The 143,593-nt window shown below is 36.1% G+C and overlaps 5 protein-coding genes across 16 annotated transcripts in view; 4 read left to right on the top strand and 1 right to left on the bottom strand.

Moving 5' to 3' along the window:
* Nucleotides 1-24,104: 24,104 nt before the first annotated feature.
* Nucleotides 24,105-100,259, bottom strand: pard3ab (par-3 family cell polarity regulator alpha, b). 6 transcript variants are annotated; one of them, XM_042718803.1, is made up of 26 exons: nucleotides 99,889-100,259; nucleotides 83,752-83,853; nucleotides 74,772-74,937; nucleotides 74,470-74,651; nucleotides 72,567-72,710; nucleotides 69,146-69,225; nucleotides 69,043-69,054; nucleotides 68,479-68,562; nucleotides 67,697-67,822; nucleotides 66,174-66,559; nucleotides 63,334-63,473; nucleotides 62,615-62,743; nucleotides 62,057-62,092; nucleotides 58,794-58,982; nucleotides 57,810-57,980; nucleotides 56,962-57,112; nucleotides 54,495-54,678; nucleotides 54,120-54,262; nucleotides 52,685-52,729; nucleotides 51,167-51,397; nucleotides 50,802-51,021; nucleotides 47,517-47,624; nucleotides 46,039-46,269; nucleotides 29,053-29,170; nucleotides 26,174-26,295; nucleotides 24,105-25,010 (listed from the first exon to the last, which is right to left on the bottom strand). In XM_042718803.1, the coding sequence occupies exons 1-26, from the start codon at nucleotides 100,006-100,008 to the stop codon at nucleotides 24,584-24,586; spliced, it is 4,047 nt and encodes a 1,348-aa protein (XP_042574737.1). In that variant the 5' UTR covers nucleotides 100,009-100,259; the 3' UTR covers nucleotides 24,105-24,583. The 6 variants fall into 6 exon arrangements, with proteins under 6 accessions (XP_042574737.1, XP_042574740.1, XP_042574739.1 ...); XM_042718806.1 differs by lacking the exon at nucleotides 52,685-52,729; XM_042718805.1 differs by lacking the exon at nucleotides 62,057-62,092.
* Nucleotides 100,260-102,783: 2,524 nt separating this feature from the next.
* On the top strand, nucleotides 102,784-115,374 carry LOC109099160 (cAMP-responsive element modulator-like). 6 transcript variants are annotated; one of them, XM_019112699.2, is made up of 8 exons: nucleotides 102,784-102,927; nucleotides 104,200-104,263; nucleotides 105,312-105,428; nucleotides 106,162-106,247; nucleotides 106,716-106,864; nucleotides 107,092-107,280; nucleotides 112,908-113,064; nucleotides 113,146-115,374. In XM_019112699.2, exons 2-8 carry the CDS (start codon nucleotides 104,210-104,212, stop codon nucleotides 113,288-113,290), a joined length of 897 nt encoding a protein of 298 aa, XP_018968244.2. In that variant the 5' UTR covers nucleotides 102,784-102,927; nucleotides 104,200-104,209; the 3' UTR covers nucleotides 113,291-115,374. The 6 variants fall into 6 exon arrangements, with proteins under 6 accessions (XP_018968244.2, XP_042574766.1, XP_042574765.1 ...); XM_042718831.1 differs by having other exon boundaries at nucleotides 102,910-102,927; nucleotides 104,200-104,297; XM_042718832.1 differs by lacking the exon at nucleotides 105,312-105,428.
* Nucleotides 115,375-115,882: 508 nt separating this feature from the next.
* Nucleotides 115,883-122,513, top strand: LOC109099149 (tripartite motif-containing protein 16-like). Its single transcript, XM_042719173.1, has 4 exons — nucleotides 115,883-115,971; nucleotides 117,957-118,179; nucleotides 119,719-119,878; nucleotides 120,878-122,513. Exons 1-4 carry the CDS (start codon nucleotides 115,883-115,885, stop codon nucleotides 121,144-121,146), a joined length of 741 nt encoding a protein of 246 aa, XP_042575107.1. The 3' UTR covers nucleotides 121,147-122,513.
* dnaaf11 (dynein axonemal assembly factor 11) lies at nucleotides 122,493-132,250 on the top strand. The gene is made up of 12 exons (XM_019115524.2): nucleotides 122,493-122,636; nucleotides 122,821-122,988; nucleotides 123,082-123,159; nucleotides 124,125-124,297; nucleotides 124,376-124,551; nucleotides 124,932-125,111; nucleotides 125,297-125,371; nucleotides 126,260-126,322; nucleotides 126,496-126,565; nucleotides 126,915-127,010; nucleotides 127,690-127,772; nucleotides 131,043-132,250. Exons 1-12 carry the CDS (start codon nucleotides 122,627-122,629, stop codon nucleotides 131,233-131,235), a joined length of 1,365 nt encoding a protein of 454 aa, XP_018971069.1. The 5' UTR covers nucleotides 122,493-122,626; the 3' UTR covers nucleotides 131,236-132,250.
* A 4,778-nt stretch (nucleotides 132,251-137,028) lies between these two features.
* The window catches only part of kcnq3 (potassium voltage-gated channel, KQT-like subfamily, member 3), a 34,400-nt gene continuing 27,835 nt past the window's right edge, over nucleotides 137,029-143,593 (top strand). Inside the window, exons 1-2 of one of the 2 annotated variants that reach the window (XM_042718800.1) lie at nucleotides 137,029-137,277; nucleotides 138,262-138,710. In XM_042718800.1, the coding sequence (XP_042574734.1) occupies nucleotides 138,406-138,710 (305 nt within the window). In that variant the 5' untranslated portion in view covers nucleotides 137,029-137,277; nucleotides 138,262-138,405. Of the gene's footprint in view, nucleotides 137,278-137,969; nucleotides 138,711-143,593 lie in introns of those variants that run through there. The other variant, XM_042718801.1, reaches the window with a different exon arrangement.

Genomic DNA, 143,593 nt, shown 5'->3' with positions numbered 1-143,593 from the left:
CATCTCATCTATATTAATGTGATTAACATCCTTGAAGAATTTATAACAATTGGCTACACCCACATTAGTTACTCGTCAGTGTCCAAATGGTTAAAATAAGCTCTTTATCTTAATATCAGAAACACACGAAACAAAAGCTAATATGAAGGATGATTTAATTTCCTTTGTTGAAGTATTGTTTATGGTATACTGGGAAAATTCAAAGTGAACACTAAGCAAAGTTCAAGTCAACATGCATTGCGTGCGTATGAGAAAATCAGTGTGAATGAGGGAGCGAGCTTCTCTCAGCATGTCATGGTTTCAGCGAACAAAAGGCTCATTAGCATGGTCATGTTCTCTGGAGAGAGGCAGAGAGAGAGAGAGAGAGACAGAGAGGGAGGGAGGAACCTGTGGGAATACTGTCTTTTCTCAGAGGACGCTGCCTTGATGCAACGTCCTGACATACCCACCACCCCAAAACCCCATCCCACCCCCACCAGCTACAGAACAGCGGACTTCAAACCCGCACAGCAACTGTTCTAAAAATAAACCTTTACACTACCAGACTTCTAATCATCATTAATTCATCTAGTTCACGGTGTTCATTAAATGCTCAAAGATCTGGTAATAATTCGCCATTTGTGGTACTTTTTTGTCTTTTATTCTTTTAGTGCTTTACACTTGATTGTAATTGTAATTAAACTACAGTGGACTCGGTATTCATTAAATCCTTTGAGCTGCTAATATGAGTCTGACTCAAACAGCATGTAGATCTTTGAAACCGTTCTTCACCCTAGAAGCCTGTAGTGTCTATGCTGTCCACTAACAAATCTTCATACAGTAATGCAGTACACTAGAACCTTGATCTTTACATTCAAATGTAGCACAACAGTGGTTCTTTATAGTTATGTAGTGCACTAGCTGTTTGTTTTTAGTTATGTAGGGCACTAGCAGATCTTTATAGTTGTGTAATCTACTAGCTGTACTTTTAGTGATCTACAAATCTTTATATTTAAATGTAGCACACGAGGAGATCTTTATGTTCATGTAGTCTACTAGCAGTTCTTGTATAGCGATATGAAGCGTATATAGTGCGTATATAGACATTCTTTATGTTATGTGGCGCAATATAAACTCTTTACAGTATAGCAATCTAACAGTTTTTTTATATTTAAATATAGTCCGCTAGTAGTTTGTTTTTAGTTGAAGTGCACTTTATAGTTATGTAGCACACTAGCAGTTTTTCATAGTTAGGTAGCATACTAGCATTTCTTTATAGTTATGTAGCGCTTCTGCAGTCTTTTATGGCATAGTGATCGAGCATATATTTAAATGTAGCACACAAGCAGATCTTTATAGTTTTGTTGCACACTAGAAGTTCTTCATAGTAAAGTGATTTAGTAGATATTTGTTTTGAAATGTAGCACACTTTAAACCATGGTAATGACAAATTATCCATGGTTTTGCTACTCTAACAGTAGTTTAAAGGCAGGGTACATTTATTATTATGCTGGTTGAAAGTCTCTTCACAATAATTTACTATTAAAAAACAATGGGTAATTTTTGTAAGAGACATAGCGCACTAGCAGTTTGTTATAGTGGTGTAGTGAACTAGCAGGTCTTTACCGTTATACACCACACTAGCTGTTATGTGTTATAGTTATATAGCGCAGTAGCAATTTGTTATAGTTATGTAGCATACAGCAGGTGTTTATAATTACTTAGCGCACCGAATTTTACAGGTATATTCTACTAATGTTTTCACAGGAAGGGTGTACAATAACCTAAAAACTGTTGATGTACACAAACAGATTCAATTAATTTTTGTATAGTGCTTTTCAAAATACATATTGCTTCAAAGCAGAATTACAAAGAAACTCCCTAGATCATAAGAACACTGGGAGGAAGTCTTGCTGCGGAATCCCACCTCTATTCCGGCTGGCACATGTCTAAACAATTTTATGCAAAGCATACAAACATATGTAAATGTTAAACATAGACAAAATGAACAAACAGAACCTCCCATCATCAAATTTACAGTGAGATTAGCACACAAAGAGTGTGAAGTATGAGTGTGTCTATAAAAAATGACCGTGAATTTAACGGTAAAAGACTGTAAAAATGCTACAGTACAAACCTGTTTTATGGTTAACGGAAAATTCCCCTACTATATAAGGTGAAAAACTGTACTGGACATTACATGTAATTTTAAAGTAGTATACCATTTTTGGAAGTGAAAAAGAACATATAATTTACAGTGAATAACCATAAATTGAAATTCCCAGAATTCCCTGCCTTACATTTCAAATTTGATGTTTTTTATTGTTGTTGTTGTTGTTGTTGTTGAAATAACTATGTTTCTTCTTAGTTTTTTCTTATCAGTTTTGTACATTAGGGTTGTATGTTACACCTAATGTTGTTAAATGAATGTTTATTGCATTATTTAAGTTTCATATGTGTTACCATGATGGTATTTAGTGTTTGTGTGAATGACACTGTGCACCTTCTATATATGTTAGTGTTTAAAAGCTGCTTGTGATGGGCTTTGGTTCATCATGTGACTTTCTCATCACCACCTGCATTTGGTGGTTATCAGTGTATTACAAAAATACACAACAGATTTCAGTACTTCAATAGGTTGATATATTAATGTTATATTAATTAATGAAATTACAGTATTTAACTGTAAATGTAAGTTAAAACCGTAAAACATAAAATGTTGCTATTTTTGACAGTAAAATTCCGGCAAACACAGCTGCCGTTTTGTGCCGTAAATTTTATGGATTTTTTTGTGTAGAGCACGTTTGATGAATGAGCAGTTAGCATTTAGCTTGCCTTTCAGGTGCAAAAAAAAGAAGTGAAAAATGAAAATGTCAGTCTGCAGAATATAAGCAAACTGTTGAAACTAAACATTTAATTTCAAAATGAAGTAAATAAATGGAACTAAAACGAAGTGGCTGTGAATAAAAAGTAAACTAAATAAAGCGATATACTGTATATAACAATAGAGAGAGAGAGAGAGAGAGAGAGAGAGAGAGAGAGAGAGAGAGAGTAAAAAAGCTGATATCTCCTCTAGCTGTCTGTGATCTTTGCAGCTTACTTTGGTAATTACTGTGAATTTCAGGTATAAAGTTTCACACATACATACTTTCTTATTAATGTACAGAGGTCAAATCTGTGTGCATGAGAGTGATGGAGAGAGTGATATTATATGTGTGTGTGCCGTGTTTTATGCTAATTGTGCAAGAGATGGATGTGCAGCACAGGTAACAACCTCCCTTGGGTCCTACCCTTAAAATTGTGTGTGTGTGTTTGAGAAAGAGAGAGACTCTGGTAGAGTATGTTTTCTCTGCACATATTCAAGAAAGACTGTGGGAAAATAGTGTAAGTGTGTTGTCATAAAAATGATAAATGCTGACTTTGTGCTTCTGTTCCACCTAGAGCCTCGCCAAACACGAAACTCTGCAAAACAAACACAGCTATACATTAAATAACAGAATATTGTGAACACAAATTCACTAATAAAATGCCGACGGTTTTACCAGTAGAGTTCATTTGTAAATGTTTTATGGTATTCATATGAAGTACCCATATAAAACACTAAAAGTTAAGTATTTATATGGTACTTACCATGGTACATGTCCAGAAAAATACGTTTAAATATCCTTGCCAGTACCATCATTTTATCATACACTTTCATACAAAGTAAATCTAAATCAATGTAAATATGATACCACAGTGTTTTTTGTAAGGAAGAAAACCTACGCAGTGAACCTTCAGCTGTGTAAAACAAGAGTGAACTTTAGAGCCACAGAATCATTAGTATTCACATAATGTAACACCTTCATTAATGTATAATATTATTTTGTTTCCAGTCATGCAGAGAAATCTGGTTTTAGCATTAATTGTTAATCCACTCAGCTCGTTAAAACGCAGTTTAATTAACGATATAATCAGTGGTGCAGGGCACCAAAGTCTGATATTATTAAGCTTCTTAATTCTGTCGTCTCATTAAGATAACGTGTTGTTTTTAATCTAATTACAAAAGAGACTGAAGCCATCATTAAAAACAGACACACACCAGAGTGCGAGAGAATCTGTGCGTTCTTGTGTCTGTTATTTGGCCGACTTCAGTTGTTGTTGCAGGCAAAGCTCTCAACAAATGTTTTTGTGTTCAGGCTGATAAGCTAATTGAGACATCAGAGTGTTTTGTAGCTTAAAAAAGAAGATGGTCACTTTGATTTTAGTGCTGAACACAGAATGATCTCAGCAGCACAGATTTGCTTACCACCTCATCAACAAGCGAGTGATGAGATGCAACAAAGACCTCATTATAATTCATAAAGCTGTCTACACAGCATTTCTCATTCCATTTAGTTCTATTTTTACAACATTTAGCATTTACTGCATTCATTATGTTTAACTGTTCATTCTTGTTACCAAAGTCACTGTGGAAAATAATCAAAAATCCACTTTTACTGCTGGGAAATATACATTTATCATTAACTACACATAAACATGTGGTGTCAAACTCTCAATGAGTGACATGCTAATTTAGGCTAAGCTCTGTTACCCATTGTGGAGTGTTTTCTTTTTAATTAGACCATTTTCTGTTGGTTTTCCTTGTAATATTTAGTAAACTGTTTATTGCTAAAAAATAATGACACACCAGTGTTGTTGTTGTTTACCAAAACTAAAACTATAATGATTAAAAACGTTTTTGTTAAATGAAATAACCTGAAATAAATTAGCCTAAAATACCAAATAAATGAATATAAAAATATTAGATATATAATAAAACTTAAACTTATAAATAAATAAATAAATAAATAAATAAATAAATAAATAAATAAATAAATAAATATTAGGCTTTGGTTTAAGATGAATAATTAAATTATAAAAATAAACTGAAATAAAAATTAGATAGATAGATAGATAGATAGATAGATAGATAGATAGATAGATAGATAGATAATATTTATATTCTGTAAATAAATAATACTATGAGATACTTTGAGTACAAGATATGACTAATACTTGCCAAATTATTTGGTTTATTTCACAGTAAGGGAAAGACTGGAAATTGTATATGCATATATTTGTTAAAAAAATTATTTTGTCTGCTTTTACAGCAGGAGTATGCTAGCATATATACCTCAAAGCTAACATGGACTATTAACTTGAAGTAAAGCCACAAAACTTTGACGCCACAAAAAAGTTTTGATTTCATGGATTTTTTAAAGAGTTACAAATCCTATTTGGGCTCCGTTTGTGGAAAGCACCAACCGCAGATACACAAGAGAGGAAGACAGGAGAGAAAGACAGGGAAGAAAGAAACTGCTCATTCATCCCATCATTAATTTCAGCACGATGACTGGATGACGCATGGAGCTGATGTTTCTCTCAGGTAACTAAGACCAGCTGCTTCTTCCCCATTTAGCCCCAAGCATTCTGTGACAAAGAGACACAATACATGCCAAACGAGCTTTTAATTCAGTTCTGTTTGGAGGCAGTAGAAATGTCAGGAAAAGGGAGAGAGAGAAAGAAAGATTCCTCTCTGTATGAGGGGGAATAATTTCATTTGCCACATCCAGACACCCTGCAGAGACTGGAAGCCGCCGGGCTGTTTCGTGCTATTTGTGTGTAATGTGTGTGTGGTGAGTATGTAGGTGGCGAGTTCTATATTGGACTGTTGTGAGCCTCAAATCGAGAAGTTTTCACACGCTGTGCTAAATCTGTCTGTAAAATAACATTGAACACACAATCAGCCCAAGAACCAGAACAGCAGGATCATCCCCAAAAGTGAAGAAGACACATGACTGGCCCAGGATCTGCTCCTCTAACACTGGAAAAAACCCAGCCAGTATAGCAGAGAGCAGAAGACTGTTCTGGAATCAATAATCTAGCACAAAACATAATTACTGAGTGGTCTGATGGAGATTTGCAGATGTTTTGATTTATTGGAAGGGTGGAATATGGTGCCATGATGTTACAGTTATGTTGCGGCAAGGTTATAAAGGAGAGTTGAGGAAACCAAATGGAAACATTTTTTGTTAACTGAAATAAAAAATAAAAACTGAGGAAAACTGAAAATAGACTAATACATTTTTTATGACTTCCATACCAACTACTACCTTAACCACAAATTAATTTTATTTTGATAAATGGTATATTATGTAGCTATATTATTGACTTGAAACATTTACCTGCCTGCATTAAACATGAAAATGATAGTAGTTAATGCACAAATTACTAAATCTAAAATAAATACTACATAAAATTAAAATAGAAAACAAGGGAAAAAGAGAAAAATTAAAACCTAAACTAATCGACTAAGATTAACTAAATTGAAAACAAAGTATAAATAAAATCATGAAAATCATATTAGTGCATTAACTAAAATTCTAAATAATAAAAAAAAATGTAAACTGGTTCTTGGAACTAAAATTAAACTACGATGAACAATTAAACTAACTAAACTGAAAATACAAATAAATGTATTTTTTTAATGATATTAGTTAATGCTCTACTTTTGGTAGCCCTAAAATAATATAATTAATTAAAAAAAAATGTTTTAATAAAACTACACTTTAACTAACAATTATAGAGTGAAGACTATAAATGAAAATGAAAATATAAATTAATTGGAAATATGGTTACACTTTATTTTAAGGTCTATTAAAAAAGGTCTAAAAACTATTAACTATGCCTTTGCCTCAATAAACTCGTAATGACTGCTTAGTAAGGTAGCTGTTAAGTTTAGATATTGGATAAGATTAGGGATGTAGAATATGGTCATGCAGAATATGTGCTTTTTAAGTACTAATAAACAGCCAATATGTTATTAATATGGATGCTAATAAGCAACTAGTTAATTGTAAGAATTGGTCCTGATACTAAAGTGTTACCAAAAATATAAATAATAAATAAAAAAAAAACAACTTAAAACACTTTTGTGAAATATGATATAATATGATAATAGAATTATAGTTTGGGAGATATAATTCATATAATACTTATACTAATACTAATGTCAAAAAAAAGAGAGAGTTTGAAACCAACATATATTACCATTACTAAAAAAAAGTACTTCTTATTCAAAACCATGACAACCTCCTTCAGGTGGAAAATAGCTGTTTAGATCCTAACCAGTGTCTTAACAAAGCTCCTAGTCTACAGGAAGTGATTGGACCCCATTTCCTGTCCTGGTACTGAGATAACATTGTATCCAGCTGCCAAAGCACTTCCTGTCTCTCTCCCTCTATGTGTGTCCCTGAAGCTCCGTCTTAAGAACAAACTAAAAATAATCCCCAGATGCTTTGTTCATCAGCTGTCCTTCTTGAAGAGGTGATGTCAGACCAGCAATTAGTTCAGCACAATGGGATAAATATAGCTGGGGGTCGAAGGTAAAACTCTCATGAACAGCAGCGGTCCCACTGTGGAGGGCTTCCCCTTCTGCCTGAGCATGAAAATCTATAAGACAAATGAAGGAACGGGTGAAGGACATTAGAAGGACTTCAGAGAGAGGTAAACATTCTTCCTCTCTTGCACATGACACCCTTACCGTGCTGGAATCATCTTTAAGTGGACGTGAAGGCCTCTTAATGAGCCGTGCCGACTGTTCACCATCGTTAACCCAGTTAAAGCACACCACACAAATGAGACAATTTCAGGAAATCAGAGGACTAAATGGAAACGCCTATTTAATTCAACTTTGGGCTGATTGGTTGAGCGTATCAAAAACAATGGGGTCAAATTGACTTCTTTTTAAATCGTAAAATATATTCTGAAAAGTGAATTTATAAACTGACAATTTCAGGATGTTTTATTATTGGATACATCCCACTTTTCAATTCATAACAGCAGTACATAAACTCACACATAAAATCGTACCTTATGATTTTGAATCATTTCAAACTCAAACACATTAAAGTGACATGACATACAGCCAAGTATGGTGACCCATACTCAGAATTCATGCTCTGCATTTAACCCATTCAAAGTGCACACACACAGCAGTGAAAACACACACACCGTGAACACACACCCGGAGCAGTGGGCAACCATTTATGTTGCGGCGCCCGGGGAGCAGTTGGGGGTTCGATGCCTTGCTCAAGGGCACCTCAGTCGTGGTATTGCTGGCCCGAGACTCCAACCCACAACCTTAGGTTTAGGAGTCAAACTCTCTAACCACTAGGCCACGACTTCCCCTATTCAAAACGCATAAATTCACATTATTTCTGTTTTACATGTAATGCAGGGATTTATTTTGTTTTGTCAGCCAAATCTTTTTAACTAAATAAATTAATTGTACTTGAATTAACCCCTGACATTTTGTGGTAATAAGTTAATAAATAAGTAACACATTTGCATATTCACAGTTCAAAAGTAATCTAAAAGAAATAAAAAGAAATCTGATTACATTACATAAAAATGTGTAATGTAATGGATTACATTACTATCAACAGTTTTTGTCATGCAATTTGGAATCGTAACGGCTTACAATTTCAAAATAAGGAATGATTTGTATATTTCAATGTTTAAATAGAAATATAGTCATCATTTCAATATGGCCTCAGACTTTGGACCACTTTGCACCTCTCAGAGCTAACTGATCATCTCGAGACAACATTTAGATGTGTGAGTATGTGAAGGGTTTGTATTTGGCTCATGCATCTTGTCTGACTATATTAAGCATCGTTTTCTTCCACCCGAGCATCATTTATCCTTTGCCACAGACATACAACCGCATATATGTGGAAAATCTAGTCTGTCATTTTTCATGGTACGTGGCACAACAATCACTCACACTAATGTTTCTGTATGTACACACAGTCACGCACAAAATAGGCTGTGCTGCGCCGAATCGATCGTAGTCAGAAATGTGGTTTTACTATTCACGCGTGTCTTTAAATAGCTTGATGGGAAATAAGTAACAAGACAAATGAAGAAATTGCATATTGCTGTTTTTAAATAAAATTAGAAGAACACATGCCTTTGGTTTGTGACCGCACATCATGTGATTATTTGACTGTATGTTTCACATGTTCTGACATTAATTACTGACTGGATGGAAAAAAGGGTGACTATGAAGGTCAAAAGGAAAGTTTAAAATGGATTCATATTCTTATTCCAGACACACAGAAAATTCTCTGAGGATATGACATTGAAAAGAAAGAGGGACACAAGAAGGGAGGGAGAGAGACAGAAAAGGAGACAGAGAGAGGCAGAAAAAGAAAGAGCTGCTGATTGACGGACTCACTGGGTGGTGTGGTATTGCTTTGACTTTCTGTATTGAGTTCTGTCTGCATTTAAATACAGCCTAAAGCTAAAGAAACACATGGGAGTGTGTGTCTGCGTGTGTCTTTATCTAATTTTCTTTTGTTTTCTTCACATTGTGATGTGGCAAAAGACACAAGCTATTGTTTATCCTATGAAACAATGCAACAGATGGTTTATTGAAGCTTTTGATGTGTCAGTCTGCTTTACTGCTTTAATTTCCCATCTGATTCCAGTGTTGGAGGTCAGGGATAATGTGCGTCGAGCTGAACCTGGAGATTTGTGCAGTCTGTGTTTATCATTAACATGGTGTGAGTCACTGCAATTAATCCAGCCTGCACTGCCTCTAAATAAGCAGCTAATTTTAAACGACAACAAAAGTGAAAATCCTTCGCTTAGATCGTTATTGCAAAGCAAATGTCATTTCAGCCAGAATCGATGTGTTTCCTGCCAGTTGCCATAGAAACATCCTTCTGCCAGACTGGAGCTTGGTCACTCGGAAAAGTCAGAGTGAAATAACTGAAGGTGAATAATTAAAGTGGATGAGTGTGTTGACAGTGCAAATGAGCAAAAGGGGTCTATGAAAAAAATGGAGCTAAAAAAAAATAAAGGGATGAATATTTTAACATTTACAAAAATTATATGGAAATGCTCTCTGGTCCCTTTGTCTCCTCTCTTTCTTCCTCCTTAAAGTGGATTACAAAAAAAATAAAATAATAAAAAACTATCTATCTATCTATCTATCTATCTATCTATCTATCTATCTATCTATCTATCTATCTATCTATCTATCCATCTATCTATCTATCTATCCATCCATCCATCCATCCATCCATCCATCCATCCATCCATCCATCTTTCGCATTTTCAAACTTTGTCAAGCCTTTAATTGTTAAGCTGTGATAAAATGAAAGTGGCAACAGATCTTTTCTTCTGCTTTGATGCATATCCAAGTGAAATGTTACAGTTTTTTTTTTTTTTAGATTAAAACATATGCATTTTTTGCAACATGATCAATAACATGCATTTACAAAAAATTTGAAAGGTGAATTTTCATTTCATGCTGACAAAGTACTTTAGTTTTTTTAGTAGTCATATAAATTTCTTAGGAATTTTAATTACTCTTCCTTTAAGTGTCATTAAATTGAATGCAAGAATAATGAAAGTGAAAGTGAAAGTGACGTGACATTCAGCCAAGTATGGTGACCCATACTCAGAATTCGTGCTCTGCATTTAACCCATCCAAAGTGCACACACACAGAGCAGTGAACACACACACACTGTGAACACACACCCGGAGCAGTGGGCAGCCATTTTATGCTGCGGCGCCCGGGGAAAAAGTTGGGGGTTCGATGCCTTGCTCAAGGGCACCTAAGTCGTGGTATTGAAGGTGGAGAGAGCACTGTACATGCACTCCCCCCCACCCACAATTCCTGCCGGCCCGAGACTCGAACTCACAACCCTTCGATTGGGAGTCCGACTCTCTAACCATTAGGCCACGACTTCCCACTAATTAAATTAAATGTTTATTTGCTCTTATTAATGTTTATATTATATGTATAAAAACTTATATTTCTTAGGTTAGTCATTTTTGCTATTGTATTGAAACTGGAATTAAGAATTGTGAAATTTATCTTTAATCATTTTGGTTTCATAATAAGCTTATTTATTTAGAATACAAGCCTACAAGAGTAAAAAAAAAAAAACATTTTTTTTTTTTACATTTTTTTATTTTTGATGGGTCCTATGAAAATTTTGGCATTGCAGGTAAAAAAAATAAATAAAAAATAATAATAATAATAAAAAATAAAAAACATAAGAAATCCTTATCGTTGACATCAGCGAATTTTGCATTCTATTTGCTACCTCAATTCAAATTAAAGGGTTGGTTCACCCCAAAATGAAAATGATGTCATTAATTATTATTTACCCTAATGTTGTTCCAAACCCGTAAGACCCTCATTCTTCTTCGGAACACCAATTAAGATATTTTTGATGAAATCGGAGAGCTATCTGACCCAACGCAAAAGAAATGTTTCCAGGTCCAAAAACACAGTAAATACATTGCTAAAACAGTCCATGTGACATCAGTGGCTCAACTTCAGTTTTGCAATGCTACAAGAATACCCCACCCCCCCCCCCATACATTCTTTGGTACTCTCCAAAATGCCATAGAAATTAATGACATCATTTTAATTTGGGGGTGAACTAACCCTTTAAGTAATTGAAATTTAATTAAAATGGCATTTTCATTTAAATTATGAATGGTGCATAACCACGCACCAAAAATACTGATAGTACATAAACTTTAATAGTTAAATAGTGTAAATAAAAATACATTTTTACCCAGTATTTGTGAGTTTGTTTTTGTGTTTTCAGAGTATGGGAACATTGGCATAGCAACATGTAAACCACCTATAGTGTTTTAAATCGGTTAGTTATGAGGTTCTGCAACACTTAGGATGTTTCCTTAATAAGCAGCAGGCAGCTTACTAGAATTTGGAACAGAGATATTTTTGTGTTTTTGAAACTCCTAACTCACTCAAAACAGCAAATTAGACAAAGTCACAAAAATGCTGCAGTTAAAATTGCCCTTGTAAATATTTATGAGCCTTAAACTAGAAAAAATGGCCATAAATCCAAAAATTCTAACCCATAAGCACAATGCTTTTAAAACAAATAGACCTCTGACTCCCATAATCTATGAACCTCCAAACATGTCTATGTTCCTGTCATTTCCAAACAGAAGACATAAGAGCTCTCCTTTAGTGCTGAACAAGGTTCAGCTGTTAAATTATCCACTTGTGAGCCGGTGGCATGTTTGTAGAACTACGAACTCTCTCGCACTCTTTCTATCATACAATGACCTCTGAGCTCGCAGCGGTGGGAAATAAAATGTTTACAGCATTTGGAGAGCTTCATCTAACAGCTGATAAACAGCACTACGCACATACACAACACTTTTCAGACAGTTCATCAGCTCTAGGCAGCGATAAACACGGTTGAGAGTCTCTCAGTAGAGTGTTTAAATAATGATGAGGATGAGGGAAAGAAAAGCCAGGACTTGGGTGTTGCAATATCCTGGCATGTCCGTTAGCATTAACATTAACTTTTTACTTCTTTTCTGTGGGTCACAAGTTTACAGACAATAGACAGGCATTTAAATCACTAGATCACGTGATATACACTCAATCACGTCCAAACCACCAGAGAATCGCTTTTAAAGACAGATCTGATTGCAGCAGCCAGGTCAGAGTATGAGAAAAACAGTAAGTAGTAACTAACCTACTAAAAATGGATTTCCCATTGGCTCTTGCTAGAATATGCTGGTTTGGCATTGGTCTAGCTGACCTACACATCTTAGCTTGAAAAGCTACTTGGTCAGTCTGGTGTTTCAGTTGAAACTGATCAGTTTTTTTTTTTGCTGGGTAAGGCTATTGTTGTATGGTGTTCCACAAGGATCGATTATTGGGCCAAGTATATTTTCATTATATACACTCCCTTTGGGCAGTGTAATTCAGAAATATGGCATGAATTATCATCTTTATGCTGATGATATACAATTATATATTTCAGTTGAGCCCAGAGATCCTGTTGTAATAGAGAAATTGTCCAACTGTCTGTCCAGAATTGTAAAGTGCATAAATTAAACTGAATGAAGATAAAACTGAAAAAACATGAGCAGGAGAGGATAGAAGCTGTATTGCATTCCTTAGCATTACAATCTAAGAAATAGGTGAAGGACCTTTACTAGTATTTTCAGGAAAAAGAAAGTCCTTTCTGAGTCAAAACGATTGGAATACAACACAAAGGTTAAACTAAATTTTGAAAGAAAAACAGCATTCAAAACAGAACAACTGCCAAGCACACATTCCTTTACAAGCATGTTCCTCCAGAGCAACATGAGGTTAAGTTTCTTGATCTAGAGAGAAATTATTAATATGTTAATCTCCAATTCATGAATCACTCCTTGACTCATTTCTAATCATTATTAACTCAGACCTGTAACCACTAAGCTAAAACCAGACCAGTATTTTTTTCAGCTGTTTTGTTTTTCATCTCAACAATGATCCAAAAAACCTGTCCAATCCAATGTATGGCCAAAGCACAGTCCAAAATTACCTTTCACCAATTGCCAAAAGTGAGTGAAAACTGGCTTTTGTGTGTAAAAAATATGCCAATTGGCCAGTTACTTTATTAGAAAACTGTAACATAATACATAGTTTATGCTGAACTGTAAGAATGACAGTCAGACCCTTGCTGATGAAAGTAACATGAGCATACATTACTACAGAAAACACCTGTTGCAAATTGTCTTATAACAACTTTAACCTCAAAGTTTTATCAGAAATCTATCAAGATTCATGTTTCCCCCAGTGATAGCGACAATTCTCCATGACTAACACTATTTATCCCATTCTTTACATAAATATTTCACCCTCAAATTGCAGAACTTTTGTTTACTCTCCCTCATGTCTTTCTAAACCATATATGTCTTTCTTTCTTCCAGAAAATACAAAAAGAGAAACTTTAAAGACTCTTTTCCATGTACTAAAATGAATGGTGACTGAAGCTTTCAAGCACCCAAAAGTATAATAAAAAGGCATGCAACAGTTTTGTTTGAGAAACAGAATGAAATTTATGCCCAACTTGTGTATGAATCGTTTCTTTGAGCATGATCTTTCAAATGAATTATTAATCTGGTTCACAAAACTTGTCTGAATGATTCTCTCACAAGCTAGACTCATCTAGTGTTTGGGTTCAATCCATTGAAAACAGTCTCAATGTAAATATTTAACCAGTAACAGAAGAATCTAATGTCAAGCACAGAAACCCTTTTTAGAGTATGTAAACCCCAAAATAAACATCACAAAATGATTTTACATCACTATTCAGGACTGTAACCCTGACTATTCAGAGGTTAGAGTCCTGCTGCTGACTTCTTTTGTTAGTGCTGAAGCTAGCATGAATGCTAATCAACCTGACAGGTTTCATCACTAGCCTGCGTGCTTATCAGTCAAAAACACATCCATCCTTTGAGTATGCCAGACACAGAGCGAGAGACGCGGACATCTAGTGAGACAGTGTGTCAAAGTTAGTTTGAATATTAGGATTCAGCGTGCGACAATATGTTTGTATCTGTGTGCCACAGGAGAAGTTCAGTCTAACAGCCTTTTTCCCTTAGGCAGGACTCTTGCAACATGGATAATAATAGAATTATTCACAAAGATGTCATTTAAAATGCTTTATCGCCTCACAGCCAAACAGACCCATTTCCCCGCAAGTTTAAAGAGGCATTTCAGTTTTAAGCATTCCAGCGTTGTACTACCAAATGTGTCATATCAGGTCCTGAATATTGATAGACAGAAATAAGAAACAGCCCTCGAGATATGCCAGATTAAATCTGAGACATTCTTCATGCTGTGCACATTTGCATGAGTTTTCAAAACTCAAGTGCCTCTCTTGGGCAAAATCAGCTATTTGTGAGAATATGCTATGTTCTCTGAAACTGCTTGAGAGACGTAAACCTGTCATTCCTGGCCCTCAGTGTCTCTCGTGTCCTGCTTATTTCATCAAGAGAAGACAAATAATGGAGCAGTCCAGTGGCTAATGTGGGCAACACTTTGGTCTCTTTTTTCATAGTTTTTTTTTTTCTCTGCAGTTTAACATTTTGGGTTCAGTATAAGGTTTTAATGTTTCTGAAGGAATATTCTTATGCTCACCAAGGCTGCGTTTATTTGATTAAAAAAAAAACTGTAATATTGTAAAATGTAAATATATTTAAATTAAAAATTACCATTTTCTACATTATTATGTTTTAAGATATAATTTATTCATCCGATGGCAAAGTCTTTAGCATCACACGATCCTTCAGAAATCATTCTAATATGCTGATGCTCAAGAAACATTCTTATTATTATCAGTTGAAAGCAGTAATATTTTTAATAAAATCTTTGCGGAAACCATTTAACAATTTTTTTTAGGATTGTTTGATGATTTATTTGAACTATGAAAACAATAACAATAGACAGTAACAAGTCATAATATACAATATCTTATATAGTGTTGCTTCTCAAGTAAATATTTCTTCTATGTAAAAATCTGTGTTAAGAAAATGAGTTTTTGTAGTCTAAAAGAATGATATGATTTTTGATAAATGGGACACCCTACAATCTCATGGCTTTTTTGGCCATGTCTGAGCAGAGATTACAAGACCGATAGTCCACATCACTGTGAGATTAAGGACAGGGCCATCATTTTGAACATGACACATAACAATCAGACTGTCCTGTCATAAAACACACTGCATGTAGTCTTTAAATGTAAAAAACACAGATTTACTGAAAAAAGAATGATTTGCTAAACAGACCCGCGTGACAGCAGCTGGTAGTGAGGAGTGTGTGAGTTATGACTCTTGTCTTATGTCCCTGTCCGAGGTCACGATCAAAGCCGCTTTCATTTCCCCTTTCAGGCAAAGAGCAGCAGTCCCATTGCTAACATGATGTAATTCCAGCTAAGACTGATATATATGAATGTGACCTTTGAGTTTAAGCACAGGCACTGACCTTTAGATCCATATGCAAAGAACTGTGAGGCCTCTGACATATTTGTGAGTTTAAAGAGGTAATACATCATGTTAGAGAATCCCTTTACGACAGCCGCACACGTGAACACATACAAAAACACAGTCTCTGTCTAAGCAGAACCTGTTCCAATACAATAGCGAAAGAGTTAGAAAGAGAAAAAAAGTGAGAAGAAAAGAGAAAGGAAGCTTAAAGCATATATCTCCGGAGATTGTAACAGGTGCTTTAACAGGTGCTAACATAACCGCGGAAAAGTGTAGATGATTTCTGACTGATGTGTCCATATGTAGACAGGATGGTCACTTAAGCTCAGGGATTCCCATCCTTCTGAGGCAGATGTTCATGTTTTTTTAGTTTTCATGGTCTGAATGTACCTGGGCGGTTGATGCATAATACTGTGTTCTAAGTTTCCAGCAACAAGAAATTTGGTTGTCCAACATGAAGGTGATATATTACAGCCAGTTTGAATGTTTATGTTGCGTGTGATGCAGCATAAAACAGAAACAAACCAAATGGACAAAATGTTCTGTTGCTCTTTGTGGTCAGAACCTTGGCATGTTATTACAACATTGCTGAATAAAAGCATTCATTTCTTTTCTTTCTTTTTTCTATTAAAAATAAAATCTTACCAACCTTTGAATGGTAGTGTATATAATAGGACATGACATTTTTCACCTTTTTGCCTTCAATAGTTGATTTTAAATGTAAAAATAGTCATTTTTAAAAGTCTTTAAAAGACTTCCAATTGCTATGGCCCTAAAAAATGAGAAAATGCTGCTTAAAATGGTTTTGAATGAAATAAAGCATGTCACACCGCAGGGCACGTCAACTTCCCACCTGCAATAAAGCTATAATTGCAGGTTACCATGTAAACGTTTAGACAAATTTCACTGACTGAAACAGTGAAGCAGATTTCTGAGATCTTCATGTGAACACACATAACAAAAGATCCAAAGTTTGTGTTTTATGAGTCTATGAAGAATATCTGTGTCACGATCTGGCCAGCTGGCAGGTTTCTCCTCCAGACTGTGAGTGACACACGAAGCTGTCATGTGTAACTGGTGACACAGTTCTCCATGCATGAGTGATGACGGGTCGTCTGTGTAAAACATAGCAGTCGGCACTCAGCACAAACAGACCTATTATCAGCAGCCTGTGCTTTTAGCATAGCAAAAGAAAAAAAATCTATTGCCATTTACTGATACTTTTACCCTGGGGTGGAATATTTTCTATGCTCCGATCCTGGACTCGTTTTCCATCTCTCCATGGACAGCAAAACTGATCCCAGATCAGATGAAAACAGTACTTTAACCCAACAGAAACTGTGTCATGATCCTAAAACACTTCATGCATCATATGACTGTAACTTTTGCCAGAAGACATCTGCAATGAGGACAAATCCCTGCTAGTGGGGAGAAAGAGATGGTGTCCCTAAAAAGGGTTGTACATCTGGTCTGAAAAACATAATGCTGAATACAAATACTAAAAAGTAACTAACCACATGATTGCATTATGTGCATTAATAGAATTGTGCGTTATTAGGATCATAAAATAAATAGGCTTATCAACTTTTAAAAGAGTGGAAAACGTTTACCACACAAGGAAAAAAAATACAATACAGACTGCATTAAATATTCTAAGAAAATGTAAGTAATTTTAAGTAATTCACATGAGCCCAGTTCATCAATTTATGTCTTGTGAAGCAAAAAAGCTGTGTGTTTGTAAGAAACAAATCCATCATTTAGCCGCTAATTTTAAAATACTTGCTTCTGGCCATAATAAAGATTACTCCAGTGAAAAAATCCATCCCATGTTGCACTCTCACATCAAAATCCTATTTAAAACATATTTCTTTTAAACTTTTTTGTTTATAAAATGTGCTTGATCTGTGTACATTTCTCTCCTGTTTCAGACAAGAAAACATTTCCACTGGAGACAGCAATACTATGAGCAGAAGGCTCATATTAGCTGGAAGCAATGGTTTGAAGTTAAAAATGTTTTAATCATGAATTAGTTTTTTACAAAAACACAGCTTTTCACTTCACAAAATGTTAACTGATGGACTGAAGTCATTTAAATTTTTTAATTACTGTGATGTTTTTATCAGCTGTGGACTCTCATTGTGACGGCACCCATTCACTGCAGAGGAGACACTGGTGAGCGAGTAATGCTAAATTTCTCCAAATGTGCTCGGATGAAAAAATGATGGCTTGAGTGAGTACATTTTCAGTGCATTTTAATTTTTAGGTGGACTATTCCTTTAAAAACGTTTTACATGTGCTGATTGTTAGTTTTGTAAATAAGCATTTATTTTCAGTCAGCTGTAGCTACATTATCTATTAAATATTAACTCAAATCAAATCAATATTTAATGTAATTATTTTATTCTGCCAGGAGAAAGAGACCGTTAAGTCATAAGAGACATAAAACTAGCATTGGACAGCAGTCATTTATACACTTCAGCGGCCAGTCATCATATAAAAATATCTGAATGCCACAGTTGTCCAATCAGAATCAAGTACTCTTGCAAGCGGCGTATTAAAATGATACATTATTATGCTGGATATCAGAGATTTGTGCTTTTTATATGCACTTCCACGTTTCCGCCCCCTTCCTCCACCTCATAAATGGTTTTCTGAGCAAAGCTGAAATTGGAAATCTAATAAGAGCACTTTTCATTGACAACTGCTGGCTGAGGACTGAAGCGATTGGCTGCGTTACAGCTGTGAGAGTCAATCTCTTCAAGTGGAGTGAATGGCCACTGAGAGTCTTAGACAATACCACGCTGACAGAGAGACTATTTCAGTGTGGAGCGAGAGAGCGAGGCGTGCCGTGGTGGGCTGATTGTCTACGACTACGTGTTCATTAACCTCTGAAATCTCTCTCTGCTTCCCACAATAGCAGGACCATTCAATCACCGGCTGCGGCGTGATAAATGAAGGGCAGAGATAAACAGAAAGCGCGTGCTTTCTGTGAACGTGAAGCTGCAACGTGTCCATTCGGGAGATGAAAAAAAGATGCATCTTCATTAAATCTGTAGTATGACAAAACACTGGGACAAAATGGGAATAAATGTCAATGAATGTGGTGATTTGAGAATGTAGGTCACTTGCTCTCTCTGTCACTCTCCATCTCTCACTGCATTGTCCTCTGAACTATACAATTCTTTGCTTCTTTCTCTCGTTTGACCCTCACATGACAGAACACACAGCCCTCAGATCTCCGGAGGAAATGACAGAGGTTGAATACTGAATTAATCTTCAAAGTCAAGTTATTAATGAATAGGTAGATAGATGTTAAAATGTAAAGGGTATAAAAGGACTCTATGTGCTACAAATAAAAGTCTGACCTTGTTGATGTTATCATGTTTACATGGCTGGCGTAAATAGTCACATGATCACATTTAGATAAATCCAGTTTGCCCCTGTGCAAAATGATGCCTATGTCAAAGCTAAAAAAGAAGCATGTGACCAGTGAGAAAACAAAGAGCTACATTTTTTAATATAAAACGGATTATTCCATTATAAAATTGCAGATTTCAAAGAATTGATATTACAAGGGAAGATAAAAAATAAATAAATAAATAACAGGAATTTGTTACTGGTTTATGGGGTTTTTGTCCCTCTAAAAAATTGCCTGCTGGTAAAAAAAATATTACAATCATGTTTGCAATTTTATTTTGGGTCTTATTGAGCAACTGAGCAAATTTTTATTGCTACTCTCTGTAATTTCCCACTGGTTAAAATTGTGACCAAGAATAAACCACATACTTTCACCAACATCTTTTAAACTCTGTAGGCATAAAGTTTATTGCATCAGTTAAACCAAGGAGTAAAATACATGTGCTCACATAGCAGGTTAACTGAAACGGTTAAAAACGTTTTTCAGTAAAGGAAAATAGCTGAAATAAAATATCTAAAAATATATAATAAATAAATGTAGACATTAGATGAAGTATTTTTATGCAAATGAAAATTAGAAATGTTGCTTTGGCAAGTACTGAAAATACAGTAGGCCCTAAGTGTAAACTGAATTTCTCAAATTACTAAAACTAAAAGCTATAGAGATTTAAAAGCTAATAAAACAACATAAAATGTCAACAAAATATAAAAATAGCATACAATATGTAAACAATACTAAAACACACCGTTTGGGATCAAGTGGGTTAATGAGGGATTGTTTAATTATTATTGCCGATTGCGAGAACACACTGCCCTTGCTATAAAACCCAATAGCAACTTCTGGTCATTTTTTTCTAGATATTAATTTCAGGCTGCTGACAGTCTTTACCTGCATTAATCAATGTTCCGGTTCTGTCTGTGAACTAACCCAGTTCATCAAGCCACTGATCCAGGGACAGCTTAATGTGAACTCACTAGCAGAACAGTTGAATTTGCTCTCCAAACCGCGTTTGCTCTCCTGCACACTGCTTTGTCTCTGAGATGAGCCTGTCAGCCTCTTCTGCAGTGTGTGCGCGTGATCTGCCCCTGGGTCAGAGTGAGCCCTTTTTCATTTACAAATTCTAAACCTCAGACTCAAGCAAAAACCTCTTCTCTGCTGAAAAACACATACACTCTCTGCTCCTCTCAAAAACTCATAAATACTTAAAATAACTGAAAAAAATTTAAGTCAGGAACGTCTGGATATTGCTTTCGGGTGTTAGCGAGAAATATTCACTGGGTTTTATCTTATTGTTTGTGTGTGAGAGAGAAAGCACAAGAAGAAGAAAATAAATGTGAGAAAAAAAGAAAAGTGTGTGTGTGTGTCCGTGTGTGTAATTAGCACATCTGTCGCTATGTTCCAGGTGAGAGTGGCACCTTCAAACATCTGGAGGAAGGACTGCTCCATCTGCTCCAGTCCAGCAATCTTTGCCTCTTTCTTTCTCTCCCCATCTTTGTCTTTCATTCTTACCCTCCTAGCCCCTTAAAATCTAAAATATTACTTTACACATAACTAAATTAATACACATACATACATGTATATATATGTCAGTTGCTGTAGGAATTGTATGGGATTGAATGATTACACTTTTGGGTCAGTATGATTTTTTTTTTTTTTTTAAAGAAACCTGAAGAAAAGCAATAATTAAAAAAAATAAATCAATCAATAAATAAGAAGCACAACTTACCGACCTGAATCTTTTGAATATATTGATTATATTATCTTGTGGCATCAAAAAAATATTAAAACATAATCTCAGCACAGAAAACGCCATCAGATTTTTTTTAGTATGTTGTTCAGTCTACATCAAAATTGTTAATGTAACCCAATGTTTTTTTTTTTTTTTTCTGAATAAAAGCTAGTGTCCCACTTATTTTAATTTGACCATTTTTAGGCATAAACAGGAGATTATTTTTAGATCTGGATGTAAGCCGAGTGAAAGCTCGACAGACTTTCTACTTTGGCTGACCTCTGACCCCGATGACCTTTTCTCCTTCATCAATGACAGAATGACTAATTATGCAAAACAAGTGAAAACTGTAGGGAAAAATGACAGAAGGTGGAAACAAGATCAGCAACATTTCATGATCAAGAAAGCAGGCATCAAAATAACTCCAGCACACACAAAGACTCAACTTCTGAGAAGGAAAAAAAAAGTCTAAAGATGTCAGACCCCAGAGGAAAGTGGATGATTCATGGACGACTTAGATCTCACAAACACAAACAGAAGAGCATCCCCTTCCTTTATTTTACAAGAGTTTTGTACAATCCAAACAGCTGCTGTGTTTCTAAACTGATTTCTGAACAGCGTATAAACAACACAAAATAACAGACACAAAGGCAGAAACAAAAAGCCAAAAACCCTGTACAGAGTCCTGTAAACAAACCAACACAAAAAAATGGAAACTCCATATCTCTGCCCGCTAATGACCTCTGACCTTTTAGAACAGCATATGGAGACTGTTGCTATGATACAAACATAAATAAAAGAATCTGTGTCAAAGGCAGCACATATTTAATGCTTCTTCATTAAAATAGTCACAATCTGGAAAAATCTGACATTTAAAAAGGTGCAAAAGAGGTTTTGTTCATTTGAAAAGGTTAAAAAGGAGGCAAATGTACAAAACAGGATGAGCAGGGCAAGATCACAAGCTAATTTCCATACTAGATACGGAAGAACAAAGACGACAGTAAAAACTGAAATGTCTTGATTGTTTAGTCGTGTCGTACTGAAGCTCTTTTCATGTTATCATCTTGATAACACACACACACACCAAACGCACCCAACCATCTGTGCCTGGACAGTAGAGTGTGTTGCACACCATGTGTCCCACTGTTATGTGTCAAACGAGCATCGGCTGGCTCATATGGCACTGCCCCCGCGCACGTACACACACGCACACACACACAGAGCACTGACCTAGCCTCTTACACTCAAGTCTCAGAGTGTGTCAGCTCAACGGGAGCTCTTGATTCAAAGCCCAGAACTTCCAGAGACTCAAAGTTCCAGTTTGAGATCTCAAAGATTCAGTGATGCTTCCAGTACTGGCTTTAAGAACGTGAGTAGTTAAAGGCTTTCTACTTAAATAATCAATAAAGTCCATCAGTCTGTCCATCTATTTAAAGAACGGTGTGTGGCTGTTTTTTGAAATGTAATTTTAACACACTGCATACTATTAAAAAAAATACTAATAATAACTTTTACTCCAGTTCAGTTTAAGAAACTCAAATTACTGAAAGTTGAGAGTTTTAACAAAACTGGACTATTATTATTTGGAGTTTAATATGAATAAAAAAAAATGAAAGTATATAAATATATAGTTGCTGTAATAATACTAATTAATAACACTCCAACTTGAGAGTTTCTTAAACAATAATATATACACACATATATATATATATATATATATATATATATATATATATATATATATATATATATATATATTATATATATATATATATATATATATATATATATATAAATATATATAGGTTATATATTATATATGTGACCTTGGACCACAAAACCAGCATGTGGGTCAATTTTTCGAAATTGAGATTTATACATCTGAAAGCTGAATAAATAAGCTTTCCACTGATGTATGGTTTGTTAGGATTGGAGAAACTATTTGAAAATCTGGAATCTGAGGGTGCAAAAAAAAAAAAAAAAAAAATCAAAATATTGAGAAAATCGCTTTAAAGTTGTCCAAATTAAGTTATTTGCAATGCATATTACTAAACAAAATTAAGTTTATATATATTTAGTGTAGGAACATTACAAAATATCTTCATGGAACATGATCTTTACTTAATATCCTAATGATTTTTGGAATAAAATAAAAATCGATAATTTTTACCCATACAATGTATTTTTGGCTATTGCTACAAATATACCTGTGCTACTTATGACTGGTTTTGTGCTCTAGGGTCACATATATTAAACATTCTATATGTATGTATATATGTATATATATATGTGTGTGTGTGTGTGTGTGTATATTATATATATATATATATATATATATATATATATATATATATATATATATATATATATATATATATATATATATATATATATAACCACCAATATATATATATATATATATATATATATATATATATATATATATACACACACACAATATATATATATTATATATATATATATATATATATATATATATATATATATATATATATATATATATATATATATATATATATATATAATATATATATATATATAGAGTATATATATAGAATTAATATATAACTATTTTAAGCTCACTCTCTCTTAATTCTTTTTAAACTCACACTCTCCCTACATGTGTATAATCACACATGGGAAAAAAAGATACACAATTATTTCCAAGCTATACAAATTTAATAATTTTACATATTTAGTAGATGTAGATATCTAGAGATAGATAGATGTAGTAGTGCTAGTGTGGTATTCCAAACACAGCCTCTGTGTGTGTGCATCTATGCATGTTTAAGGGAGACAGAAGACAATCGTTTTGTCTGAACTTTCACACTGTACTGTGGCCTGTCAATACAGGGGCAGCTGGTGTGTGTGATGAAAAATTCAGTGTGGGTCATCTGGAAGACAGGAACCCACACACACACACACACACACCTTGCAGGCAGCAGTGGGTCGTGGGTTCTGTGTCTGTGTGTGAAAGAGCTCTGAAAATTTAATGAGGAGCATCAATTAATGACCTGCTATATGTGACCCCATTTCCTTTCCTTCTTCCTTTTCCATTGCATTTTTGATATTCACACTTCTCTCTATATCCACAGGTCCTCCACCACTACTACTTTTTTTTTTGTACCTATATTTGTCGAGTTCTTTAAACATGTGACTACATCCAGTGGTGTCGCTAGGTTTGCTGGGCCACCTGTACTGTAACGACATCAAATACACGTTTAACTGACAATTTTACCTCATGTGTAAGAATTCATCTGATAAATCTTATTAAAAAAAAGCTCTACTTCACAAAACTTCATCAAAACCTGTGCAAAGCAGGAAACTGCTCATTTTGATCGAGTTCTACGTGGTTTTAGAGGAACAGGTAAGTGTTCGGCTGATTGTCAGAGCTTGAAGGTCTTCACAGCGAATCAAGAGACTTCTTGCTTCTGGACGCACCAATGAGCTGTCAGATTGGGCAGGACCACTGTGACCTCAAAGAAAAGGCACTCTGGGAGTCTGTGTACAACTGGCACACAAATAAACATTTGTATCTGTGAGCCTTTTGCCTCTTTGAAAAACAGGAGAAAAGGGTCTTCCTTTTATCTCATGACATAAACGGGCGTGTTTTCTCAGGTGTGTGTATGCGGCTGAGCCGGACAACCTGGGAAGGGGAAGGTGGGACATCCTGTCTGTGGGGTCCTTTGGAATCCTGTGATTGGTATTCTAATCGAATTGACGGGCCTCTTCCTTTCATTTCCTGTTCCCTGCGTCTCTGGTCCTGTCGCAGGAGCTCCTGGGCCTCCAGGAGGACACGTGCATTGTAGCCGCCACCCACGGAGGAAGCGCTGGATGCTGGGGGAATGGAGAGGCCATTCCTACAGCCAGGACGAGGAACGGTGCGTGGGACAGAACGAGGTCCCTGGTAGCTGGAGTAACGGCCGCTGTCTTTAGCTGCCTGGAAACCGTCTCCGGCCGGACACGTCCTCTCCCACTCGCTCTCTGGGGCCGGGGTGGGCGTCTTACGAGGGTGGCTACACACAGGGAGAAATGGGCAAGGTGAGAGGTTGTGTGTGCACATGTTCTTAAAGACATTAATAGTTTATTCATACTGAAACAGGAAGTAGGGCCAGGACATATAATAGATTTTATTTTATTTTTTGCCAGTATCTTCTAGTTTCCATCACAGTCCATCAAAACCACACTTGTCAGCATTCAAAATGGATAAATTCCTTTATTTGTTAAGAATAAGGAAGAGGAATTTTATTGGATGAAATTTTATTTACTCATTTATTTTTTCCCCATTTTGCTTAAAGAGAAAAGTTGTTCAAACTGAATTATTTTATACTAATATTCAAAAATACACTATACTATTCAAAAGTTATTTTCAAAAGAAGTCTCTTATGCTCACTATGACTGCATTCATTTTATCAAAATACAGTAAAAAATTATTTATACAAATATTGTGAAACATTAGTACAAAATCAAAATAATAGTTTTTCTATTTTAATATATTTTAAAATGCAAGTTATTCCTGTAATGGAATTTAATTGTTTCTTCTTTATTTGCATTTAATTGTTCATTTTAATTTTAGTTCATTTTAGAAATGTTTTTTGTCATTTTGATTAGCTTTTGATTTTTTTAGAATAAATCTATGTAGTTCTATTAATGTATTTTTTTCAGTTTTAGTTATTTTAGTACTTCAAGTTAAACATTTTCTTTTATTTTAGTTAATGTTCATTTTGTTTCAAGTTACATTTTTTTTTAAAGGTTTTAGTTTTAAAACTAAGTGCTTTATTGACACGATTGCTCAGAAATCATTCTAATATGCTGATTTGATTCTCAAGAAACATTTATTATTAGTGTTAAAAACAGTTAGTGTTAAAAAAGTTATGCTGCTTGATATTTTTATTGAAACCGTGACACTATTATTTTAGTATTCTTTCATGAAAACATCAGAATTTATTTGAAATAGGAATTTTGTAGCAAATTTCTTTAATGGCATATAATGCATTTCTTAATAAAAAATCTTACTAACCTCAAAACTTTTGAACAGAAGTGATGTTAGTAAATCATAGAAAATAGTAAATAGAAAAACTACAAGCCATAAAAACTTTTTTTAATTTTATGAGATTGTTTAAGTGTTTTACTCAATAAATAACAGCACCGTTGCGTTATATTTCACAAACACACGTACCGTGGCAGAGAGCTGTACTGTCTCTGAGCATGTGTGAAAGCATCTCTGGCTTCCTGCCTCTGTAACTGCACCTCCACAGACACCGAATGACGGCCAGATGACGTCTGAGAGCTGCAGTTGGACTGTAACACAAACAGGAGTTATTAACATGTCAAACTAAAGCAAACAAGTAAAAGTTGAGTAAAGACAAATTTGGAAGAGAGAGAATTTGAGTTCTGGAAAGATCATTATGAACATACAGAGAGACAAAGACTCAAGCTAAACACTTACCAGGATTCAGAGGTGTTTTTGTGTAGAGGCCTGTGACATTTGTGCAGAAATGTGTTTGAATGTGACATTATTACCAGTCCTATGACCTTTGGCGCATTACTGCTGTTAATGAAACCATTAGAGTAGATTATAACCCATAAAAAATTCATGGAGTTAGTTATTACTCTTCATAACAGAATCACAGCTACATTATGGTCCTCAATAATTATTATAAAAATTATTACGCGTTATTCAAATGACCACATCATTAAAAAGACAAGCAATTATTTCAAGAACTATTTATCTCTGTATACTGCTTGACAATAATTCTCAATGCACAATATGCAAATGAAAACAAAAACTTGAGTACAGGTAAAAATCGTATTTTTCTGGTTTAATATTTGAATATACTTAATTAAATATGATTAAAATTTAAGTAAATTTATTAATATCTAAAATTATGCTTAAAATATTCACACATTTTTCATCTCCTGTGGTTCTAGTTTTATTCCTTTAAGATGCAGTGATTTAGAGCGCATTCAAGATTTATGTTCATCACTTTATATGATCCATGAAAATCAAACCCATAACCTTGGCGTTGCTAGCGACATACTCTACCAGCTGAGCTATAGAAGCTCATCTAACATACATTATGGACACAAAGGTGAGGCTGGAATGTGGACACACAGCAGACGTTAGATGAATGTTAGTTTAATGTTAGCTGGATTTTAGGTGAATGCTATGAACATTAAGTGAATATCAGTTCATTTTATGGTGAGGGGGATTTGCAGTGATACCATAATGAAGCACTTCTCTAATGTAATTCATTAAGAAATCGCACACACACATTCACACTTGGTCGGTACAGAACATAAGGGTGTAATTATAAACAATAAAGACTCATTTAACACCGCCTCTCTCTCTCTCACACACACACTGACGGCTTTGTTCCGTACTCAGAACAGTGTAACTGCGGTAAATTGCTCATGACCCATAAGAATCCATTTCTTTTATGGCAACATTTACACTGAGTTCCCTGCTCTCGTCACGCTCAGTCAAACAGATGAATGCCGTCCCAGGCATGCTCAATCAAGAGCCGATCCACACGGAGAATTCCATTAACTCTAATGAAGGAGAACAGCATGCTGGGATTGATTGACACAGCTTGCCAGCCATGTTGCTGTGGAGACAGAGGTGTTGAAGGATGAAGGATGTGTGGAGCCGGGTCATTTAGCCCAGTTCATTAACACGCACACACACTTCACTGCCTAAAACAACATCAGTGTCACAGGAACGTACCATTTGTTTGCTAAACAGATTATGGCATTAAAGTTCTGATACGAGTTCAGTAACGATATGAGATTAATAACAGCCGATGATGTTAACACTGACACACAAACACTCACGAAAAATGGTTAGTGATCAGAAAAAAAGTGGATTTTTTTTCGCCCATTTATTCTCACCTCATCTTTCTGAGAAAAAAGAAATGACAGATGTGTTTGAAACACAGCTACAGAAACAAAACTGAATCACTAAAGCAAACCACCCATCTTTATTCTGTAGCCTTTTGTTTTACAAAAAAGGTTTTTAGGCAGAGTAAAAAAAAGGACTTAAGTTTATCATGGAGGTTTTGGACATTTGAAGACTAGGGAAAATTTGGGGACGAAAAAGACATTTTATACAGTTACATAATCACTGCCATTACGAAACGAAACAACAAAAATAATTCCATACATTAAAGCTGAGTGGATGAAAAATTTAAAAAGAGAAATTTACATTAAGGAAAATACACATAACACCGTGTGTAACAGTTCACTGAAACTCTCTCCCTGGAAAGATGATTACAAATGAATATGTTAAAAGCAATCCACACAGAAGAGCTTCTGAAATGATTTTTAAGTGCAACTCATTCCTGAGGGATAGTTTACCAAAAAATTAATATTCCGTCATCGTTTACTTTTTTCTGTGGAACAAAAAATAAGGCATTTTAGGAATGCTTGCACTATGATAGGGAAGCTTAAATAGGGTCCAAAACAAATGATTTTCTTTGTTAAAAAAGTAAATCATGACTGAATTTGAATTTTTGGGTGAACTATCCTTTTATTAGGACTTTCTGCTTCATATTATAGGCAACAGAGGTTTAAATTTACCTAAATCCAGATCATCATATTGAGTTCACACTCAATCCAGATTCGAATGATCTGAATTTGAATTCGATATCTTAAATACTAAACAATTTCAGTCTAAAAACATTGATTTTTAAACTCAGTCACACACAACTTCATCTTGCACACATACATTCAGCCAATTGCAGTTCTTGCCTTAATTCATGATCTGCTGAAGTCATGGCTGCGGTGATATGGTTGAACAGATGAATGGATGGGTGTACAGTCCAGATGGATGAAAACATGGTGATGTTAGCATTGTTAGCGGATAATGTCAGTGTCAGAGGTGACATGCTCCTGCATGCAGTGGTCTCATGTTAGCGGTTAGCATTAGCCCAGGCCTGGAGGTCGTAAACATAACTGCCCCAGTCCTTGGACTTAGTCTTATCCTTCCTGGGAGCTCCCAGAGACCATGGGGTGTACGTCCAGGGATCATGGGTGCACATACACAGCTCACACACTCACCCAGGACTGCTCCAAGCTGTAGGGGCGGTGGTGATCATCTGGCTCCGCCTCTTCCTGCCGGACCTGCTGGAACTCCTGGCGTAAGCGCTGGATTCGGTCGAGGTTGCTGGGCGTCAGCCTGTTAGGAGCAGGAGGAAGAGGGCACATGATGACACATTAGAACATTACATCATAATCCCTTTGATCATATACACTCCGGAATGACAGGTGTTGGAAGTGCGACCCTGTGTAAAAGGTCACCTAGTTACGCTCCGCTACCTTTATGAGAACAAAGGTCAAGGTGTCACACACGGTGAACAGATGGTCCAGATACCTAAATGGGCAACAAACACAGCCTCTCCTATGCTCCGCAAGATCAGATGAGGAAAGCCCGCAGCAGAATTCACCAGACACGGACAAGTGGCAGTTTATATTACAGTATAGACGTGCATGTGCTTGTGTGAGAAAGAACCAGACAGATTTCCTCTTATTAAAATTCCATAATCACATGTTGAGTGTTTACGATGTAGAAGACAGCAACTGGGGCTTTTTACACATGAGCAGATGTCCAGTTTAAAACACACAGATGCAGTATATACTGTGTCATAGGAGATGAATCGAGATAATTTAAGAACGCAGACTAATCAGAAAACATGCATGTGTTTCTATTTAATAGATTTCCATTAATAAAGAATAAGTTAGATAGATAGATAAAAAAAAATAAATAATATAAATAAAAAAAAAAAAAAAAAAAAGATATCTATCTAACTACACACACAAACAGATACAGATATCTATCTATCCGTCCGTCCGTCCGTCCGTCCGTCCGTCCGTCCGTCCGTCCGTCCGTCCGTCCGTCCGTCACTTTGCCATATTTGGGGTAAGTGAATTTTAGTGAAGGATTCATTTCATTAATTAAAATTAGCTGTAACGCGAGACTCTTTCTGTGCAATTTCTTAAAGGAATTGGCTTGTAAGAGTCATTTGTTTGTGGGTCAGAATATACTAGTCACAATATACGGTTGTTTTTGAGTCCAGCAATGCTTAACATTATTTCACAGCACCCAGGTCTTTGCATCCCGTCACATTTCAGATTGCAAACTCACAACAGAAATATAATTTCTCACATTTGCCGTGGCGGTGCAGATTCAGCATCGGCTCAGCGGCGCCACTGACACACACATAAAAATACATATACTGTAGGTCAAACATTCGTTCCAAAACCACAACTGAACTCTTTCTCTTACCATTGAAACACTTAGACTTGATCTAAAACATACAACAATCAATACAAACTCATCAAAAACACAAATACATCAACACCATGGAGCCATTTAATCCAATAAGAGAATCAATGAAGAACTGCTGTAATGTTTCCGGAAAGGCTAAAAGAATAACCTTGCAACATCTAAAAGCATTACAATGCCCAGATGAACAAAGAAAGCCAGCGTGAGTGTGTGTATACATGCTGACATGGCAGTAACAGTACCTGTGCGAAATTACATTTTCATTGCCAGCTGCATTGATTTAAACACATTTGTTCTGTTCTGACATATTTCTTTTTTTTTTACCAGGGCGCACATACATACAGCATAAGCCGGACAGGATGTCCCTCTGACCCCATCATGAGATTACTTATTTCACTGCCAACAGCTGGAGCCATTTAAAACAAAAAGTGGCATAACTCCTAGATCAGACCGAGAGACTCACCGGAATTACACACACATTCACTCGTGACACATAGAGGAGCTTATTTAGCAGTCATGTTTGAGTAGAAAGGCTTGTGTGTCATTCAATACTTTAAATCTGACTGACGACCATAAAATAATTATAAAAGCATGGCACAAAGCCAGAAAATCCAATATAGTTATGAAAATGCAACATTCCTCAAGTGTCTGCCCATATACTGTAACTAGTTTCTCTTTACCATAATAAATGTGATCTATTTCTGAACTCGAGGGCAAATAGCTTTCAAAGTAGACCTACTGTGTGTGTTATGAATGACTGCAGTGTATATTTGTGTGTACGTATGACGAAATGCTTAAAACTAATTCAAAATGTATATAAATTGACAAAATTACAGCCACAAGTCAGGTAAATCTTACAAAAAATAAAAAATAAAATCTAACTTTGGCGACATCTTCCAAAGGTAAAAATTATTCATACATTATTATAAAAATGCATGAAGTTCTCTTTTAGGAGTTTTAATGATTTGAGTTAGAGTTAGTCTCCGTTTATCATGATTAGCTTCTATTAAAGGCATTTAAGATATTGAGGTAAGTGTATGAGATTCTAAAGTAGAACTAACAAAACAGACCCTCTTAAAGGGATATTCCACCCAAAACTTGTGTCGTTCCAAACCTTTGTCTTCTGTGGGACACAAAAGAATATATTTTGAAGAACACTGGGAACCAAACGACACTGGATCGACTGTATAGACAAAAACACTGAGACATTTCTCAAAATCTCTTCTTTTTTTTTATAAGTTATAGAGGTTTGGAAGGACACGAGGGTGAGCAAATGATAGGATTTTCATTTTGGATGGAGTATCCCTTTAAAGAGCATCACTTTCAATAGTGTTCCACATTCTCCTGGCATTTTTATCTAACAGCTGTGAACTCAAAGCACCAGAATCAGGTCAAAATAATCAATACACACCAAGCATGGATGAAAATGACAACGTAGTAATAACTTGTCTCTTTTATTACTTTAAATGAACAGAAAAGAGAGTTGGGAGTGAGAAGGGATGAAACCAGATCTGTTTAAAAGGACTTTTCACAGGTAAACATACATGCTTATGAAAAACACACACAGTTTACATGGGCACTTATTGTTAATTTAGCCCATTATTTTTCTCCAGCACTCTATAAAGGCTGCCATTTTGTGGTCAAGAAAGTGCAGCACAATCAAAAGTGTACTTTACTGTAAATTCATCATTGATATGATGAACCCACCCAGTGTAACACAACATCTGACATTCATCCTCTCACAGACTCATCTAGAATTATTCCTCTAACAGCCTCATCAGACAGTCTTCCTCTCACAGCCTCATCTAGAACTCATCCTTTCACAGCCTCATGTAGAATTCATCCTCTCACAGCCTCATCTAGAATTATTCCTTCAACAACCTCATTAGACATTCTTCCTCTCACAGCCTCGTCTAGAATTATTCTTCCAATAACCTCATCAGACATTCTTCTTCTCAAAACCTCATCTGATATTCACCCTCTCACAGCCTAATCTAGAATTCTTCTTCTCAGTCTCATTTGACATTCACCCTCTCACAGATTCATCCGACATTTATCCTCTCACAGTCTCATTTAGAATTGATCGTCTCATGGTCTCATCTAGAATTCTTCCTCTCACAGCCTCATGTAGCATTCATGCTCTCATAGGCGAATGGAGCATTCATGCTCTCACAGCCTCATCTGACATTCATTCACTCACAGTCTCTTCTGGAATTCACCCTCTCACAGCCTCATCTACCATTTACCCTCCCACAGCCTCTTCTAGCTTTCACTCTCTCATAGTCACATTTAGAAATCACCCTCTCACAGCCTCATACTGCATTCATCCTTTCACAGCCTCATCAAGCATTCACCCGGTGCATAGAGGGAGAAGTCTGATTATAATGACTGTTATGATCTGCAGGACTCATTACCAAAATGGCTCATCTAGAGGATGCAAAGTCTCTGCATACAGTCATGCAGCAAAGCTTTTAAAACCACTGATACACAAAACGATAGATATGAGCAGATAAAACCTTTCTCTCTGACAGATCTCTTCATAAAAGGAATGAATGTTCCGCCCGAGCATATAATGCAGCATCTAATATCAATATGTAAACAGCTTCTAGCTTGTGAAAGGAGATTTGGAGACATATGGTCTCATCACAGCTCATAATTTGTTCTGAGAGCAGTGTGCATGTGATGTAAGGAATTGTGATAACGTCGGTTTTAATGTACTTTAAAAGACCTCCTGTTGCCATTAGAGCATATAAGAATCACTATCGCCGTGGTAACCATGCATTCCTGCTGAAATGGATAGACCACATTATTTTAGGCAGTTCAGTGGTTGCTATAATGGAAAGAGTGTCACAAATGCTGCTGTGCACTCAACACCTTGTGAGGAAGATGAACATAAAAGCATAAAATCAAAGAACTGACTATATAGACAGACAATATATCAATAATCAGATCAGTAATTATCAAAATCATAATTGTTTTCTGTTTAAATTGCTGGCATCAGTCCGATTATGCTGATATTTGAAGCTATTAGAAGTCTTGTTTTTTCCCCTCATTTGAAACAGTACACTTTTTCTATACCAGGTTACAGGTTATTGGCTATATCATAAATGTTACATATAAATATATTTGTTATCTTCACATATTGATGTCAAAATTGGTCATTTATCAGTTTGCCAATATTCACAGTCACTTTAAAAGGTGGACACAGGCAACAACAGAAAGAATATCACAAAAATCATATAAAAACTATATCGTGACATATATACACAGACCATTACCCTGATATAAAAGTTTTTTATTCTTACCCAAACATATATTAGTAATACTGTCCACCTCTAAACTCCTGTTAAGCTTTTCTGCAATTCACAGCTAATGGGTTTCTCTGAGTAAAACAAACAATATGTGTGCAGACATTACTGTATGGGAATATAGCCACTGATACACACTGAAACACAAACAGATACATATCTCACTGAAAGCTGCGCATGTGTGTATTTGCGCTCAGTGGAAACTGAGAACAGGCAAGTCCTGCCAGCTAACTGTTCTGTTGAGTGAGGTGACAAGAAGAAAAAAATAAAAATAAAACAGGCGCCAAGACTGTGGCAAACTATTTTACAATGCAGACCAGCATTCACACACACACACACACACACACACAATACCTGGATACTTCCACATCAAACACGGACGCTGTTTGAATATTTATATTGTTCAAGCAGCTTTTACATTATTGATGTATTTTCTAATCCAATAAATGAATGAAGTTAATTTTCCTACTTTTCCTCCCTTACGTTTACACATGCAAGCACATGACGTTGTATTTCAGTACTGACTGCTTCAATTAACCATTGTTAAGTCCTTAACTCTTGGTAATGTTAGAGCTGTCAAGGCTTTAATTGTGGTTCTACACTGTACAGCACTTTGAATCACACCACTTCTTTTTAACAAGGCATTTAATCAGCATTTGACTTTCAGAGAGTCGGGTTACTCCGCCTAAAGGGCACTGATGTTCATTGACACAGTAGGAAAACATCTTTAAAGCGTTTTGAAGGTTATAGTGAGAATCTGTTTAAATGATGGTGTTGTGTTTATGTCAGATGTGCTGCTAATTTGAAACATACGGGAGCATAAACTCTTTAGGCAGTATGTGAGGAATGGCTCTAGTGGCCCATTGAGCCTTGAGTTTAAGTCACATCAAAGAATGACCTTCACATAAATACACACTCACACACACACACAGATGGTCGAGGTCCAGAGGTGCAGATTAGGCTTTTGTGGGATCTTTCTTGTAAATGGCTCAAGAGGCCTTTGCGCACTCGCACACAGAGACACAGAGACCTGTGTGTGTATAGATAAACAGTTATGATTGATTTCAGCACCGTCGGAGGCAGTGGGGTTCAGCTCCCATGAGACACTGCGTAGCAAAGTGGCAGACAGACTTCACCTTTGAAGACAGAAGAATGTTTACGTGTGTGTTTCTGATCTGTGAAAACTTGCAGGAATCACTCACTTTATGTCCAATTAGTTAATAAATCAAAATAGGTTCAGGATGAGTTTGCATCTTCCTGTGCTTTTTAAAACCAGACAGCAAAAAAAAAAAAAAAAAAAAAAAAAAAAAAATGTGAATATGCAGACTCTAGACAGTTGGAAACAATCAAAGAAACACAAGAAACACCAATACAGTCACCACAACAAATATCGTATGAAGAAAAACTATTTGTATAAACCCACAGGGGCCATTTTTGTCAACCACACATAGACTCAAAATCAATAACAGTCAATAGTTTGGAATAATTAAGATTTTTTTGTCTTTATATGTTTTTGAAAGAAGTCACTTATACTCACTAAGGCTTCATTTTATAATAATACAAAAATGACAGTAAAAATGTGAAAAATACAATTACAATAAAAAACGTTCTATTTTAATAGATTTTAAATGTTAATTTATTTGAATTTTCAGCAGCCACATGATCTTTCAGAAATCATTCAAATATGATTTGCATTCTAAAGTGACTAAGAAAGTAGCGCCCCCTTCATCAAAAAAAGCTGCACAATTTGACGTAGCACAATATTCAATGACACCTTAAAATGTAATACTATGAGCAATAGTGATGCAAGTGGTAGTAAAATGGGAAGGAGGTGGACTGCTTCTAAAAAAAAAAAAAAACCTGACTAGAAACTTTTAATGATTTTAACCGAAAATTCCCTCCAGTGTGAATTACTCTCATATTAGTAGTACAGATACTTATATGTCCTCTGGGGGACAATATGAGCTTTAGGAGCAAGAGAGGTGACATTTCCGCAAATATGTCCATCAACGCTTCTTCCTAATGTGTCTGAGAGACTGAGAGAGAGCAGTGGAAATAGCTGCCCTTCTCTCACCCTGACTGGACTAAAATCAGCAGGAAACTCCCAAGACCATAGAAACTACCAAGTATACAATGCTCAGTGGACACACCTGAATACACAAACAGATGGGAATTCTAAATTGCCTGAAATATCCGGGTTTTGTCTTTGTTTTCCTATTGCCCTCTAAAGGCCTTATACTGTACGTTCTGTGTATTTGCATTGCTTTGACTGCTGTTTGTAGGCCCCTCCTTCTCGCACGACACAATTGGTTGATTATGTATAATGCATGCACACTATTGGTCAATTACTATTTAATGATTCATTTCAGCAAGTGTACCGCCACATTCACATATCACATACACTCGTATTAACAGATTATAGGTGTCAGGTGTCAAAAACACATCACTCAGTGCAGTTTTAGGTACATTTGCAAACAGCAGATTGAAATGTGAATGTAAAATTCAAGGGAAATGTAAAATTAATTTTTTTTTCTATGCGTTAATCCCAATCAGAATCACAATAACTTAAAAGTGGGTTTGTGAGCTAGTAGTTTAAAAGAGCATTCACACTAACAGCGATTTGAAAGCTAAATTAACTAAATTAAGCACTTTAAATTAAGGGTTGCCTATAGCTTACTTATTTTATACATTCATAAACAGAATTTCATGATAGTTTTTTTTTTTTTTTTTTTTTTACATATTATACATTTTTTTTTAAATATAACAAATTACATATAAAGTATTTTGGCAGCACCTGGTGAAAAAAAATGCCATTAAAAAGTAATAACTCAAAAACATCAATATGCTTTTACAATGGTATTTACAAGTTACATGAAATGTACATGATTTACATGAGATTCCAACGTGCTTCTAGGAACACCATATAATACCATATCATGTAAATATGCAAATATCCTGGTACACACTGGCATCATACAGTGGTTTACATGTGGTTGCCATGGTTACAGGAATAATGTGAGTGAAGGGTGTGTGGTTTCCATGGTTACAGTCAGGCATAGGTGGGCAGATTTGTGTGGTGTGGTTACCAGGGTGCACTGCGGGTGAAGAGCTTTCATTAATGTGACCAAAAGATAAGGCTAATGGACTGGCGGTTTACGGGCAAGGAGTGCGTGTTTGTGTATGTGTGTGTGTACTGCTGCATACTGACTCCTAATAGTATTAATCCTGTGCATTTAAGGGAGTCAGTACTTATTGAATTTTCATTACTTCTGCTAACACAATCACGTGTGAGAGATGTGTGTGTCAGATCGATAGCAGCAGAGTGATTCCCCATTCTGATCATTAGATCTGCTTTGCCGATCAGTGTCTTAACATTGGAAGGAAACATTTATGTCTACGACACAGTTGTGTAAACTAAGCATGTCAACATGAGGCCAATTTAACAAGGCTCAACACTAAAGAAAGTGAGACAAAATAGGCAAAGTGAAAGCAGGGATAAAAAAAGTAGCCTATTAGGTGAAAAAGAAAGCCTTGTTCTCAACATCTAGGCACGGGTTGACTTCTATAGAGTTTGGAGCTAGAATATTTCTAAGCTAATGGCACAGTAGTCTAAAAGAGCGTTCACACACTGACAGCAATTTGGATTTCAACATGGAATTTATTGAAATTCAATTAAAAGTAAATTCAACAAACTTGAAATGAAATGGAAGTGGCAACAGAAAATATCTTCTGTATTGACAAACTTGAGTGTAACAGATTCTCGAAAAACATTCTATGTAGTATTTGTTGATCAAATTTTGCTATGTTGATGTTACTCTCAAAAACAGAGGCAGATAAAAGTGAGTTTGCAGGGATACTTTAAATGGACTAAAAGATTGGAGAAGTACAGAGACTCAGTGAGAGTTTCACTGGAAAATCAAGTTGGTTTCAAAATTTTGAGGTAAAAAAAAAATTACACAGATGAATCATTTGCAATAAAACCACTAACATGGATTTGTAAAAGAAACAGGGTGAGATTTTATTTCATGCTGACTTTAATGGCACTCTAGGAAATCAAATTCTTCCCATAATGATCTATAAATCTGCAAGGCCCATAAAACTTTAAAAAAAAAAGTAATAATTGGTAATACTTAATGGGATTACAGAAGTTAAATTCAAATAAAGTGTAATTCCTGTATACTAAATTAATTCCAATTGAGGATTTGGATTGAAATGTAAAAAGCATTCTCAATTCACTTCCAAATGGGACATTAAGTTCCGGACACATTAAGCCATGGTACAAATGTGGTGGATGCAGGTTTGAGTCCAACCTGCAACATGTACTGATCCTATTCTATCGTTCTCCAATGACCATTCTCTAGTTTCTAATAAAGAGATAAAAGTGAACAAACCCACTTCTATTTGATTCTGGGAATGCCTTTACCTGCATGCAACACTGTCTTAAATTTTATCCAAAATCAGGCATCTTAGAAAGCTGCATAATGTCTGAGTAGGCAGCTTGCTTGGGTTTGGAACAGGGCTAATGTCTTCACAGGAGAGATTGAGTAGGTGTGAGTGTGTGTGAGAGAGATCTGTTGCTATGAATGTTCTAATTGGCTCTCTGTACTTCCTGTAACTCCAGCAGTCGGCCTGTTAGCGACACCTCACACACTTCACTGTACCTTTCCAGGTCAGTCAGGTCATGTGCTGTGAACAGACCTACAGAAAACACTGTTAACTGTCACACACAGGCTGAGGAAACTCCTACCAAGTGCTTTTGACAAAATCAGCTCATATTTATATTCAAGTCATGATTATGAGTTACAGCGTTCGAATATAAACTCCTAATGACTCATTCATCTGAGTGACACGTTCTACAGCAGCCATTAACAACACAGACAGTGAGATAATATTTCTAAGCTAATGTCTTATAAACGCACAAGCACACGCAGAGCTCACAGCGTGACTGAGCGCGAGCATCGACAACAGAACCAATTAAATCTGAACATGTAGTCGTGCGCGCAGGGGGACAGTTTTAATGTCACACTAAAGTCACTTCTTCTCTCTGAAATATGAAGTCACCTATCACCATTAAAACTGTCTGCAGGCAGCTGAACGTGTTTTAACAAAAACCTCTGACTGTTACACAAAAAAGGTTACAGAACTGCATTTTATATGCTTGTCTTTACCTACACACCGTGTTAACTGAACCAGTCCATGTGATTTCTGTGATCGTCAAGATGCACATGATAGCTAGAGTGAGCTGTCTGTATTGCGACAAAGTCAGTGAAAAAAATCCAAGGTGGCAGAAAAAAAATGCCAATTTTAAATATACTAATTTCATTTAACACGAAAACCAGTGACAAAAAGCGAACTATTTTATAGATTATTTCTGTGTCATACATTTATATGCTTATTAGGTTAATGCTTTTAGCTTAGCAACATGCGAACGTGAAACTCAATTGTGAGCCACGTGAAGAGCACTATTTCTATATTGATTTCTAATGTAACTTTCCGATTCGGAAACTTATGAAGTGCCATTTCTCTTAACTACAACTAAAACTATAAAAAAAGTTTTTCTTAACTGTAATAAATCATACTTTTTTTATATTCAAAATGTTGCTTTGGTAACTAACTGAAATTAGTTTTTGACGTACTAAAATTACTAAAATTTAATCTAAATAGAAACATTCATCACAATATTAATACTATAATAGCATATAAATAACGATGCTTAGAAGGCAGCTGCCTTGGTAAAGAACTGACATCAAGCAGCTCACTAGACTTTAGTTGCTACAAATTCGTCAACACGTTTAAACCTGGTGTGTTTTGCAAAAGATGCAAGATCTACTCTGCAAACAGTCACACTTGACACCCTAGAAGAATAAGAAAGAGGACAACAACAAACCACACACAAATTTGATTCTTAATAGTAGAATGCTAAATACACAGAGAAAGCAGCCTACATATAGGGAAACAGAAAAAACATAAGAAAAATGACAGGGAGAGGAGAGGTGCGTTCCCGACAGAAGAACAATGTTCTGTCAGAAAAGTAGGTCATCTTGTTGAGGGGTCAGAGAAAGGGCATCCAACTCAATTCAGCGGAACTCTTTGATTCACTTACACACAGACAAACAGACAAACCATCATTTCACATGCAGCAAATATACAGGTGAATTCACTCACCAAACAGTGTCTAGCTTTGTATCGAGAGTATTGCATACTTTAAAGGAAAAACTGCTACATCTACTGATCCTATCCTACCTTTCTCCAATAATCATTCTCTAGTTTCTAATAAAAAGATTAAAGTCATTCCAAAAACACTGCAAAGCATCTCCTTTTAGGCCATGTTTACACCTGGTATTAACGTCCTGGTAGAAAACGCTCATCAGATTATGTCAGAGTAAAATTATATTTGTGAGATATAATTTAGAGATAATAACTGGAAAGCAAAAAAATAGCATGTTGCTACCAGGTGTAAACAGGGCCACCTTTTTTAGCAATTGCTTTCTAATAAAAGCTACAGAGATAGTCCCAGAAGCAATTAGGGCCATAGTGGTGATCGAGGAGGTCTGGGATCTCGGTAACGTTGGTTTTTGGGTCACCCTGACTCGGTTCTGAACTTTCGACCTCTATTTGACGTCACGCCTCAAACCAGTAAAAGTTAAGCATATGAAGTCGAGAAGATCTGAAACCATATGCCACAATACACAATCTGATGTCTCAGTGGAATATACAGATGGTTATTATCCGCTAATGTCTGTTTAGCACTATACTCGGTTTGTCATCTGCATGTGTGGCCTCATAATTAATAATCAGAAGTTATGACAGATTAAATCCATTAGAGAATATTGCAAATACTGGATTTAGTTACATTATGGGAGGCCTGTTTGAGTTCTCAGAGCGAAAGAGAAAGATTTCTTCTGTTTGTGTCAATTGTCAATGTTTATCTACACAGAATTTTCATTAATAACAGACACACAAGCACACACACAGAGTTTTGGATGAGAGATGATTCATTCTTTTGTGTTCCACAGATGAATACGGTTAATAAATGATGACAGAATATAAATTTCTGGCTAAAGCATTCCTTTAACTCTTTCCCCACCAGCATTTTTGAAAAAAGTTGCCAGCCACCGCCAGCGATTTTGATGATTTTCACTAAAATCTGATGGCCTACGGTACTGTATATTTTGCTGTATGAATATTTGAATATGCAATACACCAAAATAAAGATCAAAGCCTCTACTTTTAAACAAAATAATCTGTTTTATTCTAGCTTAAAGCATTCTTTTTTTTATCAACACTTGAATATAGTAAGGTTTCATAAAAATTTACGATTTTAAGCAAAAAGGTGAGAAAATCACATTTTTATCAAAAACTACATCTGGATAATATTCAGAACGATTATCAAAGCATAAATCCAGTAAATCGCTTCCATCAACACCTCCAAAGCTTGCACAGACATATACCACTTCCTGGATCATCATTTTACTCCATAACATTATGCCATTTTCATTTATACTGTATGCTGTCTATTGCCGATGATCGGATTATTTATTATCTGCATCTGTTTACGTAAGAGATCGCTAGTTTTTCCATCCTGTTCTCGTGTGTTTTTGTTCGGAAGGTTTTGTACTCATTCAGAAGATGTGTAATACCACCCCCGAGTGTACAGTGAAAACACGGAAAGCCATAAAAACTCGTCAATGACAGGGAAGCGTTGTCTTCTAAATGATGAGATAACTCGTCAATGGCGGGGAAAGAGTTTAATGAGCTTTCTTTGATTAGCCAGAACATGAAAGAAACGAGGGAGAGTGAATTACTGAGAAAACATATCCTATTAATTGTCTCAGAGATAAATCAACATGAAAAGGGTAATGTAGCTTTAGATTGTGTTGAATGTCTTTTGATCCATTCATCATTAGAACATCTAACTTGGCCCAAATGAGAGATGGTTAAACCACCAGCGCTGTGGGGCTTCATTAACGTCACCCCACTGCTGTTCATTTATAAACATTAGACCACGATCAGACACAAACTCTCAGTGGCTGAAACCACAGACCACCAGATACTACAAACACTCAGACCCCTCAGCGGATCTTTCCAAAACAAACCATGTGTGCAGTGTATGGATGAGCCACAGGGTCTGGAATATCCGCTGTGTTATGATAATGGTTAAAATAACTTCCAAAATAAACCCAAAAGACATACAGAGCATCAAAAAACTGATTTAGTTTTTTTTGCTCTTTTGACACAAGATTTTAATGTACTGTAACATTCACAACACAAGCTCCACCTAGAGCCAAGTATTCAAACTTAGGCATGTTTCATGGTAGAGTTTCAGTCTATTTTTGCCTCAAACAAATTGAAAATGATAAAATCTAGCTAATGCATCTTTTACTAAAGCACTATACAGTTATAGGCAAACAAACACTTTCTGTACTCTACTCAATACAGTTATTCAGAACCTTATAATCTTCATGTTGTGTTCATGTCTTTTTCCTGAAGATGTTAGTTAATATTACTGAACTGGACTAAAACTTCATACAGGTTATACAATTTTTTGATAATTTCAGTACTTTTTTGCAATTTGCTTTTACAACAGTGGTGTTCATGGACAAAAACGGCCAGCCTAAAGAAACTTGTAGGTTTATAATTTTGTTATTATGCTATATTATTACCAAATAATGGATTCAATCTTTCCCTTAACTTGTTTTCTTTCAATCGACCCTTTACAGTTTGACTGACAGGCGATCTGACCAATCATAATGCTTAATTTGCCATTTTTGTCTGGCAAACCAACCAGACCAGTAGATTAACGCTGGTGGACTTGAACTTGAAAAATGGTGTGTACTGACATCTTCCCGCATTTGAAACAAGATACCTTCTAATGTTCATTCATGTTTATTTCACGCTACAATAAGAAAAGAAGAAGAGACGATCAGATCACATGATGCTTGAACTGAAGAGCTACAGCAATCTGTCACGACACATTTAAGAGCTACAAAACAGTATTTATTGTTTGAACTTAAAAAAGACTAAATCTGAAAGCTGAGACTTTGTTTCATACTTTAAGTAACCTGCTCTGTCTTGTCTGTCGGCACGTTGTTAGTTTTCTCTTTGCGCAATGTAATTTTCACTGCGTGAGAACATAATGTATGGCATGGTTTGTCGGACATAGCTGCAGTAACAAAGGGGGGCGGGTCTTTGCGAAGGGTCAGTTAGCACAGGTTTTGTATTTCTTTTTGGAACTGATCTGAGCTTGAGCAAAACATCGCCAAAATGATCCACAAATAATGCTTTTTTCAAATAGAAAACTGTAAACAACATGAGCATATTACACCAAATTTTACATATCACATATTAATATTCAGCAACTTGGCTTATCGGAATATATATATATATATATATATATATATATATATATATATATATATATATATATATATATATATATATATATAGGAATATTTGTACTCAAAAATGATATTCTGTCATAATTTATTCCCTTAGTCTGTGTTCACTGGACTCCAGTGTTGTTTGGTTTACAACATTCTTCAAAATGCCATCTTTTATGTTCCACAGAGGAAGAAACTCATATAAATTTGGAATGACATGAGAATAAATGATGACAAAATGTTCATTTTTGGGTGGACTACACTTAACTAGGCTCACATGGAGGACAGCCAATCAAAAGTCAAACAACAGCAAAAAGTCTTCAACACAAGCAGCTAAAGTTCAGAGGGGAAATGATGATCCATAACATTATCTCTCAACATGAGATAAAACTAAATGCGTATCAAAAGTGTACAATATGCTGATTGTAACTGAAATCAATCTATTTTCCAAACCACAGAGGTGGCCTTTTTCCTTACAGTGGCACATCTAAATTCTGCTACCACTCATTGCTCTCCTCTTTACTCATTTATTTCTTTTAATTAGCAGTGGTGTCACACTCTCTTTATCCATCTGTAAGCTGCGAGTTTGTTTCTGACGCTTTGGTTTTTCTTAATCCGTGCTTTTTTTCCACGCAGCGTGCCAGGGAATGCTGATAATGAGCTTAAACTTGTGTGTGTATGCATGTGTGTGTGAGTTCTCAGCATGAATGCTGTGGGATTAGTCAGATGTTTACCCTCTGTGTGCGTTTGGCTGCTTTAATTGGCCTCTGCAATGCTCATTCTTTAAAATTCCCTACAGGGCTCATAGTCAACTCAGCAAGAGTGCGCGCGCACGCACACACGCACACACACACACACAAACACACCGACAACTAAAGTTCATCAGGAGGAATGTTGATTACACAGGGGCTCCTTCGCTGCGGTGGGAGACCAGAGACACGGGCAGTGGCCCCATGGTCATCAGCTTGCAAGTGAAAAGGAAGGGCTCAGATATCTTTGCTCAAAACGACAGAGAAAAAACATGCAGAAATGGGTTGTGTGTGTGTGTGTGTGTGTGCGCACGTTGTCACTCTCTCACTCAAATCTAAAAAGTCAATTAAATAAAACTTGAGTGAATCAAATCCCAGCTCAGAGAGGAGGGGTTATGAGTGGAAATGAATAAGAGAGATTGAGTTTAATTCATTTAAACTGCCCGTCTCGCTCTCACTCACACACACACACACACACACACATCTCTCTTTTTTCTCTGATCTATTACATTTCTCTGATCCTTCCATTAACAATGAAATCCTCTGAGCAATTCAAGAAAAAAACATATCAACAGATCACAAGAACACAGATTAAACAGATTACAGACTTAAAGATCACAAACACACATGTTCTAACAAAGCCACATCAAACCTGGTGGGTGGACAGAGACCCTGCAGAGAGAGACATTTATAATTGAAGTGACAACCTCAGATATCAGCCACATACACTGCTTCATTAACTGTTGTTAGATTTATTTAATTCCACTGTCTTTCATTTAATTAATTTTTTTCTTCTTTTTGTCACCATTGTGTGTGTGTATATTATATATATATATATATATATACACACACACACACACACTTATTATGCATGTAATAAAAATAGGTAAAGGAAACCTTCACTATGCACAAACATCGCTCGCAAGACTCCTTACTTCACATCTTAGTATCATCATTACACCTCAGCTGGACTTGAAGTGTGCGTGTATAAGCCTTTTATCAGGTTTCAAAAAGTAGTTCTGCTGACTGAACAGATATATTTCTCATTTACTTAACCGTTCTGCACTGAGGGACTTAAACCATACTGCATCTGACAGCCAGAATGCTACAACACTCTGATTTCTAGGTCAGATACTGTGTGTGTATGTGTGTGTTTGTGTGAGTGTATAAGTGCGTGCCTGGCTAAAGCAGTGATATTGTAAAAATGATTCTATTATTGTTAGATTTCCACTATAACCTCTTTCACAACTGATATCGGGAATTTTCGAAATGTTTAGAGACTAACCAATGGCTCAAGATTTCTCATGTTCTGGAACCAACTGTGCATTTCAAGTGTTTACACAATACAAGTTTATGCAAGAAAAAGGACTTGGTCGGTCCACTTTAGTTTAGGGCCAAATGAAAATGTGCATAATGCTGATACAAAAAACTGAAGAAACAAGAAACATTCTGCTCTGTTCATGAGAAACAAGAAACATTATGCTCTGTTCATCAACTCAACTTTAAATGCCATTCTTAACTGTGAGAATATTCTCTCTAATTAAGGTGATTGACTAAAGATTTATTAAAAGATTAATATTAAAGGAAATGACAAAGACACTGTACACATTTGTCACAGCTGAAAGGGATTTGCTCCTTAAAAGTAAAGATACTGTTATTTTCCTGCCGTTTTAAAGACACTAAAGAATGACTTCCTGTTGATAACAGCTTCAATCAGTCTCAATATCTTAAAACATCGGAAAGGGACTTTTCCGACGTCCACAGCTGTTTTAGCTACATAGTCTCAACTAATATGATCTGACAGCTTGCAATAAAGCTGATTGGCTGAAACTCAGAAAACAGGAAGCTATAAGATCACTTTAAATGCTATACTGTTTGTATAATGCATCACACACACAATCCTACACAATGTTTCCTTCTGAAGCCCATAAAAACACACCCACCCACACACTGTGCCCCCTTTAAGATCCACTTCCCATGCAGATTTGTGAGGATAATTCCCACAGTTCCATTCTCTGCGTCTCGCTGGAATGACACCCATTTCCTGTTCCCTGAGGGTTCTTACAGGAAGTGGCCTTCCTGTTTCTCTCTGCCTGTATTTGTTTTAGTCTCAAGAAAACATGCAACTCTGACACAACCCAAACAAAACATTCTCACACATCGGGTTTTATGCAAGCCCTCGAGAATGCGTTCAACACTTCACACAACTCAAGGAGATCGTTTAGAGCAGCATCTTGACTTCAGAATCACAGGTTAACTCACTGATAGCTCAGGAAGTAGAAATACTGTGATATTTAAAAATAACAATGTTGTACAGTAAATACCTGTCTGATGTAGAGGGCTGTCCGTTGCGGGTGTTCTGTTTGTGTGTGTATGGTGAGTCTGGAGGCGTGTGGATCCGATGGTACCCGCCGTGTTCCAGTGAGCCGATTCCGGCGTATGGGGGCTCTTCGGGAGGAAGTGAGGTCAGGGTGGACCGGCTGAAGTCTTGGATCTCCGCATAGTCTCGCTCTCTGGCCTGACGCTGACGAATCTCTCGTGTTTTAGCCTGGATCCTACATAGACATACATTGAAAAAGGAATGACAAAATACACACACATTAAAAAGAATAAAAAACTGAAAAATAAATATAAAAACAACCGGAAAACAAATAATAATGGACAGATCAGGATGAACAAGGAAAACGTGATTTATTCCAGTATAAATGAATGATGTTCAATTGAGTTTCATTTGGTACTAACCTAAATACCTGGTTGTTATAATGTTAATGCTATTAAAATTAAATTAATAATTTTATTAGTATTTCTGACATTTCTTTTTTATTATTACTGATGCTTAGGCAACACTGTATACAATAATATACACAAAATAAATATACTTAAACATTAATATATAAATAAAGTTAATATTACATTGTTTTATTAGCCTTTCTAGCATCTTATTTATTTTGCACTTTTTGTTGTATATATTGATATTTTGGCAACATTGCATGCAAAAATATATACAATGTAAATATTCCAAAACATTAATATATAAACATGCATATATGTATATTACATAAATGATGTAGAAAATAAGTATATATATATGCACGTACATATTTGGATAAAAGAGCACAAAGACCCAATGCCTAATGTTGTTTAGACCCCATTAACATTCATTTGATAGACAAAAAATATTTTTTTGTCATGAAGATTAGTAAACAAAGCCAAAATTTCATTTTAAAAAAAAAAATGTTTTGGTGAACTATCCCTTTAAACCTGAAATCAGTAGTTTCTTCATAGGTCCTAAAAACATACTGAAACACCTTTCTAACCCCCATCAGAAGCAAGATGATAAATGGGTGTGTACGAGAGAGAGAGATTATTAAAAAGATTGAAAGAGTGGGGATTTCTCAGCATGGTCTCACAGGACAGAAGGGAAAACGGGAGGGGGTTCACATGGCATTATTAATAAAACAACATGAACATACACACACCTGCAGGTGAACATTCACACGATGAACTTGAAACAACTAAAACATATTAGGCTTAGCTAAAGCATTAGTATGCAAACACACACAAAATATAAAAGCATCATAATGCTTTAACAAAACACAATGATGAAACAAACAACAGGACTGAAACAATCACTGAGGAAGAAGGTTAGAGGAAGTGGGTACGGCTGGCAGGTAAAGTGACAGGAAATCCCTCTGATTAGAGGCTGATGATAGTTAAGATTAGCTCTGACTCTGTGTGTGTGTGTGTGTGTGTGTGTTCTTATGCTACTACTGTGTGTGTGTGTGTGTGTGTGTGTGTGTACCTCTCTTGTTCTTGTCTCATTCTGTGCATCTCTTCCTCCGATGGCTGAGCTTCCTCTGCCTTCCACTTCGGACCATCCAGACGCTCGTCCTTACGGTATTTCCCGAATCTTTAACACACACAAACACATGTCACATTCTTCTCAAATCAACTGTTCAAAAGCCCAATAACAGTTTATTTTAATTATAAAAAATATAAATACATTTTTTGGAAGTTGCATTTAAAAGCTTATTGATTCAAAATACTAGTCATGTTTCAATTGTAATGGACATTATACTTCTGAAAAAAGCTCTTAAACCTGTCTGCTCTAATTAAACCGCCGTTAAAGCTCTTAATCCATCTATTCTAATTCATTTAACAAACTAATCACTGTTTTGCAACTCTGCAAAGCAGCGAGCGCGAGAAGTCTTCTCTTCTTTGCAAATCTTTGTTTTATCAAGCATATCGATTCATTAATATTCTGCTGACATGTGCGAGGACTGAAGTGTGTGCGAGAAAGCCGAAAGGAGTTTCAATACCTTTGTATGCCTATGAGTTCTGATATTCGGCGGATCTCATTAATATGTAGAGCGCTCATTAATATGTAGCAGGTATCTTTGGCTCAGTGAGGCAGATGACAGCCATTAAAACATTCCACTGCCCCAGAAGCAGTCTAAAATATTCAACGTTTTCAAAAATGATTTATCCTATTGCTGACAGATTCAAAAAGCTTCAAATGAGCTGTGTTCTTGCTTTCTCTCCCCTCCAGTCTTCTCCTACCTCTACACTAAACTTCATGGAAACTCAAACTTTTCCTTTGTGTCTTGGATGTGATTGTCCATTCTGCCTAGAGTTCAGGAACATACTGTCACTCCACAGAGCACACAAATGCACAGTCTATCAATATTAATTATTAGATTTCAATCCCATTATTTTTTTGTATTATTACAGGAATACTAGTGAGATGCGCTGCTGTCTACTGTCTATATACAGTACCCGTACACAGCACAATTTCAAAAGTTTGAAATCAGTAAAATTTATTAAATATTTTATTCAATAAAATGCATTTAGTTGATCAAAAGTGATATTTTAAATATATATATATATATATATATATATATATATATATATATATATATATATATATATTATTTCTGAAGAATCATGTGACACTGAAGACTGGAGAAATGATTCTGCTTTGCCATCAAAGGAATAAATTTCATTTTAAAATAGATTAAAAAAGGAAAATTACTATTTACAATATTTCACAATATTGCAGTTTTTACTGTATTTTTGATCAAATTAAAGCAGCCTTGGTGAGCATGAGACACTTTAAAAAAAAGTTGGAAAATATTACTGGTGCCAAATTTTTAAATGGTAAAAAGCTTAATTAACAACGTTTTTATCAAATTTTAATTATATTGTGTCTAGCTATTATATGATTAAAGCACAGAAAATTCACATTTTCAGTTAGAACTTTTCTATCAACACTTCAGTAATTAAAGGGGTGGTTGACTCTTTTTTTCTAGGCTTGTGTTTATGGGGTGCAGTCTAAAATGTGTTAATGCTTAGTTTTTAAAAAAGCGCATTATTTTTCACATAATTTACCTTTATTCTACACCGCTCTGTCCCTTCTCATATAAACGCGCTGATGATTTACTGCTTTTATTAAACCCCTCTCTCTGATTGGTTAGCTGGTTTTAAACGTCCGTTCCTCACCTCAAATTATGCCCACCAAGAAATCCGAAAAAATAAAAAAAATCGCCTGCACCAGGCACGCCGCCAAAATAAAACACATCGGCCAAGCAAAAAAACTTATCGGCCGATGCAGATATTTGAAAAATGCCAAATATTGGCTGATGTATTGGCCTTGGCGATATATCAGTCCACCACTAACTGTAAACAATGGAATTGTGGGGCTGTTCATATTGCTTTTCAATTTGAGCCCGAATGAGGCACAGAGAATATTAGTGAAGAGGATCGCGCAGAACCTGTGAAAGCATGGCTCTTAATGGTATGTTTTTTTGTTGTTGTTGTCTCATATTTTTAGATACACTGTTATTTGTAAATGCTACTGCTTGTGTTAGTTTTTTAATATATGGTTTTATCCTGATTAAAGCTTTAATACAGCATGGCAACCGCACCCATGTTTAACGTTTCTCATAGCTATGTGAAAATATCTGTCTGTCTATACACATAAAATGTATAATTGGAACACAGTTCACTGATGATCTGAATGTGAGAGAGAGAGAGAGAGAGAGAGAGAGAGAGAGACACAAAGAAAAAGATAAAGAGAGAGAGAGAGAGAAAAAGAAAAATGAAAAGAACCAATTGTGGGGACGCGAGGAAGAGGATTAAGAACCGCTGCTATAGAACACTGATTTTGAAACTTGTGAATCCATTAGAATTGTTAGAAGACAGAATACCAATACATATACAAACACCCCTAGCATTCACCCACAGTCAACAACCACTCCCAACCACTAAACCACATCCCAAAATCATATGCATTGAACTTTCATGCATGTTCCTGGGGGCGGGGTTTATCATGGTTTGTGACATCACAAACCTGGAAGTAATTTGTTGTAGTCCCGTTTTTGAAGGCATTAGACTGCTGTAATTTTAAAGACAATATCTCTGTTTGCATTGAACTTTCAGCGTCCTAACTTTGCAGATATTGTTTATGGTCAAACAACAACATTACACACTAACTAACGTTAAAAAAAGTGAAATCGCAATCAACCACCCCTTTAATTTTTATAATAAAAATTTTTTTTTTTATTATTTTATTTAATGTATTCCGGGACTATAACCCTCAAGAACATCTAATGTTAAGGCTAAAACAAAGCCTTCTTAATTCATGAGGCAGCATGAAGCTTGCGAAGGCAATTTTGGGTCATATCTAGAAAAGAGAATAATGAAGAAACTCTGTGATTTGTTATTTTGAACACCCTAGCAACCTCCTAACAACACATAAGAAACCACCCAGAACACCTTTGCAATAGCACTGCAACCTGCCACCTTAGTAATGTGCTGGTAAGATCAGCCTGTCCAAACACCACTCATTTTCTTCACTCACATCTTTCACCAATTTTGTTGCTCTGCCTATTGTTGGCAGAGTCTTTGAGACGGGAACACGCCTATGATGCGTCGGTGGGCAGCTCACTAGGCTTTTTATTCTATTGTTAGGTTTTGAGGTAATTAAGGACATGAAAAAAGTGCTCTGGGCTCATCTGCGCTCTTATCATCATTATTCTTAGTCTCTTTTATCTGACACAAAAAGCTGTTCAGATCTGCTTTTAATTACCTGAACATCTCTCCAAGACCTTTGAGCATTCCTTTCTTTGTTTTACCCTTCTCTTTCTCTGGCTTCTTTTTTTCCTTCCCCCCTTTTTCTTTCTTCTTGTCGTTTTGAGGCTGGTTGCCATTGATCAGCTGTTGCTCAGTGACGGGAAGCGGAGTGAGATCAGCTACCGTGGAAACCGAATCCCGCCCCGATCGAGAGCTTCCTTCAGTATCCTCCTCCACTACAAAAAAGAAAGAAAGGGAAAGCTGTTATTATCATTCATAATCAACAAAAGTTAAACCAGCTAATCAAATTAACAGCCGTTATCTCGACATTTGCCAAATTTTAGTGCATTCGCTGATTAAGCCAATCAGGAGCAGCCGTACATGTGTCCATGCACTCCTCTTCATCCTCATTGGCTGTTGGCCTGTCGTACGATTTGTCAATCGCGGCTCGGAAGCTCTCGTTGCAGCCCCGCCCCCGTATGATGCGTGGCCGTGGCCGGTGAAAAGGCATGTCGCCGTTGAGAGTCACCTCAGCGACGGCAGTCTGTAAACTTTCCAGAGAGCTGGACTTCTTTAAGCCGAGAGACGGGCCAACATCATGTGAGGAAGAGCCTGAGGAAGAGTTCGCTAGTTAAACCACAAAGCACATTCAACTAGTCATGCATGCAGTCTGTCAGCCAAAAATATCAACCGTAACCCTGATAAAAGCAGCTATATTTATCTGAACGTTATGTGGAGTGTGTGTGTGTGTGTGTGTGTGTGTGTGCGCGCATGAGCTGCTATCGTTTGTAGTCAGCCATGAAGACGTGAAGATGCATTTCTCTATTAAGTGATGAAGATAAATGAATGCAAGAGGAGGCCAGAAAAGATTGTGTGAATTTATCTTCATCACGCAGCGCTGCCTTATTGAAGTGTGTCAGACCGCCCCTGCTATTTATAAATATAATACAGTTATGTGTTTGTAATACTGCAATATTACAATAAAAGTGATAAGATTTAATAAGATTTTCAGAACAAAATGCTTTACAACACCACTACAACCTGTTGTACCACCATGGCAATAATATATAAAAATACAATAATATATGTAAATAAAAAAGCATATGTAAAAATGAAAAAAAAAAAGGGGTCAGTGAATTTTTTTGTGACATTAACATTTACATTTAGTCATTTAGCGGACACTTTTATCCAACTTACAAATGAGGACAATAAAAGCAGTCAAAACTAACAAAAAATGCAACAATATGTAAGTGCAAATGACATTTATAATGTTACAAAAGTTTCTATTTCAAATAAAATGCTGTTCTTTTGAACTTTCTAATCAAATAATTCTGAAAGCAAACATATTAAGCAGCACAAATGTTTTCAATATTGATGATAATGAGAAATTAATTACTTGATAATAATAAGAAAATTCTTAAGCACCATTAGAATGATTTCTGAAGGATCATGTGACACTAAAGACTGGAGTAATGGTTGCTGAAAATTCAGCTTTGCCATCACAGAAATAAATTCAATTTTAAAATATATTTAAAATATATTCAAATAAGAAAAAGTTATTTTAAATTGCAATAACATTCCACTGTATTCCCATTTTCCTGTTTTTTAATCAAATACATGCTTGACTTCTTTCAAAAATATTAAATTTATTAACATAAATATCAATTGTGTATTTTAGTGCTTTCTGGATCATTTCATTGCTAAATTGCAGAGCATGAATGCTGTAACCTCTTTTTAAGATGTTCTGTTCTGAGTGGTGACAAACGGGACTAGCAAATTAATCAGTGATGAAACAGCAGGAAAAAAATAATCTCAGCACTGAAGAAAAACAGGCAAGGATTTAGTAATCCTTCAGTGTGGAAGAGAAGTGAGTGTGTGTGCAGGAGTGGTCATGCTTACCTGGGTGGATTTCTGTGTGGTGTGTGAGGTTAATCTCATCAGCCACTGTGTGAGGGGCACACACACATACATCGACAGGACGGTTAGTTTGACCATTCAACATGCAGCAAGCAACCAGGCAAGTATCACCATCAACAAATCAGACGACTGAAACAATCAGTCAGTGCTCATTAACAAAACGGTGTGTTTCCACAGTGATTCTACTGATTCAGATTCATCACTTTTCCACTGAGACCGTGCCAGTGCCCAAACTGACCTCATTCCACGTTTCCCTCCAAAGGAAAGGTGGGAATAATGTGATCTATACTTCATTCCTTTTAACTTGCTGATCTCAAAATCAGGAAATCACTAACGTCAGAAATTATGCAAAATAAATGTAAATGTGAAAAACTCCAAATAAAACAAACACGTTGTCGTTTGGCTCTGGAGTCAGTGGAAACATCGAGCAGATGTGCAGAAGGTTCTGCAGGATGCCTTGTCTGCACACTGGCACCAGCTCCATTTCAGTGGTAAAGCGGTAAGTGAGAAACATCCAGCAGAATTGGATGAGTGGAAACAGTGTTCAGATTAGAAAGCACATGCACAAGGGAGACCAGTGCAGACTTAGTGACGGTGGAGTGGTGAATGGTGATGCTCAGAATGAGAGGCATTCTGAGAAGTGCTCTTATAAAGAGAGGAAAGTAACTTGAGGAATGGATTAGATTTCGGGGTGGGAATTTATTTACTGGGACCGACCTTTAGAGTATCTAGGCCCAAGCACAGTGTTTGGGACTGATCTTTATAGAGTATTTAGGTCCAATAACTGTGTTTGAGATGGAGCTTTAGAGTATTTATGTCCAAGTACATTTACATTTAGTCATTTTGCAAGTAAAGTTTTTTGGGAGAGACCTTCAGAGTATCTAGGTCTAAATAATGTGCTTCGAGTTGATCTATAGAGTAATTAGGCCTAATTACCTGTTTTTAAGATTGACCTTTACAGTACTGAAGTCCAAGAACTGTGTTTGGGACAGACCTTTGGTGTATCTGAGACCAAGTAATGTGCTCTGAGTTGATCTTTAGAGTAATTAGGTCCAATTACTGTTTTTGATATTGACCTTTAGAGTATTTAGGTACAATCACTGTGTTTGGGGCTGATCTTTTGGTCCAAGCCCAGTGTTTGGGACTGATTTTTACAGTATCTTAGTGTATTATAATCCAGTCATAGCGATTGGGTCTGACATTTAAAGCATCTAGGTCCAATCACTGTCTTTAAGACTGACCTTTAGAGTATCTAGGTCTAACTATTGTGTTTACTGTGCTCTTTCAGTGTGAATAAAGGTGATTTAATGTGTTTTGGGTAGAGGTTTAAAGTATTTAAGACCAAGCACTGTGTTTCAGGTTGATCTTTAGAGTATCTAGGACCAATTACTGCATTTAGGATTAATCTTTAGAGTACCTAGGTCCATGCTCTTCGACTTGCGGGTCTTGATGATGTCAAGTTGGCTTGCGTCTCCATACTGCTTGGTGCGTTTCTCAGACATGCTTTGCCTGCCAAAGCCTTCCCTCTGAAACACCTCCTCACCATTAGCAATGGAAGTGCTGAGGGAAGGAGAGAGAAAGAGAGAGATTAAATCACAGCACAGTGTCCAGTCCTTGGCCCTGTTCTAATAACCGAGGCTCCTTTGACAAACAAAGGAAAGGCCATGGACTCAATTACAGCAGGAAGATCGTCAAAAGAGTCAGAGAGTTGATCCTCGAAATAGAAACAAAGACAATAGATACTTCAATAAATAAACTGCAAAACTTTCTAAACTGTCCACTTTTTTTTTACCTGTCAGGAAGCTCTTGGTCCCAGGGTGGCGGCCGAGGTGTCTCCACAGCAAAGCCCATGTCATCATGAGAACTGGTTGACGATTGGTCAGACAGTTGGGTGGGGAGAACATGTGGCCTGTCGTCTTCAATTATGACCATGTCATCCTGAGGCATGTTCACCGTCGGCGAGAGTTGATAATGATCTACAGCGAGATAAGAGCAGGAAGGGGTGTAGGGACAATCAAATTATGTTATTATTACACAGTAATCAAGTAATACAGCTAATCCTGATCATGGTGGGGGTTTCATGATGTGCAGATGGTAAAAATAAAGATGTTATTTATAATTCATGCAAAAATAAATCACCTCATTTTGAGCAAAGCAGGTCAAAGTCACAGAGAATCACGAGCAACAGTGAATCATTTGTGTCGTACTCTGCATGTCGAGAGATTTACAAATTAAAGAAATAGTGTAGAGTCCACTTCACTTGGATATGCTTGCTTGCTCTTACATTCAGCCTGGAAGCAATTTGCATGGCTGATTTTCTATATCATCTCGTGCAAAAAAGGGGGGCCTTTTTCCAGTAAATACTGAGAGAAAGTATGCATTTTATAGAGATAGCGCTGTTAGCTTGTTTGTGTTTTTAATCTGCTCAGAAATTTCCCACCCTAGTCTAAAATAAAGCCCATGAGAAACACTTTCTTTTTTCCAGTACATACTTCAATAAGTGAAACGTGTGGGATGTACAGTAAACGATCACAAAATGCACTAATGTTGGGAACAAAGTGCTTTTTTAAAAGAAGCACTGGAGCCAAATGAATCTCTTCATGCTCTATAGTTTGTTAATGGTTCTTGAGTATCTTTTTCCGTTAAACACTGTACCTTTATTTTTCAAATCAAGATTTTAAAAAAGGTTTCATTAAAGCACAATAAGCCATGAATGAAAACATAACATTATAAACTTGGATTTGAAGGAAAAAAGACAAATACAAGAGTGTGTACTTTCTGGCTTTAGCAAGGAAAAGAACTATAAACCCATAAAGCATTAAAAATTTAATTTTTGAATTAAAGACAGTGAAAAAATATTAAAATATAGGTGCATTGGTGGAAATTTCTTTACAGAATAATAGGTGTAATGTAGTTTTTCCATTAGGAATTCCATTGTTAAACGTTTGTTTAAAATATTGAGTTGAAATAACCTCAACCTCATAGTTCGCAGTATAAGTTTACAAGTTATCAAAAAAAAAAAAAAAACAATTTAGCAATGGCAAAAACTAATGGAATTTTTACTTCCAGAAGGCAACTAAAGCATTCCAGTTCTCTCCAGCACATAAGTACCTAATACGCTAATTAATTAAAATAACTATTCAAATCTTCATAGCATTTGAAGATGAGACATTAACCTGCTGTATGCTCATAGAGAACCTCAGTCAAGCAGATCCAAATCCAATCAGCACACAAACAACAACATTACCCCATTACTAACACATTTGCTGAGGAAGGTTTGAAAACAGGTCTTTAAATGGATGGACACAATCACATTCTGATCAGAGCGAGTCTGCATCTTTCCGCAGGAGTGCTTGTGGAGAGCGAGCAAGTGAAAGCCTGTCTGTGTGAGTGTAAATGGATGGTAAGGTATGGGCATGACTCTGCACATATATTGAACAAATGCAAAAGCATATGCACATCTGTGTGTGGCACCCTGCTTTTGTCATTTCCCATGGGTGGATTCAGTTGTTGACAGGCAGGATAACAGCTCCGGCTGGGCGCTCTCTCTCACACAGAGAGCTCTCAGTGAACCTCCACAGCTCTGCATCTGTTTGTCCAGGGTAACACTCATATGTTTTGTGTTAGACCACATGTTTCTTTCACACTGCAGCCCAGAGATGCCAATTCTACTTCTGAAACCTGATGCTGCATTCAAATGTGATTGCAGAGAGCATCTGGTGATGGTTAACTTGCAAAATAATGCAAATAAATTACTTTCTTGAATAAAATAAATAAAATAAAAAATCCCAAACCCAATGTTTTTGCTAATCTGAAGGAGATATATAGATGTCTACATATGTATTATTTTAAGTAGGGGTGCATTCTACATTCACCTTCTATCAAATAAGAGACTAAAAACAAAAATAATAATTTTCTATCATCTGTCAGTCTATCTATCAACATTATAAAAAACATTATTTTATTTAATTTATTACTTTATTATATATAGTGAAATGAAAATATATAAAAGATGCTAAAAGCACTAATATTAAATTAATTATTAAGCATGTGATTAAAAATCAGATATATAAATATATAAGCTTTTCTCTAAATTTAGTTACATATTGGATTGATCTTTTAAAAAGAAAAACATTTAAAAAATATAAAAATACATTTTACATGGCTTTTGAAAAGACCAGCTTAAACTAACTAAAAAAAAGCAAACCAGGTTAGGCTAGCACAGAAATGACTTTAAGTGTGTTAGTGTTGTAACTCACTCATTTTACGATTATTTGTGTTGGCTTGTGGCCTCAGGTTGTCATCAAGCCCCTCGATTCCATATAGCGAGTGTGAGATCCGCCGCTCGTGGTCGTCAGGAGACGGGCTCAGGGTCCGCTCTAACCCTCGAGGACTGCATCGGCTCTCCCCCTGACAGAAACCAGAACAACAAGAAGAACATTGTGATTCAAAATCCCACAACCTCTGAATTTCACTTCTGAGAGATTTAACTGGCTACCATTTAAATTATGGTTTATGTTGTGTTGACCAAGTGGTCAGAATCAGCTCTGGTGGGCTCTGTCTCAATCAGATGCAGACGCTGAACACTCAGCATGATGGGAAAATCTTGTGGAGTTATGATTCTACTCTGGTTAAGACAATTACCATCATTATCGGCCAAACTATAATAGCCTTGCAACACAAAAATGCATGAGTCCATCATAGTTTTCCCTTCAGAATGACAGAAAATACTTCTTGAAAGCCCTTGTGGATAAATCTGCGAAATGCAGTGACCTGATTGCCTGGTCTTTAAACGGATCAGATGTTCTCTAGAGAGAGAAAGAAAGAAAACAGCACTTGGTCGACCTTAATGTGTGCTGAAGTAGGTATGCTTTTTTGTCTGTTTATAAATTCAAACCAATACTAGAGGAAATAAAATGTATCATGACAAAATATGACCAATAATGAGAGAGAGTTGAGATGTAGCAAGTTTATTCCTAATAAAATTTTCTTAAGATGTTTTTAATGGAACGGACATTTCATTTCATCTACATGACTAACACATGAAGCACTATTTACATCTTCACATGAACAGTGACTCTCAGCTGCTTGACTCTACTCTCTTTACCTCAAGAAGTTTGTTGATTCGTCTTGCCACAATCAGCTGAATCATTCCTCGCTTGTTGCCCTCCGTTGACATGGACTTGCGCAGCATTTCCATGGCGTCCTGGTTTGTCTTCCCTACCAACGACTCCCCATTGACTGCGATTAGCTGATCGTTGACTCGCAGCCTTCCGTCCTACGCCAGAGAATGAGATAATGAAGACCATTCATACAGCATTCAAGACATTCAATATGTACAATGTGCAACTCATAACGAAACTATAAGACAATGACCGCTTACTGGTCAATCATTTATATAATAAATAATGTTATAAACATTAATCAGTTACAAAAAATACCATTTAACATTTTGGGGTAAGATATTTTAAAGAAATTAATACTTTTATTCAGCAAGTGTGCTTTAAATTGAACAAAAGTGACAGTAAAGATATTTATAAGGTTTCTTTTTTAAATAATTGCTGTTCCTTTGAAATGTCTTAATCAAAATTAATTATGAAATTAAATTATTGATGTTGAAAACGGTTGTGAATATTAGGCAGCACAACTGTTTTCAACATCAATAAAATTAAGAAATGTTTGTTGAGCCCTAAATCTGCATATTAGAATGATTTCTGAAAAATTACGTGACACTTAAGACTGGAGTAATGGCTGATGAAAATTCAGCTTTGCATCACAGGAATAAATTATATTTAAAAAAAAATATAAAAAATAGTTTAATTCTAATATTCTATATTTCACAATATCAAATAAACACATCCTTGGTGCGGCATAAAAGATTTTAAAAAACAACCTCAAACTTATGAATGGTTGCAAATTTATATTAATATTTTCATGATGGAAAAAAATATATAAATATAAAAAATGTTTATGTGTATACATATCGAACCTAACAATATACTCCAAAAAAATTTGTGCCATAATTATGAAAAAAGTCTGCAGATTTCAGCTGTATCTCCTTAAAAAATGTTTATGTGTATACATATCGAACCTTGCATGCTGCTCCTCCGTTAATAATAGACTTGACAAAGATGCCCAGGTCAGCGTGGCTCTCCTTTGACCTGTTACCCTTGACACTGACTCCTAATCCTGCCGAGCCAGAATCACTCAGAGGCACTTCAAGCGTCAGGAACTCACGCGTCCCGTCTGGGGTTAAGACCAACTCCTCGTCTTCTACTTTCTACAGAAACAGACCAAGACATTATTGTAATTATCGACTGTATAGAAAGAAATAAAACTTGGTTGTCTTGACTGTCAAATGGCTGCTTCATTTACTTAAAATAATGATTAAGATGGAAAACGGGGGAACAAGGACAGCCTGGAGAAACAGGTTCATTAGGAAAAAAAATATCTTCATGTTAAGACACTATCATGGTGTGTTACCTCTTAGACCGAATGCACACTACAAATCAGTTGTTCAGAGACTAAACAAAGACATTTCCTCACCCTCACATTTTCTCTGTGGAACACAAAAAGAGCAATTCTCAGGCAGCCTCAATTGAAAAGAGTCACTATTGCAATTCTTTAAAATGTTCTTTTTGTGTTCCACAAAAGAAATAAAGTCACACAGGTTTGGAATGACATGAGGGTGAATAAATGATGACAGCATTGTCATTTTTGGGTGAATTTTCCCTTGAAAACAAACCAGGATAGCTAATGTCTATCTCACAGTGTGCAATAGACTTGAAACACTACGAACCGCTGCACTAGCAGTTTTACATTCAAGTCACTCTCCTGTCCATTACTATGTCCATGACACACACAGCTGCCATTTTCACCTGCTTCTGAAGAAAATCCAGCACGTGTAAATGAGGCGGGGAGGGCAGCTTTCATGAGAAATGATGCCCGCCAAACCTCTGCTCTCTGATTTAGACACACAGATAATAAACCCATAATGTCTGATGCTCTTCTGACCTCTCCAGTGACTCCCTCATGTTAGCGGATGTCAGTGCGTGAGTGTTTGTGTGGGAGATAGATGAGACAGCTTTAACAACCATCTACTGAGTGACTGCTCTATAAAGTCTATCTTTATTGAGCTTTAATCACCTTCACTTTAATGTAACAACCTCCGACGCACACACACACACTTGTGCTCAGAAGGAAATGGATGGCTTTCATTTAGTTCTCTCCTGCTCTTTGGACCGCCACTGTTAAAGCAGATCTTATCAGCCTTGAGAGGTTAATGCACAAACAACGGCGGGAGAGTCAGAAAGAGGAAAACAGACAAAGAGAAGAGAGAAACAGGATGAGCTTTCACACTGACAGTGTTTCTGAAGCGTAACAGCTGCAGCTCTATACAGACCAAATGTTCGAATTCAAGGTGTGCAAGTCACATTTAAATCAAATAACTTTGATTAGATTTAATAATCACAACCAGATGACTATGTAAATATAATGACTAATTTGCTGAGAAAATCACAGCAACATAGTATATTAATACAGCAGAAAGATACAGATTGAGATACAGAGAGAGTAAGTCATCTTATAATCATCCATAAATGACTGAAAATGAAGAGATTTACTCACTCACATCATCTCAAACCTGTATGACTGTATTCTTCCTTCTCCAGAACACAACATAAGATTTTTAAAGAACATTTTTAAAAATGTTTGTGGTCAACAACAACAACAAAAGTGAAAGTGACGTGACATACAGCCAAGTATGGTGACCCATACTCAGAATTGGTGCACTGCATTTAACCCATTCAAAGTGCACACACACAGCAGTATACACACACACACCGTGAACACACACCTGGAGCAGTGGGCAGCCATTTATGCTGCGGCGCCCGGGGAGCAGTTGGGGGTTCGGTGCCTTGCACACACCTGGAGCAGTGGGCAGCCAGGGTACCTCAGTTGTAGTATTGCCGGCCCGAGACTCGAACCCACAACCCTAGGGTCAGGAGTCAAACTCTCTAACCACTAGGCCACGACTTCCCAAAAAAAGTCAGTGGGAACAAAAACATAACTGGGTCCAATTGATTTTCATTGTATTCATGGCCGTAGCCAGCTATGAGGTCAACGAGGTCCGGGCCTCAGCAAATTCTTCATGATCAAAAATAACATCTGTTTTCTGAATGACTAATTTAACATTCCTTATATGAGTGTCTGCATGTATTTGCAATTTAGACAGTATGTTAGAATTTGTAGAGTTCATGGTGTGAAAATGATGGAGAACTATATATGTCGCTGCGAGACACTGGTGGAGTAGTTGTGAGAGAGGTCGCGGGCGCAGCCTTCACCATGTTGCCAGATCCGGCTATTATAAGTGTTTCTTGCCTTGTCTTTTCCTCTTAATTTGACACTTTAAAAAGTTAATAAAGTGGGAAGGTACAGTTTAGACTTAGATCTTTACCATATCTTATTTTCAAAAGTTTTGAACAAATATTGGTTTATTTTATTTATTTATATTTCGGTTTTTATTTGTCTTCATAGCAATATCTGGCAACACTGCATCATCTGCACAAAACTCTGACAGTAATTAAAAAAGTCCACAAACAGGTTATTGCTGACATGATTCCACATTCGGTAAGGCACTAACACTAGTATACAGATCTGTAGAACAAGTAGGTTAAATAATGAAATGAAATATGCAAACACTGGGCATTAAGAAGAAGTCCATGCTATTTAATCCGGTATAGAAGTTTAACTTTCACGAAGTCATGCTAAAACATTCATAAGGGCCCTAGACAAAGTTATCATCTATATAGCAATGGTTATCAATGAATACTATAACAGTAATGAGTATTGTTGCATGAAAAATAAACAGATGATAAAATTATCCACCTTTAACCTATAGTAAAATATTAACAAATTAAGATGCAATAAATAAGGTCTAATTTAACAATGCCCATTCCCCCAAAACAGAGAAAACATCTTACACAAACATCTAAAAGTCTGTGTCTTTTAAAGTTTTTAGTGTGTGAGTTGTATTTGTAGGTGATATAATAGCACAATTCCACACTTCACTAATTTTCACACCCTGGTTACAGTTATGATTGTTTTTCCCAAAAATAAATTATTTTGTGTTCTGCAGAAGAAAGAAGTCATACACTTTTGGAACAGCATGAAGCTGAGTACATGAATTTTCATTTTTGGGTGAACTATCCCTTTAAGGAACTGTTAGTGCTGGATCAGGATCATTACAGAACATCAGAGACACATGCACATTACTGACAACAATTGCACTGAACCTCTCTGTGTGCAGATGTAGAGAAGTATGAGCGGGTGTGAAGATGTGTGTGCAGTTCTTACCCATTCTCTTGTGTTCTGCATTGCTGGTTCTGTATTCTATAGAGAGTGAGGAAGGAGAGAACTATGGTAATACTGCAACTGAAAACCCTTAATTCTAAAACCAAACATGCACACAGTGCAACCAAAGATGAATCTTAAAATCACTCCACCTGGGGTTATCATAGAGGGTGAATTCAGTTCAATTGGATTTTTGCCTGTGATATGAATTTGAAAAGTGACCCAATTTAACCTGAATTGACCCTTTTCGAACCGAGGTAAAACAATGATGTTTTAAATGATGTTTAAAAAGCTAACCGAAAAAAAATAATCCAACAGAAATGGTCCTCTTTATAGAGCTCTCACTGAAATGCAAATGGGAACATTGTGTGAGGAAAATCTGAAATTGCAAAACTTAACCTTGACTCGCACACCACTAGTCAAACAAGTGTGGTGAGACTCTAAATGTCAGAGATGTTGTGCAATATAGTGATGGACAGTTTTATGAAGACATTAGCAGGAGGATTTCACACCTCAACACTCTCATAACTGTCACTCAAACACACACAGACAGTTCCTCACCATCTCTCTGGGTAGAAAGGCCTCCTCCTGTCTCAGTACCAGAAGAGTCACAGTTCCACCCATGGGCGTCGCCCTCAGCAGAGAAACCACCTCCTCCTGACCACGCCCATTAAGATCCACCCCATTGACCTGTAGCAACCACAAAATCACTCGTTTGGGACTATATTTAGATTTTATTCATTTATAATCATTTCATTGTTAAAAATAAAATAAAATGTATTTATTTTAATTTTCACCTCTAGCAATCTATCCCCTGCTTTCAGTCTCCCGTCCTGTATGGCAGCTCCTCTTGGCAGAATGTTTTTCACGTAAATAGGGGCGGAGCCTCCAAGAGGGACATCTCTTGACGTGATGCTGAACCCGAGGCCTTCAGGCCCTGACAGACACAGAGAACACACAGTTACAAGACAGACCTAAGGATATATACATCTATCCATTTCAACTTGAGAAACCGGTGTTGTATGATGAAAACCCTGTTAAATGGCGATTCATAGATCTGATGCTGCATAACACGTCTGCTGTCATGATGACACTTACTGGTTTAAACCAAAATGGGGGGGGCCCTCAGCAGAGAAAACCACCTCCTCCTGACCACGCCCATAAGATAATTGACCTGTAGCAACCACAAAATCACTCGTTTGGGACTATATTTAGATTTTATTCATTTATAATCATTTCATTGTTAAAAATAAAATAAAATGTATTTATTTTATTTTCACCTCTAGCAATCTATCCCCTGCTTTCAGTCTCCCGTCCTGTATGGCAGCTCCTCTTGGCAGAATGTTTTTCACGTAAATAGGGGCGGAGCCTCCAAGAGGGACATCTCTTGACGTGATGCTGAACCCGAGGCCTTCAGGCCCTGACAGACACAGAGATGTTACAAGACAGACCTAAGGATATATACATCTATCCATTTCAACTTGAGAAACCGGTGTTGTATGATGAAAACCCTGTTAAATGGCGATTCATAGATCTGATGCTGCATAACACGTCTGCTGGTATGATGACACTTACTGGTTAAACCAAATGATGGGGGGGGGGCATAATATAAAATTAAAGATATAACTAAATTCATTACAAATGAATTAATTAATTAAAAAATTTAAATTTAATTACAAAAAAAAACAAAACCATCTCCAATCACGAAATGCTCATTTCATATGGAGCAGCGTTTACTACACAGACCCGTTGTTCACTGACAAGCTGCGCAAAACATGCACAAAATATGATTGTGGTTTTGTGCAGCTCGTCAGAGAACAACGGCTCGATGTGCGAAATGCTGCTCCATGTGAAAGCACGCACATGTAGAGATTTACCACTGATTACAGAACCAGCTTCACTGACGAGATGTGCATTAATATCATGCCGATATTAATCATGCATCCCTTAACAATTAAAGTCCTTAATTTGTAGAGTGGTTGACAAAGAGTGAGAAAGTTAACTACTTTAATTAACATGAATTAAAAATGAACATATTCTACAGCATTTATTAATCTTAGTTAATATTAATTTCAACGTTTCTTAATGCATTATTAAAATCAAAAGTTGTGTTTGTTAACATCTGTTAATGCACTGTGAACTAAGATTAAAGATCAATGAACTACTGTATTTTTATTACCTAATGTCAACAAAGATTAATAAATGCTGTAATACATGTATTGTTCATTGTTTGATCATGTTAGTTAATATATTAATTAATGTTTACAAATGACACCTTATTGTAAAGTGTTACCAAAAATGCTAAATAAACTTTTAAAAACATTATATTATTTTATTTATTATAGGTTATTATTATTATTTTTTATTTCCCACATCAGTCTGTAATTTGTACTGTTCTACTACATTATATTTCAGTGTCAGTTCCATACTTAAAATTAGAGTACATTTGAAAGGACTTTAGTTTAAATGCATTCATTTAGCTCTCTAGTTTTTATCCCACACATTTTTGAGTCTGCTTTCTGTGTCGAATTTCTCTGTCTGCACGTGAGTAACATCAGAAGCTTGCGGCTTAGAGAAACATCAGGCTACAGCTTGTTGATGGAGACTACAGGACTGGAACAGAAGCCACCTGGACTACATGGGGTCTGAAAGGCAACACAAGATCATGACCTATCAACCCAACAGACTGGGCTTAAACCTTCCGAGGTGCAGAAATTGGAGACTGTGTGAGAAGGCTGAGATAACTGCATCTGAGCGTGAGAGACAGAGACCGAGAGTGAGAAAGAGAAAGCTTCCCCACAGGTTGAGTTCAGTCACACTTTTCAAAAAGGACACTGCGAGTTTTCCTATATGTGTGCTGTGTGCGGCTCGGGTCCAATAAAACACTGAGAGAATCAGACAGCCGTATGGAAACACATCACACTGACACGCGGCGCTGCCTAGCAACACTCCCTGCACCGCTGTTCCGTAACCTCACCGCCACCCTGTGCACCCGCTGGGCCACCTGTCCACACACAGGTGCCAAGACTTGTGCCAACCGTTGTCAATCATTTCACATCCCACACCTTTACAGCAGGGACACACACAAACAGGAAGGAGCTGTTGGCAGTTAACAGAGCAACATTCTCCCAGCTGAATCAGTGCAGCAGACTCTGCAGGATGGGAAATATGCTCAGCAATAGACATCTGGATTCATTAGCAGAGCCTTAATCATAAACAGGGCATAAACCATATTTTAACACAGCCACATTGCACATTCATTTTAAAATAACAGTTTAATAAAAACAACAACAAACAAACATACGTTATTAAGAAAAGGAAAACTAACCTGCAATAAAATATTACAATAAAATAATATATATTTTTTATTCATTCATTCGTTTTATTTTATTTGTTAAAAAAGCTTTTACAAGTTAATTTAGTACAATTAGTTATATTAAAAATGTGTTACCCACTAAAATATAATTCTAGAATGTAGTGGGTTATGTTGTTTCATTTACTGTTTGTGTAATTTAGTTTCATTCAGAACTGAAATGTTAATGGAGTCTAACACTTCATATTCTTAGTCACAAAATATGTGTGCTTGTGTCTTTAAGAATGGCATTATTGGAAGTAAGGTTGATTGGAGTGCACAGGTGAAAAAACTTGCTTTTGCCCTACGGTTAGGTTGATCTTTATTTTCATTGGTTTGTATGTACTAAGACCCTCCCTACCGGGAAAATAGAAAATGTGAGTGTGGTTAATAGGGGAGTAGGGGAGTGACAAGAGACGTGCAGCTGAGGAGAGAGCTGATTGGAGCGACTGAGCTGACAGATTGCTGTACATTAATTGATAGATCCTACTGACGCAGTTCTGCATAGGACCCCCAGAAGTCTAGGATCGGAACTGCTAGAGGGGCCTTAAAACAACATCTCTAAGGTATTGGTTTATTGAACCTGGTGCTGCTCCTTACTAACCTGTTATAAAAAAAAATGGTAGGGGGCGCTACAAATGTGTTAAAATTGTAATGCCTAAATATTAATATATGCAGCAATCAAACAGCATAACGTGCAGTTTTTTTATCAAGTGACAGCTGTTTATTATAAATTTTCAGAAAGCAACAGGACACATTTAGTGATACCTTTTCTAAGCTGGATTCCAAGTCTCCGCCCAACTTTCTTGGTGAAGCCGGATATGGGGGCGGGGCTTAATCCTCTTTGGGGAGAGGAGGTGTGACCTGATGGAGGTTTCCCTGATTGGCCAACAGGATGATGGATGGGAGAGCTGGCGTCCAAATGGTTATTTGGTGGGTGTGGTCTGTGTTGCGCCAATCGGTGAGCGGCATGATCCAGGCCGATGGGGTCATTGGTGAGGGAGTCAGGGCTGAAACGTCCAGAAAGGTCAATGTTTGCTCTGGGATTGTGTTCATTATGGGATATCTGCTCGTACTGGGATCTCATGGTGGAAGGTACCACATGGAATAGGATGACGGGAGAACGCATTGCCTGACGAAACATGTTCTGAGCTCTGAGAACAAACAAAAAAACACAAACATTTAGGTTTATGAAATAATACCTTACAATTAATTTTCAGTATTAAAAATGGATTATAAAAAAAAATTAATAAAAAGTGTGTATTTTTTACATTTATGTGAGAGTGGATGGGTTTTAATCAGACACACAGCACAACAGAAAATATAGGAGGCTCACTTAATGTCAGAGAAAAGAAGAAAGATAGACAGGATAGATGAACAGATGGAAGGATGAACGACTGAACAAATGTAAAGTTGGAAGGATAAACGGATGAACAAATGGAAGGATGAATAAAATGAATGAATGAACAGATGAGGATGGAAGGATGAACGAATGGATGGACATCTGGATGAATGGGACTGATAGATGAGCATCAATGGATGGATCGATGAAAAATATGGATTGATGAATGGAGGGATGAATGGATAGATGGATGAACAAAAGGATGAAAGATGGATGGATATTTGCACAAATAGATGGACAAATGGATGGATGTGTGGATGAACAGGACTGATAGATAAATGTCGACGGATGAATGGATGGATGAACCTAAATGGATGGATGGATGAAAAGATGAACGTAAATGGATGAATAGATGTGTGAAAAAAACAGGACTGATTGTCAATGGATGGATAAATGAATGTAATTGGATGGATGGATGGATGGATGGATGTAAATTAATGGATGGATGTAAGTATCCATCCATTAATTTGTAAGTAACGTAATCTTAAAGATTCCTAAATGCATCTACTTTCGGAAGGCCAAATAAAGTGCTTTTGCTTTCGCCTACATACACACAGCATCTCCCTGACATGGCTGCTTCAACACTAACTGCGGTTACTGAAACCACGCCTTCTTTCTTTGCGTGAACATTTTGGCGGCATTAAGCAAATATTTCCACATAGTGACGTAGAGATGTGGGGGCGTGGTTGAATGAGCCGTTTCAGGGGGCGTGGCAGAGTCTTAACTTTGATGAAGAATATCTCTTTGGATTTGACACTTCTTCATGCACCAAGAGCTTGTAACACTCCAAAGAGAAAGGAAAAACCAAAATCGCATCATATGACCCCTTTAAAGGGACAACAAGCACTCTGTACACGTCAGATGTCAAAGGTCAAAGGTCAGGTCTTACTGCTCAAATCTGACATTCCGCAGGTCTCCATTGTTGATCCGAACGATGCAGTCATTCTCCTGAAACAAACCCTGGACATCAGCCTTCCCTCCACGCTCCAAACGCTTCACCAGCAGACCCAACGTCCTGCAGCACACACACACACAAACATTAGATCTAGAGATTTCTGAGATTTATTATTTATTTAGTCATATGCGTCATCCATTTGAAATGAAACATTAATTTGATTGATATCGAATTGAAAGAACTTGAAACTAATGCAGCATCATAAAGCACTTCTGAACGAAAGCTAATTCTTCAAGATAAATAACATTCTCCATCTTTATAACTCTGCGTCCTGTTGCTGCTGCAGCTCGCTGCCCGGAGGGAGATACAGCTCACAGATATAAAGCTGCTTTTAGCTAGATTAGTTTGCCTGGTGACCGCTCACATACAGATGCTGTTTAGATACTCTATCTCTTCTGGACAGACTCTTATGGACTCTCTGCAGAGGAAAGACTTTCAAGTAAACTAAAGCAGAGCTCTTGCTGGGTTCAGAATACGGCAGCAACCAAAAAAATAGAATAAAATTAATTTTAAATGTATTAATATACTATTCAAGAACATTTGTGCTAAACATTCACAAAAAATGTTGTATAAATGTGCGGGGTTTATTTTTTAAGCACTCGTGCTCATGAGTATGGTCTATGTTCAGTGGTTGAGTTTCCCAAGCTAAAAACAATTGATTTTATTTTATTTTTGGTCCTTTTATTTATATAACAATGGAGTTTGGTGGTTGTTACCTGCGGTCTCGTCCACTGAAAGGCACCACATGGATACCAAGAGGACCTCCGTCATTGGACACTTCCACCAATTTCACGATATCACTGGAGGACCGAGGGGAAAAAAGAAAACAAACCATCAGAGAGAGTATATAATCATGCTGTTCCATGTAAAGATGAATGGAGGTGGAGTAAAACAAAGTAGGGCGGAGCCAGAATGCATAAGGCGGAGTGATGACATGCAAAGAGTCAGAATGCTGTGATTCAGCTGTCACACAAACTGCACTTTTGCATCTAGATATACATTGTATTTGTTGGTCATGCATCTATAAAGACTAAAAAGTTTGTCTTAAATGTGTGCTAGCATTTTAGCCATTATGTTTATCAAAGATTCACACCAAAACACTCATTTTGGCATCAATGCCATCACATCTAGAAAGTGACAGACAGAACTGTGAGAGACTCGAGCGAGAGTTTAGATGACAGTTTATGAGAGATTAATCCAAAACATTTCAATCTAATCTCAGCGTTTAGAAAATAAGTCATATTTTACAATAAAACTCGAGAGCCGAAACATTTTATTACCTGCAAATCAAACTGACAGCATGAAGGAGAGATTCGCATAAAATAAGAGATAAGATCACCGCTGCTATCAGTCAGAGTGTGTGTGTGTGTGTGTGGTACTTACTCCAGCGATCTCACTCCCATGTGATCTAAACACGTATCCGCACGTCCCACTGGCTCAATTCTACCATTCTCCTCCTCATCCTGCAACAAGAAGAAAACCGCTTAACCCACAATGCATTGCACTCAACAAAAACCTTCCAAGAAATACATTTGACATTAAAAGAACAATGTAGCATGCATCAATAAATAACAAAAGAATCACAATGTAAACATGACATGAAAGGACCTGGGGGAAGATTTCTGCAGGGAGATCTGAAGTTCTTCTTTTTCTATACAGTTTGAAGGAATTCATTCTCCGTTTGTACCGGGGATGTTTCTCCTGATACACCATGGATCAGGTGAGAGGTACACAAGAGCTCATGCTCACTACTGTGTCACCTGATTATTTGAGTAGCACCACACTACCACTGACACACACACACACATTAAAGTTTCAGTAGACAATGGGTCCTTATTCTGCAGCCATGACCACGCTATGTTTTTGAATACATGCTCTGCAAGACGTTGAAAGTATTTTTCATCTAATTTAACACTTTTGTACCTAATACTGTCATACAATCTGTAATTTAAAAAGAAAAATGATACACACATAACTCTAGATGTAACACAACACTGGGCCTGAGACAGTTTACATGCATTATTCATCTTAAGGGAGCGGTGACTGTGAACAAAAAAAGGGGGGAAAATTTAAGAAATAGAATAAGAAAAAAACTAAAAAGAAAAACTAAAGAAAAAAAGAAAAAAAAACAAGAAAAAAGACAAATATCCAAACTACAACAAAAAAGGATAAAAAAAGAAAGGAATACTATGAAAGAAAAAAGAAAAGAAAAAAAACAACAGGGATAGAAATGAAATCACTGAAAACAGAACTAGAAAAAAGAGAAAGAAAAAAAAGAAAACGAAATGAAAAAGAAAAAGAAAGAAAGAAAAAGTTCAATATAAAACTAAAAAATAAAATGAAAATGAAAGTATAAGTAAGGTAAAAAAGAAGAATAAAAGAAAAGAAAAAGAAAAGGAAAAAAACTATGAAAAAACAAAAAGCACAGAAAATAAACAAAACACAAAAAAGAATTGGAAACAATAAAAGTCACAGAAAAAGCTGAAGAAAAAACTGTTTCTCTATTACCCCTGTGGTTTCTAAGTCTCTCCATCTCTCTCTATATAGGGCAGTTGGTCAATCACTCTTTTCCTCTGTGACCAAGAGTTTTCAAAAGTGTAACAGTGGAAAAAACAATGGAAGCAAGTAGAGAAAATAGCTGTGACACACAATACACCCTCTACGGCAGACACAAGCATTGCGTCTTATTTAACAGCTGCTAATATGACAAAAGAGTGTGTGTGTGTTTGACAGCATAACTGTATCAGAACGACACCACTGGCCTTCTGACAAAATCCAACATGCTTGGAATGATCAGAGACAGCTGCCAAGCCATTGTCCTGCTCGGATCTGATCCAAACCTTTCTCTCGGCGAACACATATTGCAACCAGCGATTGTTTTCCATGGTGACTGAGTAACCAAGCATTTTTCTGGGATTCTCCTAAACTGAAATGACTAACAGCGCAAGAAAGTCTAAAGTATAAACAGTCTGTTTATATTGAACACACATCGTTTCCCTCACTGAAGCTGCACATTAATATATGCTTTCATCAGCAAAGCCGATGGGACAAATACACATTCACAGGATAAAGACCTCGTCCTAATTCAGTCAATTATTAGTTTAGGTTCGAGCATTATTCCTGCTCTTATTTAGGTGAGCCTCACTTCAGTTTGCTGAGGTGTTGCTAGGCATGACAAGAAATGGGGAAAGAAGCAACAAAGGAAAGTTTAGTCTGTCATCCTTGTCCATTATTAACTGGTGAAAGAAAAACAGACCTATCTATCTATGTCTACGAGTCTATATCAAACTATCTATCCATCCATCCTTCCACCTGTCTTGTCTATCCGTCCGTCCATCCATCTAAACATGGTACATGTTTTTTCATGTACCATCTATCTATCCATCTACTCGCCTATATACCCACCTACTTGTCTGTCTGTCTGTCTACCTATCTGTCCATCAGTCTATCCATATGTCAATCTATGAAGTGAATATGTATATCAACAAAGTGAATATGTATATCAGAATAAGGAAATACTGAAGAGAAAAACCGATAACAGATACAACTGACCTACAGCAGCACCTACTGGAGAGAAACTGAGAGAAAAAAAGAGAGATCTATATATAGTCTTATCTCATTAGCAGTCTAAAGCTGAGAGTGATTTATAATCGCTGTTTTACCTTTATGATTAATTACAGACACACACACACACACACACACACACACACACACACACACACACACACACACACACACACACACACACACACACTCTCTCCCCTCCTCCACACCAGCCCTCTCTCCCTGGATCTTCTCTCTGATACACCACACATCTTTTCACTCTCTACATACTGAATGCAACTGATTTCACTATTCTTCAATTCCAGTCAAGAAAACACAATATAACACAAATACACACAGTTTATTAGCATCATTCAGACCTCATTCACAACCCTTTCTTTTTAACAGTACAGTAGTAGTACGAGTCATGGCATGTTTCTTTAATAAAGATTTTTGTTTTATAAATATATTTATATTTCTGTTTTAAGCATACATTTCAATGTACATAAAGCATTGAACTACAAGTAATCTTGGGGTAAAGACTCACACTGTAAAGCACAGTGTGCTGTGCCTTCAAGAAACAACCCCTTTACATGTCAAGTGAACAACAATGCTTTGATCTGCTAAGACTGTGGTTTTGCTGTCAAGTCCAATATAGTTTTTAAGTGTGCCATCCTTTAATAGCAGCCTTTTTACAAAGTCTGCATTACATGGTGACATATTCACGAAACAATGTGCGCTGAAATGTGTGCATTAACTTTTTTAAAAATTGTACACAATTAAGCTGTTCTTTCCTAACACTGGGATCCTTCTGAAGGATATGGAGAGCAGCAGGCACCACACACAGCTAGAAACTGCTGGGTTTGATGCACTTTCACACATTTTACTGTTATTTTCTGGTGTTTAGCAATAATAGGATTTATCCAGCTTTCCACTGATTACCCAACCATGACTGGCCTAGCCAAGTATCTTTTGTCCCAGTATACAATGACGTTCATTTTTTGTAGATGTATTTATCCATCTTACATGAAAAAAAGTGTGGACATTCAATGATTAATTTTTTCAGCCTGGTTTCAATGAATGATCTTTTTGTACTTGGCAGAACGTTTTGAAATGTTGATTTCTTAAGAAACTTGACGTTTAACATTAGGGTTGCACAATTTATAGAAGTAAAACCAAATGGCTTAGTGATTTAGAGTTACACAGCCCTACTTAAACAGCAAAATATACATATAAAGATCTAGATCATTACAGTCCCAACCTGTTCCTGTCGCTCCAGCCAGTGGTCCACCATGGGATGATTGGCACTGAGTGAGGAACGGGCCTTTTCACGCTGAAACTCTTTCTGATTTGACCGCTGCCCTGCATCACGAGGAAGACTACGATATGTGTCGACACCTCGGCCCTGAACAGAAAAAAAAAATATATTTTTACTCCATAAACTCCTTGTTAACTCTTTAGTTATAATGATAATAATGATTCACATGCACATGGATGGTCAGATCACTATTTAATATAACAGTAAACCACCATATATGCCCAAATATTTTTGGTCTGTGAGGACTCTGTGCGGATGGATAAGAAAAAGCTGTAAATCAAAGCCTCATACTACAAAGGAATAACCAAGATGAGAGAGAGTGAGAGCAAGCATGAAAGAGCAAGCGAAATCCATAACTCATTGTCTGGAGAGTTTTATGACTAGCATTGACATAAGCATTACTCTGCTAGAAGGAGAAAAGACAGAGAAATGATGGTCACATCAGCAAATGCTTTAAATGAACCCACACACGCACACAATAAATTTAACACACAAATAGCAGCTCAACATTCTCTGCCATCACACGGCTTGTTTATTGAGCTCTTACTGTTTGTGAGATGTGGGGTTGTGAACCATTCAGAAATGACAGTAAATGTTCGTAGAGATGTTATGAAGGGTGATGTGACCTCTGCTTCGAAAGGTGACAGATTTATCGCATATGATCTGAGAAACAAAGCAGGAAACCAACGGCCTCCAAACAGCAATACAGCATAACAAATCAGAGAGTAAAGTCAGCTGCCCACTTAGCACTTACCACCTCTAAATATCTTGACAACCTTTCTGTGAACATTAATAGAGTGATACAGTGCCAGGTCACTTTTATCGTGGCACTGGTTTAGGATGCATTTTGTCTATTCATCCTTCTATTAGGGGTTTTCAAAAAGTCTTTGTTTAATTAGTTAGAAGCTATGAATCAACTGTGAATTACACCATCACAAACTTTCACTTGAAGCAAAACTGATTTAAAGAATTGGACAAAAAGATAAGACCATGTACTTCACTTTAATGAGGGAAAAGACAATCCCATCAAACATTACAAATGTTTTAATCAGATTAAAAAACAATGGAGAAATAAAGTTATTAGTGTAAAGTTAATTTATATAGAAATAATATATTTTAAGTTTATTGCAAAATTTGTATGTATGTATATATATATATGCATGCAAATATTTAAGTATTTAAAAAGTGTATTGAGACAGACTATTATCTGTAGAGCTTCATGGGAGTTTGTATTCCACGCTGAGCTCTTTTGGTGCAATTTGTTATTTATTAAAATATTTCTCGAAATAATGCAAACTGATGGCTTCAACAAAAGCATATACCATTGATTAACAACCTTGGAAATCACAAAAGCTCTGTCTTTCATACACACAAGTACTCTGGCTCTTTTGCCCCAAGGCTGCACAGGCTGGCTTTGCCAAGCCAACATCAAAGTTAGTTCACTAACTTTACCTTCTATAAAATGAATGGAATTTTTACTTCTAGAACTCGTACTCGATAAGCATCAGAGAAGGTCATTAAATGGATAGTTTACCCAAAAATCACATTTTTGTTGATCCAAACCTGAATGAATTTCTTCCACAGAACATAAAAGAAGATATTTTGAAGAATGTTTCAACTGTTTGATCCATACAATGAAAGTCAATGAGTTCCAAATAACACATCATTGTACAGACAAATTAAGGTCAAAATAGCTTCTTTTGAAGAAGAATTAAAGTCCTATAGGTTTTGGAATGACATGAGGTTGAGTAAATGATGACAGAATTATCATTTTGGGTGAAATATCCCTTTAAGTCATTTATGTTCCTCCACTATAAATGTTTGGAGCTTCACAGCAGCTTCATACCTTCCTCTCCAGACTGTTGGTGCCGGTGGGGAAATGTGGTTTCATGAAGCCGGCGGTTGTGGACCAGCGTGTGGGATTTTTTCTGGAAGGTTCTTCGGGTTGTGAACCAGGCTCAGAGAATGACATTGCTGTCAGGTTCAACAGTGCTGGATCGCTACTGCGACGAACATGCAAAGGCATGTCTGTGAGAAACAGAGAGACCAATGAGTGACACAAAAGGCCACAACTTCCACAGCAGTGGCACATTTCAAACTTTTAAAGACCTAGACAACTTTATGAGAGTCTCTTTATCTGTCTCTTACTGGTTCGAAGCGTGGATGTGGTGACCTCTATCTCGCTGTGGGGCAGGTACGGTTGGAAGGCAGATGGCTCTCCAGAGAAGAGCTCAGGCGACTGGGTGCCTGTTGAACTCGCGCTGGTGCCGTCACCTCCGACATGAGGCTCTTGTTCGTCAAAGACTGCCACCAACTGCAACGAGAAACAGAGATAGAAAGAGTGAGAAAGAGGTGTTTACATTTAAGAGAGTGAAAATGTAATAGGATGTCTCTCTGCCCCGATGTCAGTGTGACAACATTCTAGTTGACTGAATGCTCACTTGCTCTTTCAGACCAGTCCTGTTTCAGTTTTCTACTAAATATCAATGCTTTACATCTATTTTTATGCCTTGCAAATTTTAACTTTTTTTTTTGTTTTGTTTTGTTTTTTTGGGCAATTCTGCAGATTGTCATATAATGCTGTCTTGCTGGCTAACATGAATGAAGTTTGGTTGAAATAATTGGCTTGTAAAATACCATTGTTTTCCAGCCTGGTTACAGCTGTATAATTTCTAGTTTGCTGCAGTTTCTTTTCTGTCTTTTTTTTTTTTTGGTAAAGAAAAATATATAATTATAATGAACAAAAAAATGTTGGTAACTCTATACAATAAGGTTCAGTTTGGTATCAATAGTCAATACATCTGTTGTCACTAAACTAACAATGAAAATAGTTTTTTTTATTGTTTTAAAATTTTTAAATTATTTATTAATGTAATTCTCATTTGTAAATAATATATTAATAGATTTATGGAGATTTGAACATTAACCTATATTAATAAATGACATACATGATAAAGTGTTGTAAAAGAAACTATACATTTAATATAAATAAAAACTACTGTTAAAATGTTTGGGGTCTGACTTTTTTTTTGGGTGGGGGGGGGAGCATTTATAACATAAAAATATATATTTCAAATAAATTCTGTTCTTTTGAGCTTTCTGTTCATCAAATAATCTTAAAAAAAAAAAGTGGAAGAAGAAATGTTTCTTAAATGACCAAATCAGCCTATTAGAATTATGCTGAAAATTCAGCTTTGCCATCGCAGGAATAAATTACATTTTTAAATATTTAAATATATACTAAAATTGAGAATGTTCATTAGCAATCATTAGCCAAAATGCAATATGGCCTGATATGAAATGATTATTGTGGAACTCATTGGTGTCATAACATAAAATCTGACCAGTGCCAACAACCATAAAAGACAAGAAAAAACACCTACAGCCAGCTTTTCACTTGATTATTCCTTGGAAACTCTGAAACATAGTTACTCCTGCGTACAAAGAGTCATGTAGCTTTATGAAGTCTGTAGAGAGCTTGAGCGTGTGTGTGGTGTCCTCATTTAGAGCAGGACGCTTTCATCACTGTGTCCCTCAAGACACTAGTGTATTTGGGACAGAAGGCAACATCTCATGCTACAAAGTGAACATCTGGTCTCAATTATGCGTGTGTGTGTCAACATGAATGATAACACTTGAGGCACTGGTTCAGTGGGTGGGTTGTAATGGTTGGACACACCCAGTGCATTTGATGCTTGTACTGACTGATGGAGATTTGGACCAATCACAGAAGCGCTGCTAAAGGGCACACTACCCAGAATCCACAGGGATGGACCCCTCTGAGGCTTTTCATGAGCGTGTTTTGCAACCCACAATCTTGGATGTGGGAAATAAGATACTGAAATGTGTGTGTGTGTATGTGTGTGTGTGTGTGTGTGTGTGTGTGTGTGTGTGTGTGTGTGTGTGTGTGTGTGTGTGTGCGTGTGCGTGTGTGTAAGAAGAACAGCCTGGATTATCTCAAACATGATGAGTCTGGAATCATACTCATGGGAACGAACATTTACGCAACTATTTGAGTGTGTTTGTACAATACACGTTTAAAACTTTGCATTGTTACAATTATATGACCAGTGAGGCTTTCAGTGTTTCACAGCAGATCTTCAGAGTGCAGCCAGACCTTCAGCTCTGTTCACAAAACACACATACACACACACACACACACACACACAGAAATGCCCCACAGAAACCTATTTACCTGTGACACAGATTCCCATGAGACAGATCTGCTCTTAACACGTTTGAGGCTTAAACACTAAATCTGCTCTCTCTCTCTCTCTCTCTCTCTCTCTCTCTCTCTCACACACACACACACAATTTACAAATCTAAACAAGGACATATTACAGACTTCTATTGTTTTTAAACTCAAAAGCCTTAAACTTAAAAAAGAAAGTGCACTTAAAAGAATAAAAAATACACATTATTTACTCTAATTAAATACAAATAAGGACACCTGCTACTGAAGATTTTGATTTCAAATAAATGTTAAAATGCAATTCTTTTGAACATTCCATTAAGAAGAATGTATGAAAACGTACCAAGGTTTCTACAAAAACATTAAAGGATTAGTTCTCTTCCAGAATAAACATTTCCTGAAAATGTACTCACCCCCATGTCATCCAAGATGTCCATGTCTTTCTTTCTTCAGTCGAAAAGAAATTAATGTTTTTGAGGAAAACATTCCAGGATTTTTCTCCATATAGTGCACTTCAATGGTGCCCAATTGGTTGAAGGTCCAAATTGCAGTTTCAATGCAGCTTCAAAGGGCTCTACATAATCCCAGCTTAGAAATGAGGGCCTTGTCTAGTGAAACGATTGGTCATTCAAATGCTCCCATTGTGTGGGGAAGTTGTGGCCTAGTGGTTAGAGAGTTTGACTCCTAACCCTAAGGTTGTGGGTTTGAGTCTCGGGCCGACAATACCACGACTGAGGTGCCCTTGAGCAAGGCACCGAACCCCCAACTGCTCCCCGGACGCTGTATGTCACGTCACGTCACTCACTCACCATTTAAGACCAATATATGGAAGAATCCTGGAATATTTCCCCTTTATTTCTTTTCAGCTGAAGAAAGAAAGACATGAACATCTTGGATGACATGGGGGTGAGTAAATTTTCAGGAATTTTTAATCTGGAAGAGAACTAATCCTTTAAACAGCTGTTTTCAACACTGATATTAATAAGACTGTTTCTGAAGGATCATGTGACACTGAAGACTGGAGTAATGATGCTGAAAATTCTGCTTTGCATCAAAGAAATAAATTACATTTTAAATGATATTAAACAGTTATTTTAAGCAGTAATAATATTTCACAATTGAACTGTTTTACTGTATTTTTAATCAAACATATCCAGACTTGGTGATGAAAAAATTTAATAAAAACTACATATGCATACACTAACATATTCACCATTATGGGGTGAAATAGGTGTCTTGGTAAACACATTTTAATTGGTCACAAGAAGTTCATCAACAAGAAATCATTTCATATGTACACACTCACACAAGTGCATGATTTATCCCCACTACAGAAACAAAAGGGCAGTGCAGTGAAGAAAAACAGATGGCAAAACAATGGAGATTAAGGTGAAAGATGTATGAAGACGTGAGGAATGTCTTTAGCTGGAGTGTATCCATGCGTGCGTTCCTTGCTGCTTTAAACAATCCATACCTCAACGAACTATAGCATTACAAATAACACTGTAGTGCTGTTCTTCATAAGGTTGAGTAATTCTTTACTGGTTACCTAAACAAACATGACATCTCATGTATTATTGGAAATGCACACACAAACACAGTAGCATTACAGGCGAACCAGCAATAGCGGCGTTGAGAAATCCCTCCATGTGTTTCACAATGGCTCTAAAAACAAGAACTCACTGACCTGACTACACAAATCACATCTTCACACACACTGGAGGTCAACAGAGGTTTGTACGTGCCAAGTGTGCTGACAGGAAGTTCCCAGGAGAACATTTGTATACTTCCTGTGAGGATATTAATTTCCTCTCTTTAAAAGGTTATGATCTTTGAGCTTCACAATCTGTTGAACCCACCTCGCTCTGACACAAACACACACACTCTGCCCTATAGCCGAGTTTACACATAACTGACCGTATGAGTCTGAACCCGACCAAAGGAGAGGAGACCACAGTTTATCTTCAGCTGGACAGTTACAGCTGTAAAATCTGACTGGATGAACAATTTTCAAAGCTGTTGTAAAACAGCCAGCACACACATGCACAGAAGTGTCATGTGCCCCTTCAGATCCAGGTTAATGCATTTGGTATCAAGAAGTGGTGGGTAGCACATATATATTCCAACCAAATTTTGGAGTGTTTCTATGGTCATTTTTGCCCCGTTCATCAAGCACAGAATTACTAAAATCACTCACTCACAATCTATAATCCACTCTGGACAATTTCCACTTCAGTTCATCCCAAAGGTGTTCGATGAGGTTGAGGTCAGGGCTCTGTGCGAGCCAGTCAAGTTCTTCCACATCAAACTCATCCAACCATGTCTTTATGGACCTTTCTGTGTGCACTGGGGAACAGTCATGCTGGAATAGACAAGGGCAGGTTACAGACTCACGCATCAGAATGCCAAACAGAGAAGTGTGATTGGTCTCTCCACAGCAGATGTTTCCACTGCTCCAGAGTCCAGTGGCTGCATGCTTCACAACACTCCATCCAACGTTTGGCATTGCACTTGGTGATACGAGACTTGCATGCATCTGTTTGGCCATTGAAACATTCCATAAAGCTCCCACCGCACATTTTTACAGGCTTATATTAATACCAGTGGTAATTTGGAACTCTTCAGCCTTACATATACTCATTGTGGTCAACATTTAAGAGTGAATTAGCATAGAGATTACCTTAATGGGATATTCACCCCCCAAAAAATTATTTTAACATAATTTGCTTACCCTAATGACATTTTAGACCTGTGTGACTTACTTTCCTTTGTGGATCATAAGATATTTTGAAGAATGCTGGTAAACAAACAGTCACTGGTAGTCAATGGCTTTCATAGTATGGAAAAAAAACAACAACAGATGACTGCCAGCAAATGTTTGGTTACCAAATGTCTTCTTTTGTGTTCAACAGAAGAAAGAAAGCATGCCCATCCTAAAGGTATTTTTGTTGTAAATTGTGCCTAACAACACTCCTTAACCCATATAAAACCAGTGTCACCGAGAGCAAACAGTCTCTCGTGGCTCACTGCTTCAATTCCTCCTGAGGCCTGTTGCTAATGGAAACGAGTTTGTGTTTGAGACGGCCACACCAGCTCACAGCACTTCAATTCTAACGCATCTATGCGATGATTAACTGACCACTGGTGGCAAGGGAAATCTTGGTCACACTCTGCATGTTCATACACACACGCTCCGCATCATGTGATCAGAACCGAACACAACACTGCCTGCAGCACCAATTCACAGACACTTCCTGTTAAGATGCCACCACTCACACACTTCCTCAAGCCTTGAGGAAAACATCCACACAAACAAGACGTCCACACGTACATTGTCTGACCAGAAGCAGCACTTATATACTCTAAAACCCCCTTTATAAAACATAACACTCCCCCTCCACAATAGAATATAGAACACTGTCACACAAAAGGGTATAATATAAAAAATAAAAGAGCTTTGCATTGCTCAATACCTGACAGAGGGCCAACCATTAGCAGTTTCATTGTTAAGACAAGCCATGGTGATAAAAAAGTGGGAAAGAGAGAGAGAGAGAGAGAGAGAGAGAGAGAGAGAGAGAGAGAGAGAGAGAGAGAGAGAGAGAGAGAGAGAAGAGATGATGCATGTTTACGCTGAATCTTTGGTGCCCTCTACTGTCTTACAGCAGAACTGCATCGTCAAAGTTTTTTTTTTTTTTTTTGGTGGTGCCCTAAAAAAGTTTGATTCTACACAGAAAATAATTTTCGACTTGTTCTACATATGGAAAAAATATACAGGGCAAGGCACTGCATCACAAAAAAATGTAAAAAAATATATAAAGGCATAAAACTGAAATATCACGTTAATATGAGGCTGATAAAATCAAGTTCAATTAATTGAGAAAATGTATGTTTCATTTTACTAAACTTTTACAAGGTGCATAAAAAGAGAACATGGATGATAAAGAAATGTCCACCCACAGGAATTACACCATTAATACAAGAAACACATTTTTTGTTTTCACAAATTAAGGGAAGAGTTTATTTTCTGTGGAAAAAAATAATATATGAATTAATAATTTTTTTATGTTTTTCAAAAAAGTATTTTAAGCTTGTCCAAAAATGCATTTATTATCAAAACAACAAGAAAGTTAGAGTAATATAGTGAAATATTTGTATATATATTTATATATTTGAATATATTTTAAAATGTAGTTTATTCATATTCCTTTCATACAATATAAAAATGGTTGTGCTAGATAATTATTTGCGTCTTCAGCATTTCTTTGAGGATTCTTTGATAAATATAAAGTTTATCTGAAATAGACATTTCTGAAACACTGTTAGTTCTTTAATGTCACTTTTGATCAATTTATGCATCACTGCTAAATAAGTATTAATTTCTTTAAATAAAACTTGACCTCAAACTTCTGAAGGGTAGTAAAATAAAACAGAAATGACTACAAACTAGTTTTAGTTTAAGTTTTGAATACATTAAACCACGTAAAACATTTAAAATTATACCCGTTAACACAGTAACTTAACATACCTTCAAATTCCAAAATATAGAAAAACTTAATAAAAAAATAAGATACTATGAAAAACTAAAATAAAGAAAATATATTTTAAACGTAAAACATATTTGAATTATACAGATTACATATTTAAATTAAACGCAAAAATTTTTTAAATTATATGAATTTATTTACTAAAATACCTTAAATACTTAAACTAAAATATAGAATAAATAAATAAATAAATAAATAAAAATACATACACACACACACACACACACACACACACACACACAAAAAAAACCCCTAAAAATAATAGGCACTAAGTAAACAAAACTAAAATGAAAGGACAGGTAAAACATAAATAAGAAGTAAATTAAGAACACAAAACTATAATATGCCTGATATGAGTGTGTGTTTGCCTGGGTTTGTGCATTTAGCCTGAAATGGACTATGGTTCACCACAGACAATTATAAAACTGGTTATGGATCATTAATATTAGACAGTCCACATTTGCGCAGAGAGTTTTTAAAATACATGTGTGAGTTCCTGTGCTGTTGTGTGATTCCAAGTTGAATGAGTCACACTAAACCACATTAAAGCGGTATTGCAGCACTTCCTGTTTGCGGACAGTGTTTCCTGTGACCACAGGTGCAGCGTGAGTCATTCAGTAAATCTGTGTGAGATACCAGGATGTGACGTGTGCACTGGCTGATAGAAGGTATGGCCTTTTTAAGGTAAAACTAGACACAATCAGCTATAAATGTGTGAGCGTAACCCTGGTGGAATGATCTCACACACTCCCTCAGGCACAGATGTGAAGTGTCTTTTATTTCACACAGGGAACTAAATTAACACACACACGCCCAGACACACCCACCACATCAAACACACAACTACATTCTAGCACAGTGTCTGTGGTCTCAGTAAGCCGATATCATCTGTTCTGGGTCAGCAACATGCTGCAATGTGGAGAAGACAGCGCACTGCCCGTGTTTGACCAGAGGGGGGCAGAGTTACCCTGCACAGAACCAAAATCTCTCCTTGCCATTTTAATCAGTCATCCATTCATTTTGCTCATTAAATATTCACAACTGTTTACTTTTATGACTTTGAGTGTACAGTACAACTAATTAGAGATGCGGCAATATTAAAATTCTGCTCGGTACCAATAAGCCAATAATTTTGTTCATGTTATGGTCAATAACTGATTAGAATTCTATTGTCAAAATAAACCTAAAATAAAAGTATGTTTTAAAACGTTTTTAATTAAGTTATATAATGATTATATTTATTGTTATTATAATAAATATAACGGACTCAAGCCATATAAGAACAGGAAACATCCACATTATGTAGACTGCTATTAATACAATTACAATTTACAAATAATAATAATAACAACAATAATAACACCACCACCAACAATTATTATTATTATTGCCAATAACTGATAAATGACCAAAAATAAAATTTTACACTATTCTGTCAAAATAAATAAAAACTAAAAGTCTAAAAACTAAAATCAATTGTTTTACATTTTTAAATGGTTAAAAATTATATTTTGAATAACAATCATCAATTTTGTTGTTAGTATTTTTATTATATCATATTACTGATATTATTAATAAGGGGCCCAAGCAATGTACATGTAAGGAAAAGGAAATTCACAACATTACAAAGACAAATAATAATAAATAAATAAACTAATTAATTAATGTAACTGGCATCCCAACATCACAATATGAAAATGGATATTTATTTTATTTTTTGCAAAAAATTACTATCAACAGTGTTATTAAATTATTAATTAATTTTTAAAGATTATATTAAGGTAAATCTAACTGTGAAATATTATTGATCATGCAAAATTAAGTACCCAATATCGAAAGACGTGATAATAAAAAAACATACTACACTATATAAATACTATTGGAAGCTGTCTAATTAGTAGCTTTTCAATTTCTCAAAAACAAACACAAAAGCAGTGGAATGTGTAGAATGTGTTATGAATGACGGAGGCTGGAATTCTGTGGAAACCTGTGGCGTTTCTGCAGATACCATACAGGTCTAGTGACGGCTCAATAGAAAGAATCACTGGAGTTCAGAGAAGTGTGTGTGTGTGTGTGTGTGTGTGTGTGTGTGTGTGTGTGTGTGTGTGTGTGTGTGTGTGTGAGACACCGTCCTCAAATTAGGTCATGGTTATTGGGAGACAACAGTCATCTGATACCTGAAACTAAAATAAATACTACTAAAGCAACACACAGGAGCGCTGCCCATTTTAGCAGAGAATGCTAGCAGTGTGTGTATGAGTGTGTGTGTGTCTGTGTATGTATGTGTGGTGTGTGTGTGTGTGTGTGTGTGTGTGTGTGTGTGTGTGTGTGTGTGTGTGTGTGTGTGTGTGGGTGTGTGTGTGTGTGTGTGTGTTTGAAAGCATGTCTCACTCTGTCTTTGTCATCGGCCACATCACACAGAACATCATCCAGGTCAAGAATTCCTCCATCACCGTGTTCCAGCCGGTACACCTGAACCCAGTACTCTTCACCCTGAGAGAGACACACACAGAGATAACACGGTAAACTTCTGTTTGACTTTAAATTAAGTGAAAGTATTTCTGCACTCTCTCTCTCTCACACACACACACACACACACACACACACACAGAGACTCCATCAGGACACTCTAATCAATGAGGAAGAGCACACACACATAATGAGGGTTTAACTTATCAGCATAATGCACCTGAATCTAGACCATCACCCAGACAGGACAATACACACACACACACACACACACACACACACACACACACACACACACGATCAGCACATAGCCACAGACAACAGAGAGCAACTGTAGGTCAAAGCCACAGAGAGAATGAGAACCGAACTATGGGACAGCAACTTCTGTCAATCAAAACTGAAATGCACTCTCCAGACAGGGGCCTGTAAAAAAAAAAGCAAAAGCAAAAACAAAGAACAAACAAGTAAACAAAAAAACTATAAAATAAAATAAATAATCAGTAACAATAATAATGCTTAATATGAAATGATTATGTAATATTTAATAGAAATAAGATTAATATAAGTAATATTTAAAATATCTTACAGAAATAATAAAACTATAACTGCTATAATATTAACTATTATTATTATTATTATTATTATTAAATTTATTCAGGGACCCAATCCAACTGTAGGAATGACCAGAACATAGAGACTATTATTAACAAAATTATGATTCATTAATAATAATAATGATGATGATGATGATGATGATGATGATGATGATATTTAATATACATTGAATAAACTAATGTAATATTTTAAAGAAATAATAATGATATAAAAATAATTATACTTCTAATAATAATAACCATGATTATTATTAGTAACTATTATTATATTATTACTCATTTGTTGCACATTAATTATTATTATTATACTAATACCAATTATACTAATACTAATATCAAAATTCATACAATAAATTAAAAAACAATAGAAATTAATACATATTTATACTATTTATTGGACAAACATTTTTATAGCGATGGATGAATCATACATGTTTTTGTACTATTTTCCTGGAAGAGTTCTTATATTACGATTTTTTTGTTAATATCTGCTTGGCCTCTAAGCATATAGACATGATCTAGCCACAGAACCCCAAATATGATTTTATGAGGTCATTTAGTTGCTTAGAAAGAGAAAGTGCACCTCTGTAACATAAATGGTACAGGTTTTAGTGCGCCAAAGTTCATAGGTTTTGAAAAACTGCAATCAACTCTAATAAATTATTTAAAAACCATCATCACAGCATAAATTAAGTTTCATCACCGAGTCAAAACAGTCTACAATGAATAAGTAATTGCTTCATTTTGCAGGCCAAACAAAATCATGATGTCAGAGCTTTGAACCAATCAATGCTGACTATACCTGCTTAGCCCAGCCCTTTTCCTCCCTGAGTCTCTTCTGCAGAGAGAAGTGATGCTTCCACATCTCTGACCATCACAATCTGTCTTTCTCCACACACAAAAAAAACCAGACTTGCTTAAAGTCCCTTTCTGTCTCCTCGCCATTCCTTTCTTCCTCTCAGTTGAAAAAACAAATAATCCCAAACGAGGACGCGTTCAGTAACGTGAGAAGTTCACTCTCAGAAAGACCCGTGTGTGTAAGCTGAGAGGAGTGTGCTGTCACAGACAAGTGTGTGTATTTGATACGAGAGCCCATGTCTTATTGAGCAGCCGAGGAGGAGAGACATGTACACAGCAACCGGATATTCAAACTTACTTCAGCTGCTATCCTAACTGTGTTTGCGTGGGTGTATACATGTGTGATGTTTATTAATGCTTTGGTAATGTCATCCCTCGTTTACAAAGCTAATAAAGCTTCTTAAAGTCTCCTGACAGAGAAAGCGCATGTCCGCTAACCCCAAACATGCAGTCCAACAAGGAAACGTCAGTCTCCTCCAACAGAGAGCAAAGTGTTTTCATGAGAAAGAGTCTTTATGAAGCCTCTCTTTTCAACAAACTGGCTCTCTTTCTGCAGGATACAGGAAATAAGAGTCATTTCGCAGTGCTAACTCACACACACTCATGTTCAGCTTAATGTGTGTTTACTCTAAAGAGGCAAGCGGGCATCTGAAATATTTAAAAATATGACAAACAATACTAAGGATTGTGTTCTTACTGTTGTTTGCTACACTGGCCCCATTTACACTGCATGGTTCAAGTGACCCAATTCCGATTTTTTCCTCTCATGTGGCACAGATCGGATATGACCGGTGAACGTGTAAGCAGGAAAAAACAGCATGGATTCCGATTTTCTCAGATCGGATTCAGGCCTCATTCATATGTGGTACTGATCGGATATGAATCGGATACGTGCATTTGCGTGTGCACTGTAAAGCAGACAAATCGGATATTCCCCAGTAAATGCGAGTCGTACGTCATTAAAAAAGGGACGTCAACTCAGGTGGACACCACCAACTGAGATCACATGACTTATTATAGGCGTGATAGAGGACGAGGATACACACAGTGGAAGCAATGCGGAGGTTTCATGTCTTTTAAGGTCTTTGGGGCGAAGAGACAGTGCAGGCAAAAATGCAGGGTTGGTTACAGAAATAAATGAGTTTGAAGACATTTCACGAGATATGGGGAGGCACGGTTTTTAAGCGCTTTTTTTCTCCGCCGTACGAGACCAATGTTTTTGCTGATTTTTTTTTTGTTGACTTTTCAATATATTATGGAAAGCAAAACACTGTATAATTTAATTTGCATCTGCGTCCATTTTATTTCGTGCTGTTTTACTTCCTTTTCCGAGTCAGAACGTCTACGTTTGGTAGTTTCAGCAGTGTATAGTTTAAATGCAAAAATCGGATACGAGTCACTTTTAAAAGATGATGTAAGCGGGTCGTCAAAAAAATCGGATATAGTCAGAAAATCGGATTTGGGCATCAAGACCTGCAGTGTAAATGCAGCCATTTTGAAGCATGAAAAAAAGCATGAATTAACACACAGGCTGTCTACAAAAAACATCAATCAATTCTGTGAGGAGTAAACGCTTTCATTTGATTCAGTGAAGTGATGATCCTACATTCATCTGATGAGGAGATCCAGATCAAGAAATGATTCAGTTTGACTGGAGAGGATTCATTCGAATGACTTCTGTAAAGAGATTCAACTTTTCTAAAGAAGTCAGTTCCCCTCAGAGATACAGTACAGACCAAAAGTTTGGAAACATTACTATTTTTAATGTTTTTGAAAGAAGTTTCTTCTGCTCATCAAGTCTGCATTTATTTGATCAAAAATACAGAAAAAACAGTAATATTGTGAAATATTATTACAACTTAAAATAATAGTTTTCTATTTGAATATACTTAAAAAAAAAAATTTATTCCTGTGATTCAAAGCTGAATTTTTAGCATCATTACTCCAGCCTTCAGTGTCACATGTAACATCCAGTCTATCACATGATCATTTAGAAATCATTCTAATATTCTGATTTATTATGAGTGTTGGAAACAGTTCTGCTGTCTAATATATTTGATGAATAAAAGATTTAAAAAAAACTGCATTTATTCAAAAAAAATAAAATAAAAAATTCTAATAATATATTTTCTTTACTATCACTTTTATCAATTTTAACACATCCTTGCTGAATAAAGGTATTGATTTTATTTTAAAAAAATAAAGAAAAAAAAAAATTACTGACCCAAAATAACTAAAAACACATGTACAGTCGTGGCCAAAAGTTTTGAGAATTACATAAATATTAGTTTTCAAAAAGTTTGCTGCTAAACTGCTTTTAGATCTTTGTTTCAGTTGTTTCTGTGATATACTGAAATATAATTACAAGCACTTCATACATTTCAAAGGCTTTTATCAACAATTACATGACATTTATGCAAAGAGTCAGTATTTGCAGTGTTGGCCCTTCTTTTTCAGGACCTCTCACAATCCGACTGGGCATGCTCTCAATCAACTTCTGGGCCAAATCCTGACTGATAGCAACCCATTCTTTCATAATAACTTCTTGGAGTTTGTCAGAATTAGTGGGTTTTTGTTTGTCCACCCGCCTCTTGAGGATTGACCACAAGTTCCCAATGGGATTAAGATCTGGGGAGTTTCCAGGCCATGGACCCAAAATTTCAACATTCTGGTCCCCGAGCCACTTAGTTATCACTTTTACCTTATGGCACGGTGCTCCATCGTGCTGGAAAATGCATTGTTCTTCACCAAACTGTTGTTGGGTTGTTGGAAGAAGTTGCTGTTGGAGGGTGTTTTGGTACCATTCTTTATTCATGGCTGTGTTTTTGGGCAGAATTGTGAGTGAGCCCACCTCCCTTGGATGAGAAGCAACCCCACACATGAATGGTGTCAGGATGCTTTACTGTTGGCATGACACAGGACTGATGGTAGCGCTCACCTTTTCTTCTCCGGACAAGCCTTTTTCCAGATGCCCCAAACAATCGGAAAGGGGCTTCATCTGAGAATATGACTTTGCCCCAGTCCTCAGCAGTCCATTCACTATACTTTCTGCAGAAGATCAATCTGTCCCTGATGTTTTTTTTTGGAGAGAAGTGGCTTCTTTGCTGCCCTTCTTGACACCAGGCCATCTTCCAAAAGTCTTCGCCTCACTGTGCGTGCAGATGCGCTCACACCTGCCTGCTGCCATTCCTGAGCAAGCTCTGCACTGGTGGCACTCCCGCAGCTGAATCCTCTTTAGGAGACGATCCTGGCGCTTGCTGGACGTTCTTGGACGCCCTGAAGCCTTCTTTACAAGAATTGAACCTCTTTCCTTGAAGTTCTTGATGAACCTATAAATTGTTGATTTAGGTGCAATCTTAGTAGCCACAATATCCTTGCCTGTGAAGCCATTTTTATGCAACGCAATGATGGCTGCACGCGTTTCTTTGCAGGTCACCATGGTTAACAATGGAAGAAGAATGATTTCAAGCATCACCCTCCTTTTAACATGTCAAGTCTGCCATTCTAACCCAATCAGCCTGACATAATGATCTCCAGCCTTGTGCTCGTCAACATTCTCACCTGAGTTAACAAGATGATTACTGAAATGATCTCAGCAGGTCCTTTAATGACAGCAATTAAATGCAGTGGAAAGGTTTTTTTTTGGGATTAAGTTAATTTTCATGGCAAAGAAGGACTATGCAATTCATCTGATCACTCTTCATAACATTCTGGAGTATATGCAAATTGCTATTATAAAAACTTAAGCAGCAACTTTTCCAATTTCCAATATTTATGTAATTCTCAAAACTTTTGGCCACGACTGTATATTGTTATTACAAAATATTTATATTTTAAAAACATAGCTTCTTTTTTTATTTTTATTTTTTTTACTTTTTATTCATCAAAGTATCCTAAAAAAGTATCACATGTTCTGAAAAAATATTAAGCAGCAGAACTGTTTCCAACTTTGATAATGAATCATCATATTAGAATGATTTCTAAAGGATCATGTGCTAATGATCCTAAAAATTCAGCTTTGCATCACAGAAATAAATGATAATTTAAAGTATAATAAATTTAAAAACAATTATTTTAAATTGTAATAATATATCACAATATTACATTTTTTTCTGTATTTTTGATCAAATAAATGCAGGCTTGATGAGCAGATGAGGCTTCTTTCAAAAACATTAAAAATAGTAATGTTTCCAAACTTTTGGTCTGTACTGTACATTCATATAAACGCCTACCTCCGCGATTCGTTTAACATCTCAACCGATTTAAATCGGCACATATTTGTATCGATTTTCAACCGGCTTGTGGTGTATCGTTACATCTCTAATAAGTATGCCTTTCATGAGTTTATCTCTCCCAAAATTGTAAACATTGAGCCTCCCAGGGCTCTAGACTAACTTTTTGCACTGGTTGCACTGGTGCACCTATTTTTTTCTTAGGTGCACCCAAATTTTTGACCGCATCGCATTTAACACCGCATTTTTACAAGTTCACTTTTTTTTTTTAAATCATTGTCCATATAGGCAATATTGACGTGTAGATGATTAACTAACAATCTGGTCAACATAAAGTTCTTTATTTGAAGCACAATTCTACAATAAAGATAACTTACTGAAAAAGTGTTGGTGCTTAAAGTGCTTCACTGAGCTGAAATTTAAACTTAAACATCTCAAGATAAATTAAATAAAAAGAAAATCTAAATTAAGTGTTTAATGGCTTCAAACTGAAAATCTCATGGCTCAATGTCTTACGGACTATCCTCGATTGCAGTCACATGCCCCTCGGATTGCCAACTCCTGTAGTTTGGACTTCTTGATCTTTGGCCTTGGCTAAACCAGATGGCCACATTCTCTCTAGCAGCAAAATCTTCCAGACTTGGCCCCTCTACACTGATTCTGATCAGATCTTCCACTGTGTCTGAATGAAGGGATGCTCTAGTGTCTGATTTGAACAGCTAAACAGTCCCTAAACAGCTTATACTACTGTCTCAGCTATTAAAATAGTTCAGTTTTGTATGTAATAGCAAAGTGATTATATTTCATTTTGTTTTTTTTATTAAGTTAATTTAGAAAAACATTTGGAGCATTTTTTGTTTGTTAAATACAAGTTTTAGTTTTTTTTAAAGTAACGACCAAGCGCCAGCATTAGACAGTAAGCCAGCGTTTGATCAATTTAGCCTTCTCAAATCATCACGACTCGCCTAAAATAAAATCTATAGATATAAAACAGTTCAAGCATATGTTTAAACGTTAGACCCAGATAAATGTGCTCTATATCCAATAGTTTGTGCGGAGACACTTCAACAAACACGATGCGCTTTCTGCGTCTCGTCTTTAACAGGAGTACAAAAATGAACCGAAACTCAGTGAAAACATGCCTCACAGAATGATAAATATATCTATAGAAAGTTTTAAATGATTAGTTAACTAAATAAAACAAATCAAAAACTCTTTCATTATAATCATAATCCGTAAAGATGCACTTCTCTCTAAAGGCGCGTCTAATGAGATGGCGAATCAGGATCAGCAACTTCATCCTTGCGACACAGACTCAGAAAACACTAGTTTATTAGTAAATAATTCAAATCGCCTTAGTATTTCCCCCTGTCACATTTATGGTAATTACTTTTGCTGGTGCTTTGCGGCAAGCTTGAGCCTATTGCGTGTATTTGAACGGAGAACTGTTCAGCTGTTCAAACTATCCCTTTTTAATCTACAAAAAAAGTAATTAATTCCAACTTCACACCAAGGCTTAAAACAATCTCACCACTAAAATCTCTGAACCTTTGCTCCACTCTCCCTTTCATAAGCGTATCTGTACACAAGCACAGAAGAGCAAATCCCTGTAGCACAGCTGCACTCTTACATAACGCACACACAATGCTGTCTGATGTTTTCAGATTTCTGCATTTTCTTTTATTCTGTCTTTCTTTGTCCAGCATTTCAGAACAAACGACACTGAACCCATAAACTCGCTCTCCATCTGAGAGGTTCTTGAAGCACGCACACACACGCACCGAGTCCAACTCATTTCACTGAGACTCAATTAAGTCACATCCATTAATGCCTCGCCTGAGTTAAATATAGAACGTCCGTTAGCACTCATCTGTCATCAGATGGATCCGCAGGCAGAAGGACAGACTCCAAAAATGACTGTTAACCTCGTAAAACCAGTCACAAATTCAGCACAAGAAACACCAGCCCATTGATCATTTACTCATCTTCAGGTTGATCAAAACACTTATGACTTTTTCTCATGGAACACAAAATATCATTTTTAAAGAATCTCCCAGTTAATTATTCTAAGTGAATGAGGACTGGAGATGTGTCAAGCTTAAAAAAGAACTCAAAAGCACCATAAGGTTATTATATATATATAAAAAAAAAACAGCCTACAAAATATGAATTGTGTGTTATATTTTCATTTTTTCTAAATATGACAAATTAATTTGTTATTCACCAAAATTTTTTGACAAAACACTTTTTTGATAAAACATGACTAACACCAAAATTACAGGCATGACAACATCATAATGTGCAGCTATAGTAGAAAAATGTTAAAAATACAATAAGTAACCAATAGGACACCAATGTATTGTGCATCCCCACTTGTACAATATAAAAAGCATTTGAAAAGAAGAAATATAAAGGATCAAGGCACAGAAAAAGCTTCTAAGTCTTAATGTGACCTTCATATCACAAAAAGAAACAAGTTAGTTTTAGTAAAAATGAATCCCTGGGACATAAAATTGCCCTCAGCCGAGGAAACACCCATATATACACTGAATCCTGTATGTTTATACACACACTCACAGCTGCTTACAGCAGAAAGCTGCCGTATTTGACTATTCCAGTGACATTAGTGCTGATGTTTTAAATATCGTGACAGAGAACTTACAGACACGACCATATAAAGACACAATCCCTCCATCTCTCCCTCTCTCTCTCTCTCACACACACACACACACACACACACACAGCAGGAGATTCACACAAATGCAAAAACTGTGCTGCTAAAAGCAGTCGCCGAGGAATAAGTCCTTCATGAGCTTCATGCAGCCTGAAATACCCCTCTGTGGATCTCATGCTATTCAGAATAGCTTGGCACCCAGATAAACAAATTGCACAAACAATTTACCGACCAACAAACAAACGCTCACAAACACACATTGTGTTCACTTGCACGGACAGGTTTTACTAACATTTCTGAATATACCCAAAAGAAAAGTAAAACCTGTCAAAACTAGTAAAAATTTTCATTAATGTACTAAATAAGGTTTAAATTCATATCTACAAACACCAAAGTGTGTTAATCAACACCTTTAAAAGTACTGATACATGATACATGTGATGAGGCAAAAAGGTAATGTCATATTCATGTGATTACCATACAGGTATATAGCTATATACACATTACACACCATAGTATTTATAAGAATATCATGATATTACTATAGTACACCTCCAAAAAAAGTAACAATAGCATTATATTTTTTGTTTTTTGAGTAGTAATCATGGTTATCTTATTGGAAGAAAAACATATGTGAATGGGAAGTACCACAACAAAATACATAAAAAGTTTTGTGTGTTTCCTAAACAGAAGATGGAGGGTCAGTCTGACATTTACACTCAAACAGACATTTAATGAATGTCTGACAACTGACCAACTTAATCACGTGGGTCTGCACAGCCCATCTTAATGTGTTACTGTCGCTTTAAGAGGTATTGAACCAATGAAGAGTGTGTGACCCACAGCAGTACAGAGAACATTACACCACAGTGGTGTCCAGTCCATGATGTTTTCTTAAAGGCATTACTATGTCTGTGGTGGTCTGCAGTGTTTAAGGCATGTAGTATAGTTTTGGTTAATATAAGTGGTTAATAAAGTGGTTAATTTGGTTATTTGGTCTGTTTATGTGAATGGTATTCTATGGGGTTTACATCATTTTACACTGCAAAAATTGGTGTAGCAAAAAACATTCCAGAACTTCCCTATACATACAATTCACTGCAGATCCAGCTGAAATTATAGCAAACCACCAACAGCTTTTATTCCTTTTTACACAAATCATGATTACAGGAGCAGATTATTAATTAATAAAGGCTGATTTTTGCACAGGTTCTTACGCACAATACTATGTTTCGACATCAAAGCCCTATTACCACAGTGGATGATTTGCAAACTAATACAGTTTGATAATTGCATCGCATAAGCAGCTCCATATGATGTAGTAAACTTGCTTGGTAGCTCACCTGGAGCTGCAATTGCAATGCAGAGCACTCGGTATGAGTCCTAGGAAAACACGAGTCACGTTCAAAGAGCTCAAAGACTTCAAGCAAGCTGAGATGGCATGGTTGCTACAGCAAATGTATTTCTATTTCACATTTGCTTTTATTAATCATTATCCATTAGGTTTAGGGTACAGTTTAATGAAGATGGTACATTGTTTTCAAGTGTAATAGAGCCATAACCTTTTAGCGCCAATTTACCCAGATATTTCATGTCTCGACTAGCATAAAATGTACAACAACCAATGTAATATAATGCTGCCAGAATGATGTTTATCAGTTTCAGATAAAACTGAACACACTTTTAGCGCCACTCACTGAATATTTTACTGTGAAAATGTTGGGAAATGTACAAGAAGCAATGTAATATTTCATTGCATTTTTCCAATGAGACTGAATTGAGTTTTCTAAAAAGGTTATCTGAGAGTTTCTCCAATGAAAATTCACCAAGAGGCTGTGGGTCTCTGCAGGGAACTTACTAACACTGTTCCAAAATATCTTCTATTACACCAACAGCTTCATTCCCTGATTAGAAATATGGGGACCCACCAATAAAATACTCAAGATTGCCACAAAACACTATATACAGTCATTACATACAATACATTCAAACTGACAGATGTTTCCAAACCACATTTACAGGTTATACTTACGCTAAATGTTTCTGTATTTCTTTATACAGCAATAACTATATATACACAATAAAAGCTTTATAGTAAAACAAAACCTCTGGTGGCCTGGAGCACAGTGCCTAGTCAGGATTGGAAATTACCTAGAATCCCATGATAATGATGCCTCTGTGAGTTACCTGTTATAGAGCTACACCAAATAACCATTTTTTTCTAAAATCCAGCGATTATATATAAAAACATACATCTTCATTCACTGTACTAAAATCTACATATAATCTTGGGTAACAAATAAAACCCAATCAACCAAATCAAAGCTCCTCCCAGACATTTTTAAAACAAAGAAACAACCATAAAAACTTTTTCTTTTTTAAAGCAATTCCTTATTGGATCTATATCGGACACAGTCCCTCATTTTTAGGCTTCTGCTTTTGAAACATTTCAGCAGCTTGTGTAACTCTTGTTCTGTGTCAGTGTGACAGCTGAGCCCTCCATCTACTCAATCACATCACTGAGAGATTACAGATACAGACACCCTCAGGGACAAGTGAGAATCAAGTTCATTTTGAGCTTATAAAGTCCTCTGATCAAAGTAAAAACACGCTCAGCAGTACAACAATCTATAGACTTTTCCCACACTGACCTGAACTCCCTTATGCATGAACCACAGACTGAGGGAAACATGCATTACTTCCATCTGCCTTTGCATGCTTAACAAATCAAATATTCCACAATACATCAATTTCTGTCTTATTATTAACACATTTCTTAGATTTTAGCATAAACATGCGGCAAACAAAATAGATATGACTGAAATATATTTAAAAAACAGGCATTAGAATGCAAAAAAGACAGTCAGAATCCAGTTTTATAAGCATGAACACATGCATCTGAAAACCTGCCATACTCCTGCAACAAACCAGGAGTGGTCAGCTGGGATGGCTTTTTCACATGCAAGATTGAACTAAAGGTTCACTGGAGAAAGCAACTGTATGGATACTGTTCATTTTGTCCAGGAGCGAAATATTGGTGTTAAAACACCTTAATGATGGATTTACTTCCTACAAACATGCAGCTTTTCTTGGCACAAAATGTTAATTGATGGACTGAAGTTGTGTGGATTCTTCTTGTGATGCTTATATCAGATGTTTGGACTTCTGATGGCACCCATTCACTGCAAAGTAGTAATGCTAAAAAAACTCTCCAAATCTGTTCCAATAAAGAAACAAACTCATCTACAGCTTGGATGGCCTGCGGGTGAATACATTTTCTGTAAATTTTCATTAAAATATTCTTTTAAAATACAAAACTTACAGATAACAGATCAGCCCTAAATTCGAACCTCACAGTCTCACACAACACCTCTATTTGTTTGAGTAGCTACAGTCTGAGCAACTGAACCTAGAAAGAGAATAAAAGCAATGTGAGCAGAAAGAAAAAGGCGAGTTGAATGTAGTTAAAGAGTAGCAGAGGTATTTGTGGGAAAGAGAAAAGCAAATAGAATGTGTGACAATGTAACAGAACCAAGGACACATTCACAAACACTATCCTTGTTTCACTACCTGTACTTCTCTCTCTCAATGACACCCAGTGTACTTTATTATTCACATGACTTCCTGCGATATAAACTACAAATGGACATCAGCTTATCAGCTACATCACAACAACACTCCACTTCCTTGTAATAAAGCAATGTCAAAACAGCAACATTCTCTCTCAACTACACTCCACACCATCACAATACCAGCTAAATCATCTCAAAAACACTCTACACACACCAAATCATCTTACTGATTTACCATCATAATAACAGCACTTCAAATCAGCATAATATTAGCTATTATTATAATAAAGCTCCAAAATTCACAAGCGTGGCTCAATATCATCTTCATACTGTATATGGGATCCTCTGTAGTGAATGGGTGCCATCAGAATGACAGTCCAAACAACTGATAAAAATATCACAATAATTTACAAGTAATCCACAGTTAATCCAAGTAATCCAATCATTTTTTTTTCTGTTTTCCATGCAGTTTATCCAACCCCATCATTTTTGTATCATGTAAAAAGATTTTTCTTTACTTAATTATTATAATATATATGATTTTCAAATAAATTTCACAAAAATAAAAAGTAATTTATAAGTTATATATGATTTATAATTTATAAATTATTAATGATTTGCAATTATAAATAAACAATACTAGAAACGATTTTATAGAAACAATTATAAATAACGACCAACTTTTTTTTCGGTTTAGCTGAAAAATTAAATTATGTAAACTCAGTCATTACAGACGTAAATTAAACACATTTTTGCTGGAAACATATAGTGATTTATAATTTTTTAACCATTCTAACTGATGCTTCTGATATTTGGACAAATTTTCGCTATTTCAGCAAAACCTCTTCCATAGCCAGCTAGATAAATTTATCCTTGGTGATATTTAAGTTAACAAAATTTGCAACATTTGCAATAAATGCTCAATACATAGAAAACTAAAATGTAGCCTACATTTGTAAAGCATGACAACACATGTAAGACATTAACAAATGTGAAGCATGTGTTATACTTTCGGCGTACACAAAATACGGATGCGGACTACTTGTATTAATACTACCGAAAGTGCACGCTGGTGGTGCGCTCCGCGGATGTGTTCTATACATGCGCAGTAGATCGGCTTTAACAGAAAACAAACAGGTGAACAAACAATTGCCCAGAGTTATTGCAAATCTGGCGGTCTTTATACTGTTTTATCGACAGATTGTAGAAGTGCGGGTAGCAACGGACTTCTTCACACAGCCTGCGCATATGCAGTTGGTGCTTTTGTAGCCTACAGACTGTGCATACTTGAACATGATAAGATTACAATTAACAGTCGGGTCAGCTGACCAAAACTGGCCAAATCTTACATAAGGGTCATCCTTTCCTTCATCACAAAATTAGATTTGCCATAACAATAACACTCCATAGGATTACAATAACTGCTCCATCAAAATGGAATGATATATCATCACGATAAAACTCTACATCATCATAATAACTGCTGTCATCGTAGACATATACACTAACAGATGTTCTGTTTAAGAGCAAACACAGTGGCAACAACTTTCATTTAACAATAAATCATCGACTACACACACACAAGCTCACAGGTGGCCAGCACTGAAAACACATATAAACAATTCTGCTCATATGCTACTAAAAGAGAAAATTATTTATTCATGTGAACAAACTGGCTTTTGTCTCCTTCACCCCTGCTCTCTTAACTCATATATCGAGCTAAAATCTCTGAGCCTCGGATCATTTAACTGTAAAAGCGGCATATTGAACGCTATTAGTCTGAGTGCTGATCCTGAATGCTGATTTCTCTCTGGTGCAAACCAGACTTTGAGGTATTCTGGGAGATCTGTTGGTGCAAATGGTGGTCAAAAGAGAAGCCCAAGCTATTCGCTTGTTAAGTCTGACGTCACGTGTCACCGCTTCTGTGTCCAAACGCTCTATCAGATACCATGAGAAAACAACAAAAGGTGCTAATATAAACTCACAATGTGATATAATACTACCGAGAAAGTTTTAATCCTAACCTTTTAACTCCATACCGAAGTCCCAGATAGCCAGACAATGAAAACATAAATATAAATAAATAAATAAATAAATTATTTGTGTGGGACGCTGTGAGCACGGAGACTGTAGTGTACACCGTAAGTTTGAAAGCGTTTAGCTTAAATGATTAATATGAATAAACAGTGCTCATAAACGGCTGCTGAGGTCGTATTCTCAAGTGAAGCCAGTTGAGGCTTGGACCCGGAGACAGCACTTCTTACGTCATCACTTAACAACCGAATTAACATCTACATTTGTTTTTCATCTCATACTACATATATCTACGGACATCACTGGATGCAATCGCAATTATTTTTTGAGAGTTGGTGATTCATGCTGGGACACAGTTTGGACAGGTTTATGTTCAGAACATGAACCAACCCGTTTATCAAACCTGTGTATCCATTTTTGCTTTGTAAAAGTATTATTATTGTTAATATAATATAACCTGTCAACAAAAGTTCAGACTTCATGGATTTGTGGAGGGAAGATCAGAAGAGACTCTCAAGTTCAAAATAAATTAATCATAATTCAAACCATTTAGAAGCGATTTAGGCAGGGTGTTAAAAAGTAAAAATATTTTCAATGACTAAACTCCCTGCACACATTCAAATGTTTCATTTGATCCTATTCCAAATTAAGAAACTATAAACTAGCAAAACGTAAATCAGGAGAAACACAAACAATTAGTTCACCTGAGGCTATCCGTTCATTTGTCACATAACACGAATGAACGATTCATAAATTACCCATCATCTTAGATTTAGTTCAGAAAAACGATAAAGGCCTATTCACAAAAAGAACATTAACTATTACAATAACTCAGTGTACAATTTTGTTCTGTTTGCTTTAGCTCTTTAAATTTGGATTCTGATTGGCTGTCAATGTTTTTCAGCCGGGAAATAAAAACATTCTGAGAGTGATTCCTACGATATCATTCCTCTGTGTTGTTATCGTTATAGCTGTGATTTCCATAATCTCACAGATTTAGAATGATTTTAAAACAATGGTTAAAGAATGAACGGCCCTTAAAGCGATCTATGCTACCAATCCTATACTAATGTTATGGTTTAAGGTAGGCATTAATATTTGTTTTAAAGTTGTGTATGCCTTTAACAATGCTAAAACCAATGAAATATCTAGAATAGGCAGTGGGGCGGAGTTTGCGCTTAACTTGCATGGCAGCGCCCATGAAAAGTCGACCCGCTGTATGTAGAAAATAAAACAGCGTTTTCTAAAAGACTGACATTTCTAGAGTGTTGAATTGATATTTCTTTAAGTCCTTAATTTTTTTTATGAGTAAAACTTTTTTAAATTAGCAAAAAAGTAGCAAGCGCACTTCTAGAGCCCCATATAGACCCTGCTAGCGACGCGACGAAGCTGAACGCCCGGAACTATGCGCGCGGACAGTGAGCTCTCGCGCTAAACGGACAGCTTTGTTGACTTCGGAAAGAGAGCGTTCCGGTTTTGTCACGTCGTTCTACAGAAGTGTAGAAAATGCATGGTTTAAATGTGCCAAACGAATAGAGGACATATCAATTATCACTGTTAGCCTAGCAGCAGCTCTCATCAGCTCACTCAAACAAAGCGCAGGACTCGCGTACACATAAGAAAAGTTCAAGATATTTTCAGCACAAAAAGCATAAGGATGCTTCATTTGCAGCAACCTGCCATGTAAACAAAAAGTCAATATACGTGATATTGCACTCTAGTAAATGCTGTCATTTCTAACGGGTCCCAAAGTGGAGTAATAACGTTTTAAACGTGGAGTAAACTTCGCTCTCTTATATTAATTCGTTTGCCTCATTTCTCACTGGCTTCCAGCAGTCTGCCATGAACATTAAGAACAAAGAGGAAGGTCCAACACACTAAATGAGGATAAAAACACAAAAGGCTTTATTTCGTGGGGAATTAAGCCATTCTTTTCCGGAGTCAAAGTGTCCGGACTGTCCCAATCCCTTCCCCCGCTCACTTACTCCGTCTCGACACCGCCATATTTGCAGCCCTCACCGGCGCAACTATGTTTCCAGCGCACAGTCAGATGATACAGAGAAACAGCATCTCACCTTGGCGATCGCTCTCCTGTACCGCATCGCGGCCTGCTGGACGAGCGAGTGCACTTTAATGTTGCCATCTCCGCACGGAACCACGACCCGAGTTCTTCCAAAACACACCGTCACTTTCATAGCTCCAACTCTCCTTAGACCTTCCCGAATCCAAGGGAAACTCGGGATCAACGGCTCCCGTGCTCTGGTTTCCAGATCATTAATAATCTTTGGTTCAGCACCTTGGCGGCTCAGTGTATGTTACGATCGGTACCCGTTCCGTTTCATCGCGGCGGGCGCTGTGTGGCGGTGTATGACCACCTGTTTAGTGTTTGGGATCTGTGTACGGGAACCGCGCCGTGATCAGTCGGTTCAGGAGCAACGAAAACTGGCTTCTTGCGCCCTCTGGCAGGAGCAAACGGCACTGGCGCAAGGCGTGTGCGTGCGTGTGTACAAGTTTAGCTGTACTTGTGTGATTCTCAAACTAATTTAACATTAATTAAAAAGTTAATAATTCACGTTTTACTTTTATTTCCTTTGTTTGAAATATCTTCACATATATCAGTTTGTGTACCCGTGTCTTATCTTGTCGCTGTCATTTTGTTTATACTGCTGAAGCTTCTGTCATCAAAACAAATTCCTCATATGTGTAAACATACCTGTCACTAAAGCTTTTTCTGATTTTGATTCTGATACATTGAGGGTTTGGTTAGTAGGGGTAAAGTTTCATCAAATTTATGAGATGCAGAAATGGAATCTCAATCACATGTAACAAAACTGACTTAGACTCCAAATTAAAACCGTGTGTCTGAACAGCAGTGTATGTTCTCCTAATATTGTGACTTGCCTTGACTTAACTAAGACTTGACCTTGAAAAACTGAAACAACCAATCAAACAACGAATGAATGAATGAATGAATTAATTAATTAATTAAAATAAAGAAGTGACATAAAATCGAGGAAATAAGATATCAGTTTAATAATAAACAAAAAAAATTGAAATAATGTATAAATTAATATACATATTTAAAATGTAAAAATAAAATTTAAAGCCAGCAGAAAAAAATACAATTTAAAACATATTTAAAACTTTAAATTAATTATTTTAAATTTAGTTAAATAAAACAATGAGGTTATAAAAATCTTGTAAAATAAATAAATATATACACACATACATTAAATGCACATTTTAAATTGCATTTAAAAACTAGTTGCCGGTTTCTTCCTTCCTTTCTTTATTATTATTATTATTATTATTATTATTTGCATTTTGTCAGATGCTTTTCTTTATCTAATTGTTAATCAAGTGATACTAGATAGTTCACTTGTGGGGGCAACCAATCAACTTGGCACTCAATTTTAAGAGCAATTAAAATATGTCTGTTATTTTTTTCCATTTAAAAAGTTATTTAACTATTTTAATTTTCATGTTTGAAGTATTAAATTGATAGATTATTCCATAATTCTGTTTTTTAAGCGTCTTTCATAGTCCTTCATAGGTCAGTGTGTAAATGATTTAGTATGTTGGCATAGGTTTCCAAACATATGGACAATTATCTGTATATGTCTGAGTTTTTGTGCGTCACATTTAACTTTCTGCTTGTAAGGCAGAGCTGTACTAAAATAGAAATATTGGGCAGGTGGCATTGGGCAGTGAAACTGCGCACACACACCCAGGGCCTGATAAAGATTAGTTCTACACACCCAGTTGAGTGAAGCTTTAGCGGAACAGCTGTAGGATTACGTATGCTTTGATCTACGTAAGGAACAATGACCAGATGCTGGAGATCCATTACTCAAACTCAAGTAGAGAACTCTTCTACCAACTTTCATGCCACCGTTAGTGAGTCTTCAAACACAGGGTCAGTGCTGTGAGTCACTGTCTGCATGTTTAGAGCCAAAAGTTTAGTCTTTTTTTTTTTTCTTCAAAGCTGAAGGTAGAGCAATTTTTCTTCTTCTCATAAGCATGTTTGATGCATCAGCCCAAACAGTGGGCTGAATCCCAGTGGTGGAGTCTACAGTGACTCATCATTTATGGATGAGCATCTGCTTTTTGCTGACAAAGTCAGTAATCACCTCCTGTGACTGTTTCTCACTTAAGGAGTTGCTAGTGTGGTTTCCAGTGTAACAAATCTGGCAAATAGTTTCCAACAAATGCAATCAACACTGACTTGTGAGTTCTTTGCACGGCATGTGACATTGTGACCCCAAAGTACCAGTTGCTAACAACAAACAACTAAAACTCTGTCTGAACTTTAACTCAAATAGTTGAATGATCACATAACATTCTGTCTATCTATCTATCTATCTATCTATCTATCTATCTATCTATCTATCTGTCTGTCCATCTATTCATCTATCTATCTATCTATCTATCTATCTGTCTGTCTGTCTATCTATCTATCTATCTGTCTGTCTGTCTGTCTGTCTGTCTGACTGTCTGTCTGTCTGTCTGTCTGTCTGTCTGTCTGTCTATCTTTTATCTATCTATCTGTCTGTCTGTCTGTCTGTTTATCTTTCTGTCTGTCTGTCTCTCTATGTATCTACACATTGTATTACAGTTGTGACAAATGAGAAACAATGCTATTCTTCTATCGCAAGATGGCGCTATATTATCAAACTTCTGTATTTCTATTTGATTTAAATTTAAGCTTATTTTTAATAAATGGAACATGATGCATTTTACATTTTGTTGGGTTATTATTATTTATTTTTAGAGTATAAAGTTGTTTCTATAAATCTTTGTGGTAAGTCTGATAAGTCTGAAACGATTTCTACTATTAAATTCGATGAACTATTATCATGAAATTGAAGCCTCAAAGGAATTAATATATTACGGAAATCAATTCACTGATCAAATGGACCGTTTAGGGAATTTGGTGAGTGACAGCGGCCCCTCGGCTCCTCCCACTCTGTGTTTGTGTGTGTGTTGTTGGGGCCCCGGTTGCATAGTCCACATTTCCAAGGCGCATCATCAGAGCTGACGTGGGCTCTACGTGTGCATCGAGTCGGGCTTCCTCTGCACCCGTAACGAGTGACGAGACTCTACGTAAAAGTCGGGTAAGTTATTGCTGGCATGTCGATCTGCCGCAAGAGAGGATCTGGAGATGAGCGCAGGAAGACGAACATGTAGCTGCTGTTAAATTAATTTCTCAATATAATATGTGCAGCGAGGCAAAGCTGTCTAGGACGCGGTTTCTTGTGTAACCAGCGCTAAACTACTGTTGACAAGTAAAGAAACCTGCGAATAACGAAAAGAGCGCCGATTTCATATTCTTAGTGTTTAAATTAATAATCTGAGTTACTCTGAAATATAATCTGAGTCACAAAGCAAAAAGGTCAAGTTAAATGTAGAGCTGGCGATATTAAAAATTCATTGAGGTTGTGGAGAATGACGCAGCTTGGTCAAGGACTGTGCAAATAAATACAGTAGACAGCTTGCCTAAAGAACATAAAACTTTGTTGCACGTTGCTTTACTGCTGTTCAGTATTTATTTGTAAACCCATGAATGTTGCAATCATGTATGTAATATCCTCGTGCCACCGTTGCTGTTACATAAGCGCGAGCTGTTCAAAGTTTGCGCGCGTTTGTTCTGTCAATCCAGCGAGGAAACAGAAGTTAAGCGAACACCCTTAACTCAACACTAGATGGTTCTATATAATCTCAGTTTATATAGACTAAAGCAATGGAGGAAAATATGTTTCCTCCTAAATTGTATGAGTCTGCTTATCTCGAATAACTGAGAAGTCTTTTTGACAGAATGAGGAAGTGCACGCGGCCGTTAGGCTACAGCTCGCTCAGTGTTTCGTGTGCGCGCAATTTTAATCATAAACAGAATTATAATATATAGGCTATTCCATTTGACATTTTTCTTTCTTATTTTTTTTTTTGTAGTCACTCAACTCTTTTGTTTGATGCATGTAAAAATAGTTAAGTTTAGTACAGAATTGTATACTATATTAAGGTAAGTTATCTTACCTTCTCAAACCCAATTAGTAAATGCTATTAAAGCTTTGATCCTCTGTTTTACCATACATTTGTCATGCATTGTTCATTTTTCATAAGATTAGGAAAAGCTGATATCTCATCTCATAACATGAGCTGAGGGTAAACGTCCATTTTACACTGTCAGCAGATAAAAAACCCCACTGTGCAAAATAAGCAACTGCTCACAATTTTCACAAATGCAGAACAGTTTTTTGCATCACATTTTGAAATACTAGATTGGCAAACATTGGGTTAAAATGATGGATGCAGTAGGCCGTTTAAAATCTTGTGAGTGTTAGTCTACAGAACGCTGACTGTGCTTTTCCTCTTTGCTCGGCTGCTAGGCCGATCACCATGGAAACTGCAACCATAGAGGAAGCCAGTGCAACTGAGAAAGTAACAAGTGAGGTACAGTAAGACTCTGACTCACTTACACACACAGGTACAAGCCTTACACAGATATGACACCTGTTGCACAAATCACGCCACACACTGAAACACAGATGCACTGATGTTTGAATAAACTCAGGAAAATGTTTCAAAATCTTATTTACAAACACTATTACAAATTCCAGTCCTTAGCAAAAAAGTGTGGAGGTACCAAGGTGATGCTTGGTTTCAATTATTGCCACAAGATGGTTTGATTATTGTATTCATATACCAGATTTATGTGGATCTTCAGGTTACTTAACATGGTAATGCATGGTAATTACCATAACATGGTAATAACATAGTATTATCATAAAAAAACATAGTATTATTATGATACTCTGTCCAAAAAACATGGTAATACCATTGTAATTGATGTGTGGTTTCAGACTGCAATATTTACAAATTAAATGTTAAAAAGAGTTTGAACCAAACTGTGCAAAATGTGTTTTTTTTTTTTTCATTTCAAAGGATGTTGTTAAACAATAAGTGTTGTTTTAGTATTATTTTTATACCATTTAAGTATTAATTAATAATTTGAATTAGTTTTTATTTTTATGTTTAATAATAATTTATATTTAATAGTAATGATAATGACAAAATATAATGTTTATTTTATTTTAGTTTGAATTTTAGTAATTTTTGTGTGCTTTTGCTATTTTTTTCTATTTTTCTATTGTGTATATATATTCTATTTTGTATATATATTTATGTTGTTTATTTTGTATAAATTTTTAAAATTACTATAGTATCTCAAGGTAAACCTGTTGTCAAGTTAGAATGTTTCCTTGGCAGTGAACTGCAATAAAATTATTTTATGTTTTATTTTATTTCAGTTAACATTTATTTTAAACCGTTTTAATTTTAATTTCATTTTTCATTAACTATAACAATTCTGGTTGCCAAGGCAAGATTTATAACGTTTGTTTAAATTGAAAATTTTCTTCTAATAAAATTAATTTTTAATAGATTTAGTTAACAATAAGAACACTGGGCTAAAGAGTGTCTGTCTCTGTCTCTCTCTCAGATGAATGAGGGTGTGTCTGTGGTGTCATTACCTGATGGACAGACACTGCAGGTGCATGGAGTCATTCAGACCACACAGCCCTCTGTTATCCAGTCACCTCAGATACAAAATGTGCAGGTACACACGTGCAGGGTTTATATATATATATATATATATATATATATATATATATATATATATATATATATATATATATATATATGTTGTGTGTTTTTACAGGACTAGTCTAAATATAAACCTTAGTAAAAGCTACCATTTATAAAGTCCACTCTTATAAAACTGAAATGTGTGCTGATCTGTAAGCCGTTGAAGCACAAATCCTGTTATTCATTTACCTGTTCCTTTTACCTGGAGAGACTGACCAATGCTGTAATGAGATTTGAGTAATGTGAGAGTCAATGCATCTGATCTGGCCGGCCACACACACAAACACACACACACACACACAGCCCACATCAGACAAAACAAATCTGCTCAGGAGGAGATAAAAGACTCATGGTCACTGGTCTCAATTGTCATCTAAAGAGAAAAACTTTTTTTTTAATGTAAACAGTGCTTTTTAAAGGGATAGTACACCCCAAAATTCAAGTTATATCAATATTTAAGCACCCTCATGTTGTTTTAAACTTATATGACTTTTTTTGTCATCAATACCTCACAAAATATATATTTATATATATTTAAAAGAATGTCCTGTATAGAATATCCTTTGTTTTCGAAGAATATCCTGTACAGTGAAACTTTGCAGAAAAAGCTAGTATCCACTGATCTTTTTCCCCTCCACAAATGCTTTTTAAATCTTTTAAAGGCTCATTAAGACATGTATATATGTGGGTTTGGATGTTTTCAGGTAGCTGTTGATACTCGTGGATCGGGTACAACAACATCAGATCCTCAGAAGAGAAGAGAGATTCTGTCCAGACGACCATCTTACAGGTGAGATCAATTCTTGAGCAACATTTTTAGCATTAGTTATGAACTATTATAGTATTTATTAGTGTTTTGAATGACCTTTTTTTTAGTTTTTAGGTTTCATTTTAATTTTATGTTTATTTTAAATGTTTATTTTTATCATAGTAATTTTAGTATAATTTTAGTAACTTATTTCATCTAGTTGCCTTGACAACATTTCTAAAATTTGTTTGCATTTTTAAAGTTATATTTGTCATGTAATATTTATATTTTTTATTTCAGTATAGCTTTGTTTTACTTACTTAAAATTTTAATTTTTTAATAGTTTTAGTTAACACAACCTCATGGCCTAACATCATTCAACAAAATACCCAGAAACCCACACCAACGGCACATATAATATTTGTGTCAGCATTTCTTGAAATTTAGTGACAGATTCTGATATTTTAAGTCAGATAAGGTTAATGTTTTTATTTACATGTGTATTCTCAGGAAAATTCTTAATGAGTTGTCATCAGATGCGCCTGCTGTGCCTAAGATCGAGGAAGAGGAGAGGGTGGAGGAAGAAGCCCCGGTCACCTCCAGCGTTGCTACAGTGACGGCACCATCGTCAATCTACCAGACCAGCTCAGGGCAATACAGTACATCTGAGCTCATTACTCACAAACTATTATGTCTTTGTGCGGCATGAAGTATGAACTCAAGTAATTACCCTTAAAATGAGGGGTTTTGTTGTTCTCTGGCCCATTCTTACGAAATAGCAATACATTACATATTGCACAAATGTTTCCCAACCCTTCATCATGTGTTATAACAGGTGTTTGCGCAGATTCAAGACTAACTGTCTTATTGTTTTGTGTCTGTGCAGTTGCAATCACTCAGGGTGGAGCGATACAGCTGGCCGGCCCTGGAGGAGAGGCCCTGCAGGGGGTCCAGGCTCTGACTCTTCCCAGCTCCGGCACACCACAGCCTGGGGCCACTATCCTGCAGTACGGTGCCCAGCCTGGAGACCCCGGCCAACAGCTACTGCTCACCGCTGGACAGGTGCTCGTTCAGGGTAAGACACTTTTCTAGTAGAAAATTCTTCTTGTGTTTCTGAAGGCAGGCAGGAAGAGGTTAAATGTATTTTTCGGCATTTCTAAATGTTGTAATTTCACAGACGTAGAAACACAGAAACAAATGTGTGTATGAGCTGTGTTGGCTGACACTGGGCTCTGATCATGGAAGGACACTGAACCCACATTGCATTGTGGTTGTTGTTAGATAAAAATAAACTTGTAAGACTTGTTTTATTATGTGCTGAAGTTCCAGACTTTGCAGGAACTGAGAAAATACTGGTTAAATTTGTTGTGATGTGACGTTGACAAACTACAGTTGAAAATCTTCTTGATTTGCAAAGATAAGGGTCCAGCAAGTCAGCTGACTCACTAGCTTATAATAATAATAAATACCTTAATAGTTAGATTAGATAATAATTTATTGTATACCACAATACCCTGGTGCATATGAAGAATGCAAAATCTAAAAATGCAAAATTTAGAGCTTATAATAATAATAAATACCTTAATAGTAAATATACCACAATACCCTGGTGCATATGAAGAATGCAAAATCTAAAAATGCAAAATTTAGTGAGGTAAGAAATAGTTTTTATATAAATATAGTACTTTGTAGTACCTATTTTGTATAATATTTAATAACAAAGTGTAATATTTGTTATTATGTTTTAATATTTATTTTAAGTATATTGTTTGTTTTATATAAGTATAAATTTATATTATATTTTACATTTATAAATTAATAACATGTAATAATATAGAGTATAATATTTTATGCATGTTTACATTATTTTACTGTAAAACAAAACAATATAGTTATGAACCACCCCCTACCCCCTTTTTTTTGCAGTAAATAGAGAATTCTATTTCCCAGGGTGTATGGTCTAATGTTTGTGTGTGTGTGTGTGTGTTTGAATTGAAAATTGTTTAAAACTGTAATATTAATAAAGAGATGGAATAGTTAAGATACTGCAGCACTGAGCATAACAGATTGTTTCAGACCTGTTGAAACAGATATGATTTACAGATAAATTTGGAGTAATTTATCTATGTAAACAATGTTATAGGACTGACGTATGAGTGTGTGTGTGTGTGTGTGTGTGTGTGTGTGTGTGTGTGTGTGTGTGTGTGTGTGTGTGTGTGTGTGTGTGTGTGCCATTTCAAATGCCTGTGTTAATGTTATGAGGTGAAATAGGCACAGTATCCTTTTGTTTGTGCTGAAATGCTTTTGCGTCATCATGATCTAAAAATACATCACACTCAACAACTTCTCCCTCCTCCTTCTCTTCTCTTCTCTTCTCTTCTCTTCTCTTCTCTTCTCTTCTCTTCTCTTCTCTTATCTTATCTTATCTTATCTTATCTTATCTTCTCTTCTCTTCTCTTCTCTTCTCTTCTCTTCTCTTCTCTTCTCTTCTCTTCTCTTCTCTTCTCTTCTCTTCTCTCAGTCAGTTTAAATTTTCCTCAGGTCATGAATTTAAGCTGAATGTTTAATTACAAGCAAGTGTCCTCTTACACACACACACACACACACACACACACACACACATGGGTGTGGGGAGGGCATTCTCCAGAGACAGTGTGTTATTTCCCTGTGAGACTGCTGTGATGTCATAGTGATGTCAATGCCCTTAATAGTAATCTGACTGAGAGAGAGAGAGAGAGAGAGAGAGAGCGAGAGTGAGAGAGAGAGAGAGAGAGAGAGGGAGGGTTAAAGGCAAAACACTAAGTGTCACACTTTAAAAACTAAGTCAGAAAGAGTGTATTAGGGAGAAAGACACTCAGTGAACCAGCTTAAAGGAAGAGAGAGCTTTAAGAGGAAATACAGAGGAAACTAAAGATAGCGCTCAAAACACAATCACAACTGGATTACTACAGCATAGAGATGGCAGTGACTGGGGAAGAGACGGAGTCAGGTGAGAGAGAGAGAGTGTGTGTGTTTGTGTGATGCTAATGTGTTACATTCTAATGCATTCCTGAAGTTTCTGTATTTTTTCATTTGATAAATAAGCAACAGATAAAAAGGAGTATTTCTTTCTATTATTATTTTTTTAAGTAAATATGGGTAAATTTGGTTGATTTTTAGTTGCTTTTTTGTTTTAAATCATTTTAAATTTTAAATCATTCTGTGGTGTTTTCCCATATATTTTATGCAATCTCTCAGTTAATATGCATATAGTAATATGAATTTAATATAATATTAAGTTATTATAATAATAATGTAACTACAATATTAAGCATAATTATAAATATAGTTATATTACAAACATTATAAAGTAACACAACAGTAATTATAAAATGCTATGTATTTTTTAAATCAAGCATAGGTTGCAGAAAATGTCAACAATCTCAAAATATTTAATTTAGTTAATATAATAATAGACTATAATAAATATATTAGCATATATCACTATTGCTGATAAAAAGCAAAAAGAAGATTTTATCATGTGCAAAAGTTTGTAAACATTCTGAGAAAATCAGTCCACAGACAGAAGAAGAATGGCACATGTTTTTGTGTTTCTTTTGGTTCTTTTCTTTTATGTGGTTCAAACTTTATTCTCGGTCATAAACACACTCATTGACATTTTGTGTTTTATGATAACAGGCTGCAAAATCTGCCTGTCTATTCACACACATGAATCATTGAGAGCGAGAGAGAGAGAGAGAGAGAGAGAGAGAGAGAGAGAGAGAGAGAGAGAGAAAGCAGCGAGAAAATGAGGGGGAGGGAGGGAGGGGCTTTCTGTTTGACGTCAGTCTGTTTCCTGGAAGCCGGCCGAAGCCGAGACTGAGGGAGAGGGAGAGGCGGAGAGAGAGAGCGGGAGTCGGGCGGGGGTTTGGGCAACGACGCACATAGTGACGTCAGCATTTTGTCACATTGTCTGATAACAAATGCACACACACATACATACATACACGTTAAGTCAAAGCATATCCAGTTTGTTGAAGGACGTTTACTGCTGGGAACATTGTCTGATAGAAGCTTTAAAACTATTTGTACTGCACCAGTACTTCAATTTTCTTTTTTTTAATGTTGCATTAGTTGTTTTTAGTTGTGTGTGTGGGTGGATGTGAAGTCTCTTTTATAATTGCTTGTTGTTATTGTTTTGTATTTATTGCATAAACTGATGAGTCCAATTATATCTGTTTTTTTAAGCCTGGTCCCTGGTTAGATCAAGAAAATATCACCACTGATATATATTTTTCTTTTAGAGTTTAGAGTTACAAATTAATCCTATTGCAGATTAAGTAATACCAGAATTGCAAATTATTATTATTATTATTATTATTATATTCAGTTTTCTCAAGATAACAGCTCTGTTTGCTTCCATATGTTTGGAAGTAATAATAATAGTGATTATTATTATTGTTGTTATTGATTAAATTATATTGACGTATACACTTATAATTAACATGGAATTATGCACCAGAATGAGAATTGCAAAAATAAAGATAATTTTAATATCCTATTTTAAAAATACCCTGGACTACAAAATAAGTAGCACGGGTATATTTGTAGCGATAGCCAACAATACATTGTATGGGTCAAAATGATTGATTTTTCTTTTATGCCAAAAATAATTAGATTATGTAGTAAAGATCATGTTCCATTAAGATATTTTGTAAATTTCCTACCATAAATATATCAAAACGTAATTTTTGATTAGTAATATGCATTGCTAAGGACTTCATTTGGACAACTTTAAAGGCGATTTTCTCAATAATTAGATTTTTTTGCACCCTCAGATTCCAGATTTTCAAATAGTTGTATCTCGGCCAAATATTGTACCGTACTTTAATGGAAAGCTTATTTATTCAGCTTTCAGATTATGTATTTCACAAAATTGACCCTTATTACTCTTTTTTGTGGTTCAGGATCATATATATATATATATATATATATATATATATATATATATATATATATATATATATACACACACACACACACACACACACACACACACACACACAGGTGCATCTCAAAAAATTAGAATGTCGTGAAAAAGTTTTTTTTATTATTATTATTTCAAAAAGTTAAACTTTCATATATTATAGATTCATTACATGCAAAGTAACACATTTCAAAAGTTTTTGTTTGTTTTAATTTTGATGATTAGAACTTACAGCTCATGAAAATCAAAAATCAAGTTCTTTAAAGTATGTTAATTTCTGCACTCAATACTTGGTATGGGCTCCTTAAGCACAAATTCCAGCACCAGTGAGGTGTGGCATGTAAGAGATCAGCCTGTGGCGCTGCTGAGGCACTATTGAGCCTTCAGTTCCTCTGTATTATTGGATTGACTGTTTCTCATCTTTCTCTTGAAAATATCCCATAGATTCCATATGGGGTTCAGGTCAGGGATGTTAGCTGGCCAGTCAAGCACAGTAATATCATGGTCAGCAAACCACTTGGAAGTGCAGGTGCTAAGTCCTGCTGGAAAATTAAATCAGCATCTCCATAAAGCTTGTCAGGAGATTAAAGCATAAAGTGCTCCAAAATCTCCTGGTAGATGGTTGTATTGACTTTGGACTTGATAAAACACAATGGACCAACACCAGCAGATGTCACAGCACCCCAAATCATCACTGACTTCAGAAACTTCACACTGGACTTCAAGCAGCTTGGATTCTGTGCCTCTCCAGTCTTCCTCCAGACTCTAGACCTTGTTTTTCAAATGAAATGCAAAATTTACTTTTATCTGAAAAGAGGACTTTGGACCACTGAGCAACAGTCCAGTTCTTTCTCTCCTTAGCCCAGGTAAGATGCTTCTGACGTTGTTTCTGTTACAGAAGTGGCTTGGTAGCCCTTTTCCTGAAGATGTCTGAGCGTGGTGACTCTTGATGCACTGACTCCAGCTTCAGTCCACTCCTTGTGAAGCCCTCCCAAGTGTTTGAATCGGCTTTGCTTGACAGTTTTCTCATCCCTGTTGCTTGTGCACGTTTTCCTACCCAATAACTTCCTTCCAGTCAACTGTGCATTTAATATGCTTTGATACAACACTCTGTGAACAGCCACCCCTTTCAGTAATGAGCTTCTGTGACTTACCCTCTTTATGGAGGGTGTCAATGATTGTCTTCTGGACCATTGCCAAGTCAGCAGTCTTCCCCATTATTGTGGTTTCAAAGAACAAGAGAAACCCGGAATTTATACTGTAGGGATGGTCATTTAATAAAACTCAAATGTAAATATTCTAATATTTTGAGATACTAGATTTTTGACTTTCATGAGCTGTAAGCTCTAATCATGAAAAAAAAATTAAATGTTTTACTTTACATGTAATAAAGAATATATAAAAGTTTCACTTTTAGAAATGTAAAAAAAAAAAAACTTTTTCACGATATTCAAATTTTTTGAGATGCACACACACACACACACACACACACACACACACACACTGGTCTTGAGACAAATATTAAATGCACCTTTGACCATCATTTATTGGTAACATGGTTGTCATTGTTTTACAGCAGTTATTACATTTTGTGTAGTGTTCATTTATAAAATACTACTGTCCATTTTAATTTCTAATGCCTTAATGTTAATATGTAGACATGAACAGATGATTAATTAAAATGTTACTCATTTATCTGTCATATAAAGCATTTTGGTGTATATTTCTGCATGTAGCTGCCACAGGAGACATGCCAGCATATCAGATCCGCTCCCCATCATCAGGGTTACCACCAGGTGTTGTTATGGCAGCGTCACCGGGGGCCATGCACAGCCCACAGCAGAACACAGAGGAGGCCACACGCAAGAGAGAAGTCCGCCTGATGAAGAACAGGTACACACACACCTGAATCACATGCTTCAACTAATGCACTGATGTACATGTTCGCATCTGACCTTTTCTTGCATGTTGCAGGGAGGCAGCGCGCGAGTGTCGCAGAAAGAAGAAAGAATATGTGAAGTGCTTGGAGAATCGTGTCGCTGTGCTGGAAAACCAGAACAAGACTCTCATAGAGGAGCTCAAAGCTCTTAAAGACATCTACTGCCACAAACCAGAATAACCCTCACAAACACTGCGCAAGGACTGTGTGATTCAAGAGAAGAGAAGACCTGTCTCTTTTCTTCTTCTGTTGCATCGCCTGGATTTTAGCATTTTTTTGTTTGGCCAAATTTTTTTATAAGAAGTTGCTAATGTTGCTTTGAGGATGCTTCTCACACACACACACACATACATTTTAAGATGGGCGTATACAATTGCTGTTCTCTGTGTTTTGAAAAAAACTCTTCAATGATTTGTATGTAAAAATATGTATTTTCTATTTAGTTTGAAATCAGAACATGCAAAGGATATGGCATAAGCAGCCTTGTTAACTGGCTACACACTGCACACATAAACAGCATTTTTGGTCATTTTTGGTATGCACAGAATTATAATAAAGTAGTAAATATAAAGTAAATATAAAGAAAATACACTGTAAACCCATCTGAAGAAACATAAAATGATGGATTAATAGCAGCGACAATCTATTCAGTAAACCTGACTGACTCTACAAAGCTACATATTACATTATGCATTTAAATTGGGTCTTTTTCTCTTAATGTAAATTAGATTTCAGTCAAGTTTGTATATTTCAGTAGGAATTTTATAATTTGTTTTTAATAAAGAAAATACTTAATGTAGTACCCCAGAAGTCACAAGGTTAGTTAATGCTATGTGTGCAGTGTTAAATGCCTAATTGTTAAAACACAACACTTTCCACTGATTTTTTGTTTGATTTATGTAAGTGAAATTATGCATTAGATTGAACTGTTTGAGGTTGTTCATTAGTAGTCATTTGAGCTCATGGCTGAATGTAACAGTGACCTAAAATGTCACCAAGAAATGTCACAACGTTGGTGATTACATAATGTTGACGTAAGTGTTTAAATGGATAGTTCACCCACAAATGAACAGTTTGTATGCTGTATGCATTTCTTTCTCCTGTTGTACACAAAAGATGACATTTTTAAAAATGTCTCATTTCTTTTTTTTGACCATACAATGCAAGTCAGTGGGATCCAGTTTTGGGCCTTACTGTCTTACATCATGCAGACAAAACCAGTTCTTCAAAATACCTTCTTTTGTTTTCTGCAGAAGAAACGCATACAGGTTTGGAATTACAGGAGGGTGAGTAAATAATGAGAATGTTAATTTTATGGGTGAACTGTCCCTTTAAGACTACTCCTAACTCTCTTTATTATTATTATTACAGCTTTTTCATTTAGCACTTTCATTCAATTTGTACTATAAGCACAACTATGTCAATTGATTCATGTCTTGGTAAAATTGAGTCATTTTGTTAAAATACATTTTACTATACCAGCTCAATATGCAGAGACAAACTATAAATTAACCATTTGTAAGTTGATTGCTCTGTTTGTTTGAGCATCCCATCATAGCAACATTTGCTCAACCAGTGGAGTGATTCTGAGCCGGATCTATCTGTTTGTTAATGGAAGATGGATGGAGTGTTTTGGAAACCTGTTTGAACATGTTTATTTTTTTTTCAAATCCATTTGGTGAAGCTAGAGGCAAGAAAATTACTCTTGAGCTTTAATGCTTCGTTTGTTTGTTATGTTGGTGAACAGTACATGACTTTTGCATGAACAAAGGAAAAAGGTGTAACATTATGAATTGTGAACATGATACTATAGGTGGCTGTCACAAATGTTGCTTTTGATGTAATATTGTATATTATTTTAAATCTCAGTAACTTGTATTTCATTTGTTTATGATAGTAGAAGAGAACTGTGAAAGAAAAGAGGCTTTCGTGAGTAATAAGAATGCAGATTCTCTAAATCAGACAAGTGGCATTAACTGAACAGAATTCCTCATATTTCATCTGTTAGGATGCCGGTGTGTTTGTGTGTATCTTCTGTTTTCTCAGACTATGCTAGTCATTTTTACTTTATCTTCACTTACAACCAATCACATTTCTGTTTCTATGATGTTCTATTCTATGAAGTCTTGGCAGAAAATGGAATTGGTTTAATATTTAAATAACTTGTTTTCAATTAATCTCTAAATTAGATTGTATGCCCTGTCCTTCTTTAACACTGTACAGAATGCTGACATCTATTTTAATAAAATATTTTTGTAAATGTATATAATCTTACATGGTCAGACCTGTACTTTGAGAAGCACAATTGTGTATGTGTACCAAAAATATTTATCCAGTTAAACCTGACAAAACAAAAACAAATAAAAAATATAATTTAAAAAAAAAAAAAAAAATGTATATGAATGTCTCCCAAATAATTAAAAATAAATAATAAATATATTTTAAATGTAGACAGTGTTCTTTTAGGGTGTGGGTTAGGGTTGTGGTATTTAGAAGTAGCTGTATAAAAACAATTTATGTATATGAATGTCTCCCAAATAGATAGCTAAGTTTTTCCACCTTTCAAAAAAAAAAAAAAAGTTTTAAACCGATCAAGCCAGTCACTGACCTTCAGGATTAGTTTCGTCACAGAATTTTGTGTTGCACATTTTCTCAAGTATCATCATAAGATGCTTTGAATGATCTCCAAGCCTAGTAAGGCTGGTCTGTTAAATGGGTTTTAACCATTATTCAAATGGCCAAGCTGGGAGATCAGCTAACCAGCTAAACCACATGAACACCAGCTGGACCCAACTGGGAGACCAGTTTGAACCACCTAAGACCAGGAAAGATTCAACCTACTTCAAGATGGTTTCAGCAAGGTATACTTAAAAATAGTAGGCCTACAAGTGAAATCTTTCAGCGCTACTTTGGTTTATTCCCCTCTTTCTCTTTCTTTACTGTACTACCATGTAAATAAAAAATTACCTTACATGTACAGATATTTACAGCTGCTTTTTAGCTTTATCGGAGAGTTGAAAACTGCGTTTTATTATATGCTGGGTGCATTCTAGCTGTTTTGACGTTTGTAATCAGAAAGAATATTTGAACGCTCTAACAAAAGTGTGTCAAGAACGTGCTGCATCATGCGTTTCGCACAAACAGGCGGACATGGAAAATTCCACAGTGTGTGAGCGCGCCCTCTACTGGAACACTTCTGCTAGGTTTCTGTACGACACTGTCATCTAGTGGACGTTCAACAGCAAGAGCTTAAAATTATTTTTACGTTACTAGTGCTTATTCTTTAATTGCTAGTGTGTAATCCAAATCGCAGTAGTATCTTTGTTAAACGTTTCTATATATTTAAAATCACAATTGTTTTCTTTTAATCATAAACCATGTAAAACGCCATTTTCATTCAAACTCCTTTGCAACGTTCAAGAGTCAAGAGGAAGTTTAATGCTGCGTTCCAGGTAGGTTTTTGAGCCCGTAAGTCACGACCTCAAACCTCAGGACTTTGTAGCGTTCCAGGGAAGTTACGCCAAACTGCTTCAGCGCAAGGAATTGTGGTAGCTAGATGTAAACAAACCAGCATGGCGGACCGTACGGGGCTTAAAGTTCAAACACCTGTTTGAACACGTTTTTTAAGAAGGAGTGTAATACCTTTGGATGGAGAGTGGGAAAGATAATAAAAGCAATGAGTCTTAAAGAGGTTGGGTTTGCTATAAGAATTCCCTTATCACCAGTACCAGTGTGGGTTATACCCACTGATCTATTTATGTTCTAGATTATAGACCAGTGGTTCAGACACACTTTCTCTGTTTAAATCTAGATTAAAAACACACCTCTTTGGCCAAGCATTCAAATAATGCATCTCATAATTTTGGACTGCAGTTATATCTGATCAAATGCGCATTATTATTCTTTAGCTTGGGTTAAACTAATTACTTTTACTTGGCTGGAACAGCAGCTACGCTAATTATGTCTCTATTTGTTTCTCTGTAACTAGGACTTACACAAGCTCCAGTCTGGAAACAACATACATAACTACCACATTTTGCTATAAGTTTGATTGCATAATTGCTGTTAATAGTGTTAATCGTCTGTTTGTTAACGTCTTTTATTGATTTCTCCGAACATTTCTGCCGTATGTAAATAAACTGACAGTCATCACTGATAAACTACTACTAAATATTGTAGAAACTTAATTTTCTGTAAAGTTGCTTTGCAATGATTTGTATCGTAAAAAGCGCTATACAAATAAACTTGAATTGAATTGAACTGAACAAGGTTACGACTGGAGTAGTCAGTCAGCGAAGAGCCAGTGTAAGAAAAAGTGATGAGGATGTTGAAGATCTTGATGATATTATTTATTGCAGCATAGCATTGACAAAGCATGTGGTTTCAGTGGCATCAGAATAAACCCCCAACAGGATGCTCAAACTTTTTAAACCATTACAGTCTACTACCCTTTATGTAAATGAGGTTACTTTTGTCATAACAGCTGTGGTCTGTTTGTTAATGAAGTTCAGACACCCTATTGTCTGAGATTGTTTTTGGTGTCCCAAACCTGCTCCCCCATTCAGCAGTTGGTCACCATTTGCTTAGGATGTGATCATTCCAAATGATCTCGAAACAAAATAACTGTTGACTTTCATCATCTCATTTTGGCAAATGAGCATGATCATCTATTGTGGAGTAAAATCTGGGTCGGGGCAGACTATAGTGTCTTACAGTGGTGTCTGCAGGATTTCGAGGTATGCATAGAGATGCAGATTTTTTATTTATTTATTTATTTATTTATTTATTTATGTTTTACACCACAACTGGACTGATTCTGCAGCTTCTCTCTCTGTGTATTCTAACAGCGCTCTGCAGAAGCAGCAGTGAAGGACAGTGAGAGGATCTTTACTGAGCTGATCTGCTCCATTGAGAGAAGGCGCTCTGAGGTGACACGGCTGATCAGAGATCAGGAAAAGGCTGAAGTGAGTCGAGCTGAAGAACAACTGAAGCAACTGGAGCAAGAGATTGAAGACCTGAGGAGAGAAACTGAGCTGGAGCACCTTTCACACACAGACAATCACCTCCAGGTAACTGAGATCTAACAAACAGGAGTTCAGGTTCATTTTATTTGTATAGCACATTTACAACAGCCACTAGGCTGACTAAAGTACTTTACAGAAGAGAAAATTATAAAAACATACACAAGGCAAACCAGATAAAAATATGAACAATCTGTTTAAAAAAAAATGAAAAATAACAGAATAACAGTAATCAGTACACTAAGGATTGGAAAACAAATAGGTTTTTAGCAAGGACTTAAAAACAGACAGAGAAGGGGACATTCCTATTTTTAAAGGCAGGCTATTCCAAAGTCGTGGCCCTGCCACCGCAAATGCATGATCCCCTCTATGCTCAAGTCTATTGTGTGGAACTACCAACAAAGCCTGGTCGCAAGATCTTAGGCTTCTAGATGGAGTGTATAAATGAAGGAGTTCAGAAAGGGAGACAGGCGCTAGGTTATGTAAAGATTTATAAACAGAGTTGAATTTTGAAGTCTATTCTCTGATGAACCGGCAACCAGTGTAGAGATCTGAGAATTGGAGTGATGTGTTCATGTTTGCGACACCAGAAGAAGTCTGGCCGCAGCATTTTGGACTAGCTGAAGACGCGCAATCTGATATTTAGATATACCGCAGAATAAGGAATTGCAGTAATCTAGCCGAGATGTAACAAACGCACGAACAGCCATTTCTAGTGTTTTGGGAGTGAGAAAGTCTCTGATTTTAGACAGTAGGCGAAGCTGATATAAACTGGATCCGATAACGGAGGAGACAAGAATACCTAGGTTTCGCACCTATGAAGAATAAAAACGGATAAACTGTCCAAATTAGGGCGTATATACTGAGAATTCTCATTAGAACCGAAAACAATTACTTCGGTCTTGTCTTCATTTAGGAAGAGGAAATTTTGGGAGAGCCATGCTTTAACCTCCTCTAAGCATTGCTGAAGAGAGGTAATCGCTTCGGAATTGTTTCTTTTGATTGGTAGATAGATTTGAGTATTGTCTGCATAGAAATGAAAAGAGACACCATGTTTCCTTAGAATAGAGCCTAGAGGTAGCATATAGAGAGAAAATAGAGAAGGGGATAAGATAGAGCCTAGCAGAAGGTCAGAGGTGCAGGGAAAGAGGTAAAATTACCCTGCTTCACTAAAAACGTTCTGTCAGACAGGTATGACTGAAACCAATTAAGAACTGTAGCTTTTAGACCTACCCAGGACTCTAGTCTGGATAATTGTGTGGAGTGGTCTACTGTATCAAAAGCAGCCGATAAATCAAAAAGAATAAGAACCACAGAGTCTCCAGAATCAGTGGAGAGATAAATATCATTTAACACTCTCAAGAGGGCAGGCTCAGTGCTGTGAGCAGACTTAAAACCAGATTGAAAAACCTCAAATACAATTACTTGTCAAAAATTTTTGAAGTTGATCCAGCACAATTTTCTCCAACACTTTAGAAATGAATGGTAAGACAGGAGAGTGGTCTTTAGGAAGGGAAGAGCATGTTGTAGAGATCAAATGTTTCTGTTTCTTTATCTGGTGTTTCTCTTGTGTCTGTGTCTGCGTAGAGTTTCCAGTCTCTCTCTGTTCGTCCTGGATCTTCAGACTCACCCAGCATCACTGTCAGTTCTCGTCTCTCTTTTGATGATGTTGGTAAATCTGTCTCTCATCTGAGAGAAAAACTGGAGCATGTCTGCAGGGAAGAGATAGAAAAGATATCTAGTAAAGGTATAACAGTAACCTTTTTTATGAGTGAAATGTCATGCATATCTTGTATGTAATCATGTAATGTATGCATATCAATAATGTAATATTTTACTAAAATACAAAGCATATCAACATCTTAACATGACATAATTTTGATATAGTTTTTCTTTAAACAGTATGTGAATTATAATAAAGAAATGTTGTTTTCCATAGTAAGATACACTGACATCATTACCTCTGAACCCAGGACCAGGGAGGAGTTTTAACAATTATAACTATTAACAAACAAACAGTCATACACACACACACACACACAGAGAGAGAGAGAGAGAGAGAAACTAAAAAACATTTAAACCCACTCTGTAATGAAACTCAACAATCAGAATGAAATAATAAGCTCCATACAGACTCATCATACAGACTCATAACTATGAGGCATTAATATTTACATGTACATTTAACAGATGCTTTTATCCAAAGCAACTTACAAATGAAGACAATGGAAGCAATCAAAATCATAAACATATTTTTTAATTATATAATAAATAAAAAAAGACAATAGATTTAGTTTTAGAGTTAGTTTTTTATATACATATATATTTTTTTAAAATATTAGTTCATCAAACAAGTTTCCCATTCCATATAAAAATTTATTTAAATTAAATATTTAAATCTTCAATCTTGTAATCAAATCAGTTATTTTATTTTATTAATGAGTCAAATTTGTGAACACAGATCTTCTACACTCAAATAATTTGTCTTAAACCTCTAACTAAAGGAATTTGATAAATACAAACAGATTTAATTTCCATTGTGAAATTAAGTTAACTCCTAGAGAGACTGACAATTCATAAAATCACAGTTTTATCAGGTCAGTAACAGAGAAATTCACATGTAGCCTGCTTTCTTAATAGTCTTACTGACCATAAAAATCTAAAAGTAAGATGTAAAGTTTTATTTTAATAACTGAAATGTAGTTTTCGTGATTTTGACGTGGTTTATATGTTCTGTCTCCATCAGATTTCCATCAGCTCACTCTCGATCCGAACACAGTGAATAAAAGCCTACATCTGTCTGAAGGGAACAGAGTGATTAAATACACTGACACGGACCAGCCGTATCCTAATCATCCAGACAGATTTGATCACTGGTCACAGGTGTTGTGTAGAGAGAGAGTGTGTGGACGCTGTTACTGGGAGGTGGAGTGGAGTGGTGGGGTGGGTATATCAGTGTCATATAAGAGCATCAGCAAAAAGGGACGGGGAAATGACTGTGGATTTGACTCATGACTCAAATGAAAGAGAAACTGGGGATGTCAAAGCTAGTGTGCATGTCTTGAAACTCATATAGCAAAAATAATGTTAAACTAACCTTAACCACTTTAAGTTTGTTTCATTATATGAATTAAATACTTAATTTCCAAATGTAGGATAAAAGGGGACAAAAATTAATAGGAATTAAAAAAAAAAAAAATAGGTAAAAGATGTTTAAGTTTAAGTGTCACTGCTACATACTTTTTACCACATTGTAAACGGAGACCCACCCCCGGCACTCAACATAAACTGGTCCGGGACGGGTATGTATGCCCATATCTCAGCAAAAATCAGACCAGCCCTTATAGTCCGTAATCGGGCCGAATGTGGCAAATTGTGCCGTGTCTCAGTGCAAATCGATAAAGTGACACCTGAGCCACAACTTACGATCATAACACCGGTTTTTCAGCACTACTTTTGACATTTGTCAAGTAAAAATGCTGCTGTAATTTGTGCTTTTTTCCCCCTTTGTTTCTCTATGATCCTCTATAATTGAGAGTAATCACCTTCGTTTACGCAATTTGTGATTTTTTTTAATTAATTCATTTTTTATTTTTTTTTACATCAAACGTGTAGTCTGATTGTTTGCAGTTTAACGGAAGGTGGTATGAAGTAGGATTATTATTATTTTTTAATTATTATTAATTTGATTTTAGTTTTACTTATTACTGAAAGTTTTACTCTGTATGTGGATTTGGCATAGATGACTTATGAATCTTTCAAAAACAGCAAAATACCTTTCTAAAATACAGCTTACCAAATGCAAGGGCTACGACGCTCTGCTGTGCTGTGCGGTTGATCTCATAGCTCCGCCCCATATATAAATTATGCAAATATCCGGGCGCAACAACCAACGGTGACGTCCCAATCTGAGCATGAATTTAACAGTAATTTATTTTGAACAGTTACACATAACATTTACTGCTTATTTAATGTTCTATATCAACGATATATAATATTTTTAACATTAATTATGGGACTAAATATTTTGAATATTATAAAAACATTTATTTAACAAATATATATAATATTCAAAAATATTATTGGAATTTACAGCCAATTCTGTAAGTTTTTAGACAAATTTTAAAAACTTTTAATGGTTTACATGCAGTTCCCCCAATCCAATCATATCCTTCACTCAGCATCTCCAAAATCAACATGCATGGTTTTTCTTTGACTGTTATTGTTCACGCTGACCGCTAGGTGGCAGAGTTGCAACTTGAATATAAACGGAGCAGCTAGAGCGCAAATATGCCTCTGTTTTGTTGATAAAAAGCCGCTTTACTGGTTGTTAATTTGTGTCTCATGATTACATCGTGCTAGTTAAGATTAAGATTGTTCTTGTCGAAATAAATACCGAATTATTTTCCAGTTCTGGTGTTTTGCAACACAAGCACGAGCTTCTGCAGCGTGCCCGTTTCTATAGCAACGAATAACACACCGGCGCAAGCAAGTCATGGTCCGCAGTAAGTGTTTTATTCCTAATATAAAAACTATTTTAATGTATTCCTATAATAAAGCGGTTATTGTATGCCTCTTTAAATATATGATAATTCTTCCCGAATAAACTGTTTTATACAAAAAGTATAAAATGTTTTGCGGTTTAGCTGGTGGTAAACTAATCCTCTCTGTCCCTCGCTTTGTGATCAGTCAGTGAGGATCTGATCCGCCGCAGAGCAGAACACAATAATGGGGAGATCTTCTCCCTGGAGGAGGTTTCCCTCCATCAGCAGGACATCGAGAGGATCGAGCATATCGACAAGTGGTGCAGAGACCTCAAAATCCTCTACTTACAGAACAACCTCATCCCTAAGATAGGTAACTTAAGCAGACATTCCTGTACGTTACATATCAGTGGAAAAACAAATAAATGCATGGCCATTTATATTGCTTTTAATTCTGTTTATGCAGAAAATGTGGGCAGACTAAAGAAGCTGGAGTATCTAAATCTGGCACTGAACAACATAGAAGTCATCGAGAATTTAGAAGGTGATTGTATTAATAAATTGTTTGTTTTTCATTTTTGCATTGCATATGAACATATTACCAACTGTTTTAGTTTTTTTTTTCTTACACTTTTTGTGTAAAATTATATATATGACATATTAATATACTACTATTTATTTCTTATGCTAAATTGCCTGTGATGCCCCTCTTTTGTAACTTGCTTTGGATAAAATTGAACATAAGTATATAAGAAAAAACATAAAAGTAAAGCAATTGGTATCTGCAAGCAAATTGTGATAAACCTTTTCTCAGAACCAGATATTATATTATACATTTTTATATTACAAGTTATTATAATATCAATGAGATACTATTGCAGTTTTATTATTGTGAATTTGGTAAGCTTTAGTAGTTTTTTTTTTTATATATATATCTATATGGTAATTTTTGTTTCAGTTTTAGCTTGAGTTTTTTTAAGTACATCAAGTTAAACTAAACGAAAATGATGTTAACTTGGAAAGTTTTTTTTTTCTTTTGTAATATTTTATTTTATTTAAGTTAACATTTATTTTAAATCAACAAACAATTTTATATGATATTATTTTAATTAAAATAAAACAACCCAAAAAAAAAATAAAGAGATTTTTTTTTTTTTTTTTTTTTTTAAGCCAGTTAATGATCTTTTAACCAACTGGTCCCAACATTGTTTTTAATGAATGTGAAGATTCACATGAGTGTCCTAGTAGAGCAAACTCAAGTGTAGTTTATCATGATTCAATAAAATGTTCAAATGCTTAATTTTACCAGTATATATATTTATGTGTTCATCATTTGAAAATTAATAACTCTTTTTTGTATAATGTTTTTCTTGAAAAGTGTGGTGTTATATAGGTATTTTGTTGCAAATATACTGTATTACAGCTCTAACCAGGCTTGATTTTTGTTTCAATCAGTTCATGTGTATGCATGGAACTGTAATATATATGTGTGTGTGTATTTGTGTGTAGGCTGTGAGAGCTTACAGAAACTAGATCTGACAGTGAACTTTGTGGGTAAGCTGAGCAGTGTGGAGTCTCTGAAGCAGAACCTTCATCTCAGAGAGCTCTACCTGGTGGGAAACCCCTGTACTGAATTTCACGGATACAGACAGTATGTGCTGGCATGTCTGCCTCAACTACAGGTACTGCACTGTGACACACATAGAGAGAAATTTTTAGCCTTGCGCTATTTATGAACGATTGTCTTTTGTGCTTTGCAGTGGTTGGATGGGAAAGAAATTGGGCGAGGTGAGCGTATTCAGGCCCTGCAGGAACTGGATGCAGTGAGGAGACATGTTTTAGAACAGGAAGCGGATTATATAGAGAAAAGAGAGGAACAGAAAAGGAGTGGTTTGAAGGAGACAACAGAAAAGCAGGAGGATCCTCAAATAAATCAGTGAGTGTCTTTAAGGTAGCTGAAGTTTGGATAATTGAATTAAGAGAGCAAAAAGACAATTTGGGTTGCATTAGATGAACTTTGAACCCTGAAAAGATTGTACCCTGAAACTGATCTTTTTTACACAGGTTTTACACACAGGTTTTATACTGATTCACCCCAAAACTCCCTTTTGAAAAGCTTTTTGAAGGTTCTTGAAAAGCTTTATTCACAAATAAATAAATAAATAAATAATCCTCATATTATAATTTATTTTTATGAAATTTCTGTGAATATGAACATACTATGGTGTATCGTATAAAACAAGGTTTATCTGCTTTAAACCAGACCTATGCATTTTTCCTTTGATAAGTCTTAACTGTGATGATTATTTCACACAGATTGCTCTCTGAGAACCAGAATGGGACCCATCAGAATCCAGAATCAAGCTCCAAGGCTCACACAGACGCCGAGGATAAAGAGAAGGAATTTTGGGAAAAGCCGTGCCCATTCACTCCAGAATCCAGACTAGAGGCCCATCGCCATCTGGAGGACAAGAGGAGGGCCAAAGAGAAAGAGAGGTACTTGCCAACTGAGAAAAAGAGGACTGAAATCACTGTAATGGTATCTACATCTAAATATCCCTGTGATGCCCATTTCTTAATCTTTACATTTTTATGAGATAAAGGAGAGAAAGACATTAAGCTTTTGCATGTTTTTCCTGTAAACAGCTTCACTTACAACAGTCAATTCTGTGTTTCTACAGAGAGAAGCCTAAAAACAAAACCCTCAGAACTCTGATCACTGCAGATGGACGAGTGATGAACGTCAATGAGCCCAAGTACATGCACAAAAACGCACATACACACACTACTCCTGTGTAGCCATACAGTATGTCAGTCCAGTCCATTTTGCAGACCACCCCCACTTTGACAGGAAGAAATTATCTGACAAAGCAGCCAAAGCATATTTTCTTTTACTTACTGATTATTTTCTCAAACAAAAGCAAGGGATATTGTTCTGTTGTTCCGTTCCCACAAACCTTGTTAGTCACAAACTCTAAGGCAAAATTTGTTACCTTATGAACATGATTTTGTGTTGTGCTGGACAGACAAAAAAAAAAAAACCCTGGCTACAATAAATTGAGTTGCAGTCAGAAGCCAGCTCTCACATTTTAAATTGTAAAGAAAAAGACAAGCTCAGAATCCACAATCCAAAAGGAACAATGGAAAACCTAAAAATTCATAGTGAAAATCCAAAATGCAAATGTACAAAAACAGGCATGAGCTCAAAATTCAATGAGGCAATGCAAACAAATTACTTATCCAAAAAAGATACAAAGTGGTCACTGGAACAGTAAGTCAAAGGTAAAAATTGGCACCTAATGTGTACATATTTGTACCTTTTGAGGGGGTACCACCCAGTGACAGTTGTACCTTTTTTTCTGAGAGTATGGGCAGAATAATGTGCAAAGTGGACCAGAATTTATGCCAACCGTGAAAAGTCTGACTACATGAGACTAGGGCTAGCAAGACAGTCAAATTAGCACTAGTGATAACTTGAATCTGTTTTTAGTGAGAAACAGGAAATCAACAAAAGGTAAGATGGCTAAACTATGTCACAGGAGAGATACAGTATATATCATTCATCAACCAAAGATACATACTCAAACACTACAGTACCAGCTTGAGTTTGGTAATATTTATTTCATGTGATCTCTACCTCAAAGGTTTGATTTCAGTCTCACTGAGGATGAGAACAACTGCATGCTTTTGGATTTACATGTTTACAGGTACAGACACACTCACTCACGCTGGCTCTTGTCCTCGGCACAAAATGATCAAGTCATGATTTAGCAGTATACTTTCTTTCTTTCTTTGAGTAAACTTGGAGTGTATTTGGATGTCATTTAGTAACTTTTCTCCTAACAGCATCCACTCTCACATGGTCTCTTCTGTGCCGTAGGCATATGGACACCTCACTGCTGGATGTGGATGTTCAGCCAACATATGTGAGAGTGACCGTCAAAGGAAAGGTAGACTATCCATCTTTCTCTCTCTCTCTCTCTCTCTCTCTCTCTCTCTCTCTCTCTCTCTCTCTCTCTCTCTCTCTCTCTCTCTCTCTCTCATCTGATGAGTTTGACCTTTAAAGCTGATTACCCAGCAGTAAATCTACACTCTTTATTCTGCCTCAATTTCCTCACGAATCTGCCGCAGACCAGCACAAGTAACGGTTCTCGCCTCACCACACCACTGATGTTTGAGCATGTGTGCGACTGATCTCTGTATTGATGGATATGCATTTATGACTAGTGATACTGTAGATCACTTTTACAGTGGCAAGTGCTTGAAACCCCACATTAATAAAAGTGTGTGTGTGCGCAGGTGTTCCAGCTGGTTTTGCCTGCAGAAGTGAAACCAGACAGCAGCACAGCACAGAGATCCCAAACCACCGGCCACCTGCTCCTCATCCTGCCTCTGGTACAGCTCACTACACCTAAAACCCACCTTTCAAACACCATACTGATGTCTTTGAACATAGTTTTCAGTCCAGTTTTCATATAGTTTATATAGGGTTTATTCCTACATTGATGCTGCAATGCTGCAAGGAAACTTGTATATTTAAATAATGAATTTGCCATGCCGCCAGACATTTTAAGATAAATAATTAAAGTGAGGAATATGATTGAAAATTACACTAAATGTGAAAGAAATGTTGGGCATTTTAAACACTTAAAATATAATTTTCTTAGACATTTATGTGCATGGCTGTTCAAAAATTTAAGGTTGGTAAAATTTTTAATCATTTTAAAATTCTTTTGTGCTCACCACAGCTACATTTGAGCAACAATACAGCAAAATAGTAATATTGTGAAATATGATTATAATTTAAAATTACTGGTTTATGTTTTAATATAATTTACAATTTCATTTAATCATGCTTTAAAAAAAAACAGTGTTTATGTATGTCAATTACCTACTTGAAGTGCATTGAAACTAGAATGGGAACCTAACAAACTAAATATGCTGGCTAATTGCTTTCTGAAAGTGTAGTAGAATTATAAATTCATTTTTTTCAAGGATAACTTTTTGTACACAAATCTAGACTGTGTAAAACCTGTCCTTGAAACCTGTTCTGATGTATTTGATTTTTTTGTAGGCACATGGAGAGATTAAACCGAAGAAACCCACTGCCAGGCCGACCAGTGTTACCAGTAAACAGAATACCAAGAAAGAGACCAGGTAATTCACATAATGCACATTTGTTCATGTCTTAACAGTGTTATTATGATCCTCCTGATATCACTCATAAATGTGGCCCTGGTCAGGGTCTGGGTTAGTTTTAAATCCTGCTTCACAAATATACAAATCAGAATTCTGCTAAATATCTTTTGTATTCCAAGAAAAAAAGAAAAATCTAGCATTCAAATGACATGAGGGTGAGTAAGATGGTGACAGTACTTTAATTTCTGGGTGAACTATCCATTCAGGATGACAAAAAAATCGAAGTTGTGTCCTTGAGCAAAACACTTAACTGCAGGTCACTGCAGGGACACTGAGCTTCTTATTAGGAAAGTGGCTATGAAGCTAAGTTTGCTAAAAGACTAAATTGCAGTATATACACACATACAAGCTTATCTGCATTATAATTGATCTCTCTTTATACACCTCTCTCCCTTTCTCTCGTTTTCTCTCTGGCGTTTACAGCGGCTAGGTCTTGTGGGGTCACTTTCACACTGAACAAGATCCCTTGGGTGTGTGCAGGCACCTCTAATAGGTCTTAATGCATGTTTGCATTAACCCGTGTGACTGTGGAATTAGTTTGTTGAGGTTTTATTCCATTGTGCGACTGTGTGTCTGTGTGTGTCCTTCAGTTGGTTTATCAGCATAGTAAGTGAACACTGGGGTATAACATTAAAGACCTAATAAAAATGCAAATAAGATGCAAATAAACCAGTTACTGTCATTATGCTCACAAACACACACTCTTCTGCCCTGACTCCATCCTGATGGATGACATCATCTGAACCTGATTACTCCTGACCTCTGACACGCTGGGAGGTCAGATGCACTTGCTCTTATATACACACACACGCACGCTTGTGTTATTATTTACTGAGACCCTCAGGTCCAACACACACTAACACACACACAATAACGCACCTGCGTTTGTGTACCTGCCCCTGAGGAAATCAGAGCACTTTCTGTAAATCATCTGTGTGTGTGATAACGTTCCCACTGAGGCACTGATTGGCTCGGAAAGTACAGCAAAATCGCACGCTATCAGTAATTCAGAGTCCAATCAGGTTTCAGCTGTTGCACTAATGAAATTTTTAGTGATTTATTCTTAAAGCATGAGAGAGACATAAGTGGAGATAAAAAGAGTGACTATGATACTGTACTATAAATAATATGCTATGTATTATTAGTGTTATTGTGTAGTCAAAGAGTTCACCAGAAATCATTAGATTCCTGTCCTAGCACAAAGTCTAAATAAAGCCCTGCTGTGTGTTAAAGTCACAAGCATTTCGGTTTGAGTCTACAGGATGTCAGGGCTGATTTATCTGCTATCAGGTAATAGGTGGTACTGGCCATCACACTGGGATTTGTGTTTCTGTGTAAGAGGAAGAAAGCTGCAGCGCCCGGACCACTGTTATTTTGGGGAGACCTGTGGTAAAACATGATGATTGTGGAGAGCAGTAGTGGATTAATGGACATTTATCAGCTTACCTCACTGCTTAGTGCTTGTCAAGCAATGACTAAACATGGTTTCCATTCGCTTTTACTTTCTTTATCTGCACCGAGGATCCATAATGAGCCATTAAATTAATGAATTAGGGACTTTAAGCAAAAAGCTGCTGATGGAATGACAAGGGCATTCTGCAAAAAAAAAAAAAAAGAATAATAATAATTTATATTGCACATATTTGATTAACTTCTACTTTGTGATGTTGTACTGTAATTGTGCACAGGAGAAAAGCTCTTTTAGGTAACAGATTAGGTAACATTGTTTAATGGGATTTAATCACAGTTAGCTATCATTTAAAGGGATAAATCACCCAAAAATGAAAATTCCTTATGTTGTCCCAAACCCATTAGAACCTTTGTTCACCTTCAGAACAAAAATTACATTTTTGATGAAATCCAAGAGCTTTCTGACCCTATGAATGATTAGATAATAATCATTAGTTAGATAATAATATTGATTTAAAGTCATCCTGCACCTCCCTTGATAGTTTGCTGCTGAGGCCCCCTACTGGGCCCCGGCTTCCTTGTCGAGAACCACTGGTTTGGTTACATATTACATATTAGATTTAATGAAAACAGCATTCTCAGTGCATTTAAATTTTTAGTACATGATGCATTTCTAAGGGAAATAGAATACTTAGCAGAAGATAATAGCAGGCTTTTTATGTATTTAATTGGATTTGATTGAATCATTAAGACTGCACAAATGGTAATAAATAGTTATTAAATGTTGCTTTCCTGTATAATGACCACTAAACTGTATTACTGACCATTGTCCTGGGCTGCATTTCCCAAAAGCATTGGTGGCAGTGGTTTACAATCTACTTATGCTTACGATACTTTTGGGAAACACAGCCCTGGGCAGTTCCTATTGCACATAGCTGTGATAGTTTTATGTCTCTCATTGTATCGCTCTACTGTGTCTGTATTTTCAAATAATGAAATAAATTTAGCTTAGATCAATATTTCAGGAAACTATATTTATGTATTATTATTTACACAACCGTATGTTATGCAGGATGATTTGTAGTGCATCAGTTTTTACCGCAGAATAAATCCCTTTAGGGTGATTATTTTAATATTTTACAAATTAAAAGGACAGTCTATCCAAAAATTTTAATTCTGGGTTTCTTATTATTTTAAGGTTTCCTTGTTACAGCGTAATTATACATTTAAATATTGAGTAATATTAATTAACTACATGTACTTACTATTTGGTTAGGGTTAGGACTAGGGTTCAGCTTAGGGTTACTTGCATGTAGTTATGCATATTTTATTGTTAATATAATAGTAAGTACATGTAACCTATAACGTGATCACCTTAAAATAAAGAGTTTCCAAATTCTGTCATCATTTACTCACCTTCATGTCATTCCAAACCTGTATGACTTTCTTCATCGAAGACGATATTTTGGAATAATGCTGGTAACCACTGACTTCCATAATATGGATAAAAAATGCTGTTAGTTTACCAACATACTTCAAAATATCTTATTTTGTGTTCCACAGAAGTCATACAAGTTTGGAACAATGAATCATGCACAGTAAGAACGCAGTAAGATTTATTCAGAAAGTAAATAGAGTCAAATGTGTCATGTAGGGTGCGTCTGTCTGGTGGATGTGATTTGGCAAAGAGCAGGTGGGAGAAAACGACTTTGATTTTGCAGAGATTGTGCTGACTGAACAGTTGGACTAGAGTTATAGACTAATAAATTACTAAAACGCAACAAAACAGCAATCTCAGTCAGATCTGTCTCTCTGCAGGCCAGTGCCAGGGCGTGAATTATTGGAGGTGGATCCCGGTCTGGCTGGGAGTCTGGCCAACATTGTTCCCAAAGGAAAGGAGTCTTCCCACAAGCCCCTGCAGCTCTCGCAGCCTCACCAGCACTGTGGCGTCGAGGAGAGGCCTGTGTCAAAGGACTTCGTGGACGATCCAGAAGTGCCTCCACTTATGTGAACAAGACAGAGAGAGAGAAAATATGCTATGATATGACACAGCAAGAGAGAATAAGCATAATCACACTCTCTGCTGAGCTTGTGGAAGTGTGTGTGTGTGATGAAATAATGTGAGATATATTTAGTTCTCTTCATTAGACGTATTGTTAAGCAGATGAGCAAATGTCAGTCTCATTAAAGCTTGCTGAATATTTCACTGCTGCACATCTTTCACTTTCAGTGTGTTCTCTCTCTCTATCGCACACACGCACACACAGATATTCATTTAGTGACTTACAGTCATGTCTGTCTGATATAAAGAGGCAGAGACAAAACTAAATTGCTCCCATTATAATCAATGAAGCTGTCTGCAATGGAAATTCCTGTTTTTTTTTTTTTTTATTCAGCTGATAGACACTCTTTTTATTTTTGATGTGCTGCACAAATTATTTTTCCTTGAAATGATTTTAGTTATGAATATCATATGTGTACAATTTATTGTTTTGAATTTTAGTTGTTATATGTTCTACTTTTGATGGTTCCATCAAAGCCAGCTTGTGATGTTTCTGGCCTCTGCCCTACTATTTTAGATCATCATTTGTTTCTACTACAAGTAGTCATTAAAATAAAATTGTGTAAAATTATTTTGTCTTATACATAGTCACCTCCTTTATTTCTGTAGTGCTTTATGCAATACATATTGTTTCAAATCAGCTTCACAGTGATATTAAGAATCAATGGTGCAGTGGTTCTTCAAATATGAGACAAATTCAAACTCTTAAAAAGTCAATGGTGTATTTTATCATACAGTTTTATTATATTCTATTAGAGTCCAATAGCTGTGTAAAGTTAATCAATTGTGAAACAAGTTCAATTCAGCTATAAGCAGCTCTATGGAAGGCAACACTATCAGTTGAATGTTAATTCAGTTTAGTTCAATAACAAGTGTCAATGTTGCTAAATTCATTTATCACCATACATGCCGCCTTGTAGACCTCTTTCAAAAACTAAAATAAAAAAATTAATGGTCACTTGCACATGGCTAGTTATTGTTATTCAAGATCTGTTTAGTCAGGATTTCTTATCACAGGCTTAGAGTCAGATGTATTGTTGTGCTGCTTTCCCTGTCTTTCTCTTTTCTACTTTTTTTCTTTTATGTGTTGGAGGAATGTGTGGATATGTGTTGGAGATGCCTGTGAAGGTAAATGCTGGTTTGTGTGTGTGTTTGTGCAGAAGAGGTCAGATGTGTACATAACTGCCAACAGATGAGCTCATTTCTCTGCAGTATTTCTATTTTCAGGAAAGCAAAAAGATATACTCTCCCTATAGTTCACACTCCTTACAGCTCTCTCTCTCTCTCTCTCACACACACACACACACACAACAAAGGTCAAACACATCATAGTACAAGCACATTCTTTACAGCTCACACTCAGGGTCAGCAGGTACACAGCTTTCCTCAGTGTTTGAGTGTTATTCTTCAGTATTGTGTCTGTGTCCTTTCCCATGCTGCTTTATGTGTCTACAAGTGAATTATCGGTGTGTGCAGATGGGCTGTGCAGGTTTCATCTTCATTTTTATTAAAAACTCCTGTCAGCAGATGAGTAATTTACAATCCTGCTGACATTTAAACACCCCTGTGCTGTGCTGGACTAAATCTTATGAAAGCCATTTTAGAGATGCTTCAGAGAATAGAGTAAACCCATTACACTTGAAGGAGCACCATTTAGAGATGATTTTAATTAATTACTTTCAGGCTAACCAGATTCTAAAAAATATACAGTGGGGGCCAATAGTCTTGGTTTAAATGTTGCTTTTCTAATGTAATACAACATTTTTTCTCTATGAATTATATTATCAGCATAAAAAATTTAGTGAAAAGTTAAGTTGAGAAATGAACATGAACGTCTTGGTTGTGTGTCTCAAGCTGCATGAACTCCACAAACTTGATGATGATATTCATGTTGTAACAATGTTATAATTTGAGATAAGCCGAAGAGCATCTTGTGTTTCAATGGAAGCAGGAGTATCTAACAAGAACAAAAATTTGATTATTTATTGACTTCGAAATAAGTCATAAATACACTACCATTCAAAAGCTTGGCGGAGAGTAAGATTTAGTTTTAAGAAATGAATACTTTTTTCAGCAAGTGCCAGTAAAAAAACATTTATAACGTTACAGAAGCATGTTTCATTTTTAAATAAATGCTGTTCTTTTAAACTTTCTATTAACCACAAAATCCTGAAAAGATGTGGTTTCCTCTATGCCTCTAACACTAGCTTATGCTATTCGTTTTCTATTCTATCTGTTTTTATTATTATAGTACAAAAAAACAAAAAACCTTGCTATGTGTATGCGTTAAGACAGTGGTTTTCAAACCAGTCCTGCAAGCACCCCTAGCACCTCGCATTTTGTATGTCTCCCTATATCTGACACACACTTCAGACACAGAAAACTCTAATAACTAGCTGAACCAACAGGACCGGTTTTAGAGAAAATATGAGTAAATAAATCGAGACATAAAAGTCACTGTATAACAGAAAACCACTGCGTTAAGATAACTGAGACTTGTTCTTTTGTAGATTTTGATCGTTTCTATTGTCCTCATTTGTAAGTTGCTTTGGATAAAAGTGTCTGCTAAATGACTAAATGTAAATGTAATATTTCCAAATATATTAAGCAGCAATTTTTTCAGTGTTGATAATAATAAGAAATGTTTATTGAGCATCAAATCAGCATATTTAAATTATTTTCTCTGAAGACTGGAGAATAAAGCTGAAAATTCAGCTTTGCCATTACAGGAAAAAATAGATTTTAAAATATATTCATAAAGAAAATTGTAATATTTCAATATATATATGTTTTGCTATATATATTCAAATAAATGCAAAAAAAAACTAACTCCAGCCTTTTGAAAAGTAGTACATTTTTTATACTTACATTTCTGTTTTAATTATTTTAACTACATCTTGAATCCCATATTTTCAGCGTATACTGTATTTTTGAATCCTGTGTTTGTCAGACAATTTCTTAAACGAAACATTTGTGAAAAGCATTAAAAATGTAGTTAATGGGTTGAAATATGTGCTTTTCACATTAGGAACTGCACACCAAAAGTTAATTCTGCTCCAGATGTGTGTGTTCACATCAGGACTTATTGTCCTAATGTATTTGAATGTCAGGGTTTTGAAACTGTTGCAGATTAATAAAACATGATGATTTAATGCAGCAGCTGGACATAGACTGAATTATTTAACCCCTGTCACCCTGACAAAGATGCTCTCTTTTCTTTCTCTCCCCACTCTCTCTTCAACTCCCCTGGCTCCGCTGGTCCTCCAATCACTGACAAGGAGAAGATTCTGTCTGCTCTGACTTTCCAAGAGCCTAACTCCACAGTCAGGTCATTTTTGATGTTACTTCACTTTTATTGATCGGTTTGTCTTTTTCATCCTCGCTTTGCTCAATCTCTCTCTCTCTCACTCTTTCTGTAGCTGCAGGATCCTGCAGTCCCGAGGGAAGTGTATGTCAGATGGTGGTGGCACAGGCTCTCTAAACTGAACTATGGCCGCTCTCTGTCATTCTGAAGCTAACGGCATCTCTCCTAGCTGCTTGAAGTCATAAGCACTTAAATTTATGGCTTATGAATCATAAAGATGTATAGCCGTAATCTTAGTCTGTGTTCATAGAAAGAGGAATTAAGTAGGCCTGCATCTAACTGACTTGTCCCCAAAGAGAATTGGGACTGGATTTGAAATGACATGGGTGACTGGATAAGCAGAACGACAAAGAGATTGATGATTGTGTTTTGATTTACAGGTATGTTCCCATAATGCACTGGTACTGGGGTCACCTTAGAGTGTCCCATAAAGCAGTGTATTTAAGCAGAGCTTTTCGGTGGTTTTTGAGTTTAACAATGTGAATTTACACCTTTGTCGACAGATGGGATCATTTTAGAGCTTTGGTCTTTTGCGTGTGTGTGTGTATGTGTGTGTGTTTCAGCAGCCATCTTGACTAGCCCTGTAAAAAGCATCAGAATTCAGCAGAGAGCAGTCAGATACTCCCACTGCACAAAAGAGACTCAGAAACGCCAACGATGAGGTAAAAAACTCTAAAACCCTAAATAATCTAAATCAAATTCACAAACATGCACACAAAGGAAAACAAGAAACCTTAGTTAAGACGGCACGTGTACTGTAAAAACCCCTGTGTTTGCTAAATATTCTCATTTGCTCTGATGTGTGAGATTTGAAACCTAAGAAACTTAATTCTCAGAGAGAGTGTAAATCTCATTAATGATAAATGAAATCCTGAGGGATTCTCGGTTTCAGTTTCAGTTGAGTGCGCTTTATTGCTGTGTTTCCCAACCTTTTTGGTCTTTTGTACCACCACATCCCCATCAGTAACGCTCAATTGCTCCAACACCAAACCAGAAATGTGTTCCTGTATAAATCATATTATGCTGAATATTGTTCGCCATTATCACTGATATCTTACTTCACTTCACTTAAAATAAATGCTGAATATATATATATATATATATATATGCATAAAGAATAAGAGGGAAAAATATATATCTAGAAATTATATGTAGAAATGAATTGTATTTCTAGATATATATTTTTCCCTCTTATTCTTTATGCAGATTCCAGTCTGTCAGTATGAGACAGACTGAGCAGAAATTAGAGAGGGTTTCTGGGACAGGAGATGCTGGGTGAGAGGAGGAATTTACACAGCAACGCAATGAGAAAGAGATACATTTCACTGCAACCATCTGATGCTGAGTGTAGACTTATGCGCAGTTCCTGCACTGAGGGTTTGTATAGAGTTCTTAGTTTTTTTATAATTTCAAACTGACAACGCATACAAGATTTTGGAAGTGAAAAAGAGCAAGTCATATAATTGACATTCCCAGAACTCCCTGTGATTTAAGAACTTTTGTTAAAAGACCTTTCTTATCATTTTTTTTTCTTATCAGTTATGTACATTAGGGTTATATTTCATATTTTATGTTGATGAATGTTTATTGCATTATTTTAGTGTCAAGTGTATTACCATTATGGTGCTTAATATTTTGTGCATAACACTGTGTACCTTCAGTATGTTGGTATTAATCTCAGCTTGTGGAAAAGCAAGACATAAGATCAATTAATTTTTAGTCACATCTAAGTCCTCTAATAAATTTTAAATAATAAAATCTGGGGCTGGGCTACTTCCTCCAACATTTATGGTAGCAGATTTTTAATCTGTACCATTTTTATGTGATTAAACTTTCATCTTGGTACTCTGTGTAGGCATCTAGATAAACTGAAATGTCATAATGCTTGCATTTTGTTTGTGTTTTTCGTATAAGAACTAATAAAAACTATCGAAGAGGATCATAAGATAAAATTGGACTGTTGTGGAAAAGAGCCACTTTCACATTTTACCTTCCACTTTCAAATTTTTAAACCTGATGCTTTTCAGATCCCCTGGACTTATGGACTGGCACAGAATCTCTGCGGATGCAGTAGATCATCGGGGTATTGTTTGCCTACTGTTTTATAAATAATGCATATATTTGGACACCCATTTGACCTTCTGCTTCTTGCATAATATATAGCACAGACTAATGCATATTATCACTTATATAACACACCTAAATTATGTCATCTACTCATTTGTAGATCATCCAAGACCTGAACTGGGTGTGTCATATTAGAGAGACATCCAAAACATGCAATTCTTCTTCAGGACCAGGACTGAAAACCACTGTTGTAGAAACACAAGTGTAATCTTTGATGTGCACATTGTGAATCTGTTTAGGTTAGGATTACCAGCAATCCACCCTGGATGAATTCGGGTGTGCTATCTTCCACCTTGTGATTCATGTGAAAGCATCTCCAGCAGCCTCCTGGTGGTTTTGGGTCGCAGAGATGCTATGTCAGTAGTGTGTCACGTGCCCACAAGCTTTCTGTCTCGCGCCTGTGTCTGAAGCACCGTCTGAGCCTCCTCCCTCATCTCAACGAGCAACGGCAGCACGAGAACAATTCGAATCAGCAATCATGCGGTCGCGCGGAGAACACGGTAAGGCAGCTCCGTGTGCGTTTGTGTGTGTACAGCTGACAGCAGTACCGCCGTTATTTTTATGCTTTCAGACATCGTGTGTGGTGCTCAGGCGATGCAATTGTTGCACGGCGTTGTTACATATGAACCAGATGCTCTTTGTCAGCGCTCTTGAGCCCATTGACATTTAACCACACATTTTTCCATTTAACCAGGCGTTTGCGATTAGATATGGGAATCGTAATGAATTCAACGATTCGCGTTTTGATTTCGACTCGTTTGCGGTTCCATTAGTAGCCTATTTTCGCGGAAGACACCAGGAAAGAGTGAAATCTTACTGCATAATGCCTTCAGCAGTCTCAAATGATGAAATCATTGTAGATTTTGATAGAACATTATATAACAATTCCTGAAAAAAATTAATGAACATAACACCGGCTTTTTAATGACTTTTTACAGACTTTTATGTCGTTGTATAGGCTACTATATAAAGTACTAAACAAAAATAAAATGGTAACATAACTGATGCATTAATTAGGCTACTAATTTCTAAAACAAAATATCATCGATTACATAAATCATTTTGAGCATATTTAATTACGTGTGCCATATGCGTACAATAAGTAGCCTACAATATAACACATGAACGGTTGTTGTTTAATTTCCAATCCGACGTGTCAAAAGTAATTTAAGTATTTAAGTATTTCTTTGATTCTTTAAGAATCGGCTCATAAGAGTCATTCGTTCAGGAATCGGATCACAGCGTCGCGCTGTATTTTTTTAGATTCACTTAAAAGAACCGACTCGTGATTCGGAATACCTGTTTGTTTCACGCTGTACATTCGGTCGTGGTGTTGCGTTGGTGAATGGTAGTGCATAAAACTCTGTTTTTATGCTGATACGTTCATATCGGGATGCACATTCGAAAACCGTTCCGGCAACCGAGCGTCATGTATGAGAGCGCGCGTGCTTTTGACAGATTTGAATGCTTTTTTCAATCCACAGCCCATCCTCGCGCCTCCCTTCCTGAACGAGGTCCTTAAATGACCCACGACCACTGAGGAGCTCGGGCTTTCCCTGTCCGGATCATGGCATGCGCCCCATCCCGGACTTCCACACGCGCGGCGCCGAGGCTCGAGAGCAGTGAACATGGGAATCAGGTCCAGAAATGCCACTAACGGTGCCGAGGACTCACGCGAGCGGAAGACCGCGCTGGCCGCAGACGTGGAGCAGTGCGCGGGGCAGGAACGGGACGGCGCGCTGCTGCTCGTCGGTTCGGGCAGGGAACCGGACTTCAAACGGGGCTCGCAGAACATCGGTCTGCTCGCTAAGACGCCCCTGGGCTACACACGTCCCGTGAAGAGGAATAATATCAGGAAGCGACGGATTCAGAACCTCATCTACGACGCGCTCGAGAGACCACGAGGATGGGCGCTGCTCTACCACGCGTTTGTGTAAGTGAACCCAGCTGCATTTCACACCCAGAAGCGCCCACACATAGAGAGAACAGCCCAGTTAATGATACATTACAACAATTCAGTTCAATCCAATTTATTTGCACAGCTACTTTAATTGTTCCAGCGGAAGCTTTACAGTGAATGCAGCCTCATAAAGCTCCATAAGATTAATAATAACTGATAAGTGAATGAGAGGAAATGAAATGCAAAGATATGGAAATCCCATTTGTGTTTACTGGATGGAATTGCTGTATACAAACAAGTAACCAAATAGTCAAGATTAAATGTCAAAGTCTAAAAGTAAACCATTGGAAAAATCTATTCTGATTGAAAACCAATATAAATATTGAGGTTCTCTTCTATGAAGGTTATGTATATTTACAGTTGTTTGACTTTGTACATAATGATAGATGCCTTTTAAAGAGCAGGAATGCAGTTGTTCTGAGTTTTGTGGTTTTGCATTGAGAACTTTTAAGTGTATAATGTGTTCTAATTTGTGCCGGAGCTCTCCATGGTGCTGAAACAGAGCACGACCTCCAGCTGCTACTGCCAGAGCTGAGTGACCAGAAATCAAAGCACTTATAGCTGTCTAGCAGCCGTTTGTGGTCATGTAACAGTGCCATACGCTCACTGTAGAGCCAGAGATACTGCCTGTGATCGTTGTGGCGTTGAGATGAGAACGCTGTGTGCTACACTGAAGTAAAGAGGTCCAGCCTTGACAAAGTGCCTCCGGTCTGTGGAGCTGTCCGTGGTCCTGATATGAGTACTGGTGGAGCGATTATACAGCACAGACTAAGGCTGAACGATTTTGGAAAATAATCTAATTGCAATTTTTTTTTTTTTACCAATATTGCAATTGCTACCTAATATGCAATTATTTTTTAAAACTCTCTATGTTCTGTATTATTCAACAAAGACAAGCTATAAATCATTGTATAGTATGACCAACACAATATTAGATAGATTAAACATAAATGTTATTTTCTGTAGACCAGGCCTATATGTTACGATGAAATAAATTTATACAAAAAAACAAAAAAAAAACAATTATATTAAACAAATACAATCACAATATTGACTTCAAAGATTTGTTGAACTTCCAACCTTGTAAGCATGTAATAATTATGACAAAATAAAGCACTGACAAATAAGCCTGGTGTAAACATTAAGATGAAAGTCAGTAACAAATCACACAAACTAAAGTAGATTGCAGAAATATAAAAACAAATCTGTTCCTTTACCAAACTACTTTAGGTAATTCAAAGTCACTGAAATAAACATATGTAAACATGTGGACTGCACTTTTTAAACACTGTTTGTTAACTTTAGACAGACTTTAAATAAATAAGAATATATATATATATATATATATATATATATATATATATAATCTTTAAATGCACCGTAACACTGTTACTGCTTGAGTAATCTCAATGTGCATTTTAAAGAATGTTCATATTATATATGCTTACAAACATTTCTGCGTATAGTGTGCCAGGGTTGCCAGGTTTTCACAACAAAACCCGCCCAATTGCTACTCAAAACTAGCCTTATCATGTTTCGAGGGGAGTCCACCAGTAAAAATCACATTCCAAGGGATAAAATACATGTTTTTTGGAGGGTTCCCCAAACCTCGGACTTGGCAACACTGTAGCGTGTCAACTTGATGCTTCCTCTGAAAACTGCTTAGATGTGTTCGACTTGAAGCAGCACTGATTGGACCGATCAGTGTATGTCATCAAAGTTCTGCGAGAGCTATAAGAGAGCGGACGTCTCCTTATGCTTTCTCTCGGCGTACTTTTATGTCATACACTGATTGATCTTCAAGTCAAACACACCTTTTCTTAGTGGTTGACTGATATATTGCCATGACCGATATATCGGCTGATATTTAGCATTTTACAAATATGGCGGTGCTTAGTGCTTATGTTCTCCCTCTTGTTCGCCATCATCGTTAACAGTTCTGTGTAATACGAATGGAAGTATGTCTAATAATTCGATAGAACTGTTAAACAAAGGAATTAAATGTATACAAAAAGTATAATAACGATTGCTTTTATTTTATTACTAATAGAAAGGCAAACATTATAATACTTTTTTGTTTGCCATCAGCATTTAGCAAATATGCATAATTTACATAATTAAAAAAAATCTTTGATTGGCTAATGAAAATTTAATTTCACAAACCTTGCAAACTTAGTCAAATCCAGTTGTGTGATCTTGTGAAGTGTGCATGTGACCTGCATGATCGCGTGTTCTCTGCATAACTTTCGGTCCGTGCAAATTTAATGCTTTAAACATTAAATTTGTGATTTCAAATTATGCTGTGCTTTATGCATTTGCCCACTGTCATATACATGTCATTTTCACTGTGTGCAGTATGTAAAATGAGTGTTACCTTGGCTTTATTTGAAAAAAATAAATATGATTCCCAGTGCTCTGTTGGTTACAGTTTACTTCCTTTGTTACATTATATTTTAATTAAAATGTTATTTATTTGTGGAAAATACTTTGTCATCTAAGTATAAGTATGTTTATTTTACAAATTTATCTTTGAATCCATTTTCAAATGATTTCAAATTTCTTAAGTATTAATTAAAAAAAAAAAAGTATAAAGGCTTTATATCGGCCATCGGCCACCCTGCTTTCCAAGATATCGGCATCGGCTGTCAAAAAACCAATATCGGTCGACCACTACCTTTAGTCTTGCGTGTCATGTGACCGAGTGTAATCGCAGCCTCTGCAGTTGAAAAATCACGTTTTTTGATATCGTGATATTATCGCAAATGCAATTAATCGTTTAGCCCTAGCACAGACAACACATAAGTGACTCTTGTCTTAAAAAGGCAAGAATACATGTTAATGCTGTATAACTGGAAATTGTTCTTTGTCAGGCATTAGAGTGCAGATGAAACCCCAAGCTTGACACTAAACCTCTGTAGTCTACACACACAAGCACACATTATTCATGGCCCATTTTCTGTCCATTGCGCTTAATACCTCATGCAGGATGTGGATCATACAGTATCTGCAACTCAGCACAGCTTTTCCCCAGTGTGTGTGGTTTCTCAGACTGTATCAGGGCTTTTAACCAGGCCCTTTGTATCATGTGAGGTTAGTCCACAACATATTAATGTGAATAATTGATTAAAAAATCTCTCTGGGTGCTGAAAAGGGTTGTGGCATGTGTGTGTGGTTTGTGTGTCTGGATGTGTGTATTTGGGAGCAATTTGCAGTTAATAATTCAGCTTGCCTCCACCATACTATAGCAATGTATCTAGAGGAAGGCTTAAATTAAGTTGTTAAACATAGGGTGGGACTTCCCTTATTGTTGCGGTTTAATTGATGCTTTTGTTAATACAAGCATTGCTAGTATAGTCTCTGTGGAGCAGAATAAAAAAATCTCAACAATAATAAAAGAAAACAAAAATAGTGCAAAATTCATTTAAAGATTACATATGGTATATATATATATATATATATATATATATATATATATATATATATATATATATATATATATATATATATATATATATATATATATATATATATATATATATATATATATATATATATATATATATATATATACACACATATTGTTAGCAAATGTTTATTGAATTTTCTTCTGGAAATAGTAATATAAAAACAAATAGCAACTGTGCACATTTAGAACCCACCCCAACCCTGGTAGACTAAAAAAATAAATAATAATAATAACAATAAAATATTTTTTTACAAAGATTTTAGAAAAGCTGACACAACATTAAAAGCTGAATGCCATAAATTCACAGTTTTCACATTAGATCCATGTATACGAGAAGTTGACAGTTCCATCGAGATAATGTCCAACAAGTACACAGTCCAATTTTGTCTGTCCATTGTGTGAGGAGGATTCCAACAGCTGACTACCAATTTTCAGTAAACATCTTTGTTGTACGGTCAATTGTATATATATTTTATATATATATATATATATATATATATATATATATATATATATATATATATATATATATATATGTGTGTGTGTATATATATATATATAAATATATATATATATATATATATAGTGTGTGTGTGTGTGTGTGTGTGTGTACCTATACATACACAATATATATTAAAATTTGGTCATCATTAACGCGTTAACGCATGCGATTAATTTTACAATCCTTAACACATTAAAATAATTTAATGCAGTTAACGCAAAATTACTAAAGCACAATTTCTATTCTAACCCTTTAACCTAATTTTGCTTCTCTGATTGCGATCAAATAATTTTAAACTGCTAAACTCTTGGAAAGTTTTCAGTCCAATGATCCAGTAAGCGAATGCATTTAAACAATCTTTCCAAAACAGTGCTAATATAAAGGTAACCAGGCTGATTACATCAGAGATTGCAGAGCTCTGTCATAGTGATTGTCTCTGAATAAGATTAGACAGTTCTGTTTACTGTAGAAAGCTGTGAATCAACATTAATCAGCAGTGAAACTGGAAAGACACTGAGCTCCCCTCTGAACCAGTCAAAACCTCCCCCACATGTGTAGTACAAAGTGAAATTGTCAACACATACCACTGCTATATGGCTAGGTGAGACGCAAACTATGTTTTCTCCACTGGATTACCAGTCTTGCTAGTAAATTTTTGATGTATGAAGACTGCAATCAAGGTAAAGATGATTGTGGTGGTGTACAGGAGTCGTACAGTAAGCACACGTGAGTCCGTTATAGTTATGCGTGTATGAGTATTCTTGATGCACTGATCGCACATTGTTTTTATGCACAGCACACACATTTCTGTACATTCACGTTGTTTCCACACACATTCACGATAACGAATGGATCTGTCTACAGTAGTAGATATATGTAGTCAGCAGG

Source organism: Cyprinus carpio, chromosome B2 (assembly GCF_018340385.1).
Source record: "Cyprinus carpio isolate SPL01 chromosome B2, ASM1834038v1, whole genome shotgun sequence".
Lineage (NCBI taxonomy): Eukaryota > Metazoa > Chordata > Actinopteri > Cypriniformes > Cyprinidae > Cyprinus > Cyprinus carpio.
Note: the sequence above shows the minus strand (reverse complement) of the source record. Positions and strands in the feature narration are given on the sequence as shown.

Coding starts and splice junctions, on each gene's coding strand:
- pard3ab (XM_042718803.1), bottom strand. CDS start 100,008: ATGAAAGTGACGGTGTGTTTTGGAAGAACTCGGGTCGTGGTTCCGTGC. Junction 57,981..58,793: donor ACGGAGGAGCAGCATGCAAG/GTTCGATATGTA, acceptor TCTCTGGCGTAG/GACGGAAGGCTGCGAGTCAA. Junction 25,011..26,173: donor CAGTACAGCTCTCTGCCACG/GTACGTGTGTTT, acceptor CCCTGTGTGTAG/CCACCCTCGTAAGACGCCCA.
- LOC109099160 (XM_019112699.2), top strand. CDS start 104,210: ATGGAAACTGCAACCATAGAGGAAGCCAGTGCAACTGAGAAAGTAACA. Junction 105,429..106,161: donor CTCAGATACAAAATGTGCAG/GTACACACGTGC, acceptor GGATGTTTTCAG/GTAGCTGTTGATACTCGTGG. Junction 106,865..107,091: donor GACCAGCTCAGGGCAATACA/GTACATCTGAGC, acceptor GTGTCTGTGCAG/TTGCAATCACTCAGGGTGGA.
- LOC109099149 (XM_042719173.1), top strand. CDS start 115,883: ATGAACACCAGCTGGACCCAACTGGGAGACCAGTTTGAACCACCTAAG. Junction 118,180..119,718: donor ACACAGACAATCACCTCCAG/GTAACTGAGATC, acceptor GTGTCTGCGTAG/AGTTTCCAGTCTCTCTCTGT. Junction 119,879..120,877: donor AGAAAAGATATCTAGTAAAG/GTATAACAGTAA, acceptor TGTCTCCATCAG/ATTTCCATCAGCTCACTCTC.
- dnaaf11 (XM_019115524.2), top strand. Junction 125,112..125,296: donor AGGGCCAAAGAGAAAGAGAG/GTACTTGCCAAC, acceptor GTGTTTCTACAG/AGAGAAGCCTAAAAACAAAA. Junction 125,372..126,259: donor ATGAACGTCAATGAGCCCAA/GTACATGCACAA, acceptor TCTACCTCAAAG/GTTTGATTTCAGTCTCACTG.